Source organism: Thunnus albacares, chromosome 1 (assembly GCF_914725855.1).
Source record: "Thunnus albacares chromosome 1, fThuAlb1.1, whole genome shotgun sequence".
NCBI lineage: Eukaryota > Metazoa > Chordata > Actinopteri > Scombriformes > Scombridae > Thunnus > Thunnus albacares.
The window spans coordinates 18,804,965-18,949,143 of NC_058106.1; the positions used below are offsets into that span (position 1 = coordinate 18,804,965).

At 40.8% G+C, this 144,179-nt stretch overlaps 1 protein-coding gene across 1 annotated transcript; it reads left to right on the forward strand.

The window, feature by feature from the left end:
• Positions 1–19,372: 19,372 nt before the first annotated feature.
• Positions 19,373–102,845, forward strand: mafa (v-maf avian musculoaponeurotic fibrosarcoma oncogene homolog a (paralog a)). Its single transcript, XM_044347601.1, has 3 exons — positions 19,373–23,747; positions 32,244–32,309; positions 97,915–102,845. Exons 1-2 carry the CDS (start codon positions 22,774–22,776, stop codon positions 32,269–32,271), a joined length of 1,002 nt encoding a protein of 333 aa, XP_044203536.1. The 5' UTR covers positions 19,373–22,773; the 3' UTR covers positions 32,272–32,309; positions 97,915–102,845.
• Positions 102,846–144,179: the final 41,334 nt, after the last annotated feature.

The window sequence follows — 144,179 nt, forward strand, 5'->3', positions numbered from 1 at the left end:
GGTTCTTCCCCTTCCCATTCAGGATTGGACTCCAGTTCATAGACCGCTATATACTGTCTTACATCTCCAGATGCAGCCATTACTCTAGGTAAACATGCGGCGTAAGGGAACTTGCATAATTCATTAGGTAATATTCTGATTGGCTGGGGGTCACACCTCCAACCAATCGGACTAGGTGGTCATTAATAATGCAGATTTTATGTAAATAGCTTTTGAATCAGCCTGCTGGAGGACAGAGGGGAATCTGAGCTTTAAGGAAAGATGGGTTAAGAGACATCTAAACAACTTTTGATGAATATAATGTCACAGATATTTTTAAAGTAGACCCAGTATATATAAGAATGTCAAAAAAGCCATAATACTAGATCTTTAACATTTAAACCCAGTCTTTGGTATCAGAGTCCTGCAATGTATTCATGCCATCCACCCCATCCACCTCTCTGCACCCCCAGTGAAATATTTAAGTGTAGCACTTCCTTCTCTCAAAAAAATCATTGCATCTAAACGTAATCTAGGCAATGTTTTCGTTTACCACCTCAACATAATTGGGAAAATATTTAAGTGATATATAAAGTAATTTCTAGGAGAGAGGGTTGGTGTGTGTGTGCGTGTGAGTGGGCTACAAGGTGTCACGCTCTGATCTTAGTCTCCCTCTTTATCACTCCACAATCTGTATCTCATCCCCAGAAGATCTCTTTAGATCTGTTTAAAATTGGAAACATGGAAGTCATTCTTTGACCTGAACTTAAATAGACCCCCAGGAACCTCCTTTCCTTACTCTTTAGTGTGCTTGGTGTCCCCATGAGAGCAAAGAACTAGACACCCATTAAAAAGGCCCTAGATGACCATTTGCCATTCTCCGATACCCCTCTAAGAGCACAGGATAGCACTTTAAATGGGCTCTTTCCTAGCTGATTGCGTGTCATTTCTGGAGCAGATTAGACAGCAGGCAGAAGGGTCTTTGGTGGAGCAGCATGCTCCCTTCTGCCACAGGAGAGACGCCTGAGAGGAGTCATCCATCACTGCTTTTGTGAAGCCCTCCCATAAGGGGTAGAGCGGCTAATGACTGCTTTGCTCGGGCTGGGGATGGAGCACCGGGGGTATACGTGGGCCTTCTCTTGGGGTACAGACTAAGATTTGGGGGACTGGACATGATTTTGATTGTGGGATTGGAAATGTGGTTAAATGCAAATTATTTTTAAACAGAGTTGACTTGAGAAATATGTTGGATAGTCTGTATGAACTGACAAGACACTTAGTGTAAGTTTCTTGTTGTGCAGCACACTGTAGGGTTAAGCAGAAAGCTGCTCCGGCTGGATTGTATTCTCTTCCTCCACACTGTGCGGGGCCAGGGAGGGGGAAGGGAAACAGGAGATTTATGTCCGTCTGTGACACACGCTGCTCTAGGTCTCATGTTAATGGAAAATGAGATGTTTAAGAGTCTGGCAGAGAAATACAGCTCTCTTTAAATCCTCTGCTTGTCAGCCAGTGTAACAGCATTATAACTATAGTCCACCATGATAATGCTGTTAATGACAGTAATATGTCAAATTTTCAGCAGACTTTCATGCTTCTTTTACTCTGTGTCTCTAGTGCAGTCTTCAGCTGTTTCAAATACAGTTTACATGATCCTGTGTGAATGGCTATGTCAGGCTGAAAGCTGTATTTACATGAAAAAAAAATGATCTGGCCTGAGGAGGCCCCATGAAGTGAAAGAAAAAGTGTGACTGTGAACTGATTACTATTCAGACAGCAAGTTCATTCACAATAGACGTCCAGTTTATCAACATGTCTTCCCACTCTCCGCTTGTACACTGAAAGGTCTGTCAGTGAAATGGCCTCACAATGTTTTACCTAAGGTCTGTGGGAAAATGACTTGGGTCATAATCTTGTAATCTTTTCCAAACAAGGAGGGACCATTCCATACTTTCCAGCCATCACAGTTACCCTTTGTCCATCCAAACTGACATTCCCATAATGCCCACATGTTTCAGATGCCTCCTTCTTCCTTGTTTCTTCAATTCTGTGTCTGTTTACTTTCTAAAGGGCTTTTTCTGCCCTCTGTTCTGAGCCCTGCTACCCACTGCTCTGTAGGAGAGGAATTGAGACAGTAGTAGCTGCTGGATTTCTCCATGGCATTGAGGCCTGTGGTATAAGATATACTGTAAATAGGGAGGCAAAATGCCCAGGACTCCCTAATCAAGCACTGACTCTGAAAACGACTCTGCCATTAGCCTCATAATTTGTTATAAAAAGGAATACGGAGATTTATCTACAACTTTTATTCACTTCTAAATTCTCTACTGCATGATTTTAACAACCCTCAAAAAATGTTGAAAGAAAACTAATTTGCAGTCTTTATTTTTATCAAAACCAAAAGCAAATACTATTTAGCAAGTACTCTATTGTTTATGCCCCCAGTCAGAGCTTTACATTATTGCAGTATGACATATGTGTAGGCGTGGATGCATAGTGTAATCTGGTTCTTTAAATCTGTATCTGAATTGTCTGTATTATTATGGAAATGCACATCAAATCACAGTGTAGCTCGCATGCACAATATGTTTGCTATTGTCCCATGAAAGACATGTTATCTCATCTGTAATGGCCTTCATCAAACTTAGCAATATACTGCCTAGAGATGGTTATCAACCCCGGACATCCCTGTTCAATACTTCAACCCCAGCTCACCCTCATCAACCAACCAATCCCTAAAACAACAATAGGGGAGATAAAAACAGTGCTGTATAAACTGCAGCAGCCTCTCTTCCTCCTGAGCACAAAACCCATGGCCATCGCTTCCCGTGTCAGAGATTGCAGCAGGATTTTATCCAGGAAAGGATGAGTATTCTCGTAGCTAATCCTAGTTCTTTGGTCTTGGTGGGATGAGTCTGACTATGTGGCAAAAGAGCACCATGGGACTGTCATGAGAGGAGCAGAAATAAATACCAGCTGAAATGACAATGTGAATAACTATTAATTTGGATTTTTGTATAGTAAGAGAATTTTGTGCACAGTTATCAGACCTCTTGTTATTTGAACCATGAAGTGGAACACAGTGGAACAATAGTCTTCAGATGGCACTTAGTAAGTGATTTGTAACATTATAGCCTACAGATTATGCTGTTTGTACACCACACAAGGCCACCCTATTAAATCTCATCAAACATAACAGCCCATATCATGTCTTCTCTGCCTGGCACTCCTTAGAGATACACACTGCTTCGTCTATCAGGTCTGGATAAGGTCCAAAATCCTCCAGCAAACCTAAATTTGTGTAACAAGATCTGGACCTTGAGACGCATGCCTGCCACAACAAATTGGCCTCATGTAGAGAGAGAGAAAAGAGGGGAGGTAGGGGGAGGGCTGCAAATCTAGTGAAGATGTAAGCTAGTAAAGGGAGGTAATCTTAGAGCCTCCATGGCCTGGAGGGGCCCTGCCCCCTGATGCTCAGCATTTGGCCCCGGCCCAAATCGTGAAGACAAACATCATGTCTTCTTCAATTAGACACACTTCTCTCTGGGTAGGCTGTACATGGTGCTACGCAGAGCAGGAGACAGACAAGGTGTTTACTCAACTTTGACTATGAATGATTTATTTCCCCAGTAAACCTTTTTGGAAATTTTGGTTGAAGTCTGGAAGTTTAAAAATGAGCAGATTTAAGTGTTTGACTGTAGTAGCTATGAATTGTGAATCTAACTGTACATAAGTTAATTTAGTTTTTGTGTTTGGTTAGAGGAGCAGTGATTATAAGTGTTATTGTTCCATGTTTTGGACTCTACAAAACAAAAAGAAAATTTTGAGCTCCATTTCAACTGTGCAAACATTGCCAAGTCATTAATTTTCAAACTGACTGTTTGAAAATCAAATATCATCTCAATTATCCTTTGTATGCAATATTTCTGTCCTCACTCTTTCTCTGTTTTCCTGTTTCTGCCTGGCAGCAGGTGTAGGTGTGAGATGAATGTGTCCCAGTGGTGTGAAGCACGGCTGGTTGCAAATTTAATGCATATCCTTGTAAATCAGAACTTTCTATTGTCTAGCGTCCAATTCACATCCATTGCTTCTGTATAATGTCTTCATTTCCCTGGCCATGTTTTTCTTGCAATGAAGGTGCAAATGAAATCACTTGTCCACCTGCCAAAAGAATTACAGTTGCATAAAGAACTGCCATACAGAATTGATTATACATACAACTTGGATTTATTTGTTTTTGCATTATTTCAGAATTATATGTTTAATAATTATGTAGTGTTAATTAGCACCAGCTTCCTCTCCTTCTCTGTTCATCAAAACTAGAAGAGAAAATTCTGTCGTTGTGGAACTATAGGTAAAAAAGGAGAATGTGAATACACAGCTGATAATGGCCAAAATGCTTAAAGTTTAAAACATGACATGTTGACATGACTTGACAGCTGTGCTGATTTGTCTACCCTGTTGTCCCACAGAAAACCTGACACAGATACATGCCTTAAAATGAGTGGATGAAAGTTTGTCAAGATCCATTATATCCAACTTTATTAAACTGACCAGTTTAAGGCTGAATTTGCTGTGACAACGACATCTTTTTAGATAGCTTCATGCATTCTTTGCCCTCAAGCTGTTCTGTGAGCAGGGCATGAAAGGTGGAAAGGAATATACAATTACTTGGACTGTTGTGATTAGGATATTAGATTGTGAAAGATTCGAGGTAACAGCTCAGCCTGTGTACATCAACAGTGGGCAACTCTGTGTGTGTGAATGTTCACAAACGCTGTTCATTTTTGTCAGTGAGAAATTCAACTGTTTTGAGATAATGCACATCCCAACAGACAAATAATACAATTGCACATATAAATAGAAGTGTTTTTTTTGTTTATTGATATAGCACCATTCTGTTTCACTTTGTGAAATTCTGACCAATACATTTGCACATTTACTCTGTGCAAAGCCACTACTGCTTTTAGCAAACTATACAGATTTAAAACATTTGCAGGCCATCACATCTACTGTATACTGTTACATGCAGCTTGCGTAAAGCCCTCATTGTCTTCTTAAATACTAGGGTGGGGGGCAGCTTCTTGCAACCGGCTGCAGAAAGCAAAGAAACATCAGCTCAGTGGATGCAGTAGTTACTGTAAAATTAACCCTTCCTTCTCCCACTGGAAATATCTTTTTCCCTGACCCTTCCTCGTTGAAGAGTTATTGGATGTATCTCTCCCCTTAGTGCTGCCGGAACATAAAGGGTTAACACACAGACTTCCTGTCTTGGCAGCAATCCCAGACTAGGACATGCCTCTGCACGTAGAGGTGCAGACTGCGAAACATCTGTGTGGCAGCATTGTGACACACACACACACACTTAAACACACATTTGTAATACTGTAAGTGCAAAAACACCCCCACAAATCCACTTTTCTTGCTTGTGTTTTCTCATATTTCAAGATGCTAACATAACGCTGTTTGTGTGACTCATATATTTATATCAAATCTGATGCAAGAACACTCAACCTTTCACACTGCAAATTGTCGAGTCTTGTGAAACTAGAGACCAGAGAAGCTACTCTAAATGTCACTGAAAATCAGTCTTTGTACTGGATGAGGTCTGATTGAAGTGGCCAAGTTAACTACCTATTTGTATTTCACACTTCTCATCTTAGTAATTATTTCATATTTGCATGTCCACAAGCCATCTGTATTTTGTAAAGCGACATATTCCAACTTTTTTTTTTCTTTTGGAAGATCATATGTTTTATCTTTAACAGCTACTGCTACAGACAAACTTGGCTGAGTTTTTTCCTTTTAGGTAGTTCCAAGTTGCAGTAGTTTTAACATCCACCAGCGGTGTTGAGCAAGTTACTTCATAAATGTAATCAATTACTCATTACGTACTGCTTATCTTAAAAGTAATTACTTAACTAATTACTCAACAGCAAAAGTAATTTGTTTCCATTGCACTGCTTGTTTCATTACTGTCTCTACTCAGTCCAGCTCTGTCAAAGAAGCCTTTACACAAAGCTCGACATCCACACCCAGTCTACAGTTTGGAGGTATTTATCAACTTAGCTTACCCCAAGTGACTACAAGCACTCCAGAAGTCCCATTTTCACAAAGTGAGTGGCTAACCTGCCAGCTAAAAGGACACAACATGTGGATATAACAACTTTGGAGTTACCTGAAAACGTATCCCCCACACCTCCAGCCCCTGCGCCAAGCTGACACATCCCAGACCAGTCTCTTCCCTGATTGCACAAAGACAATATGAATAACAACTTCTCATCCAACTTCTGGTAAGACTACAAAGAAGCCAACCTCACAATGTAATAAATCATTACTTGGATTAGTAACTGTTATGTAATTAATAAATTTAAAATTGTAATCCCTTACACTATTAGTTACTGAAAAAGGAATACCGTTACTGAAGAGTCTTAGGCTGAGCTAAATGCTTTGTTATAACTTGTAGGTGTGACTACAGCAGTGTTAGAAGTCCCTATTGTTGTATTGTTGTGTGACACTTTCAATTAAATATTCAGTTCCAGTAATCCACTAATTTACAGGACAGATTGATTTCTTGTCCCTTCTCTTTCTCACTTCCACTGCCCAAATGTGAACAATGTGTTGCATGGTGTATAACAGGAGCCTTTTGTTTATTTAAGGCCTGCTATGCCAGACGTGCGGTATGCCACACTAGAGGTGCAGTGCCCTGAAGCAGTCAAGTAAATGAAAATCACAACACTTGAAAGCTGCAGCGAGAAACAGCTGTTGTGCATACGCCTTACTGGAGTGAAACTGAGAAAACTGAGTGGGGGCAGTTCCCTGGCCTACAATGCAGTAGATTTGGGAATATCATGAAGGATTTGTTTTAATTGCATTATTATTCGCTGCTCGTGTGATCTCTCATCCTATCTATGATACTCTGTATCTATGCGTCAGTGTCTCTTAACTCATTGCTTCTCTCTGCCGCTGAGTGGATATGTGCCCGCAGGCGGTAGAATACAGGTGGAATTACTACCCTGACCGTGCCACTCGACTCGCTCATCTTCTGCTACAGGTGTGTTGTCTAATCTGGTTGTCTGAAGGAGTCAGTTCTCTCTTTGTTCTCGTCCCCCATTATTTTGTTACTCTTCCTGGAAAGGTACGCCTTGCACTGCCAGTAAAGCATCATGAGGAGATGTCACACCCCCCCATCCATTAACCCAGTTCATGTCACTCACTAAATTGAGGTTGTGGGTTCACTGAGCTACAAAAAAAAACTTCCCTGAAAGTCTTTATGTAAGATCAGCACGACTAAAGACGGTACAACATACGTATATAACGGGACAAACAAGAGAAAAGCAATTACAGTAGTTTGTCACGAACACAAAGGAAACAGCAGATGTTGTGGTGATAAGAGTTGATTCAGGTTTATTTAGAAATGCATCTCTTTGCACCTCCCTGGGATTGCAGAGTAAGCTCCACCACAGCAGCCCTAGAGCTGGTACAGTGAGGTTCAATGTCTTGCTAAAGAATACTTCAGAAGAAAATACTTTTTTCTAGGACTGCTTCCCACAAATGATTGTTTTGCACAGTTAACCCAGCACAGGAAATATTGTAGTGTTTGAACACATTGTATAGGTGAAAGACAACGGTGGGGTTCCCCAACATCACAGGATGTTATATATGAACATCACATCCTGCCTTCCTCTCACTGCTTTACCACATCACATTGAAGAAAATGCAAACACAATTACGATATATACACATCTACTTAGAAACACACACACTCATGCAAACAATCAGATATGCCTACACTTGAGCACATTCCCACACCAAGGATGAGCTGAATAGTTTCCTGTGGTGTTTCAGTTTTGTTTTGTCAGCTACTGTATTTCGCTTACTTTCTAGGCTTTTTTCTTTGTCGCCTGTTTGCAGCTTAACCTCTTTCTGATCGTCTACAGCACTATGTGACCCATATTCAGCATTTATCTGAAAAACATAAATGATTGCTCATCAGTACTGTTCTTGTTTGGTTAATTGACCTACATTGTAATGTCTTAAAAGGATATTACAGAATTCTGTGAGAAATAAAAAAAAAAAAAGGAAACCTTTAAGAGAGGTCTGTTTTGCTCTGTCTTTGTCTCAATGCTCAGTGTGCAATAATGACAGAAGTAAAGCACACAGCAGCAATCGGTGGGATAAGCTCTCAGACCCTCCATACACTCCTCTTCACTCTAATTGACGAGTGTAATTTGATGGCACTCGTAACAGAGTTAGAAAGCAATTAGCGTCATGGCCCATCGGCACAAACAGCACAGAGAGCCCACCTGTGGGTCACTTTTTAATTTGGTGAAGTGCTTAGTGCTTAGCGCAGGACTCTGCCTTTGATATACTCAGTAGATGGTAAATCCTGTTAGCGCTAACTCCACAAACTACCCCACCGACCAATATCCATCTAATCCACTGGTTAGGAGCTCACCAAGCCACACAACAAATTATTAGGGTGTCATCTGGCCTAGGATTAAAATCCAGACTCCTTCGCATAAAAAGAGAGGAAAAAAGTAGAGATGAAAGGGAGGGGAGGCAATGGGAGGGAAGAGGGATGAGGCAATGATGGGGAAGGGTGTTTAATTAAAGCGACTGATCCGTGCTGTTTGTTGAAGGACTAATTGTCTTTCCCCCTGAGGAGGCTGTTTCCTCAAGGAGCCTCTCCAAATTACACTCCAGACGGTAAATCCTTGTTGGTGGTGAAGACTACTGCACTAACTGGTAAGGAAAGAATAATTCAAGGAAATAAGTTTATTTCAAAATAACAACCAACAAGGAAATTCACTTTGTTCCTTTTGTTCTTCGGAGATATGGTTGGTCCCTAGCGTCTGTGTTTGTTCTAATTAGGCCACCGTTGTTGATCTTGTCAGACACTGTGGTGTCTCTCTTTTTCCCCAGGGAGTGTGTTTAACATGTAGTCCCCAGGCAAGGTACTTGACCCAGAATAACCTTTGACCTCTCATTAAAGCAGCTTGGGTTTCCTTTTCTAGCCATGCTCCTCTGGCCCAAATTTCAGACTCTGCTGCCTTTGACTGTAACCCTGCTCTTGAGCAAACGTCATGGCCCAACCCTGTCTCCTAGAAATTATGTTCATATACAACTACGCTTTTTTCCCAATTGCATTGTGTTGACAAATGTAATCACTGCCAGGATTATATTCTCAGGTAACATTTTTTTCCGAATGCATAAAGCGTTATGTTTATATATCGTTTTGAAGTTGCAGGGAGGGGGTTGGGGTGGGTGGGGAATGTACAAGATAGACAGACCCAGGTTCGCATCCCGAGTCCCACATGTGGTAAGATTTAGGCAACAACAGCACCTCTGTTAAGGTTAGCAAAAGATTGTGGTGTGGCTTAAATGTTAATAAATAGGAGAAAAATATTCTCTTGTCAAACCCAGTCCAAATTATATTCTGTCTAATCGGGTCAGGGTAGGGTCCTATTGTACTGGTGCAAATCTCAAATCTGTGTGTCAATGTGTCTAATGCCCAAATGGATCCAAACTGGCTATCAGATCATTGTTAACGGAGAAAAAAGTTTGGGTTTTTTTAGGCGGGACAGAGAGTGTAAACTTTGAAGTGCAGGAAGAATAACATTCAGTGCTACTTTTTGATCACAGCTGATCATTATTGGTGGCGCATCATACTGTCACCAGTGTTGGTGTACTCTCTCTATACTGGTGTTCTCAGATTTGGACCTGACAATAAAACAGATATAGCCTACCCTTTCATGTCCATAACTCCTCCCTTAGCAACCTCTGATTGACAAATGGTGACTTACCTTCAGCTATGGCTAATTGAGAGGCTGAGTGATGAAGCATAATTATTAGAAATTAAAAGGAATTATGCATAATGGGAAGGAAAAGATTCATTTGACTGAGGAAACTCAGACGTGTCAACATCTCTACGGGAGCGAAGAGGGTTTGTCATGGGACCTGAGAGGTGGGCAAACATTCATACAACCAAGTTTAAAATTACAAATGAGGAAGGTTGTGACTTTTTCCGCCAAAATAAACAATGTAACAACACAATCAAGGAATCAATATATTGCAGAGTGACTGAACTTTGGTTGTTTGCTTTGCTAATTCAGTTATCAGTATACTGATATTTGGACTAAGGTTTTGTAACTGTACAATCAAGACAAATACATTGGTGCTGACAGATAATTAACAATTTCAGACGACTTCATATACAGAATCAGAATTACAGTATGACTTTCAGGCCCATGACAAGATATATGCTCACTCCCAGCGCAGCCTCCGATTGGTGTACAGCAAACTGTCACTAGGCAGTTTAAACCGGTCAGATTTCTCAAAACCCCACCTACATAGACAAAGCCAAACCTCTGGCCCCGCTTAACCAAACAAAAGAGGAGAGAAAGAAACGAGCTGAGAGATCCCACAGCGCTGGACAATGACACAGTGTAGATTGGACATGTGTGAATATGAGTGCGCTGAAAGAGAGGAAGCTAACAGACAAGAGGCATGCCTGTGTTAGCTCTCTGTGTTGATGTTGCTGCAACGTCATACAAATCTACAATCAAGTCGTCTGGTCTGAGTTCTAACTAACTGATCACAGTAGTAGAATACCAACTTTTCTTTACTATCAACTTGCCTTGACTGAAACATTGCACAACAATGTGTTCTTTTATTGGTAAAATTTGTTGAAAGGACTAAGATTTTTTAAATGGAGTAGTATACTGAAACATGCTTCAGAATATCATATGTAGTGAGTAAAAACCATCTGTATCCTTCTGTAAATAATGTTCCAAATGTGAAATCAATATTGTACTCCATTAAAGTTTAATCACAAACACTCCTATTAAATAAAGCTCAGTGGTATCTAATGCATCCATTCTCCTGGCTTTCCGTAGCTGAGGTTTGTATGTGAGTCTGTGTGTCGATATGTGAGTCTACCTGGCACCCTTGCAATATTTCCAGCCTGGGCTAATGCCTTTAACAGCCAGCTGCAGCCTGAATGGGGTGCAACAGGAAACACATAGCTGTCATCAAAACACACTCTACTGGCCAGGGGTCTCAGTGATAAAAAGAGAGTTTAATTTATGCAGTGATTATGTTTTCATGATCCTAGAGAAGGCTGGCGATTCATTGTCATGGACAGAGTTGATTTATAGTTTTTATTTTATATAATTTTTAGTGGTAGAGAGGAGGTTAAAAAAAAAAATCCAGCGGCGAAATATTCTGCATTGTAAGAAAGTGAGCAGTGCTGCGTCTTTGCTTCAACTGGGAGTGGGAGCAGCAGTCACAGATGGTGAACAAATGTTCTTTTGAGGGAGCGTTGCACAAGACTTGCTTCTTGCACGGCCCAGCAGTGAGCTAGTTTTGCTGCAGATGGTTTGAAAAGCAGCCACCAACAAACACGCTTGTGGCAAACATAACTTCTTCCATCAATATGTGATGTAATGCAACTGAAAGAGTGGGATACATGTTTGCTTTATTGCTTTTTTCACTTTGTTTGTGGCCGAGGACTTGCCAAACCATTTCACTCATTGATCGGTATTGATCAGAGCAGCTTAAACATGACCTAGTTAGTAGTGAACTAATGCATCTCATTATTTCAACATTATCACCCTAAATCAATTTAATCCAAAGTTGTAGGAGTTGTTGTTAAATTATCTTCATATGTTTTATATATTAATTTACGCAATGTGTTATTAATGGCTATATGAGAGAGCTGCTAGCAGCACTGTTTCTGGTCAACATGCAGCATTTTCAGAGAAAAGGTATAAAAACATTTAAGAAGACCTCAGTAGGACTAATGCTATTTCCATTACATCTGGGGTATTTCATCTCACACTGAATTACAAACCAGATTTTGCTCACAAAATTGCGACGCAGGCCATTAACACATAATTACGTGGTGTGAATAATGGCTGTGTGTATGAAATACAAGCATTTGGACAGCGTTTACTTTTTTAGTTTTATGTGTCTTAAAGAAACTGAGAAAATAAACGGAATATGTCTGGAAGTTGTAAGGAAAGATATAGGCAGTGTCCAAGAACGTATAAGCTGGCAAATATGTTTGGTTTTAACAAAACAGTTACAATGCCAAATTCACACACACTTTCATGTTTGATACATTACTACAGATGTAGAACTTACAATTAATAGGACCTCAGATAAATGGCATGATGACTAGACAGATGTGACTTCTGTTCCATGCTGGAAATTATAAAGCATCAATCAGTGGATTGAGCAGTAGGTAAGAAAATTTGAAACCCTCATTAATTGCAAACGTCGCCCCTGACAACAAACACACTGCCAGGATCCTGGCGTGTTTTCATGGCCATTACATTAATGTGAGAACATGCAATGACTGAGAATTCTTCTAATGAGTGAGTTAAGATTAATAAAAAGATTGGACCAGGAGCAGAGGGGAAGAGGGGACAGAGGAATGAAGAGGGTCCAAAGAGGGTTGCCCTTGTGTGCGAACAGTGCTGCCCATTGTGTTTGTGAGTAGGTGTTTTGGTCTGGATTGGTGGGCCTGGTGCTGTAATTGCTGGTTGGAATGTCAGCCTGGTTAAAGGATGTGCTCTGACTACTGGGTGTCATTGTCCATGTGAACATCAGCTCCAGAAGTCCGGAGTCACGGACCACAATTTAGATTATGAGCTTTTATTAGCCAATTTAGTCCCTGTGTCTCCATGGGAAGTGCGTCCAGCATAGAGAGTCATTTGACTAACTGGTTAGACTGGTCTGAATGTATAACAAGCATGTGATGTCTATCTTGAGAATTAAGCTAATTCTCATAGTATACATGCATAGTATACTCGTGTGTAAGTGTTTGCCCATTTATATGTAAGTGTGCATGTGTATGTGGGTAGTGTCAGGGTAAAGGATGCAAACATATGTAAGAATAAGGATTTTAAAGATGCTTTTTTACATCAACTGAACTTAAAGCACTGGTTGACATTAATACTGTATGAAATGCCCTTGTTTAGGTCATTCCTTCATTAAATTGTTGTTGACCTTTTTACAAAGGTGATTCAAAACACAGTAAACATAATTTCCAATATTGGCTGTGTATGACATACTTCACTTTGGCACTCTGAAAACTGAAAGAAATAGAAGCTTTTTTTGTGCTGAAATTGTTCAATTTATTGTGTTTATTTTCTTAAAAGGCACATCATTACATGTGGTGATAAGCCTGTGATATACAATGTAGTGCCACGAGCTATAGCACCATTATATAAAAAAACAAAAAAAACAAAAACGTACAATTTACTAACTATATTGTAAGTTGTAAGATAGAGGCAGGTACATATATTTGAAATACATGTGACATATATCGATAGGCTGAACAGATGTATAGTAGTTATTGGTGTTTAGTGTGTGTCTATAGAAGATTCAGCACCACAGGCACCACTTTACACTGACACTGTGCAATAGGCCATGACAATGAGAGTTTGAGCCTCAAAAGCTCTTCATATTATTATTTCTGATGTGAACTATAATCCACTGGCACATAGTCATTTAAAAAAGTCTTTAATCTTCAATTTATATCAAAAAAAGGATTTTCAGTAATTCAGTAATGAAACAACCTGTTTTATAAATTGTTAAAAAAACAGTGTTTTCATAGTTACTACTGGGCTCTCTTTCACACACACACACACACACACACACACACACACACACACACACACACACACACACACACAATGTTTGTACATTTGATTTACACAAACCTAAGGGCACATTGCTCCTTATTCAGTATAGTCATTCAATTATGACATCAGAATTTGCTGATTGGTTTTGGTAAGAGTGGTGGTTGATTGTATATATGTGTATCTGATCTTAATTTAGTGGTATCTTCTTTAATGTATGTTGAGGTTTGCAATTAAATACACTTTATCAGCTGAATTGCCCAGCTGTATAGATGCAAATGTACACGATGTGCAGTGATGATCTCTCTTTCTCTCTCTCTCTCTCTCTCTCTCTCTCTCTGTCTAACTCACACACACACACACACATACACACACACACACACAAACACACACACACAGACACACGCACTCTCTATCTCGCTCTATGTCTCTGTCAGACGAGCTTGGACACTCATTGTTCCGCAGGAAATGCTCTCACCATGCAGACTGCTGGCTTGTATACTCTAGATTTAACCTTATAATAGCGTCACCAGCATTTAACCAACCAGCTTCCGTTTGTTTTATGTTGAAGCCCTGTTACAAATACAAAATAGACTTTGACAAACAATGACTATAGGCTCTCAGGAAAGCTCAGCTGAGGGAAGATGACACTGACAGAAAGTGAAGAGGCAACAGAACATCAGGAGCATTTGAAAAGTATTCTGTATCTTTGTTTCGACGGTTTGCTTCAAGCTTACAAGAAGCTAAAAGGTAGATTTCTCTGGCATGCTCTGCCTTGAGGCCTTTGGGCTTACAGAAACAGAGAGGGCCACAGGGGAGAGCAGCTGCTGCTTCTGCCACTCGTAAAGACTGACACATATTTACTTGCGTACGCATGTGAAGGCACTCACTGTTTCTCTCTTTCATTCTAACACATGCACAAATACACACCTAGAGAGCAAAGATAGAGTGATGGATGGTGCAGGTGTTAGGATGTTGTGATGTTGGAATTTCCAAAGGCCATGAAATATGCAGGCTATAATAGTAGGGCCAATAGTAGCCTCAGCTTAACAACAAGTGTCCAAAGGAAGGGGCTTTTACTGGCCAAGCAGCACACCTGCCCTGTAAATACTGTCTTACTCACCTATTCCTCTGTTGTATGGGACTCCTACTCACTCATCCATCTCTACACTCACATCTCTTAACTAGATGGATACCTCATGATTAAAATTCATTAACAGTACACTGCATTGTGAATGACTAATGGTCACACTTATCAATAATACTGAGAGTGAATCATGAAGATACTTACAATTTAAGCAAAACCTACCTTACAAAGATCAGCAGGTTTGTCATAAAGTTTTGATTTTTTTTTTTGTAATTTACCTGTGATTGATATATTTATCCAGTTGATGTATCTTTTTATCTGTCCTACGGGCTGAGAATGGGCCTGGCTATCAGCGTCTATGCTCATCCTCCTCAGTATCTCTCCACTCCTTCTCATTTCATTAGGAATCACTCAGCACTTCAGAGAAACATTCAATTACGCTCCAATGGTAATTAAATGTTCCTCAAATGAGTTAATTTAAATCATCTTCATGTGGGCTTCAGTTGGGTTTTTAATGCCGGGTGCTCAACGCAGGGCTCAAATGAACATTAAGCGTCTCACCTACTGGGAGCGTTTGAAGGGCCACGCTCACAATCACAGTCAGATGACATTTTAACCAGCTTAGCAGCGTAACAATTGAGAAGACATCATTATTAGGGATAGATACAGCCTGCAGGATTCAAATGCACAAAGGCCTTAATAATATTGGTAATTATAGTGGTAGCACAGAGAAGTAGGTAATGCACATTTGCAGGTCAGAGATGGCTCTGATTAAGATAATTCCGTAACCTTGCAATTTGAATGTGGCGATTAGTCTTTGTGCCATAAGACCAAATGTGACATTACCTGTGATTACTTAGCTCACTATGTTAGATTATGTCTGATTTGACACAGATAATAGGAATGATCTGAGAGGGGACAAAACCTATCTACTCACGTTTCATTGTGACAAAGGTTTTCCTCATAAAGGTTTAAAATGTATGACAATAAAAGACTTAAATGTCATTGCAAATCCTACGATTAGAAATGGTTGAAATTCAGCACCAGAGTTTTAAGGTTGCAGGGATATTATGGGAGTGTTAAATATGATTAGTCCATACTAAAACTTTGTGTTCTCTTCTTCTCCTCTAATAGGTTTTCTTTCACTAATCAGGCAATGCTCTGGAAGTGCTACAGGTTTAGTTTTATAGTAGCTAATGCACCACTCTAAAAGCAATAAACTGTTTTCTTCTGATGTTAACTTCTGAGTGGAGCATAAGAAAAGTGTATTCATGGAAAATAAACGCTTCTATTGTGTACTAAAAGGTCCACCTCCTACCACAATGGCCCAACCCTTTACAGTCCAACATAATAAATGTAATAATTATGTGTTAGTGAAATAACGGTAAATCATTTAATGACCCTACAAGGCAAGAGTTATTTTTAAAAGGGGATTCATCAATATTCTCCAGGGGTACATGAAGAAAGGTCAGAAAATCTCTCATTAGGGTATGAGCATGCGCATGTCTGTCCCTCTATGTGCGTTTGTGTAAGCATGTATGCTTTTGGGAGTAGGTTTGTGTCACTGTGTCTGCTTGTGTTTCTGTTAACTTGTTTGTGTGGGTGTGACATGAATATGTTGACTGTGATATCTATGATCAGAGGGATATGAGTCAAGCAGGGCAAACTGCATTCTCATCATCTGTACACAATACACGGTGTGTCAAACCTAAATGAAAAAAAAGAAAATCGTTAATAGGCCATATAATAACATTCTGTATAAGAGTGGGTGTGTTTCTCTTCCAGCTAAACCAAACCAGCCTCAACAGGCCCCTTGACAGACTGAGTTTGTAACACTTCTAGAAATTCTTATCAAACTGTGGTTTGGTAAGAGCAAACAGCCATTGCTCCTGTCTATCTTTACTGAGTCTTTGGTCTGTATTGGCATATTTGACAAACACCGTGTTGAACACAATGAAGAGATGGTCTCATTAAGTTCAGTGCAATGACCATGTAAGAGATGATGGATGAAGGTAAAAAAAAAAAAAAAAACTACAGATAATGACAACAACAACAAAACATTCGACCACTGAGACACTGTCTGTTTACCTACATATGGATACTGGTTATCTATTTTCTTTATTCTACATATTTTCATCTTAGACCACAGTACCCAGGGTGTTACAAGCAGTGTAACAAGACATTACAGCTACGGAGGTTAAAAAGTCTCTAATATTCCTATTGGATCTCTGTTCTAATTAGCTTGCTAACTCTATGTAATTGTGAAAATGATACTTTATCGCTACTGTCAGTTCCAGGCTAAAGCAGCCCAAGGGCACAGGAGCAGCTGGGGGTTGGAAGCCACACACTTGCCAGAAACTGGAGGTGACAACTCCTGCAAACAGTGCTGTAATTCCTACTGGCCCTGAGGTGGGCACAATTATAACAGTATATACAATTTAGTACAATTTTTTACAATATACCTCTGACAAATACAACATGAGTGAATTTTTTATTCAGCCTATCACAGAGAGAAATGTTGGTTACTCTGTGCTTATCGCTTTTATTTTGTTGTTATGTCTTTATTTTCATTTTTTATATTGCCTCTAATTGTGTACACATGTTCACACTTTATTTTATTTTATCTTACTAAACTTTATGTTTTTTTATTTAAAGTTTAAATATCTGTAAATCATTTCAAAACTTTCTTTATGAATTTTGTTATTTAATTTTTTTTCAAAATTATCTTTGTTATCACCTTAAAGATAACTATATTTAGTCCACTAGAAAACTGTCATTGTACATACTTTTTTAAAACATGAAGTCGTATCAAAACTCTAAAACACAGACACATACAAATGCATAAACCAACATGCAAACACTCCCACACACACATAGACACACAGTTACAGATGAAAATCTAAGTTGCATGAAAGCATCAAGGACATCCAAAGGAGATAACCCTGTAAAGGTATCTAACAGTTAATATATCATTACATTGCTATACACATTAACCTTACACATGGCAGTAAACCAATACATTATGTTCATGTGAATGTAATTATGGCTAATATGCAAGCCGCTCTGCCAACTCTTGTGCAATATTGACCAATCTTCTTCGATTACCCTGCATGTGGTGAACATAGAGGCCTACATTTACGGGCTACAGTATTAATTAGCAACCATGTTATTTAACTTGACAAATATTCTGTTAGAAGGGAAGAGGGGGGGATAAATACAAGACATTAAACCTCAAAACTTTCGAGTTACGCCTGGTCATGTGACGCTCTACAAAACGTGTGACTGCTGTTCACAGCACTGTAACACATTCACTGGTTTACTGCTGGTCCCTCATCGTCAGGGCACAGAATGGATACAAGCTCAGAGTCATACGACAGAGTTCCCCAGTCAAACAAAGCCCACTAGCTGAAGGCTACCAAATACTTTCCACCAGTGTCAGAGGGGCCATCCAAAATCCACCTCAGACTACAGAACTGCTCTGCTCCTGACCTTGTTTTGTCTGTCCTGTCCTCTGTCGCGCCCTTCTCAGCCTCACCCTCCTTCTGACTAATGGATTAAGGTAATTATGACATGGCTGTGCCCACATTCTGTTGGTGGGGTGAAAATTGATATTTGCTTGATATAGCTTTGTTGTTCTCACTCAACTGTTGATGAAATTGCATTGCCCACGGCAATACCATCTCTCCGTGTTAGCAGAAATGTAAAGCACGGGTAGTGTTACTGTCTTCTTCATTTTTTTTGCTCCAACAAACGTTTTGTTTTTGTGTCAAATGAAATGCTGTTTCACTCCATTCTGTCACCTACGTTGCCCATGTGTATGCTAGTACTATCAGCTTCCAGGTATTCACTAGTGTCGATGTGGATACAGTAATAAACTCAGGTTAGGGGCAGCTTACTAAAGTGTTGGAATGCAAAGAGGCTGATTAGATGGCCTTATCAAGCCCTGTCTGGAACTGAGCAACCCCCAACGCCACACACACACACACACACACACACATACACACACAGTCGAACAGACATACAGCAAACAACTCAGTGACCTCTGCTCTCTCCACTCAGTCACCTCTATCGCTCACCAGAGTGAGAGGAGTGCAGACTGATACCAGCACTAACGCTCTCATCTACATGACACTCCTCATGTTATTGGTGAGTTTAGGTTTGAGGATTTAATTTGTATACAAGTATTTTCTGAAAAGATTACTGCAAGATATTGGCAGATGTGTTGCATAACTTGACAGATTTAAAAAGAGTGCAGTGTTTCGTGACGTTATGTGATTCCTGACCTCATCCTGTTAATAGTTTTTGTCACCTTGGATTACAACAGATTGGGAATTTCTGTGACCATTTCATGACCCATTCAAGATCCATTTTTAAACTTAAGTAATTTTTATTATTTTAAAAACTCTGCCTGGTTTGATGCTGCAGGATCTGGATCTGGAAGCAACACCTAATTTAGTCTTGTAGTATCATAGCCACATCACATTGCAAAGTCATTTACATAATTCATTGTTTAATCTTTACAACACATTTTTGTCTCTTTGAAATTGACCAATAACACGTATATATATTTAACGTCTCAACAAGCTGTAATAAGAATAAGATGTTCCAAGAAAACTCTTCCTTAAAATATGTTATATTTTCACAAATCTAAATACTTAGTCAACAGTAGATTATAATTTGCCATTTAGTCAGTCCAATACACGGCAAAGAAATTTCAAATACACTGACAATATAGTACATATATTGCATTGTGAAATGCTTGTCTAAACCATGACAGATGTTGCAACGGTGAGGCCACCAGACCTCATCGGCCTCTCCTCTCTCCTGTTTCCTTCTCCTGTTTCATGTGGTTGCCATGGTTTCAGAAGCCTTCCAGTATTTCAAATTACAAAATAATCAGCAAATAAAACTGACCCTTTGAGTGACATTGAAATATTTTACAGCTTTTAGACAACCGGTTTAGACAACTTGCCCTTTTTCCCTCCTTCCCTGGTTTGATAAGTTCTCTTCACAGCGGCCCGTTCCTTCTCCATGTAGATCTCTCTCAGCTCTGCATCATCAATAACTTCAAAGGCACAAAAGCAGCTAAATTAGGTCTGCCACTTGCTTCTGTCATGACTAATGAGCTCTCTCTTCGTTTGTGTATTAGTCTCGCTCTGCTGTGGCCGTACCCCAGGGAATGGGCCACTGCTGTGCCTTCCCATGAACAGGTAAGCCCAAACAGATGACAGGGCAAGAGAATGGAAATAGAAACAATAGGGTTTTATTCGAGTTTTGGTCGAGTCACACACACAGTGTTTTATTAACTTGCAAGCAGATGCATCCATTTATCCTTTTACTAAAACATTCAGTAACTGGAAATGATTGTTTGTTTGGTTAATTTGAACTTAGAGTCTATTACACAAGCAGCAGCTGCAGAAAAATATTAAAATCCTGTATTTCACAATTCATTGTGATCAACATTTCGTTGTTGAGATATCGATCTGCAGCATTTGTCAGTATGTTTGTGCACTTACAATAACAGTTGTGAACATTAGATAAACACACAAAACAGAGAGACAGACAGAACATTTTAAAACAGAGAAAACTGATACAATCTGAGCTGCAGTGTTGGACAACCGTAGGGAAGTGTTGAACTCCTTATGGTTATGAAAATATCTGGCTGATTTTCAGGATCGTCTTCCGCAGCTTTTGGCAGCAGGGATGTGACTGATTTGGCCTATCATTAAATAGTGTGCACCCAGGAATCTAAAAATACACACCGTCGCAACGATGAGATCATACAGTGAGAGGGTGAGAGAGAGAGAGAGACGGACTATGATTATAGGCTTTTGTCACAGGAAAGAAATGGTTATTTGTCAGCACCATGTCAAAAGAGGCCGCAAAAGAAATCAACACTCTTGACTGGCCAGAGAAACCGAGCCTTGGTATAGCTTACATCACTCTTTTCCCAAACAAATTGCATTATTATTGAATGAGTAAACTGCCATGTGTCATCAGTTTATTGCATTTTGCCATTAATGCAGACACAATGGGTAACTCATACCAGTGGTTATAAATCTCATATTAAAGCAATGTCATTCCAGTCTAGGATTGTAGTGAATGCATAAGAATTAAGCTGACTGAATGAGTATCATGTGGTTTCACATCAGGAACTTTATCATAAGTTACACTCACAAGCCAATCTGCTGAAACTGTATATGACAGTATTACTTCACACCAACAGTGAGTTATCTGTTTTATTAATGTGTATAATGACAATATATGAAATCAATCACAAAGGTCTCTGCGTCTCCAAGCCAAAGGACATATTCATTTGAAACATATATCCGTTTACAGTATTGACAAAACTCCTGTTTGATCGACATGTTTAAACCCATAATGGCCATTTTGACAGGACACATGAGTGATATGGGAACCAGGAATAGACCATCTTATGGCACTGTTGTACACAAGTCAATTAAAAGTAGGAGACCTCTGAACTGAGATAAGGTGCAATGTACGAGGGTGGTTTATATGACACCACTGTAACACTTGGGCCAGTGCTTAGATAAAGTGATTTTATGGCTGTAGGACATAATATCAGTTTGGTTGGAACACTGGGTTCAGTGAGATTCACTTCCACTGACAGCATGACGTCTTTGTCACAGTACAGGTTTGACTTTCTCACATAACTCATTTGAAATTCACAGGGAGTCATGAGGTGTTTTTGTAAATTAAATAAAGAAAATAAAGATGCACTTAATGTGTATGTGTGTGTTTTACAAACTGATCATTTCCCATCTTATTTATAACACCTTTTTTTTTTTCTTTGCTTGAGAACTGTAAGTGTTTGAAAGGGGAATCCCATGCATTGGCATGTCCAAAAGGTGGCAGTGTTGAGTTTTACAATGGTGCGCGAGGGCATGACCAATCTCTTCAATTCACCTTTCTTTTCTTTTCTTTTCTTTTTTTTTTTTTTTTTTTTGTCAATTGTCTCTAAAGTTATTCAACATATAATCCATTTATAGTTTACATTTTGCACCTAGATTTTTGTGCTTTAAAAAAATGAAAAAAAGAAATGTTAGATATTGCTCTTAATAAGTTTAACTGAGCGACAAAATTATTTATGGTGCATCAAAAATCGCATAATATTAAAAGATGTAAAATAAAGTACATGTGCAAATAGTTAAATGCTATAAATCTATTTATTTAAAAAATACAGTTATAGGCAAATATGCTTCATATTAGATAAATGTAAAGCTAAAGCCACATCTATCTATCTATCTATCTATCTATATCTATTTTTGTTTTTTCTCCCATTCTCTTTTTCTTCAAAACGTGCAGCATTTATGCTCCTACGATTAATAAATCTACAGCATGCATGCTTCACTTTCTTTCACTCAATAAAAAAAATGAATAAAACTGGAATAAATTGTTGCTCGAACCTGTATAATAACGGATATTAAAGTTACGGCTGTAGTAGTCAAAGAGTTAAGAGTCTGTGTCCCAGCTGACAGTCAGCTGATGGCCTTTGACAGTTGAGAAAAGTTTTGTTTCTGTAGGCTACTAATATGTTAATTAGCTCTCTGAGTGTGCGACCCTATTGGCTCTTCGTCCGAGTCAATTTCCCATTTCCAGCCTGACGTCAGGGCAGCTACAATGCTCTTAAACTCATCTGCTGTGTGATCCCTCTAAAAAATCGCCCCACCAGTCAGCGGCTTATAACGTGCGAGGCTGCATTTGCTCCCTTACTTTCGGCTTTTTCTCCCTCTCCGCTTGCGCAATGTATTCATGAAGAAAGTGTTGAATGTTTGAAATACAAAACCGCCGAATTTCACATGCTGAAAAAGGACTCCGCTACTCGTGTGCGCGGCACTGGTGTGTCTGTGCAATAGACTCTGCAAAGAAAAACTACTCATACACGCCTGCAAGTCCGTGGCTGCAAAAAGGGACGCTGAAAACCTCGTTTTTCAATTTCAAGACAAACGCTTAAAAATCAAACTGGCTCACGTTCTTCCCAACCAACCCAGTTTGACAGCTGCTCTTCAGCCCATTTGGAGGACTGTCAGCAGCAAGAGGATGGCATCAGAGCTGGCAATGAGCAACTCCGACCTGCCCACCAGTCCCCTGGCCATGGAATATGTTAATGACTTCGATCTGATGAAGTTTGAAGTGAAAAAGGAGCCGGTGGAGCCCGATCGCAACATCAACCAGTGCAGTCGCCTTATCGCCGGGGGATCCTTGTCTTCCACCCCGATGAGCACGCCTTGCAGCTCGGTGCCCCCTTCCCCAAGCTTCTCGGCGCCCAGTCCGGGCTCGGGGAGCGATCAGAAGACACACATAGAGGATTTCTACTGGATGTCCGGTTATCAACAGCAGTTGAATCCAGAGGCGCTGGGCTTCAGCCCCGAAGACGCAGTCGAGGCGCTGATCAACAGCAGTCACCAGCTCCAGTCTTTCGATGGCTATGCCAGGGGCCAGCAGTTTGCTGGCGCTGCCGGAGCAGGAGGCACCATGGCCGGAGAAGAGATGGGGTCCGCCGCAGCCGTGGTGTCGGCAGTTATCGCTGCCGCAGCCGCTCAGAACGGCGGGCAACACCACCACCACCACCATCACCACCACAACAGCAGCAGCGGCCACCACCAGGCACCCGGCGTCCAGTCCAACGGCACTTCTGGGACAAATCACCCACACATGCGCTTGGACGACCGGTTTTCAGACGACCAGCTGGTAACCATGTCAGTGCGGGAGCTCAACCGGCAGCTACGGGGGGTCAGCAAGGAAGAAGTGATCAGATTGAAACAGAAGAGGAGGACCCTTAAGAACAGAGGCTACGCTCAGTCCTGTCGGTTCAAGCGGGTCCAGCAGCGGCACGTCCTGGAGGGGGAGAAGACGCAACTCGTGCAGCAGGTCGAGCACCTAAAGCAGGAGATCTCCAGGCTGGTCCGGGAGAGGGACGCGTACAAAGAAAAGTATGAGAAGCTCATCAGCAACGGCTTCAGAGAAAATGGATCCAGCAGTGACAACAACCCTTCATCTCCGGAGTTTTTCATGTGAGTCTCGACATTATCGTGAAAAAAAAAGAATATCAGATGAGTTACTCACCCCCGCTTAAAAAGTTTTCATTATGAAACTTTCTTTTTTTTCATTTGGCGCAAATGCCTACTAGACCAAGAACTCATTTGTCAACTTTTTTGATTTTTTTTTTTTTTTAATTTTTGTTTTATACATTTTTTTTTAAAAAAAAAACAAGAGTTTGCTCCATTCTGCGGCTGCATTTAGATTTGGAGGGCTTGTCGTCCGTGTTTTTTTTTTTGTTTTTTTTTTTTTTTTAATTTCGGAGGGGCATATTCAGAAAACTTTCATCTACGTTTTTCTATCATATTCAGTATATTATCTACATAGCCTGTTTGTCAAGATTTTTCATCGTTGTTCATTAGATTTGCAGTGTTTGAGTAAGATATGATTTTTGAAAGTTGATCCAACTTCATGCGGCAGTAACCTTTACAAAGTGTGCATGCAAGCACTCGGTATACTCTTGAAGTTCATCAACTTGCCCTTTTTCATCATTTTACTTTTAATTCAGTGTACAGATACCTGTCAAAACTGCATCCATCGACAATATGTTTTTGGTCTTATTACCTTTTTTTTTTGTCTGCCAAACTTGGAGGATTGCGAGCCTGCCGTTTGACGCCACCTCATCTCATGCGTTTGCTTGTTATTGTGTTGAGCAACAAAAGACTATATTCATTACAAACTATTCATTGTTTTTAAAGAGATGTGTTATTGAACTGGCCTGCATGCTGGACATGTATGGTTTTTCTTTCTGATGTCCTTTTTTTTGTCGGATGACTCCAGCATGGCATTCATAACTTCATTTATGGCCTCCTCACTTTTTTGGGACAGCAACAAAAAAGTGACAGGACTTCCCAACCCCTTGTAATCTGTACAAGTACAGTTCAGCTGTGTTGAAGTGCACCACCATCGACTGTCATTAGGCTGCAGTGAATGCGCTTATATGCATTCTTGATGGAAGTTGATCGGCGGGGATCCTGGTTCGAGGGGAAACGAAAAGTCTTCACTATAAAGGAAATCATCAGTCCCTTTCCTGGAAGTTTAGTTTGCTGCTTGAAGCCTACTGTTATTTAAAGATATTCCATTGTGCATTTGACAAACTTTAATTTTTTTAAGCATAATTTAAGTACAAAGTTTTATAATCTAAGTTGCAAAAAAAATTAAAAAAAAATAACGTGCTACAGGTTGAAGCCTATAGATTACTGGGATAATTATTAAGAAGAGAGCTGCACAAAAGTATTTTTGACATCGGTTTAAAGAAATTGGCTCGGCTCCAGCAGTGCTGTATAGTGCATAAACAGCGTTTTTGCAGCATGTTCTTCAAACACAAGTGTGAGAGCTCCATTGCTCTCCGCCACACATTTCATTATTTTAGTTCAAGTTTGAGAAGATCATCCTCATAAGTTAAAGTCAGCTGCCATGCTTTTGGAAATGTGTTTTATGAACGAACTGAAGCATTTGGGACTGAAATGCACTAAAAAGAAATTCTCGCCTGTAATCATGTAGAAGTTGAGAAAAAAAAAAGTTCCACATCTCAAGAAGATAGCCCATTTGGCATTGTGTTATGACGTAATCGTAACATTTTTGATACTTTATTATCAGTTCAGGAGAGACTGTTGTTTTGTCTTAAACGAACTCAATATTTGCAAAGCAATAACATTTATTATAATCAATAATGTCTGGACATTGTTAGATCGTCAGGAATTGACACCCTGCATGTGCAAAAAGAGGGAGTACCATTCGCCAATAAATCTTAAAAATATGTTAATTAATCTTTCATCTTATATATAGTATATATATATATTTTGCTGTGCAAAATTATTTCACTCACTAACCATATGTGATGTTCATATGTGCTCGTTTTTTTTCATTTCATACAATTAAATGATATGCAATAAATGTATGTAATTGTCTTCAATAAGTTTCTCACTTTTCTTTTGACTGGTGCTCGGGATTTTTGCTGTGAATGAAACATAATGAAACTAGAAGAGGGATCAAAAATCAAGATTACAGCACTACAATTTAACGCTGTATATATTTGCTACTGTTGCACTTTTTTCATGTGTTTTTTGGCCCAATACTCATTTAAAACCGGACCACACTGACTGGATCAGGAACATGATTTTAATAAGAGTCATTTATCTATTTACTCAAACTGATTAAGCAACAAAATTGGAAAGCAGCTCAGGTTGACACACTTTATTCATTTTTGACGCTTGACAGTGCTGCATGTAAAAATGTTCATTGTTGAGATGCAAGTCCAATGTTACAGATAAGCTGAGGAAACCACAAAGATAAAGACACTCATTGGCCTGCATGTGAAGGTACTTTTTATGACACACTATTGTTAGATAGAGATTTTAGAGCTTTTTTCTTTTCTTCCGATCTCAAAATTAACAGAATAAAAAATCATTTTCAGAATATCATGACCCAAAAATGTATACTAAAATCATATTTGTTGTCATGACTTTTTTTTTTCAGTATTTCAACTCCATTTCCATCATCTTTACAACGAAGGCACAACTATATTATATTTAAAATTATTTGGTCCATGCATTTCATCCTCATTTTGGATTACTGAAGATTATGTTATGGAGACAAATATGATTTACATCATTTTTTTTCTTACTGTAAAATGTGACCTGTGATTAGTGAATGAGTCTGTGTGTGTGAGGACAGAGAGAGTGTGTGTGTGTGTATGCTTGTGTTTGTGCACATGTGGGTTTGTGCATGCATGTCTGTGAATGTGCAGAAGTGTGAATGTGACTTAATGTGTGTTTTTTCTTCAATGACAGTAACGATGACATTTCTATGTGCATTTCTTGTGCATGTTGTATTTGCATCCTTCGTGTGCCCTTTTTCATACTGCTTGCTTCCTGATCTGTGTATGTGTTGTGTCTTGTGTGCCCGCTATCTGTGTCAGCTTTTTTGGACACTACGTGCTAACTGTCATGTAGCATGTCACCATTTGGCTTTCCCAACTTCATCCCACTTTATCCTATTTGTCGGAAGGCCTGGATGCTGGCCTGGAGTAGATATGCCCTCAGAGTGGGGGGTGCAGGGAGGGCACAGGCATGTAAGGCATGTGAGGGGGCGCTGGAGAAGGTGCCAATGTAAGTCAGCCGCTGCGGTGGGCAGCAGAAGCTCAGCGCTGCTATACCCAATCTTGCATTTTAGTAGGTGTTTACAAATCTAATTTTGACTTCTTTCAACACTACTTGAACTTCACTGGTGCATTAACTGAAAGGGCCACTTTTCTGAAACACAAGAGGAAAAGTTCTTTTGTAAGTTCTGGGACAAGGAATAGCCTTGTGGGCATCTTGTTTCACTGTTCCAGAACAATTTGTTTGTTGAAACAGGAAGACCAATGTGCCAGAATACACTTTGAAAAAAACACTAAGGTTTCTGAGGACAGATTCAGTCTGGATTTGTCAGCACACTCATAGGATTTTTTGCAACTTAGACACACTTTGTGTGTGCATGGCTGTGAGCAAAGCACATATACAAAGGGCACCTTTCACTAAAATTAACCACACTGTCAGTATGTTAACAAAGCAGCGAGCGATCAACTGTTATTCTACACTATGAAGAGTAGTGTTTGCAGTTATAAATTTCATACTTGTTAAATTCACAAAAAAGCCATCTTATGCACCATCTGCCAGCGGTGATGTGCTGCACAGCTCGTATAGGAAGGGCGGTTTAAACCCACTACTTGCATCCCGCTCTGTTTTGTGTGATTTCCTCTAAGGTGCGTGCTGCTGCTGTGGTGGCTGATTTGCCCAGAGTGAGGGGAAAGACTGAGACAATGGTCAGGCTTGGGCTGAATTAAATGATTTTGCTGATGATTAATAGTGGTGTGGGCCACTGGCTCCTGCGATGTAGAGATGATAAATCGTGAGTGCAGCTCCGTGCAGCTGTGCCAGTGTTGGGTTTTAGCATGCACACACCATGCAATTTACAGCCAAGCCGCTCTCCTTCTTCCTCAATTTATCTAATTACATCTATTTGATCTGAGCAGTAGCGCTGCTATATTTTGTTATTTCATATTAACCACAACAATGTATTGCATGGCTTCAGTAGGGATAATTGTTTGCTTTTTCTCCTCTTTAAAGAACATGTTTCTGTACTTGCCATTTCAAAGGGAAAATAATTTTCGCTTTACTTTCGAGTTAGGCTTTTCTTCCCTGAAGGCCACACATTTGTGTGGTGGCTTTTTTGATGTGTTTTGAGTGGTATGTAAAAAATGAAAATTTGGTTTCAGTTTAAGAGTGCCCTGTTCTACTCTTTAGCTTGTTTATTTTGATTGTTTCCTTATTGGGGTAGATCAGTTAGACCTCTAATGTCAGTGCACTAGAACTAAGAACATACTCACCACACAACATCAAATGAAAACACACTCACCAGCCACACACACCAGCACCAACACACACACACAGACAAACAATAAATAGCCCTGCATTGATTTGCTCCAGCCTTTTGTTTCACAGCTTGATATTCCTTGTGGTCTTTTCTGTATTCTGGCATTTATATGACTCAAATACTTTAGTCTCCAAGCTAAATGACATTTGCATGAAGACAGATTTAATTTGCAAAAGATGTTTCCCCTTATATCTGTGGCACCAGTGCGCTATGGCTATGCAAGTGATAAATCTATCGATCTTACAATTATGCATTTATATGGTATGTTGGCACTATGCGGGTTGACAGCATAAGCTGCAGCATGATGCTCTCTCGAATAGTGGTACGCCAGTTGACAAACTCAAAAATCGGGGCTAGTTGGGGGTCTGGATTCTTACAGGCTTTAGAAGGTGCCAGAAGAAGGGCTGCAGAGGATCTGTTGTGTTGCTGTTTGTGTGTGATTCTGCATCTCTTAACTCACGCCGGCCTGTGTGCCAGGTCGATTAATGCCTGTGTAGGTAATACGTGTGCTTGTGTGTGTGTAAATGTGAGAGTATGTTTCTATGCATGCATGTGTGTGTCTCCTGTCGTCTTTTGGAGAAGAGGATGAGTAGAGGTCAAAAGTTACAGCGCACAAGGCTGCTCTCAAAGTCATTAGAGTAATCCCTGCCCTGGGGAGCTCATGCTCATTTCCTCTGCCCAGAACCCACTGAATGAGATGTACATGCACATCCGACATGGTACAGTACACAGTAAATTCAAGACTACTCACTGCCAATTTTTTTTTTTTTTTTTTTACCCATTTCCTGTATTTTGCTGCTGTCTTAGAGAGTTACTCTACTGCAGCATACTTTTTTTCTGTTACTGAGGATTTCAACAAAATCTTAATACTTTAAGGCAAAAACATATTCTTTTAAGTGTGTATGTATAAAAGCAATATTATTAAGTAATGTATACACATGAATCAGCTCCAAGTAGATGAGTCATACGGTAGGTTGAAATACACACAACATATTTATGTATTTACATGCACTATGCAGCATTGAAGTGTTACCTTCATTTTTAAAATGTATGGAACAGGGCAGACATGGCTCTTGGCCAATGGCTGACAGGTTTACTTGCATGACACCAAACATTTTTCTTTTTTCACCCTATGTAGCTGAACAGAAATAGGCACTGAGCCACAGTCAAGTGGGAATAAGGATGGTAAAAATAAGGCAGCCTTTGTACTGATTGAACTAATCACAGTAGTATAATGGGCATTGTCTGGTAGTGTTTGAGGCACCCGTGATGATCACAGAGTGCAGTTAATTTTATTCTAACACTCACATCATACAAGGATTGAACTGTGGCTGTTGCAAAGACACAACAAAACAACCAGTGGTACTTGAAGGAAATTCATTGTTCCCTTTTAAATATCCATCAACCATGTCCTAAACTGGGATTTTCAGTGTTCGTCCTGAGTTAACACTTTAATCAAAGTTTAAAAAAACATGTAACTGTCAAAATATTATTATTTTATTATTTGAAAGGGAGGTTCATTTAACTTATCTCTAGTAATGCCATTAATCTAAAATAAAATTCAATAAAAGGAAAAAAAAAAAAAAAACCTGATCTGATCTCACATTTTCACATGCATGGTCTTCTACTTAGAAGAAGTTGTCAAAGTTTTTTTTTAAAAAAGTTTTGTTTCACGATTTCATTTTAAACATACAGTATGAAAAGATATACGTACAGAGCTATTTAATATAATTTTGTAACAAACAGGGCAGTGTATATGTATTATAAAAAGTGATACTTTGAAGGAAACTTCTGCATTCTTTCCATTATCCATTTTTATCCTATTGGTTGCTAGGATTGGAGCCTGTCTGAATATACATAAACTGAAACACTCATAATCCTTTCACAGGACCACAATTGCCTCCTATTTTTTTTATTATTATTATTATTTAAATACATTTTGAAATCATATAGAATCATAATAATCATAATTTTAATGTATGTATTTCATTAATCTTAGATTTTGTCAGATTACTTTTCTCAGGGACAAATCACAAAACATCTGATCATTTATGAGTTTGGGTTTCCAGAAAAACAGTAATGCAGATAAGAGGATATCATGAATGTGCAGAGTTAACAGTAACAGTATCAGTATCAGTTGTCTCAGCACAGCCAGGTGGCAGCCACATCTGTGAATGATCTGTCTTGATTCTTAACAGATAAAAAAAACAAAGAAAATCCCTTCTCTTTACACTGTATATGAGAAGTACAGTACAAAAACACTCACTCCTTCGGAATTAAACGGACATCAGGGATCAATTAAGGTGCTTATTTTATCAGAGTACGCCTTGCTCTTTCTATATATTTCTTCTTTTTTTTGTGTAGCAGAAAGTCACAGCATGCTTCAAATAGACATTAAGCGGATACGCATGGTGTCATTAGAGAGTTGTCCTTGAAAGACTGGCTGCAGGTTATGTTGGTAATGAGGTGGTTGGGACTTGCTGGGGTAATTTTATATGTCTGTAAATGGACCCAAACCAAGAGCCTGTGACTTAAATAAATGCAACACCATCTCCCAGCAGCCCGGCTGCACAAAAGGTGAGTTAAAAAATATATATATATTCATATATATATATATATATATATATATATATAAAAATCAAAGTGGCATCTTCTACAATTTTTTTTTTTTTAAAAACTCACTAAAGATATCCTGTATGAACAAAATCGCATATAAAATCCATGCATGTTAGGTTTCAAGTTTTAATAGAATCATTAGTTTTTCCTGTAATTTGCAAAGCATGCTTATGAAATGTAGAGCTGCAGCTGAGCAGTGCATACGAGACACAGATGAGGATTTAGTCTTCGTCTAACAATAACCAAAGTTTTTTTGCATGGGGAGTATTCTCCTTTCTTATGTTCTCCCTGTAACATGTATAGCATGATGTTTACTGCTGGAGAACGATAACAACAGTAGGTGAAATAAACATCAATAGAACATTTCCATACATTTCTAACAGATGATTTGCACCAACATGTTAACTGACATCGTGATTCAGCTCTGTATTATGTATTAGTGCAGTGCAGAAGCCTAACAAATACTAGAGAATCTACAGAATCTCTTCTCTCAATGTAATCTCTCACTTTTTCAGCACAGTTTTTAAACTTTCTTCAAAAACCAGGATATCTCTCCCACTGATTAAAGTTTACACTTGTGATTTAGATGCAAGACTCTCTTTCTGCTGCGGTACTAATCTCATCCGGCTGCATCACTGCTGTTTCCCTGCAGTTTCTATATACTCTGTAGAACTGAGTTATGTGGCATTTATTTGAAAATCCAATGATTTAAAATTTCCTTCACTGCAGTGTATGGGCAAAGTATTTCCACAACTGTCATTTTCCACAGCGTTTTAAAGGGACCCTGCTTGGCATCCATGCGCAGGGAGCTAAGAGCTAAGCTAATGTTTTCACTTGTGTAACATTTATAGTCAGTATGAATAACTGTATACAGACTTGCCTATTTGCTTGTGTGTGTTTTGAGAGGGGGGGTGGAGGGGGGGCAAATGAAAGTGTCTGTCATGAAGCCAACCTCCACTGTTAATTTGTGAGTGCGATAAACTCCCTGCCTTTTAGAACAATTGTGTAATTTGATGAAATGAGCAGGTATAAAAGTATTTTGCGTTTTGCTACGGCATACTGCATGCTTAGATATTTTAGTTTTGTCTCTGGTGGTTACAGTGTTTTGATGCATGGGTTCTGCCTGTAGAATCTATTTGCATGCAAATTTTTACATTTCCTTCCGCATCAAACGCTTACTATGATACATGTACTGTATTTCACCAGACAGACAAGGTGAGAGTGAATCTCACTTGAAATGGATCTACTTGTTTCTTTGTGATTGTTTGTGTGCGTCTGTGTATGTGTGCGCATGTGTGCGTGTGTGTTTGACGGTGTGGCGGAGAGTGGAACACAGTTGAAGAAACAAAGGAGTGAAGGCAAAAGACACTGTGTGCATTTGCTTTGATATTCATTTATCCACTCTTATGTGTTTTGTCCAATCTTATCTGCTCCTCTAGGTCTTCAAGAAAATTCCTCCATCTGTGATTTCAAGCCCCATTCCTCCGTGCCCTTGGCTCCTTGAGGTAAAACACATCTTACTCTCAGCTTTTTTTGTTTTTCCTTCTCCTGTAGTTTTAACCTTATGACAGTGAGTGAAACAAGTCCACAAAATATTAGTCCTGTAGAAGAAAATCAAAATTGTAATAACAATACCAAATATAATTATTAATATGTACTGGTGTGGTTGATTCTATTCTCCTATTTTATCACTGCACAATTAAACCCATACTGAATATTCATTAATATCATACTCCCATTAATACAGCCACTAGATGCAGTACTGAATGTTCTATAGCATACTGCATGTCTGTAAGGCTTCCATAATGGCTACATAATGTACCGTAGTTTGTCAATTCCTATTCATATGCTGAGGAGCATACACCTTCTTTATGTTCACAATATCTCTCTCCATCACATCTCTCTCTATCTCCCTAATACAATGACTATACAGAGTACTGTATGCATTTTCCCACCTTATTTAAATCCACAAAGAAAAAAAATAAAAATCCAGCAACACAGATATGAAGTTTTCAGGCCTCCTGAATCAACAGCACAACCAGCAGATTATAGCCACTCATTCAAATGTATATTACATGTTCAGATTTTGCGTGAAAAAGGCAAGAGAGAAAAAACCGGAGCATCTCGGACAACAGGCGAGGCAGAGTGAAGAATAAGCTTATAGTCCTGAAATCAATTCACAGAGACAGAGAGGAACCTGGGCAAATGTATATTGCAAGTCCAATTGTTCCTGTAATGGTTTCACTGATTGTTCTATAGCAAACCGCTTGGTCATGACACATAAGGATGAGAGGTTCGAGCTTGTATTCAGGACTACTGTCCACCTTGGTGAAGCAAAAATGTATGAGTGTGTGTGCGTGTGTCTCTGTTTGCGTGTACATGTATTTGTATCCCGTGTTATTTACTTGATTGTGTCTAAGTGGGGCGTGGGATCAGTAGCTGGCCTTTCTCCAGCTCCACTTAACTTCAGTAGGGGAAGCAGGACAAAAGCCATCGGGGAAGACAAGGACAAATCATCTTTAGATGAAGTGTTTTAAGTGCTCTGATTCTCCTCCCACGTCATCACTGTGAATTAGGTGCCCTCTGCTCACTGCTAAGGGGTGTAGAATATAAACAATGCCAAGGGAACGGATGTTAAACGAATGAAAGTGGAAAACCATGAGGGTGTCAATCTTAGTCAGCCTCGTAAATCTCAGTTCCCTTGCCATGCCGCTGCGCTGTACCAATGTTGCACTCTGACAACCTGCCAGCTGAGCTTAGAGGGGCTGCATGCGGTGTGGTCTGGTCGATCCTGTTCTTAGCGGTTTCAGCTATGGCAGACGTGGCAGGCAGAGCCATGTCTTTGTTTTATGCAAATCCATGCATATGAGGAGCGGGGAGGGCGATGAGCAGTCTGGCCACGTAGCTCCAGGAGGACAGGCTGAGTGATGGAGACGGAGAGCCAGGTCTCGGTGTCCTTGCCTGGGGAAAGAGTGTCCTGACTCCGGCCTGGACTGCCTAGACACCATCAGGACACTGTGTCACTGCGCCCCTACCCTACTAACACAAGAGAGAAAGACTTTCCCAAGCACTAATGTATTTACACTGAGAGATGTTGAGATGGCAAGGAGATAGGTTAACATTGATATGAGACTGCCAGTGTGTCTCACCTGTGACTGGTGTGTGTGTGTGTGTGTTACGAATGCAGGCGCACCTCGGGGGTTCGCCATGCAAAAAGGCACTGGAGTTCAGAGCCCAGCAGGGGGTTGAAGGACCCAGAATATGCTGACAAAGATAAAACGCCAGGTGTGTGTATAGGTGCTGTAAGTGTGTGAAACAGGCTGTGAGAGAGAGAGAGAAAGAGAGAGAGACAGATCAGTGTAAATATATATTAGGGAAGCAGGCTGGTGTATGTGTGTTCATGAACGTGTGCATGTCTGTGTGTATGTGTTTCACATAGTCATTATATAAAAGGTAGGCAATGCCACCACCCATGTGGCTGCTGAAAAGCAGGGTGGTTTGGGTGAAACTTGCTGAAATAGTCTCACCCACACACCACATCTAGACACAACGATCCATTTCCCATCTTCACAAGTGTCTTTTGCTTCTTGATATCAGTGAAGTTCATCTGTAGAGCAAATTATATCTTGTGAATGTTTTCTAAAAAATTTTTGTGCACCCATCCTCTCTATGCTCACCCATCCCCAGAGCTGCGTGCTAACAGTAACGCTCGGTCGGAGGCTCTTCTATCACCGAGCTCTATTTCTGGGTGCCAGGATGTTGCTCTCAGTCGTTGAGGGCTGATGAAATCGATCCAGATTGACTTGTCATGAGGAGGAGAAAATGTATGAGCTAGACGAGGGGTGCAGAGGCCATAGAGAGAGAGAGAGGGCGGGGGGCAATGCAGAAGTACAAAAACAACCTCGTGCTCCATATGGGTCAAAAGTCGAGGAATGATTTATTCAAGACTGGGTGTTATCCCTCGTTCCCCCTCCTTCTCTCTGCTCCACCTGCCTCTCGGAAAGGAGTGAGAAACTGGAGACTGCTCAGAAGGAGCTGACTATATTTAGCTTTGGTGACCAAAGACACTGTGGTCTAACTTTAAAGTTAAAAATACAGATATCCATGTACAGTTAGATGGGCACGGTTTGCGTCACTACCACGCACCAAGCACAAGTTTTTCAGCTTGGACTTAGACTGAGGATAGAGTTCAAATGAGTCTGTAGCTGTCACCGGGTGCTTTTTCTTCACAGGAGATTATATATACATACCAGTAGCCACATACATCCGTTAGAGTTATCCTTGTTTACCCTGTATTGGTACGACAAGTGAGTAAGTTTAACTGTGCAAAAAGATACAGAAGAAACAAAAAGTGTTCCTTTTGATTGTGAGAGTGATTCTTTTGTAGCGAATAAAGAAGCAAAGAAAGAAAGCAGGGAAGAAAGAAAGAAAAAAACAGGAAAGAAAGAAAGAAAAATAAAAAAAAAAACAAAGTGAGTGAGTGTGAAAGAAAGGGAAAGATTTATGGCTGCATTTGTATGTGAAGTGGTACTAGATTTAGCTCAGTGTGTTTGGGCAGAGCTCCACTTTGCTAATTATTTTCCTGTGGCAGAGTTCTCAGCATGGAGCTCCTCTCTCGCTCTGAGAAGAGAAGCTCAGCGGTAAGTGCTTAGTCAGCCCTACTCTGGGTGTGAGATACTGTTGGGTCTCTGGTGGACGGTTGGGGAGGCGGAGCAGCATGGGACTAAGCCATCGCAAGGGCGAAGGCTTTGAGGAGAGGGCAGACCCATCATCACCCATCAGTGAAAGGAAGGAGAGCAAAATTCTACTGTTGGAAACAGAGAACGAAAAGTCTGTTTAGTATCTCTCTCAGTCCCATTTTGACTTATCTTTGCATGTCTGCTAGAGCTGGTAGTTTACTGATTGTTTCTGAAGACCAGTAACATTGTGGACATACAGTAGCTGTTATAAAAATCTATAAAGCTGCACTCATTAGCAATTAGCAGTGGTATGGTCTTAAAAACTTAAAAACACATCAGTGTTGTTTCTGCACTGCCTTGATCTCTATGCCAGTCCCTCAGTCATTCAGTCCAGAGGAAAGTGTCTGCGTTCTCTGTTTATCTCCTCCCTCTCTATTTATACTCCAATGTCAAACTTGTCTTTCTTCCCATCTCTATACCCCTCTTTTTAGAGTGACACACAGCTCCTCCTCTTCTGTCTGCCCCGCTATCCTCCAAATGACTCTCCTCCTCCTCCTCCTCCCAAACACACTTACCTTCCTTCCCCTCGCCTCTGTTCCCAACGTCACTTTCCCTCCCTCCTCCTCCCTCTGCCTCGCACTGCACCTGCTTCCCTCCCGCTCTCTGCTCCCTCTCTAAACGTCACTTCCCCCCCCCCCACCTCCCCTCCTCCTCTCCTCCTCCACTCCTATTCTCCCCCTCGTTAGCTTGATGAATGGCTTCACTGCAGGGAAAGTGCTGATTTTCATCCCTCTGTCTGATTTCTGCTGGCTGTTATTAATTTCAAACACTCAGAGAAAAGCAAGTGAGTCAATAAATAAGGAAATGAACACACTTCATCCTGCCATACAGCAGCTCTCACAGTCATTCACCCAGGTTACTGGTCCTATGTAGAGGCCAGGCCTGCATTTATACTGGGAGGGTTTAGCTCCGCTCTCGAATTGCAACTCGCTTCAGTATTTTGTAAAAGAAAGAATAAAAGTCGTCCGGTACCGCTGTGTCATATCAAATGTTTCTGGAGTATTTTCAGCATCTCGCTTCATTCAGACAAACAGGACCAGAGGGAGACAGAACGACGGTACAAAGTAAATAGCTCTGAAGAGACCTGCAGTGTCCCTTCTCATATTTCATCTTTCACACTAGTGCACCATTTAAGAAATGTATACAGAGAGTGACAATGGGAAGAGGGATAGATGAGATGCAGGCTGAAAGAGAACAGCAGCCGAACAGAGTTATTGCTGCACATTAAACGATGTCGTCCACACAGCGTGGCTGGGGCTCTATCTCTAAGTGCACATTACTTACATTCCAGGCTTAATGCATTGTGTTTGCCCGTTAACATCAAACGCAAAATAGCCTCTGAGATGATACGACACCCTTTTTCTTGCTATCAGACGGGAACGCTCGCGCCAAGAGTTGCTATTCTCTATTTTATGTATTTAATTAAAACGAGGGTATTTAATCACACCAGGATCACCATAATGCATGCACAGACACAGAAATTAAAGCCCCAGCTATCATTAGGCTGTTTACAAAGTGTTAAGATAAACAGTCTGGTTGAGTACATGTCTTCAACACATACGCATGTCCTCTGTTGTGTGGTCTGTGCTCTTTAGCTATACGGCTTATGTTCCCTTGGCTAAGGGAATTAACACAATATTTGGTATCACATTAATAGTAACACATACAGATTTCCTCGGGACCAACACTTCCTTAATTTTCTGGTATATTCCTGACACCTCGCTAATTTATTGATTTCACAGGACTGTCTTATTGAATCAGTGTACGGCATGAATATGTTTCTGTGAGAGAAACTGAATTACAATAAAGAGAAGGGTGCTTTGCTTCTCATGTTAGGTGTAGTATGAAAGTAAAAGCACTGCTCTTTGCCCTTTGAGTCACAAAAGGTGTGGATTTCCATTTACAAGAAAGGAGAACATGTGTAAGATGGAGATGTTAGAGTTAATTTTCTAACCCAATGTCAGTACTGCAAGGTACTTTGTTTCAGTATCTCAAGTATTATTTGTGCCAAGAGTTGTGGTTTGACAACTTTGGCACTTGATGTTTTTCCCCGAGATCTGTTGCATCCGTCACAGACTGAATATACAGCATGTGAGAATAAAACAAAGTTAGAGTAAAATAGAGTTTTTTGCAGTGTATATCTCACTGAGTCTCTGTCATTCCTCATTTAATATATAAATAAATAAAATATAGCAAAGGCTCAGCGTCAAGATATCCAAACTTTTGTTTTGTGAACTGGCTTCATTATTGGTATGGATATAGGATGAGATGAGGAAAGAGGAGAGGAGAGGAGAGGAGAGGAGAGGAAAGGAGACTGTATTAGTAACTGCAGGGGTAGTGGAGCCTGTATGTCTGCTTCATGGCTCTGTGAGCGCAGACATAACTATTGTGTTTACAAGGCTGAGTTGCTCTTATTGTTAAATTATTGGGGTGGGGGTGCGTTAAAGGAGGAGGAACAGAGAGAAGGGGTGCAGGGGGAATAAATATTTGTTCCTCTCTCTCATAGTTCTGGTTAACCAGGCTGAGGAATGCTCTTTGCGTTTTATAATTACAGAGTTTGGGGCAGTGTCACCCTTGGAGAGTACATGGCCTCAGAGACTTGAGAGAGGGAGGGTAGTGACCGGGCCCTGAAGTGTGGAAGGCTGAGGAGTGGCACACTTCTGCATGTCGCTGCTGTCAGGCATGTTAAGTTAATGGCCATGTGTCTTGAGGTTACTCTCTCAAGTGCAACACAGGCACGCCAGGCCAGACCAAGCTGTGAACTCTGTTGGTCACCTCGCTGTCATCTTTTTGTTGGTTTGGAAGGGAGTGTGACCCCTGGGAAAGAATGTTGTGGCAGAGAAAAAAAAAAAAAAACAGAAGATCTCACGAGAGACCCACAACCCTGCTTCGCTCGCTCTTTCTCAGTATTAAGGAAACTGTCTTTTCTCTCTCACACTCACTTGCACATCCTCTTTATTGAACATACTCAATATCTCTACTGCTCTGCAATGCTCTTATGGTTTTTCTCTCTCTCTCTCTCTCTCTATGCGACCTGGCCATTAAAGGAGAGCGATGAGTTCACAGCTGATAGTCTCTGGTGTAGGATGACATTATCGGAAGCGGCTGCATATAGATACTAAAAAAAAAAAAAAAACAGAAAGAAAATACTATGGCACACTTCTCTCAGTATAAACTTCTGTCTGCTTGGATTACAATAATGACCCCTGACAAACCATAATAAGACACATGCATCTCTATGGATACTAGCCATGACCAGAGGAATGGCCCCTGTGTTAACTGTCCAACTGGACAGTTCTGCAGTATGAGACTCTTGTTAGCAAAAGTTGTGTGTCCTTAAACCAAAGGTCATGGTAGAAAAAAAACAAAAAAACAAAAAAAACATAAAGATACAAGCAAATGCATTCTCAATATACAACCCAGTATGCCACAACTGCCATTAGTGAGAGGGATGTGAAAGGAGGGTGATGGAGAGGGACAAAGCTTTTCCTCCATCCCTGCGGCTGAAGTGGAATAGTTGTGGTGACGGGTTGTGACAGCTGAGGGAGCGAGGGAGCAAGAGGGGAGTATCACTCCAAAATCCCCAGGAAACACAGAGGAGGAAACAAGTAATTTAGGATGAACTGCCTGCTGTAGCCTCTCTCAGGCCGCTTGTTTCTGCTGTCTTTCAGACTTTTGAGCATACACAGAGTCGCATGTGAACAAGTCTCTTTCGCTCTGACACTCACACTCACACACTTACTGTAGGAATTCTTTTATTAACTCTCTAGTCACTACATTATCATAATGATTCAGCCAATAAGTATTAATACTGACTCCTTGACTCAATCCCTTGAGTCAAAATTAGACATACATCAAACACACGCCATCCCTGAATCAGATGCATACAGGACCAGCACACTGACTCTCATTTCCTTCTCCCGTCTCTTGATAGTATCCCTAATAGACCTCTCTCTCAGTGGCACACTACTGATGCAACATTCACCTACTATTGCTTTAATGAGATGTCTGCAGTTGAGTGTGTGTGTGTGTGTGTGTATGAGTGTGGGTGCATGCGTGTGTTTGCCTGAGAAAGAAAGATGTTAGCGATCCTTGTGGCCCTGTTTATCTCCACCCTTGTGTTGGTGTAGAGGGAGGTCAGAGGCAGGGCTGCCTGTATCCATCTCCATTCCCACGGCTGCTGTCTCACAGGCACAGTGGTCACAGGAGGATGAAAAAGACTATGGATTTTTTTTTTCTTCTCTCCTCCTCCCTACACTCACCAGAGCAGGAAGATTAGACACAAGATGAGCACAGCCTGGCCCATTCAAAGCAGCTTTAAGCCCGACACTGGAAGCATCTGACCCGAGATCTCTGGTTCACGGAGCACACAAGACATACAAACACACACACGCACAAGATTTCTTGGTTCAGTTTTCTGGTTCAAAGCTTGGTCATATAGTGCCTGGGTGTTAAACACTGACTCTATGACCTCTATGCATTAACACATTCAGGTACACATCCAACCACGCACTGACGCACGCATGAAACACTGACAGAAATAAGCACTCACACTCACTTCTCAGGAGCCCCAGATGGAGGCTGGCAGTTTCATGTGTATAAAAAGATATTTTAGGGAAAACTTGATAGACAATGAGGTGAAGCGAGTCAGGAGGGAGGAGGAGGGGAGCCATACGGGGCGGGAGAGTGAGAGACAGAGAACTTGATGCAGGCAAAGAGAAACCGGGAGATAGAATTTATAATACTGCTGCTCTCACAAGCAATTAGAATAATTCTGCTTTAATTTGAGAAAAGCCTGAGCTGTCTTATCAGTTTTCAGATAAGTCTCCTCCTCCTACTCCTCCTCTTCCTCAACCAGAACACACGAGAGGCCCTCATGACTGAAAACTGACACAGCGAACACTGATAGCTGCTACCATATGCCTCCCCTCCGCTCAGTTTCTTTCACTTGCCGCTTTAGTTCGTGCACAAACACGTACAGACGCATGCACTCACACACTCACATGCATAAGCACGCACGCACAGGTCAGTCAAGGGGCAGTACGAAGTTTCTGAAAGGGCAGCAGTCACATCTAAAAGTGAACACCCAGTCAACTGTGAGCTTGTCATGTTTCTTGTTTGTTTCCCAGAGTATTTTGGGAAATGTACTTTTGCTATTTGTGTGTGTGATTTTTATCATATAGCATAACGTGTTTGTTCAAAAATCATGTATGTTTTGGTTCAGGCACAATCGCTCTCACTCTATTTCTCACCTCTGCTCAACTGAGAGATAATTGTTAAGCGTTTTGCTTCCTAATTGAAACCAGGGGTGGAAATTTTTCTAAAAAAAAAAAAGAAAAGAAACACACTGACAGAAAGAGAGGGAGAGGAGGGTGAGCGTACACTAGAAAAAAGTGTGGGCGGGTAGGAAAGCAAAACTAAAAAGAGAGTGAAACTTAACCTTATGCTCTATTTATTTACAGGGATTACTTGCTAAATTAAAAATAGCAGCAGATAATACTCAGGTAGTAGGATGCAGTGACAGACACTGCTAAAAAATTAATTGGCCAGAGTGACATGATGGGCGAGGTATTTTGCAAACATTCAAACATGTATGATGCAGATGGAACTCTATCAAGTCTAACAAGGTAGGCCTTTGAGGAACCAGCAGCTCAGGATTCTGACGTTATAGTGAGATTGTTTTAACAGAGACAGATTCTGACAGACACTGTTGATGCTGTTCTTGATAGTTGATGTGATATCACAACTTACTACATACTTTCTGCTGCTTTATATAAACAATTGTGGCAGAAAATGGCAAGTGGCAGTTATGGATGAGTGATTGTGTGTCGCATGATGACACTGTGTGTGTTAGGTTGCATGGTTTCAGAATGTTGGGTCAGTGTGTGTGTGAAACAGGGGCCTCCTACCGTTATTCACACCTGACTCCCAAACTGCCTTAGTCAGTATGCATCTGTGAAAGATATAGAACAGAAACAGAATAAGAAAAAAAAGAGAAAATCATATAGAGAGAGCTCTTTCCGAGACTGGTATGTCACCATGACACATCTGGTGTGTGCTGTTAAATAACAATGTAGAGTGTTTTCTAATGATATAAATTTTTGATAAAAAATCTATTAAATAACCTGTTCCCATGTACTGGGGTGTAAAACTTGTGAGTATCTGTCTACCTGTGTCTGCCTATGGAAAGCTTTATTGGGCATGCCCAGAGAAAGGCGGCAAGGTGGCAGCATGTATGCGTCATTTGGGAGGTTTGCTGTTTGTCACGGACACACAGAGGGCGACGTTCCAGTGAACAGGAGGTGGGTGCAGTGACATAAGCAGGGCGCAGTGCCCTTACCATACACGATATTCTCACAACACCTACATATGGAGGGGTCAAGGGCGTGCACACACTGACTCACACCCACACACACACACACACACACAGACACACACGTACTATCTAAAACATTCAACAAAAAGTATATTAACCTTCTGTCATTTGCCATTTTAAGATCTTGCAATGTTTCCTTGCCTTGTCATATTGTACGTTTTTCAAAGTGAATACATCTTTTGTCAGGCTGTGAGCACCTACAGTACAACACAGAGTGCTTCTGGTTGCATACACTTGGCAGCATCCTGCGCACACACTGTGTGAGTGCTGTAAATAGCCCGAGTGTGTCGTGCATCTCTGCTGTGTTTGGACCTATTTTAGAGCTGACACAGGAAACAGGGCCATTCTGACAGCCACCCTGCCAGCCGGTACTGCACACAGCAGCCCCGGAACCTTCTGTCATGCACACACACACACACACACACACGTATACACGTGCATGTTCACACACAAACACTCAGACACACACATACACACAGACAGACTGGTTTTTTCCATGTTAACAACCTACCAGTGCTTCATCCACCTCATAGACTTCCTCTCATCACACTGCTCTCTTCTAGTGTTCCAAAACACATCAACTGGAAAGACCTTTAACACAAGCACCCTGCTGTGTCACTCGGTGCTCTCCTGTCCTCCACATGTCCCCCATCTTGCCTTTAGTATTGTACATCTCAAACCGTGAGGTGCTGGGGTGATTTCACTTTTGAGCCAACCAGAAAGAATCTAGCTGCTTTGCCTGTGTTATATATCCCTGCATAATACGCAAAATGATAACTGGCAGAGGGGAGCTCAATTACCCAAGACACAGGTTTCTGCTTTCAGCTGCATGAGACAGCTGGAGTTCTGGCACTGTATATAGAGCTAATTTAGAGTCATGTTGTTTTCTGCTATTCTGGTTTATTGTTTCTGTGCTGTTCTGAATTGTTTTTTTAAATTTTGTTTTTGTATTTTCGTCCACCAAGGTGATGTAATTCAATCCAGTATTTTGGTAATTTACTCATTTGCTAAATATTTTGAGGGTCTCAGAAGCTCCGACTCAGTGACTTTAAGCCTAAATGAAGCTGCATCAGTGATGTGACAATGCTAGCTCATTTAGAGACCGTTAGCATACAGACATAAACGCTTCTTCAAAGGCTGTAGCAGAGCCGCACTTACCAGCCTCTCATATTTTGGGAGGAAGATAAATTCTGCAGGCTGCCTCTGCCTTCCTATGTAATTATGTGCATGGTGATGTGCTTTTACAGCCTGCCTAACAGTCGGAAATTATCTGCTGGAAATGAAGTCCAATTAATTGTGGCACTTTGCAGGCGTACGTGTGTGCAGAAACACTGTAATGACACTTAAAGGGAAATTGGCTCCTGTTGAAATATTTAATAAATAAGTTGCGAGGTGAAACTGCCTTGTATGATACTGACAAAAGTGGCTTGTTACTTACTGTTACTGTTACATACAGATACACTCAAACTTACCGCTCCCTTTCATTTCAATGAGCCACTCAGATGTGAGGAGTTAGATAAAAGTCGGAGGTGTAACACAGGCTAGTGGTTTATGACACATAGCTTATAACGTGACGTCACAGGTTCGATTCTAGCCATGGAGCTTTGTTGCATATCACCCAGACTTAACCCATATTTCCTGGCAAAATCGGCTACTGAATATAAGCAGAAATACCAGAAAAGATCCTTTTTTAAAAAATAGAAAGTGTAAAATTGGTACGAAATAACAGTCAGATAAGGTGATTTTGATTAAGGAATCGGTACAAACTATCGATATAACCTCAAATGGGAAAGTCTATAAAAGGAGACAGCAGTCTTTTAGGGTCAGTGACATTTTGTGTCACGCCACGATAGCTCCCTATTGTAGGACACACTGATGAGTCAGCACTTTTGCAAAATAGCACCTTTTGTTTTTGACCCGGGGAGTCTGGGTGTTCTGCCCAGAACTATTATCCAGACACAACCCATTAATGAATTAGATTTTTCTATAAAAATGTTTCATTTATTACTTGTTCCATAATTGTATTCATTTTCTCAGTGTTATTCTGAATATTTTAGAGTCTTTTTTATTAAATTACTAAATTTAACCTAGAAGCAAACAGTTACTTTTAAAATGCACACATTCTAATTATTTTTTAAAATATAATCCTCAGTGTACAGTAGGAAAATACTGCATATTGTAATCAGAGCTTCTAACCGAAACAACATCTATTGACGTTGATTCGGCTTATTTGCTCAAGGGCCCCTCAGCAGCAGCTGTTAAAAGATGGTTAACTCATTGGTTTTTCACAGGAAATGAGTGGATTTGAACCTGGAACCAACCACCCAATCACAGACATAATTCTTTAATGATTAAGTTGCTTCTACAGTCCCCGCCAAAATCCCCAAGTAACAGTAGTTGTATTGACATTTTGCTAAATCTGGACATTGTCGATTGCTTTTTGCTTATGTATTATTTATCAGTTTTGAAGTATATAAAGGCTTTTCCTTTAAATGTAATGCATTCCCAGACAACCCATTCTCACATCAAAATGTGCACAGTGCAAAATGTAAAATTAAATTGAGATGCCTATGAGAAATAATTAAAACTGATGGCCTTTACATTAACCTATCATACTGTTGAGTTATCAAGGACACTTTTAATGTTTTTGTCTTGAGAAATGTTAAAGATATCATTAAAAGAAAACCTTAACATGGTGACAGTGAGGAAAATACTTCCGGGCGGGTCCTCAGCTCAGCTAATCACAAAGCTTCAAATTCGGGATTTCAAATTCAATTCATCCCTGAGCCGCTCTAAAATCTACATTTTTTATTGAAAGAACATCATCAAACAGTTACATAAAATAACACAAATAACATAACAGCTCAGATAACTACACAATGCAGAGACAATGATTCAAACAACATGCAACCATGTGGTTTCAGTGATAGCAGTCCATAGTAACCACCATAGCAACGATAGAAAGCCTGAGAAAATGAAACTAAATCATCATAAACATTCACTGAAAAGGAAATATCAGCCATATTTGTTTGTTTTCACAGACAGAAACTTGACACGTCACGTGACGTGGACGCAAGCCAACAGAAAATAATAGGCCAAAAAAAAAGTGGGCATCCCACAATTTTAGAGCCATTATTGTGAGACTAATACGTTTTGCGCTGTGAACCAACGTAGCTATTACACATTTTGATGTGAGACTGTGTTGTCCCCAAGTGAGAAGCCATCTTTATAATGCAGGGTTATGTTTGAAACACTCTTGAACATCACATCCAGGTTTTCTCAAATATGTGTGTGTTTACATTCGCCTCCACATGAATACTTATTTCATGTTTATAACGCTCACATCCACTTGTTCATTACCTTAGGTCATTCTGCTCTGCTTGGTTACACACAACAGTTCTCCGATCAGTGTTTGTGTGTGTCTGTCCGTCTGTGTTGTTTTGTTGGGGCCTACTATAGCCCCATTCCGCTCGGCAGTATGGGACATAAATGGCAGCGGAGTGGTGTGAGTGTCAGCCGGAACGTGTGCTTGGCAGGCAGCGGCTATGCTATTAGCAAGCGCTAACAGTTTTATTATTAGAAAATAAACGGTGCGCTGCAAAACTCTGAATGTTATTAGCACCTCACCATCTGGGTCTGACAGCTGTGTTCAGCCACCATCATGGCTGAACTGCTAACGGCTATATCTGAAATCTCCGCTCTTTATCTACAGTACTTTCACACTCGTTCTCTGTCGTTGTCTCTTCCTCTCTTTTTCTCTCTTGCTATCTCTCTTTCCTGCTCCTGTCGGTGTGTCTTGCAGAAATTAAAGATAACTGGGTGGATAATAAGCGAGAATAGACAAACACCTTTATTTCCTCGCCTCTGACAAGAACAGAAATCAAACAAGCTTAGTGTTTGTGGTCAGTGAAATGAGCATTTTGCCTTGTATGCATGTGTTTCATTTGTGATGGTATATATAAGAGCAAAAACAAAAATATTGAGAAGGAAAACCACAAAAATAAATCTGCTGTTCACATCTCTAAAGGATGTTAACAATAAGTCATAATGCTTCAGAAAAAAAGAGTTTTATTGTGTGCTTGCTTGCATGTCTGCTTTTGCATGCACGCACTTTTTTTTCCTCTTAACTTCTGACATTAGTTTCTTTCGATGCACATGCATATCAGAGTGTGTCTGTAAGAATACCCTTTTTTAAAAAAATCTTTTTCTGCATGTGTGTTTTTCTTCCCCGATCACACCGCTTTGCAGGGCTTTATTTAAACAGATAACCTGCTACTAGAGGCCCCCAGCATCCCCGAAACCTCCTAACTCCCCTTCTTGCCTCCCAGTCTCTCACAAACCCCGGCAGAAGGAGACACCTCCAGAAATTAACACTATTATTGCAGACACTGCAGAAACGCCTACCCTGCAGTGATTCTTTCTCCAACAGAAAAATACTTTTCTCCAGTAAAACAGGCCAACTCCTTCTAGGGGTGCGTCTCCCGCTCTCTACCTAATCTACATGCATACTTACCTTCCTTATATTTAGGGACGTCGCTACCAAGCAGCGTGAAGGACTCTGGATGGCACAGGAATCTATTTCACATATAGATGCACAGGGCTAGCGTACAGGCATAGGATATAGAGCAGGGAAATAGTGTATTTTCAATTTCACCCACCCTCTTTCATATTTTTCCATGGTTATCCACTTTCTAATTCTATTTATTTGAGTGTTCCTTCACTGTCTGGTGGGTTTAGAGACCTTAAAGCAGCTTGAAAATAGATAAAGTCTCTTCTTATTGTTTTTGATTACTTTTTATGACTCATTTTCATTTTGGCCTCAGCAGGCAGTAACAAGTATTCAACACCAGAAGAAGCACTAAGGCCCCAGCCAGTTTTAAACAAGTCTTCCTTTCTTTCTTTCTTTCATGAAACAGAAAGGGAATTTTTTTTTTAATTTATAAATAATATAATCTTTCCCACAAGTAGCAAAGTCAGAAAAATCATAAATGTCAGTCTCTTAGCTGTAATCTTGATTCATAGACATCAGGAATTTATATCGGCTATGATATCTCCCACTTGGTGAAAAGAACTACAGAGGTGTCAACAGACTGCTGGCAAATGAGTTAAACCACAAAATGAACACAAAAAAAAACAATTCTCCTAATTAATCAAGAGCTTTTAACTGTTAACTGAGCTGTTGTATCTGGTTTCACTTGTTCATGAACCACCTCAAATACATAACCCATCAAAAATAGCTAATTTAAGCCTTTTTTTAAATGCTGTGAATATAAGGTTGCAGTTAGGATAACTGTCTGGGAAATATGCACTCTTGAGTCTAACAGGAAATTTCCCTGCCTTTCCCATTCTTCCACCATTGCGTGAATGCAGCATAATAAAAAAAAAATCCTGAAGCTGCTTCTCATATCATAGCTGGACAAATAGTGACATGACCAGTAATTATCATAAATGTGCAGGGCTTTGGATCCAATTTTTTTTAAGCACTACATGACAGAACATGAAAGAATAAACATTGTGCTCTCTGACACAAAGAAGTCTGTGTCCAGTTTATTGTTAACGGAAGCAACTCTTAATCATTGCTTTTGATGCACAAATTACAACCTCTGTTGGCTATTTGGGAAAAAGTGGTTCATTTTTAAGTCTTCAAGAGTAGTTTCTAGACTTGTGATCCATTCTGTTTTGGTGTAGAACTTTGCTCTAATTTGGAATAATTATGGGACTGGACATCTGGATACAACAAAGGGAGCAATTTACAGATTTATGTCAGAGTGAATACTAAACAAATGAGTCACTGGCAGAAGAAGAAAAAAAAACTATTGGGCTCTAGACCTGTTGAAATACATAAAACAGCACCAACAGTATGCCGGTATTTTCTTCAGCAGTGCTTGCGTTGAGTCTGAACAAACACTTTCTGAAATGGTATCAAACACCCTGCAAGCAAGCACATTCATTTCACTCTGCCTGAGGTTTGCAAAGGGACCATTTCTTTTTGATGATGTGTGTATTTGAGTGTGTGTGTGTGTTTATACAGCTAAATGTACACATCTGTGTGGTTAATGCACTTGACTTGAGCCTGACCACAAATCAAAGTGATGGCTGGTGAGTACCACATAAGAGAACATAAATGAAGCAGGTAAGTGTTGAGATCAAACAGACCTTCCCCCGGTCGAAAGCTCCCCCAGAGGGCAGGGGGGCTGCAAAGCACTGCTCAGTGTACGTCTCATGTAGTGGAAGTGGCGCCCAAACTGCTAACGAGGTGATAACACGGTACAAACGTTAAGTTATTAAGATGAGAAAAAAAAGAGCAGTTATGTCACTTTTCTTTGCTCTTTATGTGTGTAACCGTGTGTGCTGTTAAAGTATTTAAATGCTTTTTCATTATGTATAAAAACACAGAATATCAGTTGCTATAATATATTAAGCTGGAACCAAGATCAGAGCTGAAGTAGTCCAAACACAGCAGACAATGGGACTCTGAGGAGAAATGAGGAATGGCATTGATGAGAAGTTTCTGTCACTGAGCTGGCTGGGAGCCAGAACTTAATGTGGACTGTGGAGTGTTAGAGTTTGACAAGACTGAACGCTGTTTGTCTGACAGCCAGCTTACTGCTCTGTATCTGAGACCAGATTATATCCAGACCCCTTCTGCTTCCACGTTTTCTGTTTTTTTTTTTAAATTGCAGTGTGAGGTTTTCTCTGCTCTGCTCTCCTCTCTTCTCTTGTGTTCTTCAATCAGTCATCGGTCAAAGTTAGCTAGACATGTTTAGACTTTAGATCTGTCATCCAGTCCTTGTTCTTCACTTGTTGTTGTCCCACCCTCTTTATCTTTACCTTTCCTTTACACCCAACAGCCCAGTTATTCCCCACCGGGGGCACTTTCTCTGTCTCATGCTGTCATTGTCTAATTCACCTTAGGTAGTCATCGCCTGTCCAGGAGCTGTGTTTTAACTCACTCTATTATTATCTATTAATGACAGAGTGGCAAAATCAAAGGCAGCTTTATAACAGTAATTCCTTCGATAGCCAAATTGTTCTGAGGGAGAAATCCTGACTTTTCTTGTCTATTGTTCTTGTACAAATTCCACCACACAGCGATAAATACAATAGCGTTAAGCTTCCTCTTCTCACCTTCTCTGTTGTTGTCAGTGTAATACTCCAAAGTTATTTAGTTATCGAGGATAGATTTGATATTATGTCTCTGTGTGTGCGGGCATGAGGGAGGTGTATGTCGTGAGCACTGCATTGAGAAAATGTTATTACATAAATGGACTATGCAAGACAAAGACTTTGATATTATCATAATTAAAAGTGAACAGCACCATATGGTGAGTGAGAGGAGCTGCACATAAACAATCAAATTGAAAGCCTTTCAGTGAACAGAAATACATGAAATGCTCATTTTTCAGCCAGATGAACTGACAAAGTCTAAATCTACACTTTTCCATAACCTTCTCCTCTCCTCTCCTCTCCTCTCCTGTATATGAGTGCATGCCTGGTCAGTGCCCTGGACCTGCTAGGGGTCTACAGTATGCTCCAGGAATAGTCCAGTCACGTGGCCTGCTCTGTGGGATCTGTTCCCCTGGCAGGAAGCTGTTATATGGTTACAGTTATTTTTGTTGTCTGTCTGGGGATAGTTTTTACTGCGCTCCAGAGGATCAATAATTGTCATAAAAAGACTGCGTCACCCGGTGCCCTCTTTGAGCAGGACAGGGAGGTGGTGTGTGTAGGTTAGGGAGACGGGTGCGCACGTGTACATTTCTGACTGTTTATAAATACAGTCTATACATGTGTGAGAGTGATTTGTGTGACATTTGCAGCTACATTGAGATGAGATGGGGTGTGATTTGACAAGAAGTGCTTGAGGTTTATTCTAATGTCTGTGGAAATTGTGAAATATACGTGTTACGTGGAAGGAAATGAGTTGTCGACAGTGTGGTATGTGAGGTTGTGAGGTGTTTTTAGATGTGTTACTGTGACTGACCGATGTCCTTATATCAAATGTCCTGTGTCATTGAGTTGAACAGCGTGCTGCTCTCCTGCGTTGTTTTAAGTCAATTTTATTTATACAGCCCAAAGTTACAAATTTGTCCAACATTTGATACGCTCTATTCTTTGACTCTTTTCGAACTCCAGCTCTGCTACACACTGCCCTGTACATCTTTGACCTCCTTTGTCTGTCTGCTCTCCTGTCTGGAAGGCCACACCGCATCCCTGTCCGTAGCATGTCTGCAGAGTATCTGTGTCTTTCCTATAGCTCGTCTACTGTAAACAGTATATGTGCCACCGTAGCCCTGAAGCTGCAGTCAGCCCTGGGGACTCAGAGAGGAGGTCCTATAACAGCACAGGCAACGGAAGCTGGCTCCCAGCTAATTGGTTCCTGTGTTAGCGGCACACAGAGACGGTGTCAGAGTCAGCACTTTCCCTCCCTCTTCCCTTGTTCCCTCTCCTTTTCCCTTTCTCCATCCCTCCCCGTTTGCCTGCCAGCCACAGATGCCGCAGGTTTGACATCCCTTCAGGACACACGCCTGTGCTAATATGTACATTGCTGGGTGTTTGTGTTGTTGACAGAGAATCTGGGCGTGCCGCTGCCACTGCCGGTTTGACAAATACGTGAATCCAAACTGCCACAGTAAAAACAATTTTAGAAATGTAGTAAAAAAAATTAAATATTATGTGTTCAAAGGACAAAAAATAAATGAGGAAAGTGAAAAATTTGTCCTTTCTTGTGTTTCGCTGTCTGTTCCTTATTGCTTATCCATCCATCACCTGCAATCTTGTCTGTCATTGTCTTCTTCTGTCCTTTGTATCTGTCTCAACCCACAGCCACAGCCCACTCCACGGGCATAGCAGATGAAGGTCACTATGTAACTGTGTTTATGTCGCCCCTCCCCCCCAAACATACACCACCTTCCTTCCACTGATGGCCCCAATGACAGGGGAAGGTAGACTCTAGTCCAGGTAATCACAACTTGTAAGTGTAATGTGTGTGTATGTGCATGGATGCTTCCTCTCTGTTTGTGTGTGTGTGTGTGTGGCTTTTCATACTGTGAGTGGAGACGACTGTGAAGTGTCTCCCACTGTGTTGGAGTGGATCTGAAGAAAGCAGACCTTTTCCTGCTCTGATCACAGAGTAGGTATCTGGCAGACCACAGGCTGCTGTTGAGTGTTTATCATCGCAGGATGTCCTCTCACGAACACACTCAAACTTTGTGAGCTTTGCGCTAGCTTGAACTCAAAGACCATCTTCTTCTATAATCTCATGGTTCTGCCAGGGGGTAAATATGTCTGTACTGTTCTTTCATGGCAGTTTAGAGTAATGGGGGAGAATTTCATATACATTGCAGTCATGTAATTTTGAGTACATTTTGAATGATGATTTGGTTACTGTGGTCCAGTATTATTGTCTCTGCTCAACCTTGTGTTATACAACTTATGTTTTCTATACTGCTAATCTGCCTTGCTATTTGAGTAATGCAGAAAACATAATTGCGTCTTATGTGTTGTGAGGTTTAGGGCACTAAAACGCTTGTTTTGTCTGGTTATGTTTAGGGAAAACATGTGGTTTGGCTTAAATATTAAAAGCACATTCCGGTGAATGCTTCAAGACAATATTGACTTTTTAAAAATATCTATATTTATTTAATATCTAAGATCACAATCTTTTCCTAGTTTAAGCTCTATAAAAACATTACTCACGATTTAGTAGCATTGAGTTGATGGACAGTGAACATTTTGGAGATATGTTCACTATGACCGCTTTGTGTTCAATATATCGTTTTCCTCATGGCATTACATTACCTACAAAATGCATTTGCTAATGAAATTTAGTCGTACATGAAGATGATTTTTTAGGAGACTAGGTTGCTCCGCTGAGACGAATCTTCTACAAAAGACTGCGACCTCTGTGATGGAGTCTTGTGTGACGCCACTAGACGCCTTGTGTGATAGACCCTTGTCTGCTGTCACACTCTTTTACAATCGCTGTGGTCTCTTTCCAGCTTGTCGACTCCAGTGATGACCTCCTCTATGAGGGTGGCAGCCCAGGCGTGGCCCCTTCTCTGCCCCCACTGCATTAAACATTGATGGACTTGAAAGGGAAGGCTGGAACCTGTCTCCAACTGTGGTCTGGCCCTCGCCTATAGAGTCTCTTCTCTGTCTGCAACCTGTCTCCTTTCAATTTCTTTCCCCCTTGTCGCAATTTATATCTATGCCGCTGCTATGGTTGTTTGAATGTGGTCGAATGAAGTTTTCTGCTGCAAGTGTTGCTCAGTGTAAGGAGACACATTAAATCTCAAGAAATGAGAGTGATAAGTGTCTGTTGCTGCCTGTGGCCAGTTGTGCAGCAGTGAGACGTGACTTCCTGGAAATGACTCTGTGTGTGTATTTGATTCCTGTATTCGCATCACTGTCTATGTGTGGTGCATTTATGTTATGCATTATGACTCTTACCACAGAGCACAGATATATGAAAGGAAGTGGTAGGAGACATAAGACAGCAATACTTTCCTTCCTTTATCAGTGTGTTTCTCTGTGTGTTTCTGTGTGTGTGTGTGCATGTTCCAGTACTGCTGCATAACATCAAAGCATGATCTTAACATTTTGGTATCACTTCGTTTTCTCAAAACCTAGAAACATGTTGGCTTAATTAAGACACAAGAACACCTCCACATAATTAAATAACTGGCTTAAAATAGAATTAAAACATGAGTACATTCTGAGTATTAATAAGGACATGTTCACTTCGCTCAGTTGCTGCTACAAAAATCTACAGGTTCAGCAGAACAGCTTATAGCGTCCCAGAGAAATCCCAACACCAACAGATCCAAGGGGGATTTTGTTGCCTCCACCCTACCTCACCCATCCTTACCCTGCAGCCTTGCCCTGGGAGATCTGCCCCACAACCAACAAGTGGTGGAGTTCAGCAGCATACCAGACCTGATACTGAGTCCTGTCAAGACTGTAAATGTATTTATAGAGTGCAATGTGAGCTGGGCACGGGTATTAGACTGTGGGAGAATGAGTTGTTGTAATGTAGCATGTGTGAGAATCGATATCTGACGTTTATGCATGTGAATATGCAAAGTCTCGAGTCAGGCACGTCTGCATTTTCCTGTGTGTGTGTGTGATCGTACAGTGTGTTTGCTTGTGTGGTTGTTTATACATGGCTTGAGCAGGCTTGTGTTAATCAGTATCATGTCTGATTATGTAGCCATGGGGCATAGAGGGGTTTACAGACAATACTGGTTTTTTGTGCTGGCAGACTGGTGTGTCGGGTCCTGAGAAAGTCTGCTGGCAGATCTAGACCGGCCTCTCTGCCAGTAGCCTACCATACAGCCCTCAGGCAAACTTCCATGCAATGCAGCAGAGTACAGTAGGGCTATTCTCTGCTCTGAATTACACAAAGCAGCGATATGATACATCCCGAAAGTCCTATGTAACACAAGAGCAACACTCTTATGAAAATAAGATCATATTGATACTGTGAAAACACAAAGGAGATAAAAAAAAACAAAAGGTTATGATTGCAATAAAATGTTTTCCTCAACTGATGCAATATGTTTCTGATGTTTCTACCTGTAACAATCAGATGTGATAAAATCATCTGAATTGGCAAACTAAGCTTAAGGATTCTCATTAATTTGAGGAGCCCACAGTTGTCTGCTTCAAGGAGAGAGAATCACATGAGCATAATCCTAAGTGAAATAATCACAGCTCTGAGCAACAGCAAACGGGGATGAATAAATAAGGCTGACTAAATAAATGATCAGTGATTGTTTGGCTTTAAGTGCTGTTGCTGTAGCTCAGCATCCTGATTTAGTCGAAGCCTTCAGCCATCCCTCAGCGGAGCTATGGTCTTAGCGGAAGAGAAACGGCTAAAAAGCCCCATTCTTCTTCATACCTTCAATATTCAATGAGAGCGCTAATTGCACTGTGCTGAAAGAAAGAAAAAAGGAAGGGAGGCGGAGTGGGGAGGTGGGAGGGATCTACTGGCTAATGGTCCGTAGGGGGAAAATAAAGGAGAGGAAAAAAAAGGGGATTTAAAAAGTTAGACATATCCTCAGGAGGTTCCTTCCTCTTTGTTTTTACCTGTGCGTCTCTTAGCTATAATGCTAATGCTCATTAGCCAGTCTGTGTGATATCCACCGAATCACGGCTACTGTTAGCGAACGTCACCGGGAGCACTCTGGCGAAGCGAGTGCATCCAATGGTTACACACACGCTGCTCTGTTGTCAGCCGGAATCCAACTCAGGCTTTTTTTTTTTTTTTCCCCTTTTTTGTTTTACCTCAAAAGTTAGTTGGAAAGATATCTTGGAATATATTCGCTCAAGGTGCACCCATTTGTGAAGAAGAATTGGGGGATGCATATGCATTAAAAAGTCTTTGTGTGTATAAAATGCCAGCGCAGCACTTTAGCCTTTCCTCATCATTCCACCCCCGTTTCTCCCTTTAATCTTTGGCAGAGTTATAATACAATAAGTCCCTATAATCATCGAATCTCTTTCTCTCGACTTACCTGGGATAAATGAATGGGCTTAAACAGGGAGGTAGAGGAAAAAAAGGGAAAAACAAAATGATGCAAACTTTGAATTAATCATTATAAAATAAAAAATGTTAAAATATCAACATGGCTAATGAGTCTCACAGTCGAATGTTCTTCTTATCACCACCGGGGGCAGTGTGTGTTGGACCTCGGCCTCAGGTACCAGGCTGCGGTGTCTCCTCCTGCTCTCCCCTGCAGTCAGCCCTTTCACTGTCCCCTGGTATACGGCAAGTGAAATACTGCTGATCGGAAGTTTTTCTCATAAATCATGCCATCCACCAAACAAAGCAATAAAGATGTTTGTTTGCATTATTGAAGGAAAAATATTGCCTTAGGTCAGCTTTAAGCAGTGGTGTGTGTGTTTGTGTGCATGCATGCATTTGTAAAAACACATGTTCGCTTTGGTGTGTGCCTGCCAAGTACATTTTTTTTTCCCTTGGAAAAAAAAGTAATTTGCTTAAGAAAGGCATATTTTGTTGAATTCACTTTCTCTTTATTTCAACGCAAAAGTCAGTAATAGTATTTCTGATTGCTCAGCCAATCAGAAATTAGCTGCGTGTGTTTGTTTGAGTCAGTATGAAAGTGCTGGTGGCGGCGGTGATGGTGGGAGGATGTTACATACTAGCGCATACTGGAAATGTACGTGTCACTGCATGTCTGTGCTTGTGAATATGAGTTCGGGCTCTTTTATGTTCTAGTTTTATCTTTGGGGATCATTTACCACTCTTGACAATTTTATAACAGTCCATTTGGTGCTATTTATATTGATCACACAGGCTGCCAAACACAGGCTCAGAATACAGGCTTTTCCTGAATTTTACTCTTTTTTGGGCCTCAGCTTTTCTTTCTCTCTTTTCATTCTTGTCACCTGCTTCCCTTCCCACAGCTTGACTTCCTTCATGCTTTTAAAACTGATACAGAATCCCTTTCAAAACATCTTTTTTTCACTCTGGTGTGGCGGCATGTCGCTTTAGAAAGTAAAATGACAGTCCTGATAAAGTTTTTAGATTGTGGCTTGCTAAACTATGTATACCTGTAGTTATGGATGTGCAATTGTATTGAACAAGATATTACAGTGTCCTTTACTGCGTTTTCAGTGCACACATATTCACCATGCGGGGGAATAAGTGCCCTTTTGTAATTACACTCATCCCAAAAACATAAATATGATAACCTTAGCATGACCCTCTTGGTTGCGTGTGTGTTTTGTGGTCTCTATCTTTCTCTTAGTGAGTCACGCAGATATCCAGATAAAAACACAATATGTGCACTATGTGGTTGTTTTTGTTCATTTTACTCTACCAATAAAAACTCTGGAAATTATAGATTTCTTTTCTCGAGGCACCTCCGATACAAAATGTGAAGTGTACATTGCACATTAGATAACCTGGCAAGAGTCAGGACACATACAGTACCTGTGTAAGATAATTTCCGCCTGCTTGCTAATTAGAGAGCAACCCAACCCACCTCTCTATCAATAGGATCCTCCGCTCAGTTGGTCACTCAACAGCATTCCAACTTAAGCTTGAACCTGGTACACTCATTAAAACTAAACCCAAGTATTTGGTTTGCGGTACTGAGGCTTGCATGCGATTCATCACTCCACGTGTTTGTGTGTGTGTATGTGTGTGTGTGTGTGTGTGTGTGTGATGAAAGTGTATTGGCCCTTCCCCAGTTGTGCTGTAACTTAACCTAGTCCATGAGAGTCTGTTCTGGGCTCTTGGCTCTACTCTCATGGCCTTCAAGCATTCAACACTTCATCTGAGTAGGAGTTTGTGAGGGTTTTTTGGGTGCTTCACATGGCCAACACACTGAGACGGATCCCTAAGAAGACCAACGTTTCTCCAGTTTCACTCATGAGAATTACAACACAAATAATCAAACGTTAGGTCACCGAGACGGGCTTAAAGGGAAGGCGACTCACTGACAAGAAAAAGACTCGAATAAGAAACTGAAAGACGTTTAAGAAAGACATTACCCTTTTGTTGTCTGCCTACTCTCACAACTTTTTATTATCCTGTTTACTCTGCCTTCTCATCCTTTCCACTCATCCCTCCCTTTCTGTCGCAGAGATGACTTATAGTAAATGGCCTCCCAGAGGGTGCTGCAACAGAGTGAGGGGGTGAGAAATTACCTGCTTTTGTTATCTTAACACCCAGCAGCATTCAAGAGACAACCATCAAACATCCAGCACCTCACTTGACATGAGCAGACTCTACTGATGTGGAGAGAGCTGGCAGTGACATGGTCGGTGGAGTGAGAGTGTGCTGCATCCTGGGCCTGGCAGCTTTATGAGCCCTGGGGGACCATAAAGACACTGGCTTCCAGGCCCTTAGCTGCACCCTGCATTAGGGTTAGAAAAGCATGGGGGGACAGGGACAGGATGCCTGTTTGGTCACAGTTCATTCTTATCTAAGCAGGGTCTTCCCATTCACAGTAGATAGAGTGAAAGTGGGCTACTTTTATAACCAGCTACGACTTGTTTTCAAAAATGCAAAAATCACTGTTAACACACATACCCACACAAGAAAGTCTAAATTATACCTGCATACAGGCACATAAATGGGCAACTGGATTTTAATACAAACAAATGTCCATATTCAGGCTCAAACACACACATGAACACAAAGTTTTATTTCCTGCCTTTCACATACCTGTGGCATGTCACTGACAGATGGATGGGTCAGTGTTTGTTTTAGCAGTCAGGTCTTTGCATGACTGGAGGAAGCTCTGGGATCGCTGTATCAGTGTTTAGACAGATACTACTGGGCCCGAAAGACACACACACACACACGCTATCCTCAGGCCCTTAGAACGCTGCTCATAGAGCGAGGCAAAGGCCACACACACACACACACACACACAAAAAAAGGCCAAAAAAGAATAATGGATGTGGTGCTCAAACGTACCGTAGTCAATTAGTAACGCCAAATAGTTTGGGAATATTTACTCTGCTAGATGTACCAGATAGTTTTACTCTGTCAGGACCATTTCAGTTAGTGTAAGTTAATTGTCTGTTAATTTCAGAACAAATTTGAAATATTTGTAACTCCCATAGTTTATTGAGACACATTGCAAGGGCTGGTGGTAGATCCTGCCCATTTTCTTAACGTTAACGAGGACTGTTTTATCACGGCCAGTGATTTTTTTTTTTTTTTTACTGTGTGTGTTTGCCCTTTTTTTCCAAGCTTTCATTGTGACTGGAGGTGACCCACTTGGCAGGAAGTTTAACAGTGTTTTATAGAGTAATCCTCATTGTCCCAGCCTCCTCATGGTAAGTTAAGGGGACCAGTTTGAGGAGGAGACAAGGAGCCTAGACAGATTTAGACACAATGGGAACACACACACGCAGACCTTCATGGGCATCTGTTTCCACTGAGATCCCACTGATGGAGAACAGAGACTTCACCGTCTGCAGCTCCAAGGCGCTGAGATCCCCATACACACACACATGCACGCACACTTACAGGTGCACAGACACATACATACAATAGATATGCAAAGTCACAGAGTAAAAACGCGGGATAAAACTGGTGAAACAAGGCGGTCAAGTGCTGAAATGTGTTCTCATCTCGCAGCAATGTTAATCTAAGAAATATATATATATATATCCCCGTTGTCATGACTAAATACAACTGGCCGAGCGATGCGGTGGAGGCGACGTGAGTCAATGCCAGCCACAGTGGTGCAATTGCACACTGTTTTTCTGGGCGTGTGAGCGAGCGCTCCCTTTACAACCTCTGACAGTAAAGTGTGAATCATCATTTGTTTCATCATCATCACACTCTGCCTCCCTCAGGAACACAGTATGGGGGTTGTGACCGCTCCAGCCCAGTTTTCTAGTAATGCGAGAGCCAACTGCGCGTGTGAGACACAAACTTTATCCGTCTTTCTCCCCGCTTTCTCGAACCACCTCCCTTTCTGTCTCTGTCATGCTCCTCACGCTCTCTGCTCAGCATGACTGAATGAAAAAAAAAAAGAGAAAAAAAGGTGCCTGGGCCTCATCTTGAAGTAAATTAATCTCTTTTCATTTTTCAGTTTGCATTATTACATATTTGTTTCAGAATCCCCAACCTTTTCCATGTAAGTTGAGCTGCAGTGGGTGTTTCTGCAGATTAAAATGTATTAGAGTATTCAAATGATCAGGCCTCCTCTGTAAAACAAAATATCATTTTATTTAGCAATGTGTCCTCTCAAAAAAGCATTTGCACAGGAAATGTTAATCTAATTATCACGTGGAGCAGATATGAATTGTTTGTATTATTCATCTTTATATTACACTTAACAAGAACAAACAGCTCCTGAGGCCAGGGGGGTTCCAAAGAAAACTTGTGGTAAAGGTGGTCACACTGAGGTTGAGATTTGTGTGTGCCTATGTGGGAGTGAGTGCTTGATTGTGTTTGTGTGCTTGCATGGAACCTGCAGGTGCAAATACACATCCGTGGGGGGCCAAAAAAAGGTAGAGAGATAGGCAGTGAAGTTTCTGTTGCCACAGATACTGTATCATTTCTCACCACCTCAAAAGTCACCAGAATGCGAGACTGCAGCTACTGCTGCTGCGCAAATGAAAACACTGACAGACTCCGAACATCTAAAATACCCGCTGACATGTTCCGCTGAGCGAGCTTACATAATGAATGTTGGTTTTCAGCAAACTGTCTTGACAATGAATTAACTGGATTTATTGCAATGGTACATAGTGACCCAGGCTTTCTGCTGTTGGAGACGAAACACTAATGCATCCAGTTATGTGGTGTGCTGCCTTTGTAGTTGTGTGTGTTTGTGTGTGTTGTGGGAAGGTGTTTTATTTATAGTTATATTGTTTGACATTTCTAAAAAATGTATTTATTTGAGGAACGGGTGTATTGAATTGCCTTGGAGGTGCTGTTTTCAGACGCATAAACAAATGTTGATACATGATGAATTAGAATGGAGTGCAGCATTTGTGGACTAAACATCGCAGCATGTTTTGGCACCATCTGCACCAATGCTGTCATGGCGTGCATAAGAGAACAAACCGCTCCTCCTGCCCTGTGCACAAATGAATATAAAACATTCCGTTCATTTTAGCACCGAGCGTCAGCCTTTGTTAGAGTGTGTGTATAGGTGTGTATGAGATGAAGAGATGCATGAGTGTATGTAAATAAAAGCAAAAGTGAGGGGAAAAAAAAAAACAGTCGATATAGTGAAGACTGGCCAAGTGGCTGCAAAAGTAAAACATAAACTCTTCCAGAAAAATGACTAATCGCTACTTTTAATACCAAAATAAAGTATGACCACAGGATTTGTTCTGCTCTGCTTTTTTAATCCTCAAATTACAGCAGATGGTCAATACTGACTGGAGTCTCAGCTTGATCTGTCACAGGTTGCAGAGAAAAGGAAATCTGTGATCACCTTTTAACAGAAGTGTATTTATATCCAGTTTTTATTTGAAGTATTACGATTACTTACTTACTGAGAGTGTAGAATGTACCCTCTAATGTCTAATTTCTTGTCTTACAGTTGTGTTTGTTTTCCTCTGTAACGTGATTGTCCGATATGAGCTGCACCTTCCCAGCATCACGGAAAGAAAGGTATCTATTTCTGCTCCTTCCTGCCATGGCTTAGAGCAGACATCCATATCTTACCATAACCCCATCGTAGTTCTAGACCTATATCTCTCTGTCAAGCCTCACAGAGTGAAACACAGTTTCCTGTTTGTTTTGTCCAACCTGTGCCAGCCCTCTCTTACTAGCTGCTCTTGATGTTTCAACCATGCGTCAACTTTGACCCTAACTGAAACCACTATCAGCCTAGTTTGCCCCGATCACAGGAAGTCATGCTCTAAACTTGTGGCCTCGGAGATGGTTATGAAAGCAGGTAAAAAAGAAAAAAAGAGGAAGAGCATGTAACACATTCACTCAGTGACAATGAAATTGTAAAGAGAGACGAGCTCAGAGAAGAGAGGAGAAAAACAAAATGAGAAAGATATTAAGTAAAAATAATAACAGAACAATCACAAGTGGTGATATTAGACGACAAAATGAGGTTGGTTTCACAGGGCTATATATCATTTATGTTATGCAGTATGGGTTCGTATGTATTGTATCGTAGTCCTCTTCCTATTTAGATTAAACAAACAGCTTAAGGTTTCAATCGCTTCTGGAGTCTATCTGTGGTATAGCCATCATCTTTCATTCACCCTTTCAGAGATGTTTTCTATTTGACTGTCTCCTCCATCCTCCTCCATTTCTGGTGTACTCTAAACCGCTATACTCCCACACGGAGCACTGCAGCCCAGCAGCTGAGGGGTGAGACGACAAGTAAAAAATTTAAAAAGACAGCCCTCCTTTGGCTTAGTTACAGGAGCAGACACACACAGCTAGTAGGCGCTAAGTCTCACGCTGAGTCTGGAGACAGAAGACGTGGGCTCCAGCAAAGCTCTGTCTCCCGAGTTGTGATGTTGCGTGTCTGTTCTGCTGTTAAAGATCCAGAGTTGAAATAACTGACAAAATATCTGCGGGAAATCTTTGATGAGAGGATAATGTTGAAGAAAGAGAGGAGGAGGAGGAGTGGTGAGAACTTGCATGTGTGCATCTCTGTAGGAGTGCACAAGGGAGAGAAGTTGAGATATGAAAAAAGATGAAGAGACTGAAGATATGAAGGAGACAGACAGCACAGCAGACCACAGCGTGTCTAAGAAAGTGAGCATTACACCGTCTCCATCAGCCTTAATAGAAACACGCTCCAGCCCATTATGGAGAGGTGTTTGAGAATAAATCATCTAACAGGCCGCTTTTGAAAGCATTACCCTGTCAAACCTAATCTAACCTACCTCTGCCTGCTCTCCCCTCCCATCCCACACCGGCCCCCTCTCCTCCCTCCCTTAGTGAGCAAAGCCGTTTGCCGCCTCAGGCAAGGGCTGGGAACATAAGAGCAAAGTCACAGCAGAGCTGTAGATTCAAGTCACCACCACAGTGTCTCCTCTCAGACTGCATGCTTTGCTTCACAGGAACAGACCCACATTGTGAACTACTCTGGGTTAACTCCATCAATATGTGTTTGGTCACCCATCGAAATATTTCGGCCTGGAAAAACGTTAGTATTTTTCTTGTGAGTGTGTCATTTACAAATGAATTTGTTTGTGAATTTGTTGAGGATTTTGGAATAAGAATGTTGAAGGATTTGGAGAACAAAAGAATAACAAGTTAACAGTCTCTGATGTAACCACTGCTGCAATGAACATGGATGAGAACTGCCTTCCTCATGTCTCCTCTGTGTCTGTCACACAGTGTGGTTTTCACCACAAGACACATCCCCTATCCTTCTGGGAACCATAAGGCCAGCCTCTATGACAGCACGGCAAAGCAACAAATAGACTAGCACATAGACTCTGACCGCGAGAAAGGAGTTTTAGAGAATCATGCCGACTGATAGTATCTCTAATGCCACTTGAGGAGGAACTACTTGTCTCTGCATGCACAGAAGCTCGTCTCTTTAAATCAGATTTATGGCGTTCACTGTTCACATTTTGAGTCCCTGCAGGGTTTTTTTTGCCCTCGATTCAATGAAGTTGAAGAAGTGTAAATTTGTATTTATTTTTTTAACCTGCATTTTCAGAATTGACATCGTAATGAATTGGCAGGGCGTCTGATACATGATAACTGTTTCGCACAGGTTTGCACTTCCGTTCTCACTTAAGGACAAGCCCCATTGATTGGTTGGATATGGAGCAATAAGCCTTGTGTGTTTTTCCATGGCTCCCTCCAGTGCTGAAGCAGGCTGATGCTCCGAGCTGCTATGTGTGAGACGGCTCGGCGCGCTGACTGACAGCCCTGGATAAGGGATAGTGTGTCTGCCCTCAGTGCCAGCACAGCTAGAAGTGATAAACACCAGCAACCTGATCCAGAGACAAGAGACGCCTCTGCCTCCGACAGAGTTCAAACTTAATGCACTTCTATTCTTCTTAGCCAAGTCCAGATTTGCTTGGCTCAACCCCACTGAGCCTGAATTGGCCTTGCCAGGTGGAGGTCAGTGGAGGCTATTCTAGCAGTTTTTGACCACTTCTGATTGGCTCTTCCTTTTGCCAGTGTATCTCATCCGCAGTCTGGCAGACCATCACAATTTCAATCTTTCCGCTGCTTCTGCTTTATAGCCAGGCCTTACAGTCTCCATTATTCCAAAAGCTTCTCCTATTCAATATTCCTATTGCACCAACAGGACCTGAGCATTCTCTCTGTTCAGGAATATTTATGGAAAGTTTATTTTATCTGTATTTTATTGCTACTCTTGTGCAAATAGGCCCCCATAGAGTCCCTGGTCCCTGCCCTTGCAGTAATGGCAATGTAAACATGGGAAAGTAATTTGAATTCTAACAAAGTGGAGATTAGCTGGTGACAGTTTGTGGCATGGGCGATTATTTCTAAAATAATCCTGTTTTGATATGCATCTGCGTCCCGGCAGGAATTTTCAATTTGTTTTCCCATTGCCGCATGTAAACAAGCTCTAGTGTCTCCTTATCATGGCGTCGCACGGACAAGGAAAGAGCGTATGCCTGCCCCCCCCCCCTCCTTCCTCCTTCCATCTCACCACACAACCTGTCTCCTCCATCCTGCGTCTGGTTAGAGTCGCTGAGCGGCCGCGCTTGTCTGGGTTTCAACAAGTCTCTTTATCGAGAGCAGGTAGGGGGTTTTATGTGTGTACCTGCAAGTCATTTGCAAACATGAAGTCCTCAAAACGCACCTCGTGAATATGTTCTGCTTGAGGAGTTCTGCCCATTCCCTGTCTGAATAGGCAAATATGCAGCATGGCCTGTCTGCCAAAGGAGCCATCCTACCCACAGGCCTGGGGCATGTGATAAATGTTTACACTTTTGACTGTCAACTAGGAGTTATGGAAAGAATTGACTATTTATTTGAATTACTCTCATAAAAAAATCCACTTCAATTTAAAGTTTAACTTCACCCAAAATATTACTGAAAAATGCAGTACGATAAAGGCGCTGCACGAGATTTATTGTCCTAGGTGTGATTTGGCTGTTAACTAGTGAGGAGGTTTTCATTTATTTCACATGGTGCCAGTAGAGGTGGTTACACAGAAAGTCCTGGACAGCAAGATATTAGCTGTTTACTCACTCTTCTTTCATGTGGATAGAAAGCCAGGGGGCTGTTTATCTCTCTCTGATTGATTGCTCCTGCCTGAAGCTAATCAGCATGTAGCTCGTTGTGTCTTAATGTTTATGGGGATTATAGGAGGATAAACATGGTAATCCTCGATGTTGTGCAGGACTTCCAATTATCACGCTGTTTCACCAAAAATAAGGTCACCATAGATTTAACCTATTAATGCAATATAAGCCAGCCAACATCCCTCTGCTGTTAATTTCACCAAAGTTAAACCTGACTTTAGACCCAGATCTGAACCTGGCTGGGAGTCGTAGGTGACTCATCTCTGTTACAATAGGTTGTGACTGGAGCTGACCAGCTAGGTTAGGCTGTGGTCACTGCCGTGACTGAGGTAGGCTTCCTTACAGATAGAGATAACAGGCAGAGGTGAATGTCTAGTCCATGCTGACAGTCTGAATCGATTAGGGATGGATCACTTACACGCAGCGATCGTTACAACCCCACCCCAGCGCTCAGGTGGAGCCATGGAGTGACTCATAGCAGCACAGAGAGGTGATGGTCCTGACTGAGTTGTGCCCTTGCCCAGGAGGCAGTGAAAAGCAGTTTTTATCATACGCTATTCTTTGGCCTAGTGAGTATTTGAGTTATATTTACAAGTTATGTCCAAAACATTTGGCAAAAGTATCCCGCAATCTCTGATTGACAAACATCGCATGATTGATAAACCTCCTCTTTTCACGCCATTAAGACTGCGTGAGAAGAGCCACCTCCATATCCTCCCCTCATTAATCTACTCTAATACATTCACTGCAAAGAGCTGCTTTCCCAGGGAAGAGCAAGCAGGCCTTAAATTACAATACAGAGGAGTGGAATCATTACTACCTTTAATGTTCCCAATCTAATTGAGGCATTAATTTAAGTAGAGTCTCCAGCGAGGATTATTCATAACTGCTTTTTAATTTAGAAGGGTGATCAGCAGAAATATTCCCCAGATCAGAGGCTAAGTCCTTTCTCTGGTTTCCCCTTTCACTGATTTTCAAAGCCCTTGGACATGGGTGAAGCAGAAGTATACACACAGCAGCAGGCGAGAGCAGCCCCTGGTCTTTTCAACAATAAACACAAACACTGAGGCAATGCAGCTTTTTTTGGTGCGCTTCTTTCTCATGTAAAGCTAAACATCATGTGCATGACACAGCACCAAATTAAACACTTTGATGACAAGGGACAAAAATGTACTGAGCCACAGCGAATTATATTTTACCCCAGAATCTGTGCTGAACTGTGCTCTACTATCACCTTCTGAGAATTAGTTTGTGTTCATTTTAATAAATCAGATTGTTTTTAGAAATATTTTCATGATAGCTACATCCCCAGAAATTGTAGGGTTCTTATCATTAGAGTTTGACACAGAGCCTCAAAGCCTTAATAAAAAATACAGGGCCACATGAGGCACCTACAGTTGATTTTTCAGTTGATGGTACTTCTTCCCAAACAAATATGCATTTAGACAAATTGCCACACACACACACACACACACACACACACACACACACACACACACATAAGGTTAAGAACTGACCATCTATTGCAAATGGCTAGGCAGTCAAATTTCAAAGAATCTGAGATCATAGAGAATTTTCTACTGAGAGAAGTCATCCCTCAGTATATTTAACACTTGAATTATAGTGTTCAGAATTCAGACATGTAGCCATAAATATTAAACTTGTATCTCAGCAAAGTCAACAGTTCAACGGTACTGATAACAGCTGCAGCACATAAAAAGGGTGATGTTGGGGTGATGGAGGGAGCTGTAATGTTGGCATGAAGGAATCAACTGGGTAATAGTGCGCTTGTATAGAGAGATATGACCAGATATGTATCAATGATCCATCAATGGTGAGGCATAAATGAAGAAGTTGTCATTGTTCTGGCTGGGTGAGTGCAGTGAACCTTGGGACTTTGGTGCCCCTCAGGATCTCAGGCCCTGGAAATGTACTGCATGTGAAAGGAAAACTTAAAAAGCAGCTGTAGCTGTAGAGAGACTGGTTGTTTAAATCAAAATATTGGGATGAAATGTGATAACTAGTTTCGTTATGCTTCTCGAGATGTAGAATTTTCCTGTACCTGTGCTGACAGATGCTGATTGTTTAAAGAATACCGTAGTTCCACAGCTATAACAATGAAAACAAATCTCATAAGTCATGTGGCAAAAGTTGCCCCTCTGCTTACTATATACTGTATGATACTTTAACTGTGAGGTTTTGGAATTTAGGATGCATTTTCACAGGTTTTCTTTTCCCCTTTGAAATCACTCACTTAAATAGTGAGGCTCAGAGGGGGAGGATTATTAGTGAAGGAGCTCCATATTGAACCACAGCAGCCAAATTTGGCCAAAGGGGAGAAATCAGCAACCCAAGAGACACAGGTATCTGATTGTTGTGACTCTCTAAAACATACAACCAAACAAGAGCACCTGAGGGACAAGCACATGCGCTCACATATGCATATACCCAAAACACGCACGCATGCACGCAGACCATACCCCGAGGGACTTGAGTCACACTGATACCGTCGCAGTCCCCCCGTGGCACTAGAACCAGGCATGGCATGCCATCTGGAGTTGGGAGGAGGGTTTGTTAGAGGGGTGTTGAAACCGAGTGGTACATGCTTCGACCGTGCGGCTGACCATCTGGCTTGGCGTACTGTGTATCAGTAACTTTGAGCAGTCCTGTAAGAGAGAGAGAGGAAGGGGAGATGGATGGATGGAGACAGAGGGGTATATAGCTGTAGGGTTAAAAGCAGCCAGAGCTCAGTGACATCAGTTTGATGGATGTATTCTGTATATTGCTCTTCCGCTCTCGTTCTATCTTTCTCTTTTGCTCTGAGAGCTGAGAAAGTAAACTCAGTCAGTTTTGAAACTGGCACATTATCTTCACAATTCTTTACTCTTTGCTACGTGTAGATTTTTCAATGACAAATGAAGAATAGTCTCTACTGTCATGTCTGTAAATGTCAGAAAGCAGTGTGCCTCAACTCAAGGTGACATCTTCATATTGCTTGTTTTGTCCGACAAACAGTCTGAAACCTAAAGGTATTCAGATTACTATCATAGGACTCAGGAAATGTTGACATTTCAGAAGATTGAGCCAGTGAATTTAAAGCATTTCTGCTTTACAAAAAAATTACATAAACGATTGACAGGTAAAAATGACTTAACCGCTAAACAGCACAAACCTTAATTTAGTTACTCTTAAGAATAAGATGAAGATAAGACAGTGAGAGTTGGAGCTGATGTTTGGGGGGGTGGAGTTGCTGACGTCTTGACCCGTTGCCTGTGGGAAGACTGCCAACGGCAGACAGACACGCTTGGAGTCCATGTAGCTCAGAGCTCCATGACCCTTTTCTTACCACACAGACTGAGCGAGAGACCCAGAGAACGAGCAAGGGAGGGAGTAAGTGAGAGAGAGATAAAGGGAGAAAAAAAGGGGATTTATCTCATGAGCCTATGTGTGGCCTGACTCGTGTCCGCATTAAGCCAAGTGAGGTATCCACTTCCCCTTAATATTTTATAGTTTCCTTCAAAGAGGTCCTGCTGCCTGAACTAAAGTCTCTGTATGGGTTCAGTGTAAGAACTCTACTTCCTACCTGGTATCCTGGACCTGTATAGTGTTACCCTTCTCTCCTTTACTGATCTCTTTCCTCACACTTTATCTGTGTGACTGCGCAGCTCACCTTAACCCACGAGCAGTATTACCCCAACAACACAGTCAGTGGACATTATGAACGGACACATTTTCAGCAGGGTTAGAGGATGGAAATGGAGGAAAAGACTTGGTCAGCATATTGGAAAGTTCTAATCAAATTGGCGTGATGAGTGTACTGACAAGCATATTTCTTGCAGCTCCTGGGCTTCCTCAGATGGAGCAAAGGAAGACTGGCATTAGCACATGACGGTCCGCCCTTTTTCTGAATGTGTGAAGGAAAACAACAAGAAGTGATAAAAAAAAAATATATGCACTGTATGTATTTATGTTGGTGCCCAATTACTGACCCGTCAAAGGGACTAAAGGGTTTCAAGAAACAGATTAAATCTGGTATTGCTTTAACTTCAAAGCCAGGAGAGGGTATAGAGTTCCTAAACACATCATGAATATTGCAAGATTGTAAAGTCACTCTTTCTGATCTGAAAAAGAAACTTTTTGAAGAGCTCCACCTCGCCTCCTCCAGCCCCCCAACTTACAGTAGCTGAGCGGATGGGCAGTCCATTAACTATTTAAATGCACACAGAGATGTGAGAAGTAGTGGCCAGCATTTTAATGAAAAACAGAGAGTGGATTGGCTCCTGATGGGAACACTCTGTTTCTGATTACCATTGCTGCAGCTCAGAATTACATTTATAGGTCTGGATGTGATTAAAGTTACATTGATATTTTCTTTTTCTTCTTTTTCAGTCTGTGTATGCATGCTCTTTTTCCCTAACCTGCCGTGTGGTGCATAGTATTCGTGGTGGCTCCATTTTTATGTCTGCAAGTCAAGACAGTGACAAAGTGCTACTAAATCCAAATAGGTCTGAGTCAAAGCCAAAGTGTCATCTATCCTGCGTATTTCCCCCGAGGGAGTTCTAACCTACCCAGCCTTCACTGTCCTATCTTGGGCACTGTGCTAATAAGGAACACCCCTTATTTAAGCTGGGTGAGGTCCTGTCAAGCATTCTGGTTCAAGGCTACAGTATGAGTGCCTATCCAGGGACACTCTGCCAGCTGGAGATGAGTGATGGGGGGTACAGAGTTGGAATATATCACTCCTTCAGTCATTAACTGTTACCACCTATAATAAGGTAGGAGATTGTGTAGCTACATGAGAGGCAGTCACAGCTTAGTGACATATCCTGATACCACACATGTCAAATTTCAACGCTGACTCCTACAAAATACATTTATATACTAATTTGCTTTAACCAAATATGTTTTTGGAGGATACATAATTGTTGCCTGGAACATGTCCACTGACAATATATCTCTTTTGTTTAATTCCAAAAAGTTTGTGAAGTGAGGGTGGATGATTGGCCATAAAAATCCCAGGACTTTGACGCCGGAGACCAGGGTTTGCATCTATGTATTATATCTTGTCAGGTTTAGGCTATTAAAATGCTTAACTAGGAATAGATTGTATTTTTGGTTAAATAATAAAACAGCAACGTATCCCAATTTGTGCTTAAAGTCAGCTTTGACTTTTTCCAATATTTAACCGAGACCACAATTTGTCCCTTCCCCCTTCCAAGTACTTGATGTTTCCTAAACATAACCATAAAAACATTAATCAAGTTTTTAGTTTCCAGTAGCAGAAGATGTAGGAAAAACAACTAAAGTGCACTAACAATGACAAAATGTATTTTCTAATGCATTGTTGAATATAAACATAATTTTAGGAGTCAGGTTTGCAAATCTAAGTGTAAGTTTCTTTTGAGATTTCAAAAATCTAAAGCAAGATGCAAAGCATAGAAAGTTACTTGGTCCTTGGAACCAGTATTTACAGATCTTTACAGCTGATTTTGCCTCTCATCTTCTCTTCTGAGAACAGAATCTCAGCAAGTCTTAACCTCTACGCATATGTGTCTAAGAATAGAGAATGAAATGGCTTCGCACTGATTAGTGCTTCATTAGTGAAGCTCCATTGCAAAAAGCATGTGCTGTCCTTCGTGATTTAAGGGTGCATCTAAAACACACTGTTCTAGTGTCTGGCTCTCAAGTATTTTACCTCTGAGGCGTTGTAACAACAGCCACTTGAGTTCCCTCGGGCAGGGTGCTAAGTGGCTGAGAGGACTGGGAGAGGCTTGTGTAGAAGACTGAAGACATGCCTCTGTAGACACGCATGCATCTTTGCACTGCTCTCACTTCACACACAAGCTCTCCCCGGCAGAGTCAATAAACTGTTTGTTTTAAGTGTCTCTCTCGCTTTCATTCACTCTGTGTATCTCTTGCTTAACTCTCTGCGCCCATGATCTGAAATGCCTTTCTCTCTTTTGCTCTCTCTGCTCTTCTGAAGCAGTGCTCAATCTTGCGCTGCAGCGCAACAGGAAGCCATTTAGAGTATAGTCCCCACCATTGTTCCAGTCTGTTTCTCTCAAAAAGCTTTTATCGCCTCTACTAAGCGCTCTGCCAGGGGAGAAACAAAGATTTGTTGATAGTTTGCTGCTGCTAAAATTGCACCCTGAAGGTTTACACACTTAACATGTGGAACATGTAATAAATTAAAAAACAACAAGATGCAAACTTTGGGTGATGGACGATGTTCCTGTGAGTGATGAAAGCAGGGTTGTGTACTCTGGCAGGGACACTGCAGCTTCCTCTTTGTTATCTCAGAGCCTTCACTCGAGCTTTCCTGTTGCTCTCAAACCTCTCATCTCTCTTTTCTTCTCCTTGGAGACAACTATGCCTTTGCTCTATACATGCTCAGGGTGTATAGATGCATTATCTATAATGCATATCTATGTTGACTTAGCCGCTGCCTATAACTAATCACCTGTCAAGACCCCAGGAAAAGTTCTGGGCTTTGCAACAATTTGTCATAGAGGCGCATTATAAAATAACTGGTTGCACAACAATGAAGAAAATTTACTGAGTATCAAATACATTGAAAGAATATTCTTCAAATTTGAGCCATTAAATCCAATATAGATTTAAAAATGTTGCATGAACATGTGTGGGAAATCAACAAGCTCAGTCAGAGAAAAACAGTGATAGCCATATGAGCTGAAAGTGAAGAAGCTTGAAATGTTTATTTATAAGTGAGCTTTCATTAAAACACTAGGCATACAGACCACTGCACAGGCTAAGTGCACACACCATAACTTCCCTGCACATATAATAAGAGTAAGGCAACATATCTGTATCGTTCTTACAGAGGTACTGAGTAAATGCCCAGATGACAAAAACTTAACACAACAAATTCTTGCATCGATCAGTTGAAAATTAGCAATAGCACAGAGTTTGTGCAGCACATCAGTTTCATGCTCTGTATTGGAACTACAGTATGTTAAATTGCATCATCCCTATCAAATAAAATTTTAAAAAATTAAATAAATCAGACTGACAAAATTAAAACTGAATGATGAGACATTTAAGGTTTTGTCCATCAGACAAAATGAATATGTATCGCTTGTTTCTGCATCAATAATTTAAGTATTTTATAGCAAGCTTGACAGGGTTTTTAGATGGTTATTTTTTAAAGCATCTTAAAGTTGTATCATAATTAAGGATAGCACACACAGTCAATTTTCTAAGTCTATTTGAGGCAGTAAAATTTGAAAATGTTCATCTTTGTGTGGCTAGAATGGAAAGTCTTGGTTTTATGGTGGTGGTGGTGGTGGTTCTATTTACAGAATCGGTGTAACTCTCACCACAATTGCAAACAAGTAAACACACGGTGCATGTGCATGCATGTGTGGAGTCATTTATACATAACACAGACACTGGCTCATGGTCAGATGAGTGTGAATGCCCCTTGACCTGTCTTCTCCCGTCTTGTTCAGTGCTTAGAATCTAAGTCTGTTCCTTGACCCTTGCTGGGGTAAGCTGCTTTTGGATAATCAATGGACATAAGTTTAAGTTAATTGCCATGTCACGATGTCACAGACACCACAGAATCGCCATTGAGGACTATATGTGGGGGGCAGTTGTAAGAGGATTAAAAGGACCAGATGTCTCTGTGTTTAGCCTAGACAGGTTCAGATCAGACTGACCGCAGTGAGTTCCCAGAAAAATTTTTCCCAGAATTTATGATCCTGAAAATTGTGCATCTTGTTCTATTAGCAGCCGCAGTGTTCCCAGGTACTGGTAGTTACACTCATGAAAACCATATCATAACAACAGCGAGAGCATGTAGTACAGCATATGTTATCATAGAGGGCTAGAAAAACCCACCCCATAACTTCAAGACAGTGCTACACTAACAGACAAGCTCATTTTTTCCATAACATTACACTATAACCTTTATGTAAATAATTTAAAGTGCTACTTGAATTATTCATCAAAAGTGGCTATGAAGCCAAGGGAGCTCTCAATATGGCCATATTCCATTTTTTAATGTTCTTTACTGAAGTGAATAAATGTATTTATTGTAAAAGACATTACTGAATTGGTTTGTTGATGCCTGGCTAAATGCATAATGCAAACCTATACAGTCTTCTGCAAGCACATAAGGGTTCCTTGGTGTTGCCACTATGTCTGCATGTCGGGCTGCATAGCGTACAGTGGTGCGCAGATGCCTATATGATATAGATGCTATTGAATATATACTTGTTCAGTCACAGGAAGTGGAGGATGTTTATGTGGAAAGTCTCTATCTTACATATCTGTCTTGTGGGTAAGAGCCACTAAGATTGATCTTTACCCCATTCACAGAGCAGCATGTAAGCCTGTGGCTGTCATCCTACGAGACAGGGGAGTGACGGAGAGAGAAATTTTAAATGTATACTGTAGCAACTGAGAGGCCACGCAGGATATTACGGATGCGCTCCCTGTTTAAACCCCCAAACCTCCAGCCGTCAACTTTTTAACATCCATCATAAAGCCATCCAGTCCCTTCCGTGTGATGGGGAATGACCTGAGCTGGTTACCACAAAGGATTTGGGACTGGAGCTACCTCTTTGGGCCTGTACCTGAGGCTGGAGCCGCCCAACTGTAGTAAGCTTTTGTCACTCTGTCACCATGTCTTTTCTCTGTGACTTATGTCCCCTCAGGCATCTTTGGGACTCCATTACCTCTGCGTGTATTGTGGGAATGTCAGGACCTCAAGCATCGCCGCAGCAGGCATCTTAGATTGATGGGCAAAGGTCTAACTGTGACCTGGCTGACTTTCACTCTTACCACATAGACAGATTTACATGGTACAGGCATGAGGCTTTATGCAGGGGAGTGTGAGGTCCCTCAATACATGTTGTAAAAGGAGAAAGCTTGGATGACTGATTTACACGGCTGGGCCTTAAATTGTATTGCGAGAGAGAAGATTACATGAAGGAAAATTGTATAGTTTGAAGTTAAATAGTGCAGCAGAAAGTAAGATGTTTGTAGTTTGGGTAGTGGGTGGTTGTACACACTTGCCTGAATGTAAATGAGCACCAATCTTTCATGGCAGAACATTATGACTGTTGATCTATATTTAAATGCAGTTTCAGTTCAAACTAGTCAGAAGCGTATTTTATTCGACCACACCTAACAAAAGTGTAATTTTTGATTGCTTTTGGTGTAACAGAACACTGAAATTACTCAATAAAATAAATAATTGTAAGATTGTAAGATTAGATATATTGACCGCAACAAAATGACATGAAATTAAATATGGGCATAATTTGGAGTTAACTTGCAAAAGTCAACATCGTCAGACTTCCTATCTCCTATTTAGATTTAGTTGCCTAAACTTAACCTCATCCACATGGTCTTTACTGGCCTTAACTTAGCAGTAGTAGAAGCCTCTTTTTGTTGTATAGTTAGATGATGTAGATGATGATGGAGGGATGTAACGTTCAGATAATTTACAGCCACAACACCTTATTGGCATTTTAGTTTAGATTTTTGATGAGCCTGTGTTGGATTTACACAGGAACACAACAATGGATGCTGGTGAGAGAAAATATGTCCCATTTGAAGACTGAATGCTTTTAACACAATCATCACATGCACAAGGACAGGGTTTGTGTATTTTGGTGTACTGCCTGGGTAAACCATGTAAACCTACCTTTTCTGGTAGAGGAATTCTTTCCACTTCCACACTACAGTGCCTGTACACATCCAGTTGTCAGTTCATTGGGTTGAGGAGGGTAGTGTGTTTTTTTTTCCTCCAGAGAAGCAGTGCAGGGCCCAGAGCAGTGAACTGAGGCTTTGTAATCACTGTCCTGTCTCTGCCTCTGCATTTCTCTGTCTGTGTTTTCTGTTAGTATTGGAGCTGACAGCCTCTCAGTGGAGGAAGGGCTTTGAACCTGAGGGCTCCTCTCTCTACCAAAGGCTAATCGCTACTTCAGAACAGGGGACTGCCCCTAAACAAACATTTAGTGCTGTAAAGACAGGGTCGGCCCCTAACGATGTGGGTCAGCGGGGCTTTTTTCAGCAAGGCCTTTATGGAGACGGATGCCAGAGATGGACAAATAGCAGGACATTAGCTGTCAGCAGCACCAGCAGGAGCCAGATCTGGCCACACTTTAATAGCTGTTTGTTGGTGGAGAGGAAGAGGCTCATAAAAGAGGAGACTCTTATCTTCTGCGGACCTTGTGTGTTTGTGTCACAGCCAGGACTGACCGCAATGAAACACAACAACCAGACCGGCTCAGGCCAAAGATGGACTGCACTCCATCTGATACATTAATTGCAGTGGATCCTCTTATCTGCATGGGCCACAGGGCTGAATTCTAATACTACACTGCCACAGGCGTCTAGCTGTCTTAACAGCAAACACCAACATACATGATTTGTCAACACAGTAAATACATCCTTCGAGGAGGGTGTAATGTAACGCTATGATTTTTCTGACAGCATAATCAGTTCATTCAACAAGGTTTTATTTGGTGACAGTGCTGAGGGTCTTTCTCTGCCTGAGGAGCTTCTCTCCCCCACTCCACACGCTCACACCTTTAACGACTTCTTAAATGTCACAGAATGTCAGGCGGAGGGATAAAAGCAGAGGACCTCCTCCTGCTTGCAAGTGATCCTCGGTAGATTTTACTACGCTACAGTGCTGCCGGGCAGGACATATGCACTCAGGTGTGGCCCAGATTTCACCGGACTGGCTGGTGACATGATTTAATGCACTTGCTACTAAGGAGCAAAGTGAGAAGAGCTCCTTGTCAGTAGAAGAGCACTGATTGAGCACAGCATGCCCTTACAAATGTATCCTTTGTGCATGCTACTTAGAAGAAAATCATCCATCACATGCGGTTTCTTATAATATAAGGCATCAGGTTATAAAGCATTCTCTGTAGTGGGCCATCCAGCTCCCTCACACACACCACAATATTTTTTTTTTCTTCATTTAAGAAAGATTTTAAATCAGTGTAAGTTGACTGTGTATTCCCTGGGGAACGGACTACTGCTGTGATGAAATAAGCATCAACTCTGCTCAATTTTCCATTGAGCTAACCAGGCAGCTCATCTCCATTAGTGTTAGTCTAACCAGCTCCGCTCTGGATCTCTTTAGCTGTGATCTCGCCAGAAGCCAGCTGGGTGTATGTGTGTGTGTGTGTGTGTGTCTGCACACGCTTGTGTGATTTTGCGAGAGCTCAGTACGCTGAGCCCTACAGCTGTGAGAGATCTGAGTGTAAGGCCATGATGGGGCTCTGTTAAGCTCAACAGCGTGAGCCTGTATCAATTACGCTGCAACAGCGATACGGACACAGCGTGCGGTCTTCAAAGACAAAGACTTATGATCACCCAGCGTCTCCTCAGTTCCTCTGGCCACAGAGTCAGCTGGATAACCTTCAGACAACATACACTAGGGAGGAGAAAGACACAGAAAGACAATTTTATTTAATCTGTGAATCTGAGAGAAACTTGCTGTGATATTTGGAAAACAGAATGACACCATGTTTACAGCCTGTATATGTATATATATGTGTGTGTGTGTGTGTGTGTGTATGTATATATGTATATTTTAGAGAAGTCCCGATCAAGATTTTTTTAAACCCAGAAATTAGACCTTGTCCAGTCCAGTCTAATAGTAGGACTGAGAGAAAGAGATGTCTGAAAAAGATGTGACATGATCAAATAGAGAGGAGACCAATCTGTATCTCTCACTGTGTTGGAGTTCTTGGAACTACAGAAACAGACAATATTATACAGTGATGTCACAGACTGAATACAGATACCCGTTTGCAGCCAAGTTTTCTTTTGACCTAATCTGCTTAAGTTGACCTGAATGTAAACCGGTCTTTGCTAATGAGAAAAAGAGAGTAAAAGTCAGAGCTTAGCGAATGCGTGTATTTTGACAACCGGGATGTCAGAATTCAAAGTCACTCTTATCGGTTGTACATGGAGCAAAATGCTCGCACTGTGGGCTGACATAAAGGAGAGCAGAGTAGAGTACAGTAAAGAAGGGATTGGCATTTGATCCGCTTTGTTTTAACCGATACCCATCCATTAATACCCTGATACCGAGCCTGAGGATCTACTTGGGACATCAAGACTGATTGTGATTAGCACCAACGACACTGTATATAATATGTGACTTATTTTCTGTTCTATAATATAATCTGTTGTAACACTACACAATGTCTTTGAGGACCTAATTATGTGTCTTCTACTATTAAATAATTTGAATTAAATTGAAGGAGAGTGAGAGAAAGTTCCCTCGAAGAACAATGTCATGTCCTGTGACCTGCCTCTCCTCTTGGTGGAAAAGCTCTGTGGCTCCTTTGAACGTCATATGGATCCAGTTCCCGGGCCGGAGACTAGTGGTATAGATGTATAGATGAGCTATAATCCATGCAGGTCTAGCTCTACTTCCAACCTCCTTTCCAATACCTTTGTACCTCTATATTCAATACCACTCCAAAGGCAAACAAATGCCTTTGAGGACTTCACCCAAGTTTAAAAGATTCTGAAGGCATTTTCCAAGGCTCCTGGTTACAGAAATGACTGCCATATCAGCCAGTCAGGTGTGGACTGCGGGGAGTGTGTAGGTATGTGTGTGTGTGTGTATACAGCGTGGTAATGAATGAAGGTAAATGGCAGGGTATGAAGCACTTCCTATCGTAATTTCACACTTGTCAGCTCTTGTGAGGAAACTTCACCTTTACACAAGGATAGCAGAACAGGCCAGTCCACAGAAAACACAGAGAATATGTCTTCATGTTGTGGGATAAATTCTCTATGCAAAGAATTTCCCTTGCAAATATATTCTATTCTCAATTCTACTGCAGAATTTGCTCTCAAATACTGAAGCTTAAACAACATACAATCTTAGCTGTCAATCCTTAGAAGGCATTTTATTGAATATACAGAACAGTATGCAATGCAAAAATAATAAATGACTGAAATAAAATATGCTTCTAGTATTATTACTGTGTGTCTAAATGACCTGTATTATTGTATGAGGGAATAAGTTTATGTGTATATACATGCAAATGTGTGTATGTGTAAGGGAGCTGTGTTGGGGTTGTAATGAGGGCATTACCTCACTATAGAGACAGTTGAAATACGGTGAAGTTATCATATACCTACACACACGACACACGTGTTGCACAGTGAGTCGGTATCTAATCTTATTATAATTATAAAGTGGAGAAATGAGGAATAAATGCATGAAATTCATTAAACCTCCTTAAACAACACCTTTACCGCCTTTAAGAAATTCATTGTGCCCTGATGTGAGCTATTTTTCATTTATAATCCTTGTGCATTTATGAGTCAGGTCCACACGTGGCTTTGTGGGATGAAAAGTCGCTATCAGGCCCACCTGCCAGGAGCGCATATCTGATATTCTCCAGCTTGATGTTACTGTTTCTTTACGAAGTTTTGCAGTTGAGCTCTAACTTGCAGCAGGAGAGGAGAAATGAACGTAATTTGTCCACAGTTAGTCGTTCTGACTGTCAATTTATGGAAAAGAAACACCTGTTGAGCCTAATTTACTGACATAAAGAAGGTTTATGCATTGTTTTATGTATTGTTGTATCGTTTAATATACCCCACATAAACATTTATCCTCAGCATAAATTTTAGCTGCAGTCTGTTCAAAACGTAATGTCATACTTAGATTTCTATTTTCACTAACGCCCTGTGCTTACTCATAGCACTGCATCAGATGTAGTGCCAAATAGTTGCTTTTTGAGGATGCACGTTACACATCTGACTATCTCTGTTGGTGTAGCATCATCTCTGTATGCTTCCTATTGAAGCAAATCGATCTTTAGACATTGCACAAGAAATTCTAAAATGAATATTTATCACTTGCCTTCTTTTTATTTTAAATGAGAGCTTAACATATTATAAAGGTTACTTTAAGAAAATAAGGATAATTAATGCACAACCTTGGAAAACCATGATTGACTGAGTCATCTACACACGTCAAGCTGTATCTGTTTAATATGCCAAGTAAGTTAGGGAGCGTGAAAGTGGCACTGCGTGTGTGTGTGTGTGTGCGTGCGTGTGTGTGTGTGTGTGAGTGGGAGAGAGACAGAGCAGGGAAAAGGGAAGGGTGAGTAGAGGGAGGATATGAGAGCCTTCTCTGGGGACCTTAAACAAACTGACTAAAGTGGTCCTGTTTTCTGATCAGGCACAGAGAGGAGAACACTTAGCACTGCTGGAGACACTCTAAACAGCCACTGAGGAATTAGCCTGTTACTGGGAAACTTCACAGCTCCTGCACTAGGCCGTGTCCCCGACTAAGTGGCTAATACAAAAAATAGAACAGGCAATAAATGGCAACAAACAAATGCACACATGCACACACCCATCTACCCTCCGCTCACATATACACAAGTGCATAAGGACATGCTGTATATATATATATATGCCGGAAAGCGCAGCATTCACGATAGCTGTCTCAAAACCAGCGCAGATAAACACGTAAACCCACACACACAACACAAGCTACCATATGTGCTACGGCCCCTCTGAGGAAAACCAGTAGATAATGAATGGGCCCCTCACACACTCCAGAAAAGTGTCGCGAGTGACTTGAGACAAGGAAAAATATGTTTTCACCGAGGAAAAGCAATGACCTTATTCCTTCTCGGCGTTCGTACAGTATCCTTTCGCCTGCATCGCCGAGTTTGGCCAAACAAAGATGAGCTTAAATTTAGGCCCCATGATGTCAACACATACACAGGATGGAAAGTTCATGTTTAATTAGATGTCCCCCCCTTCTTTAAAGTTCATTTCAATTAGTCCCACCTCGGCCCCACTTTCAGGTCTCAGTGATTTGTCAATGCCTCAACTTCTTTGTAGCGCAGCGTGATCACAATGCAGCATGTAAATGTGTGTGCGTGTGTGTATGTTTTTGCATGCGTGTTGCTGTTTATGTTTGTGTGTGACCTCGACAAAAAAAAAAAAAAAAAAGGACTCCTGTGCCCTTGACATTTCCTACTTGTTCATATGATGAATTGCAGGGGTTGTTTACTAGTTCATAGGAGAGATTCACGTATCTCTGTTTTGTTCCCAAACAGCTGCAAAGAATGCAGTCATAAAAATAACTGCAACTTTCAAAAGTTGATTTCTTTTTCTATGAGCTCATTCATTGCATCAACTGGAAATTCAGTTAGAAGTCCAAAATTAAAATAACCTCAAACCTCAATAATAATACACAATAATTAACCATTATTATATATTATTGATTATGAATAACTACATGCTGTTATCATGATTTCTACATTCATAATAACTTGATCAACAAATCATTTTCTCTCAGCATTTGTAAAGTTCATACAGATTATTATTTGGAAAATATTATTTATAAATCTGGTACTTCATGGTTTTGTTAAATTAATTTAAATGAAACTCTGTATGAGCTGTCTGCTTTTAACAACCTAATGTATAATTGTTGGCATGAAAGTGAAACATTTCAGTATGTGTCATTGTATATTAGTTTACAAAGCAGTTACATTCTTGAAGATGAATTTTTAGCGATCGTTTGAATTCCAGGTGGCAAAGAAAAAGCATTTTTAATGAATTCTAACTGTAAAATGTCAGATCATTATATTCAATATCAAGTATTTCAGAGCAGCAAGCATCAGGAAACCTGCAGACACACCTCTTAGATGTACAGCACTGTACATCACAGGCTTATATAGGTGCTGTGGTTAGATGGCCTATATGTCCTGTGAAGGATCCTGAAGGTGTACTATGTCTGCTCTGTCCATTTCGTGACACCCTCACATAAGCCGATCAATCAGCTGTAATGAAACCCATCAGGTCACCTTTGAAATTTATCATTTTTTTTGTGTGCGTAAAATGAAACGCCCCATGATGGTATGGAAGCTAAATTTAGATTACCTATATGCTAACATATTTCCAACCCCTCCTCCTCTCAAAAAAAAAAAAAAAAGGAAAAAAAGGTTTATGAATTATGCTGAGATGCTGAGTGCATATCCCCATGTGCTTGTGACAGACAAGCCTGATCTTGGACATTTGACTTTGTCTTCTGTCCCCCATCATAATGTTTGTAGCAGTGTATCTAAATTTTGTACTTGAACTTCTGCACATTCCTTAAATTGTACAGAATCAAAAAGTTTTAAAGTTTAACATAACGTGAAATGTTGTTTTGTTGCTCATCAGCGAGAAAAAGAAGAAAGAAAAGAAAGTGAGCAATCACCTGACTGTTTGACTTATCTCTTTCACCCAGTGGTGTGTTTCTCTCTGTGTGTTTCTGTCGCTCGCAGAGGTTTGAGGTGCTTAGCATCTCTTGTTTGCACACAATCCGTCTGTGATTATTGCCCGCTTCAGGCTTCATGCACAGTGATGTGTCTTTTCACAAAGCAGCTTCATTTGCATAGATTTTCCCAAGAACCTCTCAAATCTTAAGGAGTGCGCTTAAAGAGGAGTTAAAGATGAGCAATCATGACGACAGATCACCTTGTTTGCGTTAAAGGCAGGAGATATCACTATCAGACGAGTTGCACGCCGTAAATTGGCTCTTCAAGTCAGAGAGGGTGCACAAAAAACTTTTATGAATTTGTTTTGATGCGGGTGGGAGGATTTCTAGCACTTAACTGGATTTTCCACAACAGTTACGGCTTTTTTTGAATAGTCAGGCCAAACCTGTCTAACTGCAATCAAGGTCCGACTATACGGTTCATTTTCTGCAGATGGCACACAAAAAGTTCTTATTCGAGCATTTGCAAAGAAATAAGCTTTTCTTATGTGTTTGTTGATTTGTTTATTTATTTCTTTATTTTGTTGTTGTCATTTTTTTTTTCTGCTGAACACAGCTGCTTGGGCCCCACCATGCAGAAAAGCCCAATATGGCTCTGTCTGTAAATCGGAGTCCGGGGGCCACAAGACAGAAAACAGGGGAGAACCACCCGGCGAAATTTAGCGCACGATGGCTCCCAGCGGGCATCATTTGGGGACAAGAGAGATATTTTTTTTTCCTCCTTCTTTCTTTCCCTTTTTTCCTGCATGGTGAGCAGGTTGGAAAGCTCAACCCTAACATTGCTGCTGACACAACCACTCAGGGACGGCTGTAACAGCTCTCTTAGCGTGGCACCTGTTATTGAGCCGTCAGAGAGAGAGAGAGAGAGAGAAAGAGAGGATTGGAGAGGGAGGGAGAACAGGGAAGGGAGAAGGAGGAAGGTGTGAGAGCAAGAAAGAGTGAAGCTCAATTGTAATTTCAGGGCTGTCACAGTTTTTAGAGTCAGTAATTCTGCCGCTGTATCCGTGAGCGTACACACCCGCCTGCCTCTCCATGCTGACACTGATCTCTTCCCTCACTGTCCAGCCTACCTATATTTAAGCATTCATCTAGGATCAGAGTAAACAAATGGATTATAATTAGATTCACAACAGGCTACTTTGTAAACAGAGAGCAGAGCATCTGTCTGTACACTGGTCAGACTCCTTCTGTTTCATTGTTGTTTCTCTGGTTTAACACATTTTTCTTCCCATTTTCTCTTTTCCATTTTAATGCCACTGAAATGCCACTGACTTGTTTTTATGCAACTCTTCTGCCACTGAGTACTGTAGGCTTTTGGATTTTTTTAAATGATCCGTAATGCTCTCATCAAACCAATAATTATTATTGAGACTCCCTAAGTCTCAAGTCATACCAAGATAAATGACCCATAGTAAAAGAGGCGGTAATAAGAGCAGATGTACTGTTTTCACTTTTGTAATTTTTCTTTTGGGACAATACTATGAAAGATGAAATAAAGATTTATTTATTTTTTCATCAGGCGAACATATCTGTTTGTGGTAGTAACAAATATGGGGAAACAAACAAAAGAAAGAAAAACAATCTTTTTTTCTCTCTCTCTAAGCCAATCATCAGAGGTACACAGCAAGTAGCTGTCCATTCAAGCAAAGCAGTGGCATTCCTCTGCAGAGCAATCAAAATGGATTAAACCAACCACGCTCCAGCTGCCCCCACGCAAATCAGATATGCCTGTGATGATGATAATCAATCCATAATAAAATAACACAACATAAATCTGATAGTGTTGTTCCAACAATTTTAATAACATAGATTTAAATATTGCCATGTGCACTGGAGTGATTTATTGATGAAAAAAGTGCTATCAAGCTTATATACACCCCACTTCTGGTGGCCCGCCAATAATACCATTAACTGCATTGTTCAAACTCATTATGTGATGAGAAACACAATAATAATCGCAGGACTACAAACGCACAATTTCTCCCATTGAGCTAATCACTTTTGCTAGCATTATTAGTCTCTCTTCCTCTCTCCCTTTCTCTCTCTCTCTCTCTCTCTCTCTCTCTCTCCTGCTTTCTTGCTCACTCCGTCATAAATCCAGTGAGAGGCTGGTGTATAAATCCCCAGTGCTGAATTAGTATTGTAATTTCTGGTATCCATGCATGCTTTGCCAGCGCAGACCTTGGAGTTATTAATCTGGGGGGACAGGTGCCATAGAAACAATATGCTGAGCGCTTGGCCTGGATACTCGGCCGACCCCACCCGTGCCAAAGCCCTCAGTGCATTCAATTAGAATTACAAGGTATGGACCAGGGCCCAGTTTTAGTTAACATTAAAAAAAAAAAATCTGAAAGGGATTTTATATTATATAAACCTTCATTCAAACCTACATTTTTTAAAGATTCGTCCACTTCATACAACATATAAATAAATAGCAAAGAAATTAACACAAAAATTAAATATGAATTAAGGATTACTGAAGAATGGCCGTGTTGCCTCTTTTGACATCTCAGAGTGTCAGAGCTAAGTTGTTTTTGGAGTCCCATAACGTGTGATATCGTGTGGTTTACCACCTCTCTGACAGAAAAGCTGTTAGGCTGCACATATGGCCCACTGACAAACATGACAGATGAAACACTTTGTTTGCTTTTGTTTAAGCACCGGCTCCTCTCCTAATACAAGCCTTTTAAGTGATCAAAAAGACCCTGCGATATTTGATGTTGTCTGTGTAGAGTGGGGAGGGGGGGTAAAGAGGGAGGGGGACAGGGGAAGTGTCATCCAGTGATATACAGCTCCAGTCCTCTGTCACACAGCGCAATGTCTGCTGGGAAATAATCTGACATCTTGTGCTCGACACATCCAAGCGATGAGTAGAGAAGGAGGGAGGAGGAAAAGAAAGGAGGCGGTGGGGTGGTGGAGGTGGTGGTGGTGGGGGGGACATAGAAGGCAGAGAGTGATGGGACAAAGAGGCGAGGGAGAAGAGAGAGACTGAGGGAAGTGGGAGTGTGAGCGGGAGAGAGGAAGGAGAGAGAGGACACAATCAATTCAGCAGCCCCGTCTCCATCATGTCATCGCCTGTCAGCATAGATTTAAGAATAAAGCTTTTGAGAGACCTTCCAGAGCTACAGTCTGATCGATGCTCTGGCAATGTTGGCCCAGATGTCACTGACACGCGTCACACTGCAGTTCAAAACACAACCGATCCCTTTGTGACCGCATCACTGGGAACTACCACACACCCCCTACCCCCTGAGTTTGTGATGGGACAGTGGGGCACACTTTTCAGATTCAAATAAGATCCAGTTCAGGTGAACGCGCCCATAGCTTGAATGGGAGAGAAAGCTGGACGTGCATATGGGCAAGACCATTAGAGAAAACAGAGAGGCAGAGATGAAGAGATAGTGACGGGGTGAATAAATCGAGTCATTAAGCATGTGTTTGTGGGAGCCTGGCTCCCATATGACAGTGTGGGGTGGCAGGATGCTTCTGTTGCCGTTCCCTGTAAACAGACCAACAGATTGGCTCGTTTGCCTTTCTCCTCTGGGCAGCTTTTGCCTCCTGGTTTCTCGGGAACGCTTAGGACTTTCCTCCCCTGGGACTCTGGAGAGACTACGTATGCTGTATTTCAATTTATAGCTTGGCTTCTTTTAATTAATCTACACTGCTGTCAAATGTCAAACTCGTTTTGAAAGTACATCTCATCCCATTTAGTCAGTAAGCAGCAGAGATTCTAGATTTAATTAATTTAATTAAAAAATTCACAGAACAAAATGTTCTACATAATTCAAAAATGTTTTAGTCGATGGCCGATGTGCATGTTTGTTGCTTCTTAAATAGTTCCTCTCAGTTCCCTCATTTTCCTCAATAGAGCAAGCTGTGCAGCAGCTTTTTGTGTAGCTTGTTGGATTGGTAAGTACTGTAAACGTACACCCCAAAAGGAATGCATCCCTGTGCTAAAACACACAGTTTTTGTAGGAGTCCACTCACTGCCCAAGAGTCTATCAAATTTCATAAAATGCGTTTGAACTGTATTGCATATTAGGCATGCATTTTTCCTTGTTTGCTACATAAATCAGTTGGCAAAGGGTTGTATTTGTCAGGTAAAGAAGTCTGGCTCCTTATGGTGCGCAGCCTAAACATAGATTCATTTATTGTTTTTAAATAATGAATATAAAAAATGTTCAGGTTTTGGCATTTGTAACTACATTTTCCTAAAACCATACTTAGTCAGGTCATTTATATCCTTAAATTGGCTAAAATGTAAGTATAACTCCAGACTCAAATGTGCATACTTGTGGCTTCCTGCTGACCCAGCCCTCCAGGACATTTGCTGTCAGGTCCAACCAGTAACGTTTTCCTCGTGTTTCCTGTCACTGTCTGCTGTCAACTTGCAGGTGGAAAAAATGCCATTTAAAATAACTATTGAAATGTGTACGCGGACAGAATGATTGTATGTGCCATCTGTATGTGCTGTTCCTGTTATTGTACTTGTGTTTACAACATTCTTAACATATGTGTCAAGCCCCCCAGTTCACACTGTGCTTTTGTTGTCTATTGTTTCTGTGCTTCATCTTTGACAGAGTGAATTTTATATTTTAAAAAATTATTTTAAAAAAATAAAAAGGTCTTTTTCACCATAGATAACTTCTTAAACACAGCTTTTAACACACATTAGGTGGTGTAGGGTTTCAAAAATAAAAAAATATATTGTAATGACTTGGCCATATAATAATAATCTAGGACAAAATTGAGTGTTAAAAAACATATCTGCCAGCTGAGTGGAACAAACGCTCCTCTGGCCAGTGGAAAGAGAAAACCACGGTGATTCAATCTCTGCAGCACAGAGGGGAAAATTTACCTCTGAGTTCAAAACCTCATGGCAATGTTGAAAAAAAAAAAAAAAAAGACGACTAGTGTTTCATAGATGAAACTGAGATAAAAATTGACTCTCTTTTCCTCTCACTGAATGTCTTTCTGACACAAACGGTTATTTTTACTCAACTGTCTTTACTTCCGTTTCTTCAATCCTTTCACTCTCTCTCTCTCGTCTTCTGAGTTCAGCGTGGAGGGCAATCGTTACTGAGTGATGGTACCCATCAGTGTAGTGCATGTGTTGTAAAACTGTCCGCCACTGACAGATTGACTGACATGGTCAACCCTTCGATCACCGCAGCAGAGAGGGCAGGGTTAGAGGGAGAAGTGAGACATGCGTGGAGGGGGAGAATGAGGGGAAACAGGTGCATTTAGGAAGTCTTGTTTTATTTTGTTTTTGTTCTGTGAGCACTGATCAAATCTGGCACTAAACTTAAACCGTAAAACAAACATGGTTGATTTTAAAGGGAGTGCAAAAAAAAAAAAAAACCAAAAAGAAAGAAACTGATATATAGAGAAGGAGTGTTCCCGTGTAATTTCCAACAGCTGTTGATTCAAAGGGAAAAACTTTATTTGGTCCAGATGGTCTCAGTCAGTGGCAGAACGAGAGAGCTGACTTCATTGGCTCCAGCCATGTGTTTTTCCTCCTGATAGAAATTAAAATGGTCGTTCGTTTGTCACCGCTCACTACACAGCTTAAAATGTAGCAATGAAACGTTCCTTGGCGATAATGCACCATAATTACTCAAACGCCTGTTCTTTATCTGCAGCAGAGGGAGGACAGAAGGAACATTTTCCTCAGATGAAATTTTAAAACCCGGAGAGCTTACTCAACAGGAACAAAATCGGAGAACACAGTCAGAAGTATTGTTCTTTCAGAGCCAGAGAGAGCCATAAAGCCTGCCATCTTCTTGCTCAAAACCACAGAAAATGACAATCTGTCCGAATACATCGTCAAGGGAATTCACCTGTTATTCAGTACAGCATAGATCATTCTCACGTAAAGATTATATTTTCATATCCAAACATTTATTTGATAAAATGTCTAATTTTACTCCCAATAGGTCTTTCTGACCACAGGACAATCATGGGCACAGTTGCAATCTCCTTGGGTCCCAAACGGGGGGCTGGTTGGCGTTTTAACTCCACCCTGCTGCAGAATGAGTCATTTTTAAGGGAGATGAGGGAACAACTGGATGAATTTATAGCCATCAATAAACCATCTGTGCACGATCCTTGTGTTCTTTGGGATACGGTGAAGGGGTTCATCAGGGACAAAACAATTGGATTTTCTTCCAATCTACATAAATCCAAACTGAAACATATCCATGAATTGGAAAAGAAAATTGCAGAAACAGAGTTGCATGGCTTTGAATCCTACCTCTGGTCTAGTTTTTAAAGGACCACTGTGTAGGATTTAGTGGCATCTAGCGGTGAGGTTGCAGATTGCAACCAAATGAATACCCCTCCTCTCTCCCTCAACTACGGTAGCTGCGAAACTCGTGCAAAAACATCAAAGGCCCTCTCTAGAGCCAGTGTTTGGTTTGTCCATTCTGGGCTACTGTAGAAAAAATGGCAATACAACATTTATGACCTCTCTGGTACATGAGGACCAAATGGGTTTCATCAAAAACCATCTTGCCTCAGACAATACACGTTGCCTTCTCCGTGTTATGGAAACTTCAGATACTGCTGACACATCAAATGCTATTCTGACTCTAGATGCGGAGGAGGCATTTGACTACCTCGAGTGGCATTTCTCATGGACTGTATTACGCTGCATGCATTTTGGAAATCTTTTTTTTTTAGTAATGGTTCATTTACTGTATACCAACATAACAGCTATGCTATTGACGGGTAACACTTGCTCCAAAATATTCCCAGTCTCATGCTGCGACTCAGTTAGGAGCAGGTTTGGTAATTAGCAATAGTTAATATGATCAAAGATAATTATTAATTATTAAAAATCAATATATTTATTAATGTGAATTAATAATAATGGGGCACCACCCTGAGGTCACCAATAACCAAATAGTGGATATTGTCCCAAGAAGGGGCGTTCATCTAAGAATGTCAACATCTGAGAGATATTAACATCATAGGATGAACAGTGAAGGTTTGAAATTGAGCACTGACCTTGTCACCAAGCTGTTGTCACAGTATGTGTACCAACAATCTCAGGAAACTTTGCTTTAAATGCACAACAAACTTTTATTAACTTTAGCAATATCAATTGTAAATCAATAACGCTTCAATTAATAAACATCTATCATACGACTACGTTAAAACAAGCAATCATAAACAATAGTGGTTATAAACAGCAAAACAACATACAGCACTAGCAGAAGTGTGTGTGTATCTGTGTGTGTGAGAGAGAGTGTGTGTGTGCATGTGTGGTCACAGGAGGGTTCCAGACAAGATGGCGGGCATGAACCAAGTGGAGGTTATTCCATGCGAGAGTTCCGGTCAGCCATGTGCCTCTGATCACCAAAATGGTGTCAAACAAAGCTGAGAGTTTGTGTTGCTTAGTAACACGTGCCTGACTAAAGAACAGCGTGTGGGTGAGTGTCAGAGTGTGTGTGCGTGTTCCTACAAGTGAGGTCACCAGAGGAAAGGGTGAAAGCACCAGTGAACGCAAAGATGTCAGCAATCGTGAGGAGAAATAGTACTTGCTTTTATTTTCACAGAGATGTGGTGTGCGAACATCCTTATTCACAAATAAAATGAACCCACGGTCTCAAACACAGTGGCAAGCTAACACAAAGCAGCCCAAGCACTTGGACAAACACAAATCAGCTTAGCATGATAAAAACAACCAAAACTAGCAGCAAACAACAATAAGTCCACATTATTGTCAGCAGCAACAACCAGACTCACGGTCCGTTAACTTCACAACAACAGCAAGAAAGCATAAAATAACACATTCTTTAGTAATCTATCTCTTTGGATCCAGTAACATGCTCGGTTGAACACAGAGGAAATCTCTGCTATTCCTGCAAGGTTGAGATTGTGAGGCCTAGTTAGAGTTACCGTACGTACGGGGGTACATCCTTAAATTAGCCATGCGAACAGCTGGAAGCAAAGTTGAGAAAGCTTCTCAGGTGTTTATACTCTTGGTGACATCATGGAATTCCTGTGATTTCCAGCAGGTCTTGTCCAATAAGAGCCGAGAGTTTGACTCTGCCTGGATTTCACACCTGGGTGTGAGTTGAACAAAGCATGATGGGAGTTGAAGTCTGATTTGGACTCCTTTTGTTCAACTTGGTGTCAGCATATGAGGCCCAACACTCATATAGCTCTCGCCAAGTCTGCCCACTCGCCTCTGTTATTTGCTCTATCCTTTGAGCCTGTGGCCCAGGCTGTCTGGCAATCGACTAATTATGACCCTATTATTGTTCACAACACCAAACACCACATATCTCTCTATGCAGATAATATACTGCTCTTTATTCAGGAAATCCTTCACTCTCTTCCCAACCTCCTACATATCTTTGATTATTTCAGCCAGATCTCTAGATACAGAATTAACTGGGGAAAATCTGCACTATTGCCCCTGAATGACTCTACCAGACATTCATCTATCCCATTAAACATCCCAGTGGTTCAGAACCTTAAATATTTGTGGGTCTCCATCCACCCTTCATTTACAAGCATTGTGTCAATGAATTACAAGAAAGTGCTTTTGAAGGAAAAGACTGATCTACTAAGGTGGAGCACATCTTCCCTCTCATTCCATTCTTGTATTTCAGCTATTAAAATTAATGTTTTCACACAAATCAACTTTTTCAGCTTTATGCTCCCTCTCGCACCACCCAATGGTTATTGCAAGAAATTACATTCTGCAATCTCCAATTTTATATGGGGAAAAAAGAAACACATACTAAAACGTTCAGAGACTAAAATGTGATGGTGGACTGGGACTCAATGGTACTACTGGTCATTCACACTGTGTCCTCTTTCCAAATGGTTGGATCCCACTGCCTCTGTATTCTGGCACCCCATAGAGCCATACCAACATTTCTCTTTAACATTAAATTTGGCTTTATCATTACTGAACTGATTTCTGTTTGGCAACTTTGGCAGCCAAGTGGTATGGGTATTCTCCCATATTCCATAACTACTCCAGCTGGGAGGACATCAGATATCATTCCCCCAGTGGAGTAATAATAAACACACTCTTTATGATATTTTTGGGGCAGTGGGTCTCTGCTCCATCCAAGACATTCAAAACACTTTAATTTACCTGGATGTTGTTTGTTTTTTTACAACTATGTACAGCAATGCCCATTGGGTACTCATCCATTTCTCATGGCATTCACCAAACCCAGTGGTCTAGCCTCTACCACTTGTGCTATCTTGGCAAAGGCTTCTTCTAAACCTCTTTCCATTGTCAGTGTGTGGAAGGGGACCTGTCATCTAATGGTAGCAATCTAAATTGGCAACTTATTTGGCACAATACTATCATGATGCTATCCTCCAGAAACCCTAACCATCAAGTTAATTTTAACTTTAATTTAATTCATCAAACATACTATACTCCTCGCACATTACATAAAATGAAAGCCTTACCATCCCCTAACTGCTGTTTATGCACTCATAACACCATGGGCACTTTTCTTCTTCTTGTTCAAAGACACAATCTGAGAGACTCACCGATGCATCACAGACACCCAAAAGATCAAGCAGGCTGAATATCTGGAAACATTTCCTGTGTCACTTCTCGCGTATGTTTTCATGACATAACGTACTTTGGAGTCCAGACAGACTCATCGGGGTTTCCTCCTGGTGAAGGATCTTGTAATGTGTGAGGGGAGGGGGTATGGACAGAAGGATTCTGGGAGTTAGGGAGGGAGGAGCAAGATAGGGTTTTGATATGGCTAGTAGTTCATTTTCCTGTTTCTGTTTAAACTCCCCTTGCCGCCCCCACGATGTTTATGTATTCTTCTTATTATTTTTTTTCTGTTTGTACTGACCCAGGGGAGAATGACAACTCAGTCTTTGTTTTTGATGTTTGATGTTTGTTCTGTTATATCTCTTGGGATTTTTGTCATGCAATATGAACATCTTTGTAAATTGAGTTTATAACCACGTCCCTGTGTCTTTACTTTAAATTCCAATAAATAATTGATCACAAAAAAAAGAGAAAATGACAATCCGAGTTTTGTGTGACCTTTTTATGTAAACAGTAGAGGTGAGTTTGAGAGTGATATCTCTGCCTCCAATCAGATGTAACATGCTGTAGTAGCGTGGTGTAGCACATACGTATCAGGGTGTGATAAATGTATTTATTTTAGCAGTCTGATGGGTATTGATCTCCTCAGTGGCTCCTCCACAGGCTACACGTTATGGGACCCTAGAAGGGAAGAGAGTGGGCGGCTCTCTAGCCGCACAAATCTCACACCTCACAAATGAGGTGAAAAACACACTCTGTTGTGGAGGTGTGGAAAGGTTAACAGTGGCCTCTGACTGCCAGTTAAACATAAAATCAGTCATTTATCGGAAATAAAGGTAAGAGTATCTCAGCAGTCACCGTTACGGAGATGAAAGACCAAAGCATGACCAAAGGTGAGTCATGGTGGCACGAAACTGACTGAGAGCAGAAAATGTATCAACATGCTGTTTAAGGCTGTGCTGCACATCCAAATGCACACGAGTAGGCTGGAGAGGTATGGGCATGTAAAACTGAAGCGTAGATGTGACCTGTGGTTGTTTGACTCAAACATCCACTACAGCATCCTCCTCCCTGTATTAACTGTGAGCGCTGCTCAATGAATCATGCAGGGAGATATTCTGAATGTCTGATTGTGACCCGGCCACAGACTGAGGCCAAGTCATAATGTTTCGTGAGAAATATCAAAAGGCACTTACTTTTCAGCTCAAGTTCATTTCTGTATTTTACCTTTGATCTCCCTGTCATTCTCAATCTTTCACAATCTTTTGTGACTAAATGACAGATGATTCATTGAGCTTTTTTTTTTAAATGCCTGCTGAAAATGTCAGCTGCCTACGGTAGGTGTCTATACAGTTGAATCTGTGTCTTTGAAATTGGAAACTTCTGTTTACTTTTTCTTTATTCAAGAGTATAATATCGATGTATTCCTATAATAAACTCTCAATTAAAGCTATTTCAAATGTAAAAAGATAGCATTGATAAAAGACAGCATAGATCTATAATGTTATTAAAATTTATAATCTTTCAAAATAATCTGCTCAAACAAGTTAAACTAGAAAACAATGAAAAATAAATCCACATTTTGGCAGCATTTAGAATGATGTCCAATAAAACAATGAAAATTGAAGGCATACTCTAATTTGCAAAGAAATACATTTTTTTGATCTTTAGATACAACTTGACTGTTGTAACAGCATATTAATCTCCATTATTGTACTGAATATTTTTTATTGCAACTTATAGCTGTCATACTGTATTTTACCATAAGTTGAAAAACTATGTATATGTGGGAAATTTAAATAAAAATTGCTTTTATGTTACCACATAAAAAACAGAGTTATGAAATGGCAGCTCACACACACACACACACACACACGTATATATATATATATATATATATATATATATATATATATATATATATATATATATATATATATATATATATATCACTACTAGAAAAGGGAAGAAAAAACAGAAAGCAGCCTAAATTGAGCTCAACAACAACTGCTGAAAGACATTCCGCTCACAGCGTGTTTGGCTGTGCAGACGCTGCTAAATGGCCGCAGATTGTGAAACACTAAATGAGTGCGGTGCCGCTCTCATTGTGGGTTAGTCTATAAACACAGGATCTGATTGGGTAATCAGTGTCTCTACTATGGTCTCTTTAACAGTAAATTCACCCCAGTGAACTGGAGGAGAGCTCTCCAGAACAACTCTTAAAATATCTACAAAGATAACAACTGAGTCCTGCTTGACTCACCACTAATATTAACAGGGACTTTCCACAGCAGTCGCACAGTAGGTGGACCTGAAAAGTCCATCATGATAAATAATCATTACTTCTGTCTATTAGTGATCATTTTAGGTCACGTGCGCACAAAGTATGATTTGAATAGAGTTTCTGCTACAATGCCTCTCATGCTTAGGTTAAAATGTGGATGATGAACTTAAAGTCGGGTGACTAATAGTCACAGTGCACCACTCCCTGCAGTGCTGCATGGAGTCACACTTGACTTGATCACGTGGAGTGCAAAACTGTGCTATATCCACAATGAAGATGCTTTTCACGTCTCTCACTGAGGAAATTCACAGCACAACATACACAATGTGCATTTATTTATATATCTTTGTATTTAGTCAACAAAAACAAAACAGCAAATGTTTGAAATGTATGTCAGTAAATGTCTATTAAAAATGGCAATCTGAAATGGGAAAAGAAAAATGTACAATACTCCGTCAAGTATCCCTGACTATTTTGCATAAAACAGAAAATTTAAACACCAACAGTATCTTGTTCAGTGAAAAGATCAGTCAAATACATGGAAGGTCATCTGGACTTTTCTACACTTAAAATGCTCTGCTTTACTAACATTGCTGGAGGAGCATTTTTTTTCCACTTGGCAGACAACATGAAGCATATTCATACTTCTTCATGTGTCTCGGTCTTCTTTCTTTTTCACACTTTCTCATGTCTGCTGCATGTTGTTCAGAGCCACGTTAAAATGGAAATAGAAGAGGTAAATTCAGTATGCGCAAATGTTCAAAAATGATATATCTTAAACTCTGCAAAAACATAACATACAGCATTTGTACTTTTTTTTTTCATCTCATGCACATGGCGAAGCTATTAGGCACGTGTGTGTATTGTTTTTGCGTGTGTGTGTGTGTGTGTGTGTGTGTGTTCACATGGTTGACCGAGACAGACTCAGCAAGACAAATAGAATAGAAAGAGGCTATCGGCAGATGAACCACAAGCATTTGCATCTCAGGAAGTGTGTCAGCCATACGGGACAGTCCCAACACTGAGAACCTCTTACTGCTTTTATGCCCTAATTCATATACACAAATAGATATATAGTAGAAGGACATAAAGCATATCAGCATCAAAGTAACACCACCTCTATATGTACACCTCTCTATGTAAAAAGAGAAACTGTAATATTTCAAGTAGCTTCAATTGATCAAACAACAGGCAGTATTTAAGTTTTCTCTCCAAACAACGTATTTCTATTCATTATTTTTATTTTTCCATTATGTTATTTGACATTATGTTATCTGATTTCCTCTTCCAGTAATATTGCATTAGGTTTCCAATATTCACGGTGTGTTTTTCCATCTTTCACAGATCAAGACTTCATGGGCTTTTTAGATGAAAAATTATCAATACAAGATGAAGCATCAGCAAAAAAAGCAGTGACACATTGCCAACGTGCTCTTGTTCCCGGTGCCAGCATCAATAATTCAGCCACTAGCTCATAACTTTATTTTCAATGCATAATTGAGGCCAACCAATGTTTTCTTCAGCCATTTATATGTCGAGCAATTTTTAAACAATAAATGGAGCAGTCCATTAAGCTTTTAACATCATCTCGTCTTTGTAACTCAAGTAAACGCTGGAAAGTATGGACAGTGTTGTGCTATGTGTAGTGTGTGTGTGTGTGTGTGGGTGTGTGGGGGGGTGATTTCAGGTGTTTTCTCTCTGCAGTCGTAGCTACAGTTTAAAGTCTTAAAGGCATAACTGTGGGAAAGCTGTGGTGGGTAAATGAAAAAGTGTAGACTACTCATTCAAAAAGTGTGGTTTGGAAAGGAAGGGGGTCTTGGGGTGAGGTGAAGTCTCTATACCTGCATGTGCGTATGTGTGCGTATGTGTGTGTGTGTGTGTGTGTGTGTGTGTGCGTATGCGTGTGTGTGTGTGTGTATATGTGTGCCTTGTGATTTACAGTATGTCTGATTAATAGTTTAAAGTAATTTTAGAGTTGCCTGTAGGTTATATCTGAGTAAAAATCTTTGTATTGTAGGAGGCTCCTACATCCAGTGACTCATTACATGAGCTGACTAAACTCCTCGTTTGTTTTGTACAACTGCTTAATAAATATTGATTTACTATTTTAATTACATGTTAATCTCAAAACACATAGGTGCAAGTGTTATGACTCTCTCAAGTCATGCTGCAAATTTCCTGTTTGCAAATATTTATTGAGGATGGCATCCTGAGAGGCCTATAAAAGTGAGTAGCAATCATTAAACAGAGACTAGCTGTCTACAATATCTGCACAAGTGTCAATATCAGCAACACAGTTTGACCTATGCTACTAATCAATTACTTGCATTGTTTTTTTGTTGTTTTTTTCAAAAGCAATAATTACTAGGACACACACAAAATGAAACCGTTATCATTTTCATCAATAATAAAAGGGTACACAGACAGTTCAGTGCTGTCTGTTTGTATCTTTTAAATACATTTTAAATGTCTGAAAACAGCAGTAACAAATTTCTTTGACAAGCTATTTAATTATACAGTAGAGTATTTATGCCAGTCTCTGAGAAAATAGTGGTTAACTTAGAGAAGCTTTAACTAAAACAAGTCTTGTCTGACTCTTGGAATGACTGCAGGTTTAGGCCAGTTTTAATTGAAATTATGTTTTAATATTTTGTATTATAATTTGTTAGATTGCGTACAGTAACCACGCTTCAGCCAAATGTTAGAGTGGTTGAATGGATTTTCCAAATTCACAAACACTATTTGTTGTAACATTTGATTTACGAATGAAGGTCTCACTACAGCCTATATTATTCTCCAGAGGTTTAGGTTCCACAGGTTGTGTATAAATGTTCTGACTGCCTTTGATGAGCTGCATTCTCAGGTTGAGGTGAATACATGGGCCTGGAATTGACTAAGTGTGTTGTGGGATAAAATATGTCTAACTTTATGATTAATTTAATTTAAACTGATTGAGATAATCATTATTTACAGTCTATGGCTCTTGTGATCTGCTTATCACTGTACTTCACTGTAATTATTGCCCAACCTGATTGCTTTGTAAGGCGTAATTTTACAATCCACCGCAGGGGATTTTTCAGACTTTGTGGGAAATCGAAACCACAAGTGTTAAAATGGGAGAAAATAATGAAGCAGATCACTGAAACTATTTTCTTCTTTGTGCAGATCGCTTTATCTCCCTTTGGCAATCTACTGATGATATGTCATCATAAGTAACTAACTCGACAGCAGTGTATTAATGAAGAATCGTACATTTATTGTTGAATCTGGTTATTAGCTATAACGGGTGAGTTTTTTTTTTTGTTGTTGTTGTTGTTGTGCAACAAATGGGACCAGAAATAACCTTGCACTCTAGAGTTCTTCATGGCAGACTATGGAAGCCATGGAAGCCTGAGTTTTTTCACTGGTAATTCATTCTGGTTGAAGTTGTGATCATCATGCTATGTCCTGATTGCATTCATTCAAACCATGTTTCAGTAGTACATTCACGCCTTAAAAATGTAAACTCAAGTTTCAATGGTGTCAAATGTGTACTTCTCAAATATTGTATTGGTAGCAAAATTGCAGTCAACAGTCATTTGGCATGTCTTTCATTTCCAGTTGATGCAAAATAGTAAAGTAAACACAAGTTTACATCTTAAATGAAGTCCTATTTTACAGTCTTTGATAAAAAGGAAAACCTGCAGCCCCACTGTAAAGTTCTACAACAGCAATGGACCCTTAGAGTTAGTTTATGCATTCCTCCCCCTCTGCTCTTTCTTGCTGTCTTGCTCCCTCCCTTTCTCTTGCCTTCTCACTCTCATTCCAAATCCTTCCATCACAAAGATATATTGAAACCAAGAATGCATTAGGATGATTGCTAGTGTAAAAAAAATTAAAGGGAAATACTGTCTTTTTTTCTTTTCCAGGCAAAAAAGCTGTAAATTAGCAACAGTAAACAAAATGTTTTTAATCTCATCTGCCCTAAACAAAATGAACGGTGTGCAGAATATTTACTTTAGATAAGAGTGTGCAGGAGTGTGTGTTTGGGAGTAATCCATGCAGTATGTAGCATTTGCATGGTTTGTTCCTGAGATCAAGGTTGCTGGTTTAATTGAGCCTGTACTGGACCCAGGGCTGAGAGAGCAGGCAGAGGAGCATCGATAAACTATGAAATGGTTCCAATATGGCCAATCGATGAGGCTTTGTGAGCAGCTCCCTTGGGGCTTTGATTTTCCTCTCAAACAACAATCCAGGATCTCTGCTCTTCAAAGGCAAACTCCATCTTTGCTGTTATTGTTGTTGTTGCTTCCCCCATGTTTGAGTGATGTCACTGAGGTCGATTTTATCCATGTCCATAAAGGCTCTCCCACACTTGAATCACCCGGGAGACGGCTTCTGTTGGTCTGTGCAATGGTAACAACAACCAATAAAGGTCAATCTCCCATGGTAATGGCCAATTGGGTTTGTTCCCATTATTGGCCCTCTGAGCCGTGGTCAACAGATGGAGAGCTGGCATCACCGACACAAGTTACACTCCAATCTTAAGGACGCTCAGCTCTGTCTTTGAGCGGTGTTGTCTTCCCTCAGCTTGTGTTGGCCTGTACATCACTCCATCATGTGCAGCTCCTAAGGAGGCTCCATAAGGAGACCCGTCGCAGTAGCGTCACAGGAGCGCTGCCAGTGAGGGCTAACCGTCTAACCATTTCAGCTAATTGCCTCATTAATGATTCACCGGTGTTAGGCTGCTCTAGCACTTCGCTGTGGGGAGCAAATTGTTCTGATTGGTTTGCCTCTGTCAATTATTGATGAGGCAGTGAGCTGAAGTGCTAACACCTGGCTTTGGAGGTCCAAATGGCTCTGCATTCCCATCACATACTCTGTTATCACACACCCTGGGACCACATTCGGTCTTGAAGGGCTGGAGTCTTGACTGTTGCTGTTCTCAGAGAGTGGATGTAGCATGGCCCGGGGCAACGGCTGTGATCTCAGTTGTGAGGATATTAGCTCATAGAACATGGCTCACTGCTGCGCAAAAGGTGGACAAAACAGAGACATATAGCTCACAGTGATTTGTGTTGTAATGTCACATGGTGAGGGGCCACTGACACAGCTGGATTGTGTATCTGTTTATACTGTGTGTGTGTGCGTGTGTGTGTGTGCGTGAATACCACAAATAACAGTGATATTGGAAATAACCGTGTGATAATAATAGGAAAAAATATATAATCCTGTCTGTTTCTTTTACAGTATCTTAAAAAATGCAGTTGTCTCTGGCTCTATCCATGTATGAATCAAACATCTATGGCTAATAAATAACACCTTCTTTGGACAAAACTAAATATATTCAACTAAGATAAGAACTTTAGATTTTACAGGCATGAGTGGAGCTGTACTGGTATGCAATGCAATGTCAATACTTGCTTTGTTTATGGTGCTTTATAATGCGTGCAAGCTAGGCACCTTTACAGTGGGGTCATGTAATTGGATCTCCAGTAGATAGTAGCTGGATTCCACTGTAGTCTGTGTGTCTAATGGCCCACCCACAAAGCACTCCTTCTGGCTACATGAATCATCTGTACTGAGTGCCCATGCTGCTGAGGGGTCTAACCAAACTTTGGCACAAAAAAAAAAAAACTGAATAAAGAACAGTATTTTTGTGTTTTAACTGAACAAGACCAGATTGACTAATGTAAAGGCGTGTAGACATGGTGGAGACTCACCACTGTTTGTGAATTTGCTCGTCTCTCTTTGGCCTTAATTGAAGCTGATTAAAGAGTCACCCCCCACGCTGACGCCACTGTCACTCTGAATCTCAGCGCAGTGGGCTCGCCATGTACACTCACAGGGTGGTCACTCTGCCTTTGTTTTACACTGGCACCAGTGACAGCAGGGCCCGGCCCTCCCCTCCCCACCCCACCCCCCCAAATACTGTGACTGTGACTCACTGTGTGTCACCCATAAACCAAGGGTCCTGTGTAGCTCATAATGCGGACTTCACTCACTGTCTCATGGTGCATGTTATGTGTGTGTGTGTGTGTGTGTGTGTGTGTGTGTGTGGAAGTACAACAGTAAAGTGTGTAAGAGTCTGGTTGTCTGAGTCAAAATTGATTGATTTTGCTTTTCTTTTTCTTTCCTTGTCCAATCCCTCTTCAATTCCCTCCCTCTTCCTCTTCCTGTTAACAGATAACCTAACGACTGAGCAGTGATGACATCAGAGCGGCTGACCAATCGCACGAAGACACCTACAAAGCACAACATTCAAAAATGACTTCACTGAAGAACAAAAGACAAGGCCCGCTGAAATCCCTCAAAATCCCCACAGTGAAATTCTTTAAAGCCTCTTACTACTCCCGTTTCCCTCCCTGATATTTTACCTCCAGCTTTTTTCTATGAAACATGAAAAAAAAGAGAAAAAAACAACGGAAAGACTCATAATCATGAGATGGTTGACAACGCCAGAAGTACACAACACCAGATGAATACACTGGAAGGACTAATTTCTCTTCGGTGGGACGATCGTTGATGCATGCTTCTGTAAATAGATCATAATAAAACCCTATTCTTATTCCTAATATAAGACACATACCAAGTCGCTCTCACCATCTCATAAACCTTCATGACTGTGGATAGAGTATTCATGGTTCACTATTTTCCATATAAAGCCAGTATTCTTCTTACCTTCTCAGACACCATGTAATTATCATTTCCAGCATCATTTCTCTACAACGTACTCTTTGGAGTTTTTGGACTGTAAAAATTGTACTTCCTATTATTCTTATTCTCTTTACATAACAACCTAGTCTTCCTCTCTAATATCCACTCTAGTACACGTAAAGAGATGAATGAAGACAACAGCATGGAACAGAGTATAGTGTATCATTACCGCTCCCCTAGTACAGTAGATCAAAAGTCTCAATATGTGGATATTGCAGGCATCCTTTTTAAAAGTTTAAAATACTTTCACTTGTTTTCGGATAGTTAAAGACATAGTCCCTGGTATCTGGACATTTTTCTTGTGTATTTGAATAGATTGCATAAAGACATGAGCTATAGGTAAAGCTATTATTTGACTACCTTAGAGAAATTATAAGGCAGCATTATTTTATTTTATTTTTTGGTATCAAATACTTTTATTTCGAGACAAATGGTCCAACTGAAAAGGGAAAGCAGCCAATTTAACCAAAACGTCACTTTAAAAAAAAAATCTTTCTAAATATCATTTTCAAATGTTATATTTCATTTTATAGTATTATTATTTACAGTTTTCCTCACCTATTTTAACTATTTAGTATTTCGCATTGCAATAATTGCCCTCTCCCTCCCATGTGAGGGTTGTAACCGCTATAACAGCAGTCAGCCTGAGAGGTCCACTGTTTTTTCTTTGCACGGTTTGAAACGATGCTCCGATCCCGAGCCACCACATGGGGAAAAGAACCCCTCATTGATTGCTATGTAGATGAGGACTCTGACCTCAGTCTTCTATGGACTATGAAGATAACCAAATGGACTGAACCATAATATGCCAGGCCAATGAATAGACAACCTCAAAGGTTATCTTCCACCGTGAAGACAGAAAACCTTTGCATGGACAACCGGGAAAACACTCGCTTGTTGAACACCTCACCTCCACCATCGTGCATCCTCTACCTCTCTCAGTGTGTGCTGTGCATCGAGGAATCCATGACTTTTCAGTGACCCCTCTTCTGTCCCCACAGTCCGCTGCTCCACTGCATGTCCCTAGAGCCTCATGAGGAGAGTGTCGCTCAGCGCTGAATGCTACTGATGGACGTGCACGGCAATGTGGAAAACAAAACAAACACTTGTTCACTTTGACACGAACACGAGTCACACATACTAGCGCATGAATACAGATGCACAATCATACACAGCGCCACTCAAATATGTTGCTGTATATATGTACAGTATATTCACTATGTATAGTCGCAGATGCTGTTCTTTGCATGTTGACTTGTAGATGGAATGTGACCATCATTCATAGAAGAGGGTGGTGTGCAGGTAGGCCTAGTCACTGGATTGCAAGAGCTTTGTCAGCTTTACATCTCCTTACTTTGATTTCAGAAAATGTACAGTTACATGACTGAAACATTTTTACCTCACCTGTTCCTATTGTGAAAGGTTCTCTTAAGCCAAACAGCAGCACTGATAGGTCATACACTCTTTCAAGGGACGCATAACCTCGCCTTTGATGTCAGACAGAACCTGGCCGCAGCGAGCATGGGTAGGAGAAGAGAAGAGGGAAGGCAAACTGGGGCGCTCCAATTAAGTGGCAGCACACAAAGTGGCACAGGGCATCCTGCCAGCAACTGTCTATTCATCCTATGTCAAAAGGATTTGCACATCTCAATGAGTCTATGCACTGCCAGAGAAGTCCAAGAGCAGAGCAGAGGGGAGCAGAGACAGAGAAAAAGAGCAGATTTTGACCAAAATTTAGTTTCTGTTCAAATATACTCCTATAGAATATTATTTTCTGACTGACAGCCACCTCGGAGAGTTCATAAACCCGTTGACCTAAAAACTGCTACACCGTTATGCAGCTCTCTGAGCTGTCATGACCTCATGTCCTGTCTGAGGTTAACTTTGTGTTAATGAGCATGGCCCTCAGCGCAACCAGATGTTCAGCCTGGTGGTTAAATACCTGTTACCCTTCTACCCCAATGGACACAGCTACACTAACAACTTCACAGAGTGAAAGATCATGTTAAATCCGGAGGACTTTTAAATTCTGTTTAACAGGTGCGTTTACTTTTTGACTAAAAGTAATAAAAAATCAAATCAAAATTTAACATGAGAACTAGTCACTTTAGCATAACTCAAGTGGTAAGCAACTTTGTATGACCCCTTGTGCAGCCAATTTACATAAAGAAATCTTCTGATTTAAATACAGTCGGAGAACACATGAGGGTATTTACAGTCAACATGTAAATAAACGTGAAATTAGGATTTATGACTTACTGTAGCAGTGATTATTTAAAGAAGATTTAAAATACAGGCAGGATGAAGATGTCACTCAAAGATGATGCGTTGTATGTCATAAGGAACAACACATTGAGCAAGTGCTGATCTTCTCTGAGCCTTGAGGCTTTACACTTTCTTAGAAGTGAAACAAAGCCCCATTTCTGCGCAGCTGCAGGCGATGCGTGACAGGCTGATTTGTTTTTCTGTGCTTTTGAATGCAAGTACTGTGCTGGTCTGATAGTCAGGCAGCATGTGTGCTTTTTATCTAGCAATGACCCTGACCAGATCAGGACATGTACGTAAACACGCATAGACGTACACCTTCATATACAGAATGTGTGCACACAAATGCATAAAGGCACATCCTTGCCATTTTTTCACACACACACACACACACACACACACCATGCTAATCTAAACAGCAAGGCTGTATGTAAACAGATTGTCGACATAATGGGATTGTTCAGTGTGCAAACAATAAGCTGTTAGCGTAATCACAGGTCAAAGATATATTACCCAGAGGGCCACGCTGTAGGTATATTAACATGATGGATATGTGGGTGGGAGGAGGGGGGCAGGGATATGAAGGATATAGAGCTCTACTGATTCAGATTTACCCCCTGTTGGGCCTCGTCCGCTGCCTTTCTCTTCTCTACTTCCCTCCTATGGGCCCCACTGAATCAGCCATCCTCCTTCTCTTCTCGCGCCTTCCCCCATTCACCCACCTCTTTCTGAGAAACTTGGTTCCTCCCTTTCTTTACCATCTCTCTCCTTTTAACTCATGTCATTTTCTATCTTCATTCCCTCTGTTTCCCCTCCCATTCCCCCCTTGTTCTGGATAGATATAATCTGTTTCAGCAAAGTGGTCCATCCATCTCTGTGGTCAGTGTGAAAGCGGGATAGAGCGGCCCCACAATCTTGTTTTTTGGTTCAAGTGAAGAAGGGTCTGAGTGATTCTGTGTGCAGATCAGAGGTGCTTCACCAGTCACCAGATACACAAACAAGAACAGGAAATAGCTAGAGAGAGACAGGAAGACAGCACTTATAGTTAGAGATATTCATATATGGTTGTATTTCTATGAACAATATGTTATATAGAATAGCTATAAAGCTGATAAAGAGGAATCGACACACCCCATACATTTAATATACACTTGACCGTGCTGAAGCTACCGTGCTTTTGTGTCTCAACAAGCAGCATACAAGTGTCATGTCAGTCAGGATAAATCCTGTGTAGCTTCCTCCATTGCACATACAGCTTATTAACTTATCTCTGCTTTACTTGATTACCATCTAGCCCATTCTTTCAACTGGTTAATAAGTCCATGTCCTGCTGACTAAACACCCCATTAGTGTCATCAGTGGCTGGCTTGCGTGTGTGTGTGTGTGCTGCATATGTCTGTGGACCACTGAAGCAGATACATCTTGGAGCCAAGTGACAAAGTAAACACAGAGGCAGAACACTGAGGAGAGAAACAAGCTGTAAGACAGACAATAGGTACAAAGGTGGCCGGTCTGGTGATGACAGTAACAGTCAAAACCCTTTGCCTCACGGAGGTGGATTAAGGCTTTTGTATGGACAACCCATTCAATATAATACAAGCTTCAATATGAGTCAATACTAGAATTATGAAGTATTTAACATGTCTTTTCGGCGTGACAAAGCTAGAACAGTAACATAAAAAAAAAAACATGCAGGGGCACACACATCCATGCTCTTTTTCTCTGCCTCTCTCTCACACACACGCTGTGTCTGTGTCTGGTGGGGTGTCATGATTAACAGCGACCTCAAGCCAGACATGGTTGGGGTAGTGGGAGTGGGGTCAAAGGTGAAAGGATTACAGTGAGGCAACTCATGTCAACTGCTCCGCTCTAATCCTGACCTCCGGGCTGACTCGAGACTCGAGAAAATTATTCAGACGTATGAGCTCAACATATCGCGTGTACATCCCCGCGTTTACTCACCGAACCGCTTACTAATTTGGGTACTTTGACTGAAACTACTGGAAATGTAGCTTATAAAGTGACACAGAGATGGATACAGAGATACAGTGAATGAGGGTTGTTCTAATGACCAGACAGCAGCAAAGACAGAGCAGACCTCCTTATGTCTCATAGCTAATGACAGGGATGAATAATAGAGCCTTTAAAAGCCCTTCCTCCCACCTCACTCTGGGTCGGCACATAAGCTTGTGCTCTGGGTGAGCAGTTAGCCATCAAGACCCTCGCTGAGATTAGATGAGCTCCCAAGGAGATTTGGGGGGGAATAGAGAGAATCGGATTAACCAAAATGCCTCAATTGGAATAAATGCTCCGGGCTGACCCCGGAGTAATACCATTGATAAATGCTGTAAACCAAATCTTTAGCATCTGATTAGGTAATGGAGGAAAACACACCCTTTAAACAACCATTAGCTGTAGTGGAATAGCCCAAACATTCATACAAGGGTTGTGTGCGACTGTATCAACACACACACAACAGACTGATTTTGTTATATGTGGTAGGGACTTTTACAAATACCCAAGTTCCCCACTATAGAAATAAATAAATGTGGGAATAATAAATCGCCAGAAGCTGTGGACAGGTGGCATTTCAGTCTGCAACGTTTAGCTGTGCAGTCTGGTTTCTGACAGCTTGATTTACTCTCCTGCACCTGAGCCAGAAAAGAGAGGGAACATTAACGGCAGGAAAAACAGCTTAACTAGATTCCAATTTGCCTGCTTTGAAACACAATTGATGGAGCTAATGTATATGGAAAACACAGAATGGACTTCCTGGTAGCTGCACCAAGCTTATTGTGATCATGCAAAGATTCAAACTCATGTACACGGGGCATTTAGAAAGTTAATAGAGATGATTTGATTCACCCTTACTCCGCTATTTGAGCCTGGTTCTGTTTTGGGGTGGACATTAGGGTCTGCCTTTAGGGTGTAAAATGAAGATTAAAGTGGCGTAAGGGGAGATGCTAGGATGCATGCTGTTCTCCCTGCTGTGAACAGGGTGTAATCCTTCAGTTTCAGAGAAGTGAAAAGTTTGTAGAGTCCAGAAAGTTACGCATACATCCCTTCTGGGCCCCCTACGGAGCAGAGAGTGCGAGACAGCAGGGGATAACCATATGCTATCAAAGTGTTCTTCAAAGCTCCCGTCTTTAGTGCGCTAAATTATACAGTATCATCACATATACCTGTCAGAAACAGAAGAAAACATAATTATGCAGCTCAGTGCGCTAACAGAAAAAAAAAACAATATATTCCTTAAAACATGTTTTAAGAAATGTGTTGTATTTGAACTGTGAAGGGATGTGCTTTATTTAGATACCGGGGTGACTTTGTTTAAACTTTATTTAAACAGTCCGTGTCCTAATAGCGTAGGTCAGCTCATAATTTTGTATTTACATGCTTTTAAAATACTGCTGCTGGTGGACAATTAAAAATTTATGATTCCTTTCACAATGAGCCCCTTCTATGTTACCAGAGGTTAATTTGTACTCGCCCCTCATTTCAATTGTACTGTAGTAAATGTCCACATTATTTCCCACATGGGCCTGGATGAGGGGTTTGATTATCCAAAGGTAGGCCTTGGTTGGCTCTGTTATTGTCAGAGGGGTCGTAAGCTGCAGTAACAGCTTCTAGGGTCTTATTGCTATGGCGATCAGCCCCTTGCCACTTGGCCTTCATGACCCCAGTCAGAGATAAGCTTTATGGGAAAGCACAGTTAACATGCTCCGGCAGTCAACTCCCTCCTTTATCAAAGGCAGTTCTGTGAAATCAACTGTTTATGGACCCCAAGTGAGGATATAGTGCTGCTGATTGCCTAGAGGTTGAGTGTAAATGAGCTGGAGGTGGACAAAGGACCTAGGGGGTACAGAGGGAGGGGACGGGGGACGCTGAAGATGTGATACTGATGTTATTCTTACTAACTGAGCAATATCTTTCATGACTGCAACACCCCATGAGCAGGTAACCAGCCCCTGGATTACAAATACTGTCTGCAGTCTAAATATATCCATGTCTTCCATTCTTTCTACAAAAACTGATGCTACCATACTGTAAGAGACATTAAATGTGCATACAGATATGATGTAATATTATATTTTGCAGTTATTTATTCTATTATTACTGTTTATTGTAGGTAAGATAATGTTCCTTTACTGTCTCTTTTTTGTGTTTCAATGATTTTGTAAAGCCAATTGCCCAATGGATGTCTTTTTATTTTCGTGCACATGTGTTATGTTGGGATAGGCCTTTTCCTGTGGCTATCAGTGACACAGCACTGAGGTGTCAGTAGCGTGCGCCTGCTTACAGCCTGATCACTGTTGAAAGATCCTTTCAGTATGTCTGCAATGATGGATGATGATAGCCCTGTGTCTTTGTACACATCAGGGGGCCCTACTGTTGTCACTGGACAGATAGAGGGAGCAAGAAAGAGAAAGATGTAGCCGCAGCTTAATGTCCTTCTCTGGTGCTGTGCATGCTCTTTCCTATTTGCTTTTCCCTTCACGGCACGGTTAACATCGTAAATTAACCTTTCCAAGCCCCCTGTGCTCAGAGACTGGTGCGCAATACAGACAAAGGGAGAAAAATAGATCTGTGTTATGCAATGCAGTGGCACTGGTCAGATATGCAGCCTGTTACAGAATTGAGCTATTCCTTTTTGGGTGATAGGGAATAAAACAACACACTCTGTTCAGTCCAGCTAACATTCTGTTCAGTCAAGCAAACATTCTATTTTATGTGCATGTCCTGTGTACTCTGCAAATTGGTATGCGGCTGCCTTTTGTTCTCCATTCTAGAAATGTAAATGAAACACATGAAAGAAAATGTATTGTAGATCCTCCTCTTCTTAGTCCAAGTCTGTAAATAGGATGTAAATACCAAACAGCTATGCATGCTAATATACAAGCAATTTGTTCAGGTACTTTTGTAATCCAGACTTCTCATATGGCATGTAATGATGAAAAAAGAAAAAAAAAAAAAAAAAAAAAAATCAAACATGGAAAAACATTATAAATTGTGAACACGGATATGGTTTGTAAACAACTTCAAAACTGGAAAATATATGTCTTTGCTGTTAATGTTTTCTTACTGATAACTAATGCATTGGCCTGCCATTTACTACAGTGCTCTGCTCATGTTACTTGTTATCTTTTTTATGTTTCATAAGGTAGGGCTGAGGCAAAAAGGACCATAAATGACTGGTTTGTGGAAAAGTCTGGTCGGGGGATAAGAAGATAAAGGGGAAGAATGGCAGTCTTGCCATACTCTTTGTAGTTTGTTTTTTTGTTTTTTCTTTCATTGCCACTGCACATGCACATGCATACACTTAATAATTAATTACATATCCTTAGTGTCTAACACAGCCAATAAAATGCCATGGCAAAACTGGTTAGCTTAAAAGCAGTAGAAACTGGGCAGCCATTTGAGTTATCTCACCAAAAAGAAGTATCACCAGCTTTAAAGTGTGCTGTTGTTTTAGAAATGGCACACATTTGTTTCTGATACATGACTGCAAAACCATACAACAAACTAGAAAGCTGGTATGACAAACAATTTCTTGACTCATTCCCAATTCTCCAATTCATGATTTGCAAGGGAAAGGGAGATTTTGAAAACTTTTTTTTTTTTCTCATTTCTAATATTATGTCCAGTGTAAACAACAATTATCTCTATGCCAAATTTGCCTCTGCCCTAGCAACTCTAATGTGACATTTTATGATGATAGCAATGGAGGAAGTTGATGAAGATGTTTTTGGTTTCTAAGAGTGTTTATTTTCAACCATGTTAGAACATTAAATCCCAAGGCGCTCATGGTAGATGGAAGTGTCTAATTTTTAACCTGTGCTAAAGATATTTTAAATTTAATAAATAATTATTGTAACAAGAAAACATGCTGTGTCGTGTTCTGAACTATCCTCTTAAGTTGTGGCAAATTTCCCCATGATGGTGTACTACATTGACGTGAAGGATGGCATTAAAGACTGTAGAAAGAGAAAGTGAAAAAGGAGAGTGAAAGAAATGAGTGAGAGAGAATGAGAATGAGAAATGGCATTTAGGGGCATTTATGTCATGGTAAAGCTCTCTCTTCTCTAAGGGAATTAAAGTGCTGGTTCTTTTCACTCATTTTATTCATGATGAAATACAAAGACCCCACAGTCTCAGAAACACTGACCTTTGACCTCTGGCTCCCAGTTGTGTAAGATGGAGCAAAGAGGTTTAGTTTCACTTCACCTTGACCTTGGCCAGACTGTGGTGCATTATTATATCTCACTCTTGCTGCTAAACAAGCAAATATGACACACCAAAGAGGATTACCTACCAGTGATTTTTTTGTGATATTTGTTGAAGCATTTTGTAGTTTATCAATGAGATTACTCCCAGTCTGCACCTCCCAGCAGTGCTAATAGTTCTTTGAAGGTTATCAGACTCATTCTTCAATTAATGAAAAGCCGCCCACACACACAGAGCGAGGCAAGGGATGGCTGTTTGTGTTTTGTACGTTTCAACAAATTGTTTACAAGAGGACACATTCAATTAGTTATTTCATTATTGCCCTAGGTGTAATCAATTGACAATGCCGATAACAAAGCCACATCAATTTGAGAGCCGACTCCAGCACATTTCTCTAAATGATTGAAGAGCACTTCTATTTTAGGCCCTCATGAGTCCTTGTCTGCTCTGGCATTTCTGCAGAAACCCATATAATGAACCATATCACCCTGTAATGCCACGTGAATCTTTTCACATTTCAGTGTTCAAAAGTTGTCCGAGTAACCGGTAAGTAAAAAAAAAATTACGCATAGACTTAGTCTTCTGTGGGAAGCAAGGTTCTGTCTTTTCCTTTCCTCCCCCGTTCCCCCGTGAGTGATATATGGCGAAGAAAGAAAGAAGCCGTCGCTTTCTCTCTGTCATTCCCCTCTCTCCCCTCCTGTAGCGTAGACAAACAATGCGAGTGACAGTCTCTCATCACTCAAGAGGCTGAATCTCTGGCCCTGACCTGATAACATCAAGTGTGTGTGTCACCTGTCAAGTGGCTTCTGTCACACTTCAGTGAGAGCTCAAAAACAAGACTCTGTGTATGAGTGTGTGCATGTGAGTGTGTGTGTGAGTGTGTGTGTGTGTGTGTGTGTGAAGTCGATTGGGGGATGGTGTTGTGGGTTTAAGAGTGCCTGTTGGCATGCAAGCGCAGGCCTCTCTAGGCATGAGTGGAGTTGAGAGTGGTGAAGGAGGGGGGGTGGAGGGTGGGGATGGTGCTTGTGAAGGTATGCCAGGAAACTGAGAAAGAAGGAGGGGGAGGAAGAACGACCCAAATGAGAAGGACTTGTGCAGACACTGTGAAACTATCTCATTTTGTAGGCTTTGCTAGTCTCATTCTCATGTTCAGAACGGGCAGGGTGATGTGGGAACGCAATTATTTTCACCTATAAAAGGCAACATATGCCAAGATCATAAAAGTTCTTATTGGACAGTAATTTATTAAAGCAAGTCATAGAAATGGAGAGAGGTAGGGCACAAGCTATAATATGAAGGTGTCGCTCTGCTTCTCATTAAGGGCCTGAGTGTCAGTGAAATTCAATTCCCCAGGTGCCCGGCAGAAGAGGGATAGATGAGCTAAACTGAAGATGTTCTCACTTTATAAGATCCTGGGGAAATGGGGAAACATTTACTGCCAGCACATCATGTCAAAGTTCCATTCTCTATCCATTTTCTGTGTTTCACTCTAAACCTATATGTATTCAAGTGTATAATTAAACCTTATTGTATGTCATTTCTGTATATGAGGCATCCTTGGTACAGTTTTTTTACAAAACATCTTCTTGATCCATCATCCAACTTTTCAAACGTAGGTATCTGCTGTGAGCACAGTGGAGCATTGCTCTGAGACTAACAATGATCTTCACCCTCCAAACAAAACCCAGCCGCTACTAAGCAGAGCTGGCGTCTTCTTAAATGGATGAGCGATCTGAGACAGTGTGTTTGTTCCTATATAATAAATGTTGAAATCATTGTTGAGCTCTGAATGAGCAATAATAAACAATCATTGTGATCCTCACAATACTGAATGATGTGGATTAGCCAACAGGGAGCAGATTGTATTGAGGAACTTATCCGCATCTTCTCATTATCTAATACACAAAGTGCAGGGGGAGACGTTGCATCTGCGGCACATTTTACCCAGAACAATGGAAGCTCGTGTACCTCTGTTCATTTGTTGCACAAAATGAACGAGGCGGATATATGCTATTGTCTGAGGTTATTGTAATGGTAAAATACAGTTTTTTGTTAATGTAAATGATTGTAAATGACTCCTCTTTCAGACGAGAGCGAGGTTTTTGTATCCTTCACCGGGATAAATACCATCACAAATGAGGCTGGACAAAACAAAAGCAGAACAGAGAAAAACAGGCAATTGTGACAGAGGGAGGGAGGGTTTTGTGTACGCCTATTGTGTAACGTCTGGCAATGTGCTTGCATGTTTGTTGTTGTCTTCTACACTGATAACCACGTTCTGACAACAGTCACACTAAAGACAAACAGAAACACACACAATAATTTTACAGGCCTGGAAACAGAAAGTATATACTGTATAAAACTGCACGGTGCAATAGATGGATATTTTTAAAATTATTATCACAAATGTTTTACCATTATCTGGGAACCTACATCCTTCCTTCCTTCATTCTTTAATTCATTTGTTAATTTATTCATCAATTTGGATCTTTAATTAAAGAGCATTAAAGGGAATAGTTTGAAATTTTGGAAAATGTACTTATTCACTTAGCAATGAGATTGGAAGAAGGCAAAATAGTTAGCCTTTCTCTGTCCAAAGTCCTCTAAAGCTGGCGTATTAACATTTTGGATGTTGTTTGTTTAATCCGTGCACAAACAGAAATGTATAAACAACAATTTGAGCGTTTAGGGGTAGTTACATGCTGTAACTATTTCTTGATGAACAATAGTTTTATCCATTCGCCCAGTACTTGCGTGCAGTGTCCCTGCTGGTTGCCTGGTTACCTCACTATGATGACAAGACCCTGGGAATTCATACAACATCAACAGATGTTGTTGAACAACATCTGTTATTCATACAAAATCAGTTACAATTGTTATTCCTTTAAAGAAACCGAAAGACTTCTAAAAATGGATCAGCATGCATGCGTACATTAGCTTTGTTGTGGTATTGTCAGGTACAGTTTTTACTGGAAAGCAGCTGATCTGCTGATACAATAGCACCAGCACATCTCACAATCTTACATTTTTGCTGAGTGCTACCTAGAGGGTTTCCTTCTTACTGTTTTCTTACAGCTATTCCAAAAGAATGTGTGCTATTGTGAACAAGCCAGTCAGTAAAAATTACATGATTATGCCAAACTCTGAATGTGTATTGACATGATGTTAAAAGACATTGGCTTTTGGTAACTTCTAACTCTATATTTTCCCATAACCTCTGTGTTCTGTTCAATGGCGTATTGATGTAAACTTGGTCAAGGTTGTAGAGGCCAGCTGGTCAGCCTGTAGAACAAGTCCAGATCATGTCTGCTGAACTGTCCAGAGAACACAGAGAGCTTTAATCCTTTGTTTGCATTGCAATCAATGTTGTATTGATCACAGACTTATTATATAATCATATTAGTATTAATATCATATGAAATTGATTTCCAGATACTCATTTGTTATATAAAGTGTAGTCTGCCTCGTGGAGGAGCTCTCATTCGAAGGTAAACACAGATAAAGCCGCCCTGTCATTGATTCCACTTTCATCTCGTCTCCGTCTTTCTGACTAAGACAGAGGTAATGTATGCAGATTTTTTAAAAAAAGACCAAATGAAGGAGGCAATTTGAAGTCCAGCAATGAACTTCATTAGTCACAGGCATGCACACTTGAACATATAGTTGCACATGCACACCCACACTCTCAGGCACTCGTATACGGATACACGTGTGCACATATTCACACATACATACAGCCCCTTGGACATGTCTCATTAAATTCAGGTGAGCAGATTAATTAAAATGATATTTAAATCCCTCAGGACTGTAATCTGCACCACTGGCGTGTATGTCACACACACACACACACACACACACACACACACACACATACACAGGTATGGCAGCAAACATTGCATAGGAATGGATGAAGGTGGCAAGATGTATAATTTGCAGGTAAGCAGAAACACTCATGTGACCTGTAGGCACAAGCAAGGACGTCTATGTAGCTACCTGAGCTCTGACCACATCTTCATACTGTTGTCTTTACATGTCAACAGTGAGAAAACAAGACAAAACAAATTTCTCCACACTGCCAGCATTTGATATACTGAATTATTCAATTGATGTTGAAATCAATTAATTTCTAAGAGCTTTTCAGTACAAAGTCTTTTATGTTCAGCTGATTTGACCTTGCGTGTCCCTCCTCCAACCCCCATCCACTCAGCCTGCTCATCCACAGCACTGACCTTAACTGCAGCTGTAATTGGCGGACCAGAGGTACGCTTTGTTAGCCTTCTGTAAATTCTGTAATAACATTACTGATTGCTTGGCACTGTCGTATTTTGAATGACTCTGCTATGTTACACCGAAGATAAATAAGAGAGGAGAGGTGTGCTGGTGCTAAAAGGAGAACAGGCTTATGATATAACTGTGTAAATGACTAAATAAAATGGTACCAAATAGAAGCTGAATGCATAGTTAGAGTAAAAAAAACAAACATGCAGTGATGATTAATATTTGCAGGTGAGTTTTTTAACTTTGCATATTTATAGCAAACCACTTAAACCTATATGAGTGGATGGTGACACTTAAGAGTTCCTGAAAGGTGAATCAGCCATCGAGATTTGAACCTTTTTCTAGTTCTCAGGGGATGTTTATACATATGATATTACTGCACTGCATACTCAAAAAAGAGAACATAGGTGTTATGTAGGAGGTATGTTTCACATATACTTGCCTACTTTCCCACCAATTAAATCAAGATAGGAAGGAAACCGAAACTTGAGAGCAAGTTTGGTACGTGTCTGTTATCAAAAAGGAAATGATGACAGGAAGTGTCAGGTACACACCAAATTTGTTTCTTTCTTCATTGAGTTGGTTTGTTTTTGCCACTGTAGCGTGCAGCCACATTATGTTTGTATTTTCAAAGCATATTGTGTTATGTAAATATTCTTGCCCTTCTTTCATTGCTTTAAAGAAAAAACAGAAAAAGAAGCCATCAACTGCTCTGCTATGAGCCCTCTCATGACCTTCACCTGCTAGAGAGGCAAATTGCATTAGAGAATGGCATGTCATTCATCTGGGCTGTACTTGGAGGATCATTTAGCTAATTTAGTGATTAATAAATTTAACACCTCTTAATAATTTCATTTGGCCCTGTGATTGAAATCCTGGCGAGCTGGGCAGAGCGCAGTAGGAGGCAGATGAGGATGTCTGGGACTGAGACTGTCTGTCTGGGACTGAGCAGGGAAAGAAAGGGAGAGAGATGTAGAGAAGAAGAGAAAGAGAGAGAGAGAGAGAGAGAGAGAGAATCTCCCCGAGGACCACAGATCAGTCTATTACCACCATGACCTTTTCCCTCCACTGGATATGCCATTAGAGAGGAAATCTGAAAGTAAAGCCTTGATTAACACAGTTATCCAACATGTTGAAAGAAAAATGGAAAAGAAAAAATATGTTCCTTCATTAGGAAAATGTTCTGCATTATTAATGTCAGAGAAGCCAGGCTAAGTGGACCTTGGAGCATTACGGATTCTTGGTTTAACCAGAGGTGATCACTGTAGAGACTCACAAAGTCTATACTGTACAACATGATTCTACAACAGTGTGACAGAAGGATTTACTAGAACTCTTCGGACTAATGAATCTTCAACCTTAAAAAAAAAAAAAAAAATCTTGGCATTTAGTCCAATTTGATGATGTCTTATTTCTTTCCCCTGCAATTATGACCTTTTTAAACAGTTTCCTGATCATGTTGGACAACGTGAAAATATAAAAAGCTAAAAGTTGTTATTGTTACCTGTTGTAAAAGACATGATGTGCTCCAAGCTTTGCATGTTATCGGTGAAATATGTGCACGGTCGTTTTTCTAGCACATTCGATTCCATCTTCAGCGGGCGGAAGACGCATTACGTCACGACATTTAGCATGTCAGTTCTCACAATCTACCAGATCTCATAAAGAGCATTGGTATCTTCTCTCAGTTTGGTAATAGTGCTCTCTACCGAAACTTATGACAATTTTCTGGAGATGAATGTGAGCAGAGTGAAGCGAGTTGTGGTGAGATACCAGACAGACCTGCGACAGCGCATTGATGGATACCTCGTAGGTGGGATGAGCTCAGCTCTGAACCGAAGCTTCACACGCACACATACTGTACGCACACATTATATAAACACAAGGAATCCAGTTCGAGTGACACAAGCTTCTTTACTCCTGTGGCAGTTTCAACTCAAAAGTCACATATTTCTCAGCCCTCACCGATTCAGTCGGCGGCACAACTATGGTCGCGAGCTGAAACCAAACAGTATCACTGAAGCCTGCGTGTCTGTGGGTAGCAGCCGCTCAATATACTTGTTAGATCCTAGAAATCCTGCGTCCTGATGGAGTAGCTATTAAAAGGCACCTTGCTCTCTTGTTTTTCAAATCAGATCCCAAGGCTTTGATGTGCAACGTGGGAAAGAATCATGTTCACCATAGCATTAAATTCAGATTGGATTTAAATGGGACTTTGCCCCTTCTCACCTTGGTGTCCACATCTCCTGATAAGCACATTTTCTATGGTCCATGTCAGCTAACCAAACAGCTTTCTCCAGCCCATCTAGAAACACACAGTGACCTTGTCCCTTTCTGCTCAGGACCACGCTCTCCACCTCATCCCCATCTTACTCCTCATGACCCATGCCACATAAGGTCATGACGGATCCTACTGCGCTCCTTTCTATCTCCTTCAAGAAGCAAGCTCTGTGGTGTTTGTGTGAATGCGGAGCTAAAAACAGAAAGACCTCCAGACAACCTTGGAGGGCCTGTTCCAATCTATACAGCCAGCAGGTGATGCTTATCTATAGTATGGCAGGAAAGGGTCCTCTCTAATTGCGCGTAGCCACATATTGTCACACTGGACAAAGAGGGTCTATTAAGTTCATGATATAAGGTCCAGTTGAAGCAAACCAAACACTGTGACACGTCAAAACCAAGCCAGCTGGCATCAGCTCTGTATCTTAGGCACATGTGACACACATTTGCCAACAAAATCTTCTGATTTCTCCATCTATACCACGATTTTATATGGCTTAAGAGGAAGCACCACGTACGCTATCTATTTCTTTTAAAAAGAACAAATTGAGCTACGCCCAACAAAGCACTAATGGTGTGAAACATTTTGCAAGACCAAAAACATTGGAGCAGCTTTTTTTCCCCCTTTTTCTTTTTGTGTAAAGACCCCTTTGGACATCTCACAAAATTCCTGGCCTGCAAAGTTAGTCTTGTCTTCAAAACATACTAGTGTGCATGAAACATGCAGAGGTCTGTGGAGGGACACAGCGAGAGGAAATGGCTATGATCTCCGTGATGATTTTGGTTGGACGCCGGCACACATCGTGTGTGTGCTTAAAAGCATCGGTGAAACTCAAACCTGTTCAAAAACTACTTAGGGAAATAAACACAGCTCCCATTCCAAATAAATGTCTGTTTGAAATGAAATGTTGGGCCAATATTTTGGCTTTGGTTATTACAGAGTGAAAGAATGGAATACATTTTGTAAATGGCCTTTTTCGTAGAAGCGGGAACTCAGGGGATTCTCACTTTGAGGGTGGTGCAGATCAAAGGTTGTGCACTGCCTGTTTGTTAGGGCAGACTACCAACAGCCACAGAACTCTGGCAACAGCACCCTTTCTCAACAGGGTGCACCTGGAGAACACTGAGGCCAGTGTTTTGGCTAGAGAAGTCTGCAGTTTTGCTTTCAACACCTCCTCTCCCCCTTTCTGAGACTGAAGCAGAGGCTGAAGAACATTAACCCTAGGTCACTAAACTGTACACTCACACACAACATGCACATAACTACAGACAATATACAGGATGAATGTGCATGCAAAGATGGACAAAACAAATACATATATATATGTGCACACCAGCATAGAGAGAAATGTACACACATACTCCTGCTGATTTGTGTTAATTGCCATTTAGTTGGGGTAATTATTGCTCCTTTTCTACTGAGTCCTGCTGAAGTGAGGCCAAGGGGGTTAATAGGCATTTCATTTAGCAATTATTATTCTATCAGCAGCTTTTCCTCTTCTGATTGGTGTTCACTGGCGATGCACTCAAGTTGGTGTGGCTGCCCTGTGTGTTTTTAGTTACTCATTTCTGTTTTAATTGCCTGCTTCCACCTGTAGAGAGAGGAGTGGAGAGGTTTCCCCCTCTCACTGACGAACACAGTAGGCTTTGAGATGTCAGCCGCTCTCTTTAGCAGGCCAATGACAGTTTCCTCCTGTCACAACTCTGACTTCCTGTACAAACATAACCTCATTAAAATTGCCACCCTGGTCTGTGGGCGGGCCTCCTGGTCCTCCCCTCCAATTAAGAGCAGTAAGGGCTGTCGCTCTGACAACTCCCACTTTGAGTTAAAATCCGAGCGCTCTAGGGGCTAACGCCATGTGTCAAAACATAATTATGATCTCACCCATACCTCTGTCCAAAAGAGAAGAGGGAGTAAGAGAGAGAGAAAGAGTAAGAGAGAGTGAATGAGAGAGAGGAGGGGAGGCGGAGACAGGGAGAGCAGGCTTGGGGTCGGTGAATGGAGGCAGTGAAGGGAATAATGAACTGAGAGGGATAATGAGAATATTTGACCATAGTACGTTATCAACCCCTCCTCCACACGCCTGTGTCCTCAAAATAAAGTGTAATATTTATTCTGCGTACATCTGGACAGGGCAAGGGCATCGCATGTCTGTTGATGCGGGTTCCACCGAGCGGCGAGGGTTAAGTTCAGAGGTCGAAAAGTCACAGCCTGCCATGTAAAGGATTTCTGGAGATGACAGAGGAGGATACAGCTTATTCGCCCTGTTATCCTATCACACTCACAAATCAACACACACACACACACGTACAATACACATGCATCCACGTGCGTGCTATGCAATCAATCCACTCCCTCTAAACTCTTATCCCAGCGTGAAACGCAAGACATGTTTTGCATGCCAGTTCCCTCCAGCTGATAGGAGTTACCCCACCGTTTCATCCTGGAGGACGGGAGGGAGAGATGAAGAGGGCGAAGCGAGGGGAGGATGCGAGAGGGAGGTCACAGAAGACTCTGACACTAAAGGCCACCCCCTGTCTGCAGAGCACAGTGTCGCAGCAAGGCCTCAGTGACCCAGTAACAGGACACTGCATGGGGCCAACACACTGCAAGCTGTGCCTACTGTCACAGCTGCCAGTCAGCCAGGTTTGATAACTGTCAAATTATGTTACTTATGTACCCCACCATGTGAACCACACACTGATAAAGACTCTTTAATTAAACCTCCATTTCAGCAAATTAACAATGTAATTACCGCAAGTTGTAATCTACGGTGTGCTGAGATCCAAATGCATCTTTGGGCTCCGAGTGCTCAGGAGGATTTCTTCTTATTCATTGTATTTTCTCAACAACCCCCTCCCCTCCGGTTGGTTTTGTCCTTCCTGTCTCTTGTCCTGTATGATGGGGGGGGGTGAGGAAGGGTTGGAGACAGAAACAGACAGGTGTTCAGGTGTGTGATGTTTGACATGCTCACACAGCATGCATTCATCACAGGGAGGAGACGTATTTGACAGCAGCGACTCCCTGACCATGATTACATTATCTCTCGGTGTGCTGCTGAAGGTCAGCGGAGAGTCCCAGCTATCGAGCAAAAACCAAACACTTGTGAGACAGCAGCACCAAAACACTGAAATCAAATTGTGAAAAAGTTTTGATTTACCTTACACTGCATGATGATCTTGTTAAGGCTTGTTTAGTTAAGTGGTTTTTGGATGTACAGAGGGAGCTTTTCAGAGTAATCAATATGTGACATTTTCATTTTGCGGCAAAGCATTTATGTCTGCTAACACGTACAATGTATTATAGTTAGGTTAATGTTAATAACGTGCAACTTTAACACATATTTATCTTTTCTTGACAAACATACATTTCTGTGCACAACATGAAGTTTCAACATGACAGATGGAATTAACGGATGCTGTATAGTCTACAATATACCTTTGAGTTGCAAAGACCGTTTTATTGTGACTGGTCATGTGTGCATGTGCCGTGATGCACTGTATTCCAACCTGGCCTTCAGGGCAATCAAAGACAGGATACATCAAGTTAAGTGTACACTGAACATTAGGAAACAATGCATGCAAAGGACATCTAAAATTTGAACCCTCTGTTAGAACAAAGAAATGAATGAGGAAAAACCTAAAGCCTAATTTGCAAAAAAAAAAAAAAAAAAAAAAAAAACTGAAAGTCACCTTGGGAGGAGCCTCACAGAGAAGGATCCTGCTCCCAGCACGATCTAAGCAAGCAAAAGCTGCTGAGATCAGGCAAACAATGCTTAAATATTATCAAATTGGCACATGAATAAAATCCAAAGAGTAAACTGCGTGAAAGTGCAGTACAGATTTGGCATTGGGCTGGACGATGAAATTGTAAAAGGGGGAGAACAGATTATTTAAGGTTAGTTGCAGAGATAAAAGATTATCCAAGTGTTCAACCTCATCGAGAAATGTCAGTCAGAGGTAAATTGCGTAACACAGTAGCTCCTTCATCTCTCCTGGGTATTAACACAGTCTAACTTGGCTGGAAACGGGAGAGTGCTCAGATTAAATATGAAATGTTTGTCTGGAATCCATGAATTATACAAAGCTTGGCACAATGATACAATTATTTACACATTTGGGTTTTTCTTGTGTGCTGTTCATTTTTTTGTTGAATATCAACAAACCGAGCAAAGCAAAACAATAAACATTAGCTGAATAGAGATGTCAGTTACAGTGGCTACAGAGCCATTATGTGGCATTCCCTCCGGGGTGGCAGTGTGACTGGAGAGGGGGGATACTGGGATAAATGGGCCCAGTGTTTGTAATGGAGAGGAGTGTGGCTGCTGGCCAGAGATTTGAGTTAGCAGGCCTTGTCCTGGAGAGGAACACTTCACACTCTGCCAACTGGGGCTGCCCGTGCGGGGAATGGCATGGGGAGACCTCTCTTTTCTCCCATCTCCTCGTCCTTGTGTGTGTGTGTGTGTGTGTGTGCGCGTGCTCATCATTTTGCCAGTGTGTGCATGCGTGTTTAAGGGAGAGTGATTAAGGAGAGTCCTCTGGAGCACGCTACTCGGCCCTCCTCCCTTATGTAGGCTGACAAAGAAAGCGCTGCTCTGGCCTGTTCACAACATTTCCAGCTTGAGCTGCGGGGTAGCCATGGCGAACTTGTGTTGAAATGCCACATAGTGGGAGCAGCTACATCTCTGTTGTGAAGGTCTTCATTGGGCTTTAAACAATAGATTTTAACCGTTTGTTTTCAGAAACAGGCGAGCTGGTTGGATTTTTTAACTTAACGCACGCATGCACGCAACATAGAAACACACACACACACACTAATTGCTGTAAGTGAGTGAGTGTTCAGAGCGGGTGGACAGGTCTGGCTGAGTGGACGGTTTCACGCGTTCATGCACTGCTGCTCCAGCAGCATAATGAGGTGTGACGCATCAGACTAAGTGGCTAATGGGGTGTGAAGTCATTAGAACACTGCCTGTATCCCTCTAGCCCTCCCTGTCTCTAACTCGATCTCTCTATGCAACTCTGTCTCATTTGTTATCGGTATCACCACCCTCCCCTTCCATCTATACATTTTTTTTTTGCTTTTTGCAATCTCTTTTCTTTTTTCTTGCCATGCCATATCAATCTATGGTTAGCCATTAAGTTCTCGTCAACAATAGCATCATATGCAGTTAGAATCTTACCTACTCTCTTACTAGAATCTCCTACCTGCTCTTAAGAGTGTACACGGTTAATGATCTAAAAGGGAGCCAATTGCGTTGTTTCTTTTTATTCTGCTACAGAACGATGAGATTACTGTAAAAAAAATTGTTAAATTGTTATTACAAAGTGACTGGCAATAAGAAAAGTGTTGAAACCCCAGTTACAAAAATATTTAGCTCTAAGGAAAAGAAAAAAAAAATATACATATATATATATATTAATGCAGTGAATAAGTGGTAGATTACAAAGACAACCCATACATACACACACAAAGACACACATGAACATTTGAACATGCATAAGCAAATGGTGGTACACATGAAAAAAGAAAAACAGAGAGAGGGAGACCACCATCTGTTCCCAGGGATCACACACAGTTGTAAACAGCTTTAAGAATAGAGAACAGACTGGAGACAGTGAAACTAAATATCTTTGTCCTGCTGTCATTTTTGTATTTTGGCTCCTTCTAGTCCTTGGCTCACTCTTGCCCACTAGGGCACAGGCGTAGCATCACTGTGTGCCCTTTGACCCTCTGCAGCAAACCAAGACAGTGGAAAAAATGCCACAAAACATGACAACTAAACGTAAAAGAGATACTCTGCTGAGTTTTAAAAACCATGTTTGGCTTGATTATATTTTTGATTTAAGGATTTTTGAGTGAGTTAAACACTGACTTTTCTTGACTTTTCAAACATTTACATATCATACATTATTATCAACATCTGCATCACACACATTGGTGGAATTTTATGATGTGAAGCACAAATACTTCAAACACTCGTCATATAGTTTGTAGTTGTGCAGTTACGTGCCGACACGACTCTATCTAGCGACACTGATGAGCCGAATACACACACACTGTCACGCATACTCTCCCCAACAACAGAAGGGGTAAAGAGAAAGAGAAAGTTGAAACTAAAGGGAGACAATGAACACTTTCACTCATTACAACATTATGAAAATATTCCGAGTAATTAAGATCATGACTAAAACTCCAGTAATACAAGTCTGTGTATTAAAAACAGTATTTCCCCCACTGCAATAAGGACTCTGAACACTTCTCACTAACTCTGACAGATGTACCTGCACTTAAAACTCATATTATCTGTGGTTTTTGTCTTGCGGTAATGTGAATATTATCTGTTGTGATAGTCATGTGTCAAATGTGATGTTGATATCTGCCTATGTTCGATGTTACTGACACTGCTGAATCGAGCTTACCCACCATGCTGTACCGAAAGCAAATTCCACCGACCTCGATCGTGCGGTCATTAATAAATGATTAATGATTAACATCTCTCAATGTAGCCCACTCACTGTGCTCCAAGTATAAACCATTAGATGTGCAGATTTGCCAGTGTATGGAGTTTATTTGAAACCAAGCTGGTTCTGTTTTCCACCGTCTCTGTTACTGTAAGTGTGTCTGTGTGTGAGAGCACACCTGCAGCTGTGGTACCAACCCACTGAATAATTTCATTAAGCTTTATACAGAACAGTGCATGTACAGATCCTCCTAGTGGATTGTAAACAGTGAGAGCTCCCACACATGTACGGAAAGTTACAGCTGTACTGTATAAAAGTTTAAGGTAGAACATTCTTGTTAACTTAAGGCATTTGGGCCTCATTTTTCTTCACATGCTCTGTATTTATCAGACTGTGTGTCCAGCAGCCGGCTGGAATCACAGTCTGCGTGTCATTTGTGCAAGTGTTAGCAAAGTGCGTCTCTCTCCTTATCGTACATGCGAGACATATTAACAGAAGTTGATTATGTATTCTGTTAGATTTACTAACATCATACAATTTGCCAGTTGTCAGTTTTGCAGGTGAAATTCTTCTGCCTCTGAAACCAGGCATAAACATAGCGCAGATGGGATTTAACAAGAGCCACAAAGAATGTTGTAGAGAGGAAAATAAATGCCAATTAGATAAAGGCTTGTATTCAAACATATTATTCAAAAGAAAAATGTATTAATTCAGAGATATTAAATGGATGTAGAGTTTTGGTTTGTTTATCAAAGTTGAATTTGAACTTGACCATCAATGAATGGTAGAATCACTACAGGCTGCAACTAAATTGTTTTTTTGTTTTTTTAAAGTAATTTCAGAGTGCATTTGACTGCTTGTACCCTAGTATTAAAATTCCATATCAACACCATCTCCACCTCCACCTGCACCGCTTTGAGCTGCTAGACCCGATGCTCTCTCTCTCTCACCACTGGTTGTCAGGGCTTGTACAGATGATAATATCAGAATTTTATGAGTAACATTTTGACTAACAGTAAAAAAAATGTTTTGTAATGAAGATCAGTATATTATTTTATTTGATCTTTTTTCTGAGCTTGGTCCCTCTGCTAACAGCGCCTATGAGCTCTCCTTCCCACGCAGAACGCGCCCGGAGGACAGTCCAGGAGCTGACTCCATATTGAGGTGCTGTCTTAGTAAATCAGGCGTTGAATACACGCAGTTTCTGACAGCAAACACAATAAAAACCATAGTGCATATTTGCGCAATGCCATTTTCTAATTAAATCTGTCCCACATTGCTTTAGTGTTTTGCACTCAGTGTTAGCACTTGCCCAATAGAGACTGCAGCTAGTAAACAATTACTGAACCCAACAGTACTAAATAAAATGAGCAATCTGCATTACTCTGTAACGTCCCTCTCTGTGGAGAGGATTTGTTCCACATAATGAAGTCATACTCTTACTCTAGGTGTTTGGAGCACCAAATAGTGACATTTTTGTCAATGTGTCTTGACAAATAAACAACAGTGCAAAGAAATGTTTATGTTACTAAATTTTCTACTACCCTCAATATGTGGACAGCAATGAAGATACCTCCTCTTAACATCGGATTTTGGAAACAGTTTTGTGTGTGTGTGTGTGTGTGTGTACATCCACACACATGCAAGCCCAACAGAGTGAGGAGAGAGAGAAGTCTTGGAACTCAGTGAAACTTCATATTCCCTCAACAAAGGCAGACACTGTCCCCAGGCACTGGTCCAGGTTAACTTTCACATTCTATCATATAACAGTGAGGCTGTGAGGAGAATCTGATTCCACACCAGCTCATGGTGACAGCCCTTCCCATGGAGCATGTCTCCTCCCACCAGGGAGAGGGAGATAACACTGACAGGCTGGGAGCTCTAATAGACTGGAGCAATCAACAGTTTAATGCTCCAGACTCCTCAGAACTCCCATCAGACCTCATCAGCATCTCTGAGTTGGTGTCTTTAAAAGGACCATCCCAGTGGTTTTGAATGTCTTGGGTCATTTACTATCATTCACATATACTTAACATCATGCGTACATGTATTTTTAGATTTTTTCCAGTCATCTTTTGCTTTCTGTTCATTTATGTACTGTATGAAAATCAATTAGCAGAGTATTGATTGTGTAGGGAACATCAAGTCAGTTTTCATTTTTTTCAAAGGTGAGGTAACACTGTGCAGATTTTTCGAATTATTTTGTATTTTATGTGCATTAGTACTTGTAGCTAATATTACAGCAGATGCCACCGAGCATGTGAGGAATGTGGTTGTGTTTACAGAGCTTCGCTAGCTTGTGGTGCTGTATATCACAACCTCTTGACTTTGTACTACATTATAAGTGTCTCAAAGAACTTCAGTACAAAGTCAAGAGGTTGTCATATGTAGCACAACAAGCTAGTGAAGCTCGGCAAATGGAACCGCATTACCACACAAGCTCAGTGGCATCTTTCGTACTAGGAACCTCACTCCTGAGGGTTTCTATCTTATCGCTGTTTTTTACTCTTCGGAGACGTTTCTAAACAAGCTATAGCAACCACCATCTTCAAAGACGAAGGCTCATGTAGTCTAATAGTTTTTGGACAACAACAGAGGTCTATACAGCACAGAGGAATATAATATATCTGGCTTTGGATAGACACACACACAGTAGGATGAGTTCATTGTTGGTTTGGCTCTGGACATTAGATTTGTTGACAAACAAAAACATAGAAAATTGCCAGCCAAATCCCGAAAATCCAGCCTGGTCTCTGCCAGTGAAATCACCAATGGACATATTTTGACATGGAATCACTTAAGCTCTTGACAGTTCTGATGTGTCTACACAGAAACCACAGAATCTTTTCGTTCATCTCTTGTGCATGTGACGGAACAGATACGCTTCTATTTTAATCAACAGCCCACATAACAGCTTGCGTTTCACTTGTGCTATACACCCATGAACGCAGCCCGAAGCGTATTTTTAGGCTTCAAATCTATTTCTCTCCGCTTTACGTGTACAACCACAGTGGTTGTTTGTTGGGCTTTGAATGATTCCAAAAAGCCGGTGACCTCCATTGAGCACTCTGCCTGAACTCGTCCTGTGTGAAGCACGAGCTGCTGCTGCTCATGCTACGCCTCCTGTGTAGACATGCCGTTACATATCGGAGTCTGTGAATAAAGTCAGTACTAAAACTCCTTCTAATGCTAATGCTACAACTTATAATAATAAGATGGGCTTGCACTAAAAACAAAAGTTCATCTTTTTCCACATTTTCCAGTTACTAAATATGTGTAGGATTTTTTCAAGCTTCATATTAATTATAATGTACGTAATCACACACATATATATATATATATATATATATATATATACACATACATACATACACACACACACACACACACACATATATATATATATATATATATATATATATATATACATATATATATATATATATATATAAATATTTATTTTATTGATTGATTGTACTGGAAATAGTCAAACAGACACAAATATTGTCACAAATATTGTAGAATAGTTGGATCATGTTACCATGTACCATTAAGCTGATGTTAGTTGATGTATGCATTTAGGCTTTACTTTACTTTTGATGGGGTCAAGAGTGACACAAGCAGTAGTAGCAGTAGCGCTTTTGAGCTTTTCCTTTTTTCAGTCGTCTTATACATTTGTGGACTGCTTTACCTCATTCCTCCAACTACTGTACTACTTTCCTGATACAGTTACAGTAAGTCTTGGTAGCACACAAGTTCACCACTGAGATAATCACAGGTGAAAACATTTATACATGATCACATAACAGGAAACACTTATCAGATTATCGGAAACTGAATTACAAAACCAAATGTTCTTTCAAAACATTGCTATCGTTTACTAGATCTTTAGAAGTGTTTGGCCCTCTTGCTCAGAACAAACACGGTTGTTTAAAAAGATTTTGAGCATTGCCCGTACGCATTACTCTTGCTCAGCGATTATATCAACCTTTTATTTTTCAACACCACAGATGTGGTATTCCTATAAGCCAGCCAAGTTGGGGTACATATTTGTCTAAAAATTATTCACTTACATAAGCACAAAACTGCATTTCCAAAACAAAATAAACAAAACCAATTATATTTCCAGCCCAGTGCACCGCCAACTATCAAGGGCACAAAATATGTCCTTTAGCAATGCACGAAATGTTTCAGAAGAAAAAAAATACTCATATGTTATTTGTAAGTCCTTGGACATTTGACTCCAGGTTTGCGTACTAGTATATGAACTAATTTTGAGTGTGGGACCTCGATAATTTGTTTACTAAAATATTTTAAAGGTAAGGTTTAAGATTTTCAGGGAAGTATCTCTAAGAAATTGAAGAAGTGTTTTTTTTTTTTTTTGTTTTTTTTAATCTTTCAGAGGAATTCTATATTCAAAAGGGAACCCTAGATATATGTTTATTAGAGCCCAACCAGTAAGTGGCCAATATTAATTCATATTGGGACATACTGTATATCCACTGTTAAAGGATAGGTTCACAATTTTTCAAGTCTGTCCTAAAACAATTGTCAGGTCCCCAAATGGATATTAACACGTGTTGTTCTTGCTGCAATCATTCTTCCTGTTCATGCCCTTTCATAATGCATTGTATTTAAAAGTTAACTGATAATGTGAGGCTTCAGTCATCCAAATTAGTCAAATCAAGTCAGTATCTTTCAAAGTTATTGTCTTTTTAGTCACAAATTCCCTCTCTTTGTTTCGATCCTTCCACTGCAGCTCAATAGGAAAACACTGTCCATCGAGACGCAAAGAGGGAAAGACTGACTTTGGAAGATATCCACTTGATTTGACTAACTTAGACTGCTGAAGCCTCATCAGCCTCTTCAGATAAACTTTTAAATATATTTTTGCTCAAAACGAAGACAATGAATTTTGTCTCCCATCACTTACAATGTAAGCGTATTTGGAGTGAATCTTCTTATGGTCAGTGTAAACAAGAGGAATGATTACAAGAAGCAAAACCTGTTTCAATGACCACATGGTCACCTGACCATTGTTTAAAGAAAGACTCGAAAAACTGTGAACCTATTCTTTAAGTAACAAGAAATTACAGTGCAGAAGAGCCAAAGATAAGTTTACGTAGTTACATAACTTGTCCACAAGGGAGCACTTACAAGTTTATTTTTTTCAACTGTAAAATGTCCCAATCAGTACATAGTATCACTATCAGTACACCTATTTAGATGCTTCTTACACGCATCCAAATAGGTATTGGCCTCAAAAATCCAGTATCAGTTGGGCTTTAACATTTACATACTATACTGATTTTAGTCATTTTCTTTTGCAACTGACAACCACAGGGAATAGCACCAAACTCTAAATTAATACTGACTATGGGCTCTGACTCGGAATTAAAACACCTTTGCAGACAGTCTGACATATCAACATGAGCTGGGTGCTACAATGTGGAACACATTTAGTTTTCAGTGCTCTCCAGAGCAATCCATGTGTAATTAGATCAATACTCACATTTGAGTATTTAGCTTTTAATATGAAAAGATTAGAGGTGCCCCCAAAATGATTAAATGTTCATTTGAGGACCACCGGCGTGTGGCCATTACTCTTGAAAGGATTAAGTAAACTAATTAAGGAGAATTTGCATCTGGAGCTAATTGGGTGTATACATTTAGAGAATTGGAGAGATCTAGAAGGTTGGGGGTTTGTTTTATCCTTCTCTTTTACCATGCAGATGGAGTAAAACTGTCTGGTTTTAAATTGTGGTCATATAGGTGACACATCTGGAACAAATCTGAACATTTGCATATTCCCAGTCAATATCTTTATCAGAAAATTTTATTTATATATTTATACCACCTGTCTTTTTGTGTTAGCTGTATTTTTCTCACTTTGTATAGATACTTGTTTTTTCTCTTACCCTCTGTTTTTTGAATGTTATGCACCACTACACCAAGACAACTTCCTTGAATGTGAAAACTTACTTGGCAATAAATCTGATTCTGATTCTGAAATCAGATGAAATTAAAAGACCATGATAGCATATGGGAAGCCTTGTGGAGGAGGTGGTGCGAGAAGGCATCATTAGGGTGGAAAGAGGAAGAGTCTGATTAGTTGGGTTGAAAAGAATACAGTGCTTATACTGGCTCTATTGGCCTTAGCCCCCATTGGAAGTGTCTGGTCATCTGTGAACAGCCACTGCTGTGGAGCAGGTGTGTAGCCATATGCACACGGCTGCAGCAGTGTGGCCTGGGAAGGAGAAAGGCAGGAAACTGGGGCCTCATTAAACTGGTGCTAAACAAGGTAAGCAGCAGTGCTCAATAGGCAGAACCACGGGGGACAATTTTTTAATGGGCATGTGGCACTCAAGGAAGAATTATAAAGATTACCTTAGCAATGTTACGCAAACCACACAAAAATGTTCACAATTTTGACAAAGAATTTAATAACTATGCCCTTCATTCTCCCTCTCACTCTGTTTCTTCAGCCACATATTCCTACAACACTAACTACCAACAGATAGCAGTAATGGCAAATGACTCGTTCTTGCAGTTCCATTACGCCAATGGTTACCCCTTCTATTGCATGTCATGGTCATAACAGGCAGAGTGGAATTCACTTCCCATGACAGTCTAACTGTAGTCCATATGTCAGAGGGAGACTCTATGGCCTAGCCATTGCAGAGGGGTCAATCTCTCAATCCTAATGGCTCTCTTTGGGTCATGTGACTGCCAAGTACTCTGGAACACTCGTTACAGCATATAGGAGCAGGAAATGATTATCAGGAGGTCAATTTATGCAAGGGAGAGGCAGAATGACAGAGTGAGAGGTCAGAGCTCGTCCATATCTCTAGGCATTAAAGATTGACATGCAGAATCTGAGAGGGGCCCTGCGCTACCTCACTCCTTACCACACACACGCACTTCTCCATTTAAATATCTGACAGACGATGAAAGTGCAGCCATTAAAATGTCCACCGAGCGCTTCAGGAATGAAATGGGGGAGATAAAAGAATTCCCCTGGGTAATCAATGGGACTATGAATTAGCCCTGAGTTTTCGAGGGAGGGGGGTAAAGACTTGGGTGGATCTTTAACTGATTTGTCGTTCATTCCTTCTGAAAACATCAGTCCAGAGAAGATGCTATGAGCAACGTTATACTCTCCAACCTATGGTTAGAGGAGATGACATTGGCACTTGATCACTAGGTAAATAATGCAGGGTAAATGCACATAAATGCCTCAAAAAATGTTTACACACTTCCCCATGCATGTATGAACAGTTTATACAGTTAATCATGCCCACTCTTTCTTTTGGTAAGCTTTGGGGTCACTTGGATTTTCATCATTGTACACTTGATGATGGCCTCCACCGGATGATGGCACAGCTATCGACCCACCATCCACTTGTCCTAGGCAGAGGTAAAAACAGTCCAACCTTCCCATGCACTGAAGTCAGCAAATGCATCGACTGTCAGAAACATTTAATTTCATTATGATATTGACAAAGAAACTATATTTAATGTGGATAAGTCACATAATGGCCAATACCAGATGCTTAATAAGGTCAGTATCGGCGCTGATACCATTTCAGCAAACAGTCTCTCCTCTAGGAGGAGGAGAGAGACAAGAGACAGAAAGAGAGAGTGAGAGACCATTATCCAGGGTTAAAATTGTGATACTTTGGGTTTCTAGAGCTGTCCACAAAGTGACCTGAGATTCAGATAAGTCAATAAACCCTTAAATGAGAATAAACATATTAAGCTGATTTAGTAACTTTTACATACTACTCAGTTTTGGGGACTTCCTAACATATTATCTTATCCTTGAAATAATTTAGGATATCTCCTCTAGAAATCTGATGTCAATGTCATCCCTTGATGCCTCTCAAATTTCAAAAGGTATCTGTGATATTTCCCACTGGCTCTAGGGGCACTATTCTTGAGTTGACCCTGCACTGTAACACCCCTGTGTTAGAGAGTACATGTTTGAGAATTCTGCTTTGTTGATCAATGAAGAACTGCTTTATTCTGTCCTCAGTATAACTGACTAAATTCTCTTATACATCTTTTTCTCTCTAGGAATCACCACCTGATCATGGTACAAGAGTTTATGTAACCAAACGACTCTGGAAATTGTTTTGTCTGGTGCAACTAATGCTGCTAAGATCTCCCATGACAAACTAATTCTAGAAAAGGTGGCAGACAATAAGCAATACTAGGACCATTATGAAGAGGCCTAATAAGGACAGAGCTACCTTGCACAGAAAAGGAAACACAGGGCAAAAGCCTGAAGCCAGTCTTGGAAAGCAAAGTTAGGTATATGCGGGTTTGAAAGCATTGGGTTCAGCCTTGATCAACCCAAATATGAGCAGTCTAAACAAATGATGGGGGAATCTGCAGGATAGACATCGTATAACTTAAGATTTCATAAGGATGAACTGGACACATCTGCCTGTGGCCCCTGTCTGGAAGATCTTCGCCTTCAGAAGAACATATCCTAAATTTGAGGGAGTTTGGGTGCATGGAGTTTGAGTGCGTCTGAATGGGCTAAGTTTCCCATTGCTGCCAAGAACAGCTATCCATGACTGGCAATGTAGTTGGGGAGTGGAAGGAACACATTGAGAAACTCCTGAACCTGACTGACACGTCCCCAATGGATGAGGCAGTTTTGAAGGACTTCGAGCAAACTTGCCCTTCCTCCCTGGAGATCAAGTTAAGCATTGTAGTGGCTAGATTCATCCTAGCCATTATGTTGTCTGATCACTGTGGTTGAGATGGCTCGTCAATGTCACACCATGTCTGTGTAGGGCAGTCAGGGGTGGCAGCAAACATTTTAAGAAAACGGGAGGGTGTGTTTTAATAACTTGGGATCACACTACTCATCTTCTCTGGAAAGCTCTTCACCTTGGTCTTTTGATACTTCACGTGCCATGGGAGTTTACCCATCCAGTCAAGCTGTTTTGTGTTCTTTTTTCTTTGGACTTGAAGAAGGACTGACTGTGTCCCTTAATGTGTCCTGTGGGGTATCCTGCTGAGACCTGTAGAGCAATTAATGAAAGCTTTCTCCACATCCTTCGTAATAGTTTAAACTCCCAATGGTCTTGGGGTATCTCATAGGATGTGCTTTGTCCAAGACATCAAGTTGCAGTGTCCAGTTTGGTGGCCTAAAGCTTGCATCTGTGTTTTTTACAATTATGTAGTCCTGCTGACTTTATCACACTGTTTGTAGCCATGTCATAAATTGTAGGGGTGAGTGCCAGCACCTCCTAATCTGAGACCACTTTTCCCCACTGGTTTGGGTGTGAGTTGCTGCGAACAATTCGGACAGTAGATATGAGTGGCCAAAATGTGTTTACATATGGGCTTACCCATAGAGAAACTCAACTGGAGGAACTCAAAGGAGCTCAAACTGCTGCTCCGTTACTAAAAAAAAAGGACACAGTTGAGGTGATACAGATATATAAAAGGAATTACTTAAAGACACCTTCCTGTGGAGGTATTCTGGGGACATTCAACTGGGAGGCAACCCAAGGACAGACACAGAAGAGGGGGGGCATATTCCAGCTCCTCCTGGGATCTGCCAGGAGCTGGAAGATGTGATAGAGGAAAAAGACATCCAGGCTACTTTGCTTAGGCAGCTGCTACGTTAACCTGGACCTGCATAAGCAGTGGAAAATCAATTAACAGAGGGAAGATCTAGCTGAATCTGTCTCTGTGTCTGATTTAGTCTCTGCCTTACTCATTCTCTCACACACATAACTATTTAATTTACTCTCTGTAAAAAAATAAAAATATATTATGTTTTAGTTATAATAGCTCATGATTTTTGGGGGTAGCGCAAGGCTAATGAGAGAGGAAATAACATCATTAAGTAATGCTCCTGCTGTTTTCAGTTTTAAAAATGATATTTTCTCTATTTTATGTGTTATAAGGAGGAGACATGGATTGGCATACAGCAGAATTGGTCAGATTGTGAGCTCTTATCATGTTTTAATACCATTTTTTTGTTGTAATGCATAGAGAGAACCATACTTCCATCAGATAAAACTGGCTGTGAGGCTATTTAAACCAGACGCGATATCATTCAGCTGCCTAAGAATGTACACATTGTGTGCCCTAAGCAGTAGTCCGTTCATGAACATTTTGCATGTTAGAGTTGTATGGCTTAGTGGCATCAGAGGTACAAGGGAAAACAAAATTTCTTCCTGCTGTTTGCCATAAAATGAGATTAAAATTTGACTGGCGTAACATAAGGAAACACATAATTTAAATGAATCAGCTTTTGCAGTTTGGCCATATGTGAAGCTATTCTGCTTTGGCTACATGGAGAAGGTCATTGTAGGGTCATTTTCCATAGCCTGAGTCGGTTGTGTTGTCTTCTCAATTGTTATTCAACACAGTCCTATAAATCTCCTTTAAGGACTACAAGAAGCAAAGCTCTCAACAGTTATAAATAGAGATATAATTAAATTTACCAAAGTGAGGGAAAATGAATGCTATTCCATGAAGTAATTGCCAGTGATGCCCGATAACCACCCGGCGGAAAATATAGGTCACTCATAAGCAACAGTCATTGGTACTGTAGATTGCAATTTATATATTTGCGAGGAAACTGAGCTTTTCAGAGGCCAATAAAAATGTTAGCGATGCTTCGTTGGAGGTGTTTATGCCACAGAGGGTGGTGTCCCTATTTATCAAAAGTAGTATCTGCAGGTTTTTTTTTTTTTGGAAAACACTCTACATTCCCACAGACATAAAAACACACATGTACATATGCAAACACACACACACACACACACACACACAGCTATGTGGCATACAGTTTAATTCTTAAGACTTAAATGTGTACGGCATGAAAACTCGTTGACAAGAAATTAATGTGCAATTTCAGAACCAGCAGCTAAGATGTTAAAGCTGAAGCTTGTCTCTGGGGTGGGCTGGACTGATGCTGGCTGTGGAGGATGACTGAGGTGAAAGGGTTAGGAGAGGAGCGAGCACAGCTACAAGGGCCTCTGTCCCAGGCCAGGCTGTGAGCTGCAGCCCTGTGCTGATAAGACTGTAATAGTCCTCCTTAGAGGACCCAGGGCTCCGCTCCCCTTATTAGTCATTTATCACACCTGGCAGCCTCACTGAACCATAATTACTCTTCCCTTATCCCCCCGCACTGTCATGTCCATGAGAGCGAGTGGGGCAGAGGGGGAGGGAGAGAAATAGCTGTGAGAAACAGTGTTCGGAGAGAGTGGACTGAGAGAAGGACAGAGGAGTTAGAAGGAGAGGAAGGAGAAAGAGAAAGTCCTAGTGAAGAACAATCATGAGAGGACAAAGTGTGAACTAGACATGAATAGTATGTAGTAATACATACAGCGCTGTATCAGCCTGACAGACATAAAACAAGAGTTTTTAAAATGGAAAAAAAAAACAGTGTGGGGGCACTAACCTTTTAAAATCCCCCTTATAATACACCATATGCATGTAAGGATAGAAAGGAATGTAATCTCACAAATACACCCCTTACAAACAGAGCCGTCTTTGTGCTACAAATGAGAACCAGTTGTTCTGACCACAGCTCTCCAACTTACTGTTTGACAAGACAGGATTTAGAAAGAAGAGGAAAGTCTACTGGCCCATAAAAACAACACTTTGTAACATTCAAGTGAAATCAATTTACACTTAGTAACGTAAATATTAACATGGAAAGTGTAGTTTTGTGTAGACAAGAGTGGTAGTTAAGTATTTAAAAATGTACAACTTGGGCAACAGGCAGCTGTTGCACATAATTATTAATGGATTTTTTTTATTTGATGTATTTTTGTTACATAACATCGCTGTTGTAATTAATTTCACTTAATTGGAATGGAGTAATACCATTTTAGATCAGTGTGCTGGATGCAAGTGTGATACAAATAGATAATGATGTTATTAAAATCAAAAATGACACCTCATATCTCTGTATTGGCAGTGGAGAGTTCTCCTACTCGTGCCAGAAGTTGTTAAACTTTGCACAACCTCTCCTCCTCTGTTATGAATACAATGCTAAGCTTGTCAAAATCGCTTGCCACACTAACATTTCTTTCACGACTCAGTTACAGGGACATTTTCTCTGCGAAGGTTTTGCTTTGTTGCCACGTGCCTGGCTGTCACGAAAGCGCCCTCTTTGACACTGTAAGCAGATCCAGATGTGAGCCACATGCTTCCAATCCCAAGTTGAGGTTTGCCTACTGCACCCCCAAACCACCTAACTCTTAACAATTGGAATCAGGTCTCACACTCCAGTCAGTGGTGTCTCATTAGCAAAAGGGTTTCATCTCTCACAAGAAAACAAACCTAAGCAAACACGTAGTCATTCGGCATTGCTGTGTAAATGTGTATATTGATTTTGATCTGAACCCATTACACTGCATGCACTGATAAAGATCCACTACTTGCAGGACAACAGCGTTTGTGATTGTGTGATTAGACGTTGTAATATAAAATTTTAAACTTTTAGTTAACAGATAAACATGACCGACAAACAGGGCAAAAATATGCATTCATTTTTTTACATTTTAAATTACAACAATAACAGGAAAACTCCACCCAGGAAGGACAGACAATCAAATTAATATAGACACACTCAACTGTCAAGGAGGAACAGTCGGAATGCACAGATTCCCAGTTTGCCCCGCACAGCTAGTAAGAATCCTGCCAACAGTTGTGTCGTCCTTCACAGATGGGGACCACACCAGGGCTCACACAGCTAAGTCCAGATGTGTGAAAAGAGGAAGAACAGAGGGACTGCGGCAGGAGGGAGGGTAGAGAAAGTGGGAAGAGAAATGGGATTGCATGAATTTTGCTGCCATTAAAAAAACTCAACAGATGTGTGAATCCCAAGAGAAAGACATCTGGGTTCTCTCTCTCTCTCTTTCTCTCTGCCATTCTCACACACATACACACACACACACACACACACTTTTCATTAACCACGTGAGGTGAGAAAATGGAGAATGCTCTTGGCTTTTTAAGATCCGTATTGCTGCCTTCCTCCATTTTAACGGGCATTTTATGGAGCGGCTTCCTTAATAGCCACTCACTTATAAAACAAAGCTGTAATGACATGCAAATGACTCACAGAGAAACACTGTAAAGAGGATGTGATGTATGGGCCGTCTGTGCGCCACAAACACGCACACACACACACGCGCCAAAACAGTGACACACAAACAACAAAGAAACAGTACAACCTGCATCAGACATAGTCTCCTCTTTTCTTCTTCCCCCTAAAATTCCAAATATAAATTATATACACCACTTCATGTATGATACTGTAAGGGATATAAGATCTGTGCTGTCCATGAATTTTAATCTTACAATAATCACTGCGACAATATCGTTGCTCTCTAACCTCATATTTCACTTTGAAAAAGTTCTCTGTGGGGAATGCAGTTGATTGGAGTGTAAAGCAATAAATCAAGATGCCAGAAAAGACATTCACACAACACGCACACACATCCAGACACGCATTCAGCACATAGTTCATTGTATTAGAAAAGACACGTGAAAGTTCATGCGAGCGTAGTTAGGAAAAAACTGTCCGAGAGAGAAAGAGAAAGCAGATCTCTGTACCAGTGACAGCTACAGCAACCAACTACAAGATTAACAACCGCAAATGAACGAGACAAGAAAGTGAAGAACAGACTCCTCTCATTTACAATAGAAGTGGTGATTATACAAAGGTCATAAAAAGGTCACTGTGACCTACTGTCTCCCACATTCATACGCAAGGTGTTGGTGTGCGTCAGAGGTATCTCTCACGCACAGGCGGTTTTGCTTTTCAAAGCACAAATACATCAGTATATACGAAGGGGGGAGGTTTACTGTGGTATTATACTAACTAGGCCTACACCGCTACTTTGTTTATTAAATTCAGATACTTGTTTAAGTCATTTTCAAAAACACCAAACATTCTCTTTCAGTTTCTCCAATGTGAGCATTTGCTGCTATTCTGTTCTCTATTTTTTATTTTTATTTTGTTTGTTTTTGGTTTTTGTTTGTTGCTGTTGTTTCGTTTTGTTTTTTTAAATTGAAAACTGAATCTTGTGCTTGGTCTGTTGGTCAGTGATGAAGTTTTTTTTTTTTTTTTTTTCTGACATTTTCTAGAGGAAATAATTAACTGAGAAAATAATTGGCAGATTCATAGATAATGAAAGTTCTGTAAACCGTGACAATTTACTCATTATGGAATATTTGCAATATTCTTTATCAAAATTTCCATGTGACACTCTTTAATATTACACATAAAGGTTTATAGGGCAAACTATTAATATAAACTATTAAAACTGGGAAAAAAAACACATTTAAAAACCTGTAATAAAGGATCATTTTATGAGGCAGACATGGTGCTTTTGTCACAGACCAGAAATTACATGTTTACATAGACAAACCACTACCTCCAAAAATCAGCAAGCACCATTCATGTACAGTGCCTGCGTGATAAACACCACCCTGTATTAGAGCCTGAGTGGGACAGATGATAGGAAGGCTAGTTATGGCTTTATTGGACACATAGGAGCAGTAGCTTCCTCATCATTATGATAAAGAGGTTATCTGATGTGTGGTATTAGGGAGCCAACTGTCTCTATGAGATGTAAGCCCAGAGACAAGGGATCATTACCAGGCTTAGCCCATTTTGAAAGGTTGTTGAAGGTGAGATCTTGATCCCACATGAAAAATCTGAAATCACATTTACCTAAACTGATTTGGATGGATTTCTTTGTGCTACGGATGCTGATATAGCCACAATTAAAATTTGCATTCACCTGTGTTGTATGTGGGGGGGAAATCCCTGCTAATGTAAACAAGCCTGCGGATCCCACTCTTCATTCTTCACATCCTACTTTACCTTCTCTCCTACACTGACTTCCCTCAATTCATCTTGCTCCTTTGTGTCGGTTCGATCTCAAAAAGGTGTGTATGTATGCCGCTCTCAAGCTGCCAGAGCATCTGCATCCTGACTCCAATTAGGAGAACAAACCACAGGGAGGCATACCCATCATCAGGAGTTTAAAGGTCAGCTGACAGGAAGGAAGAAAAAACTGGGCAGCTAGATAGACAGTGAATACACTAGATACAGCAGCAGAGAAAGGCCTCTATCTGAAATAATCAGTCAAAAGTTCTCTCTCTCTCTCTCTCTCTCTCTCTCTCTCTCTCTCGGTGTGTCTCTGGCTCATGCTCTCCCTTTCACTCTGCATGTCCCTGTCAGCTCTTCAGTCTGTTTCCTCTTTCCCCCTCTCTTCCTTGGTTTTGTTCTATTTATGACTTCCTCTGAAATCTCAGCGTCTCTCACACACTTATGTGGGCCATAAATCAGCCATTGAAAAGGACAGTGGACAGGAGAAGAGAGAGATGGAAAATCGGAGGGAGGCCTTCACCGTCGTCTGAGCAACCGTTTAAAGGCCCACCTGAGAGCTTTAAAACTGAAACCTGCTGGAAATATTAGCCAACACAGGCAGACAGGAGGTCCGCCAGCATGAAGCATTAGCAAAAAACGGTGTTGTGACAAGCCATCAGTGTCAACTCTGGTCTGGTGACATCATAACCACTATTAATTCTTCTCAAGGGTGATTTAATTGCAATCCATTTCATATAACGAGAGCCATGCAGTATCTACATCCCCCCAGCCCCCCCTTAATGAAATACTCTGCAGTGTTGCAGCAGTTTGTTCACTGGCGGCTGCTTTCAGTGTAAGCAAGCTTGGCCAGAACAGTCCAGCAGATGCATGCTAGAGACTTGTATGGGACTCTAGGGTGATTAATTTTTGAAGTGTGCTGTAAAGAGCTATGAGATCCATAAACAGGAGAATACACAACAGGCAATCCCTGGATAGTGATGGTCACAACACAGCTCACAAAGCACTATGGTCACATATAACCACAGCCAAGAATCATTTCTAAAGCTTACTGTTCAAATTAATTGAGTCTTTAACATATCAGGACACTTTTGACAGTTATGGGATGGCTTTCTATTTAATCTAACTTTGCAAAAAGATGTGTTTTTTTTCCCCCAGGTGCCACGGTCTATGTCTTTAATGGTGATTTTAGTATATTTAATACATCATCTAATCTTCATTTTTCTCATGAAGGTTACAGGTGCTACCTTGCTTTTCTCTCACATGCATCTCCTTCAAACTACTGACGAGTGTCACCAGGGTCTCTTTCAAAAAAAAAAAAAAAACACAGCACTCCTCCAAACAATACCCAGCTAATCTCAGGAAGAAAAAGAAACCCTTGAAAGAAAGAGAGAGGGACACTGTTGTTTCATTAATATGCCCCTGAGAGTACGGTGGCTGTAGCAGAAGAATGAGAGGGGGGTTATCAGCCCTCATCTGTGAGGAAAGGCCCCCCCTGCCTTCCCTCGTCTCTTACTAGACTGCGCGTCCATCAGGCCTCATTACTCTAATGGTAGTGGCAGTGATTAAGGCTTCCTGGCTGCCTACCCCTTTGTTTGTTCGCTTGTGCTTCACCTCCATAAAGACAGTCTTCAGGATGCCTGTGGCCCAACTCCCCCCTTCTCTGGCAAGGATGTGGTGCTGGTACACCCCCCTGGACCTTGGACTTATCACTGGGAGGGGGTTGGGACAGGTTATCACATTTGAAAAGGGGAAAGCCAGGAACCACTCGGCTCCTGCACACACACTGATAATATGGTTAGCGAGGGGTATTTAGCTGCAACAATGCACTTCTTGGTGTTTTGTCTCTCTCCTATAGCCACTTACTATGGGGCTGCGTACTGTACGTGCATGTGCACTGTGTAAAGTGTGCTACAATATAAGTATACACTGCTAATAAACAGTGCATCGTACAACAATGCTTGCACCAGCATGCATGCAGGCAGAGACACACATAAATCAAATAAGACAGCAAAATTGATAAAGGGAAAAACTGAAAAAACAGCTACACATTGAATAAATATAATGATAATTCTAAATAAATGTAAGTCTCACTCTGTTTTACAGGTGTTCTCTTACTGTATAACGTTGACATAATTTCAAGTTCAGACTAGGGCAGATCATCCTCCCCTACTTCCCATTTTCATTAAAATCCCATATCCCATATCATTAAAAACTGGAAATTACCTAAACAACATTTTAGTTTTAATACTTGTGTTACCCTGTTATCTTTTAACAATAAAAGGGAGTCCCAGGAGGCAGCAGAGCAACAGGAACCAGTGCTGTATGACCCTTTCACCATCCTCTACATAAGGGGAAAGTGTAGACATTCATTGTTCTTTGTACGACATTACTAAAGCAATCCTGTTTCTGGTCTCGGTCAAGTGTGCAGTGATGTGAGGCACTCTGCCTGGCCTTCTTCAGTTTCACTCAATTCAGTCCTCTTTCTCGCTGCTTCATTCATAATGGATAGCTCTTTGGGTTGCTGTCACCAAGAGTCTATCAATGACTGAAAATCCAGCGAGAGATCTCGGAGAAAGCGGTAGTCAGTTACAGACATAAAATCCACTTGTTGTCGTGTTCATGATGAGAACAGATGAAGTTAAAAACTAGACTTTTTTTTTTTTTTTTTTTACAAAAAGCAGGAGTGATTCATTATGTTGATGTGAGGATTCACAAAGACAAAGAATTAACGACAGGAATAGAATAGTCTACAAAAGAGAATACATGATAAATTGAAATTAACGGCAGTAGAAGAAGAATTACAAGCCCAGACATCAGGTGCAGTCTTTCTCAATAAGAGGCCTAAAATCTAACTCTTAAAAAAAAATGCTCATTGTGGCGTGCCCCCATAACACCTCTGGAGGGCCATCAGCTGCCAGACGCTAAAACTTCAAAAAATGATGACCATGCAGAACAATGGCTGTCATGGGAAACCATCAAAAAACAACACGTACACAGAAAGCAAGTAAACAAGCACAATACATACACGACGACCATGTGTAAACAAAGAGCGGTATCTGTTTGTCCCACATTTGAGCTGTGAGCGGCAGAGCAGAGGACCTGTGCACAGCTGTTCTCCCTGTGCTGTCAGTAGACTTCACCAGGCTAGGCCTGTCCCAGAGGCCTGTACTGGGAGGCCTGCACACAGTCTGACATCTGGACTACACAGGAGGGAGGGATCATTCCCATTCTCCCTATTTTTTTTTTTTTTTTATCTTACTGCCTCTCTTTCTATCTATCTCTGTCTCTGTTTGTAACTCCCACTCTTCTCTCTTTTCTCTATGCTTCTATACAGGAGGGTCCACAGGTCGGAGTCACTAGGGAAAGGATGATGAACAGCTCTACAACTGAGCCAGCTGACTCCTTAGCAGCAGAACTGTCGCCTTATTCCCTTCATCCTCCCCGCTTTCTTCACCCTTTTTCTTTTTTCTCCTTTCTCCTCGCATCCCCTCAGTTCACCTCTCACTCATTCCAGTCTTGGCAGGGCTACTGAGTGAGGGAGCTGCGGGACACTCTGAATGTATAGCCTCAGAGGAAAGTCTCAAACCAACAATAACACATCGCAACAATCTTCAGGCCATTAATCAGTGCTGGGTGTCACAGTGTGTTAATTTCATAAATTAAAAACATCATCCAGTCTACTCAGTAATAAGAAATATAGGTTTTTGTATTTGTCTTTGCTGTGTTGTGTTACATTTAATGCAAATAGCACTTCTCTCTTATTATATTAAAATGAGAGCAGCTTCCAATAGAACTTAAGAGCTACATTAAAGCTTGGAGACCTTCTGTGGAGGCAAAGTAGTGATTAATGATATTCAGATCTTTATCCTTTATTGACCTCTTTGTAAAGGTGCACAGTCCTCTGCCTACATCTTGGCTTCACTTGGCTTGACAGAACTTATGCTTAAGCCTCTGAAATGCTTTAAAGAGCTGCCATAACCTTCTGTTATTCTTCTGGTTCTTTGTTCTTGTCTCTTGCTTGATAAGGCATGCCAGCCGCCAAGGTCATAGAGACAGGAGAGAGGAGAAGAAGGGGGTGGTGGGGGGTGGGTGAGGGTATTTCTCTGGTGTAAATGAATAGTTCTATCTCTCTGATGAAGAGGAAGAACCTCATCAAAATGTTGTCTCTTCCCTTCACAAAACCAGACCACATTCAAGTCAGATGAATGAGAATTGTCACGCACAAAATCATAATTACAAGCCCACATATTCCCTCCAGCACTGGAGAACGACTTTATCAGGCACCCATTGGTCTGTTCTTGTGTTTTAGCTGGGGGAGGATCCTCTAAGCCCTCTTCTCTTGTCTGCAATCTGCGATTGTTGTATTCCAAGGGGGGGTATCAGGGCTGAAAGGACCGAATTTAACAAACCTAATTATCATGCCTTAATTAGTATCAGGGGTAAACCTCGGTGGGACACCTGCAGACTTAATTTATATCCTGACAAGCCAGGAACAAGTGTTAATGTGCCGTATTTATGATAATGCCCCAAAGTGTGCAGGAGGAGCAGGAGGAAGCTCACCTCAACTCCTCCAGAACAATGTGAGAGGCAGGTAATTACAGGGAAAGGGTCTGAAGTGCTCAGGGATCAGCCCAGTCCCAATGTTGATACGCAGCAATAAAATAACAGCCCATGCCGTCTATAGCATAGAGATGACTTAATAACCGGGCCTTAAGTTATTTGCATCTCAGAAGATTAAGAAGTTAAAAAGATACAACTTCTTCATTTTACTGATTTCATTTCATGCTTTTTGCAGACCAATCAATATTTATGGTTTGGTTGACACTCCAGCAAAGATACAAAATGACAGAGAAGCATCACTGCACTGTGTCATGCAATTATAAAGGCCCCACATTGTCTAAGACCTCGGCTGAGAAATGCTAGTCTTCACAGAAAATTCTGCTACCACAAATAAATGGGCCAATTGTTGTCCTATTAGTCAAAAATAGATGATGTGCCGTTTGTCTGTTGTGCTACCACAAGCATACCTTTGCGATCTAAAAAATAGGTTAGCAGGGCGGGGAAGAAACTTGGAAAATTGTGCATGTTGAGTACAGTGGTTCTATACACTCTTGTAAACCACTGCAGACTTCCGCCTGGCCTCGTCAACACTCTCTGCAAAGAATGCAAGCAGACAGGACATATTTCCACTGATCCTCTATAGAGGTCATGAAGAATTGTGTTGACATGGTCTTTATATCACATGAAGTAGTAAGTCTTGAAAAACGTTAGGATCCCACAGTAACTAACTATCAAGGTGCAAGTGAACCACAAATTTATATATTAAAAAAATAGGCTCCAACTTATCTTTTATGGCTGTATTTGGCACACAATTCATTTAACTTTTCTATGCTACAAGTGATCTTATGCCTTTAGAGCGGGGACATATTGTTTAGAAAGTTAGATAAAAACTTTGTATTATCAAAATGTCAGTTAAGAAATCAGCCTCGTGATTATAAGCAAAGTGAAACTGATAAATACTCTCTCATACGTGGGATTTGGCACATATCATCGCAAAAACAAAACAAAAAACAACATGACTTTTGATACACATTACACATAACACGCAAACAGACTTTGAAGTCACTCGTGTGGGATAGTGCATGATTAGTACTGTGGTAGTACAGTAATTATTCATCTTTTCATTTCTAATTTGTTCTGAATAAGAGGAATATGTTGCACTTTAATATGTTAAGAATAGCCTGGTGTTTTCCCTTTCATATGTTCTACAGTGTGTCACCTGTATGTCACCTTCTTGTTATCTTAATGTGGTTCTGTCATCACGTTTTTTAGAAGTGTGGGCTGGCTGACACTTAACCCTATCACTGAACCACATTCAAATGGTGCTGTATGCTTTTTACGTGCTGTAGGTTTGACCTACTTATTAGATGATTGTTTTAAAAACTATGAATCAGGGAAAGAAATAAAAAATGATTAATTGCATATGTGGAAATACTAAAATTATGTTAATTATAATTCATTATATTCATTGTGTAGCGATGATGCATAAAGGTGTGTGACTGTTTTGACATTTTTTTGAAATGACATCTTTCTCATTTCATGTAATCCTTCGAGGGATGAAATGTATCCTCACCCACTACAATGAACTTCACCTACATCTGATGCTAAGTTGTTTCACATTGTTGTTTCTGATTTTTATGACACCTTTAATGGGTTGAATTGAATTGAATGCATCTATAAATTCTAGTTCTTTGGTGTAAAATTAGAAAATAAAAATAAAAAATCCTAATCCTAACAAAGTCCTACATCTGGCTCCATCTGTCCTAACTCAAAGTTGGTGTCTCTTTTTCTGGGCAGGAAAATAGATGCCCTGGAACTCTGGATAATCCATCATACACTGAAAGTAGAGGTCATCAGAGAGATGATCACAAGTAAGTGTGTGTGTGGTGTGGTTTGGTTCGGTATGTGTGTGGGATTTGTGTGTGTGTGTGTGTGTGAAGTGGAGGGAGGTGGGGGTAGGAAAGGGGTGTTTGTGAGAGGATTTTACGTTCCACATTGTGGAAAGCAAAATACATAAAGTTTTTCTAAGTATCTAAACCCCCAAAACCCCCAAACCAGGGTTTGGCATTGAGTCTTTAACTGTTTTGTGGAAAATTGTGTAATTTACATGTGGATAGTATGTGTTTGTTAAACCCAGTCTATCTTTTTAAGAGCCAAAATCAGTTTACTTAAATTACTGCAATGAGCACTGTAATTAGGAAGGTAATGAAACAACTGTGAATTATAATGAATGTTTTCTCAAAAGATTTATCACATCTGAGTGACTGGTTCAGTCTAACAGACTGCAACTCACTAACATCCTCAGCCTTTTATTGCAGGTTGGTCAATTGAAAGACAAAATGCCTTCTGTCGGTGGTTTCAAGGGATGAATCATAATTTGGTTGTTTGGAATTATTAAAATTGGCAACTGTGACTTATTTTACTATTTACTGTCTTTTCATATGCCTTCTGATTTGCTGACCTCCCATTTCAAGTTTAAGGGTCAATCAGTTTCATATAATGAGTTTGTGGAGCTGCACTTACAAATGAGCATGATGGTAAAATGAAGAAGAAAAACTAAGAGTACCTTGCGTCAGAAAAGGCTTCCTCAAAATGAACTTTCCTCAATTAGCTTAAAATCATACAGCAATGTCGCTTTATTTTGTCCTTGACGTCTTATATGACATAATTTGTTGCGTTTTTTTCTCTACAGCTTATGGGAGTTTGAGGTTGCACTTACTGTAATCGGTACAGCCACGCCCCTTTTCACCGTCACGGAGGTTTGGAGAAATTCTAATCAGTGACACGTAGCAGAACAAGACTTTCCTAAGCTGATTTTACGTCTGATTCTTCCACACACTTGTCAAATCAGCATCTATGTGTTGCTTTTCTTCCCAGGGAGGTATACTGTATATGATCCATTAAACTCTTTGTTTGCCTTTTATTGTCAAAAGTATTTCTGTCTTTCTCTTTTTCTTTCTCAATCAACTGTTGCTTGTTATTTATACAGCAGTAAACTGTGAGTGCCAGCACTGAAAGTTTACTGGTGCGACTGAGGACAACAGCCGACCTCATAGCCTTTTTCAGCTGTTGGGTTTGAGGTTGTGTAGAACTGACAGTGTTGCTACATAAGATTACACTTCCTGTAACCTTCCGTGCTTCGTCTTTGTGGAGCAGCAGTATTTATGCCAGAATATCAGGTATTGACAGGTAGCCGTGAGGCCTAGCCTTGGGAGCTCTTTGGGCAGATTGTGAGCAACAGAAAAGCTGGATTGAGTAATCAGGCAGTTGGCAGGCAGACAGAAGCCCTCCAGTCGAGCTGAACTGCTTTAAAAGCCCTATCTGCTGTTGTTCCCCTCTGCGCTGGCAGCTTATCACCCAGACAGATTTCAGGGGCCTTGAACCGTGCAGAGAGTCCATCCACGTGTGAGAAAGCCCAGGCTCTCGCTCAGACAATATGACCCCCTGCCTCGGAGAGATGGAGATAACTCTTCAGCCCATGTCACCGTGAGAAAAAACAAAACCTCACCATCTCCTTGGCTTCTGTTGGTGTCATCCACATGTCTGGGAGAGGGAGGGAACATTGTCTATCCAAACACTGAGGTACAGAAGTGGGGAAGTTTACAGTCTCTGCCTGGGGCCCGAGAGATGATCCCTCAGGGAACAGAGCCAAGATCATGATCACTCCTCCACATGACTGGTTCCATGTCAATAGTATACACACACACACATACACACACACACACACACATATTGTTTGTCTCTCTGTCTCTCTCCCACTCACACACACACTCACACACACACACACCATACATGTGCTCTCAACACCTGCCCTCTGAAGGTGCTCTCAGTTAATCTCAACATTAATTATTGACTCTGAGTTTAATTTGAAAGGCAGGCGCACTGTAAGCCAGGGGACACTGCTTTAAATAATGTATACGGCCCGTTCAGAGGTAATCATATTGTCATTGATTAATATACATTGGTGCTGCGGAGCATACCTGATGTGTGTGGGAGCCAGGCACCGCGTATGATAAAACTTGGCGCTGAGAGCCGGTGTCAGGCCGGGAGCATCTCTAGGGCCCCGTCCTCCTTGTCTGATGTTTCAATCACAGCTTAGGAGCTGTGATGCATGGAGGCATACACTATCAACTGACTGGATAACATGAGGAGCCCCAGAGAATCACCACAGCCAGAGAAAGATAGACAAGGAAAAGGTTAGAGAGAGAAAAGGTAAAGGGAGATAGAAATCCAGTGTCAGAGTAAATCAAATATATATTTCTATTTAAGATTTAAAAAAAACATTTTTTTCACATAATTCTTTTTTGAATGGAGTGGGTAGTAAAAACTATCTTCCCCATTAGGGGAAGAATGACAGTGATTTGGTCTAACAATACAATGTGCATACAAGGATGAGCCACATCAAGTATCTAGAGCTGACACGCTGAGGCTGAAGGGTTGGGGTGGTAATGAATTCCCACACTCTCACACTCCTGTTGACACCCAGATGCAGATGCCATGTCACCCTAAGTTTAGTTTAGAAAAACACGGATCTGCCCAGAAAGGAGCGAGGAGTCGGGGCTGCTCCACACGATGAAAAATTCATACACCGTTGTTACCTAGACGCCATTCAGAGAGCACAGGGTTCAAAAACATGAACCAATTACAGTCTGAAACTCAACTGTCTGGACACAACACATGCATTTTGATAGACATAAACTTAGACACACTCAAACCAATAAAAAGTCATGCTACAGTCTCTCTCTCTCTCTCACACACACACACACACACACACGCGCAC

What these genes read in the sequence shown, in the direction of transcription:
- mafa (XM_044347601.1), top strand. Translation starts at nt 22,774, where the DNA reads ATGGCATCAGAGCTGGCAATGAGCAACTCCGACCTGCCCACCAGTCCC. An exon ending in TCATCTCCGGAGTTTTTCAT is followed by an intron (nt 23,748 to 32,243) that starts GTGAGTCTCGAC and finishes CTGCTCCTCTAG; the next exon opens with GTCTTCAAGAAAATTCCTCC.